A 116,690-nucleotide genomic window follows, 5' to 3' on the forward strand; every position below is an offset into this window, starting at 1 on the left:
GAAAGCTATTGTTCCTTAGTTCTCTGCTTCTGGTATTCAGGGCAGTGTCTGTGCCCTTTACAAAGTCCAGCACCAGCTGCAGCAACCCCTCCTTGGTGGTCCTGTTTTCCCTTTCCCTACACTCACGTGGCATCCCCAAGAGAGCATTTGCTCTTGGGCTCTGATAATACCACCTCCACCCTCTGTTCTACCAGCTCTAGGACTAGTAGCCACTTCCTGCAGTTAGGAATTTCTGATTTAATCTCACCTTCCCCTTAATGCTCTTTTAGCCGTCAACATTTCTCCATAGCAAATGCTGTCTGTTTAGAATTCCTTATTTGATTTCTGTTTTCTTGACTGGGACCTGTACTGATGAAGATGCAAATGTGAACTACCTTTAGTATTTACAAAGTCTTTGGAATGCAGCAGAGGGTTGTCCCGGTTTCCACAAAGAAAGGGATATAACTCTGAAATCTGTCTCCCAACCAATGAATTTTAAAATACCAGACCACACCTGTGGAGTACTGTACATGCCTATCAGTAACATTTGTTCATCACAGCAACATAAGGACCACTACGGAATGTGTGTGGTGGGGAGAAGGGGGAGAAGAAATTTAGAAAGTCCCCACATATAATTCATATTCTTTGAAAAAGCAATTTAACTTCTAGGCGCTTATTTTCAGGAAGTAATGAGAGATCCACGTAACAATGAATGCATCTCCCCTGTTGAGCTGCATCCCATAGGCCTACAAGTCTTGTGCTTGCCCAGCTTCAAGACTAAGACAGAGCCCAGAGTCAGCAACAGAGACATCAATGCATGGGGGAGACTACACGTCTGAAGCAAAGTCCTGGAGCAAAACCCCACCGGGTGCAGTGGAGGGCAGGCAGAACAAGGTGGCCGTCTTTGCTGTGGGGAAGGGAGGGAGATTACCAGTTACAGGGGAAATAGATGTCAGGTGGGCTCATTAGTTACCAGGGAAACCAGTAGAGGCGAATGCCCCTCCCCGCCTTTGATAAGAAGGCTAGCTGGAGCCTGGAGCAAGTACAAAGGAAGGTCAGTCATGTGAGTAGGCTGTAGGTGCAGCAGGCGCTGGTTGAGCAGGGGACACACAGAGAGCAAGAGAACAGCCATCTTGAGTGGCCTGACCATACATTCCCCCTAAGATCCTTGAGAATGACTCTTCCAAATCTATGTATCCAACTGCCTATTGTCCATCTTACCAAAGTGTCCCTCACAATCTCAAAGTTAACATGGATATAACCTGAATTTGTCAGTCACCCCCATCTTCTCAAAAATAATTTTTTAATTCTACTCCTAAGGTATTTCCTATTTCAGTGAATGGGATCAGTATCCACCCATTTTCCTAAATAAAAAGCACTCTACCTCTTCTTCAGCCTCCTTATCTACTCTGTGCCTGTAGTTCCACCCTTAACCTCAACCCTCACACACACACACACACACACACACACACACACACACAATTCTTCATTTCTGCAAACACAACTTCTGATGATGCATATCCTGATTCATATCCTAATTTCGCTACCAGTTTCCAGCCTATCAGATTCTTCCTAGAGATTTGTGGAAAATTATAATTTTATCACTTCCAACTCTGCTCAAAATTTTTACATGTCTCCTCAATGTTTGGGGCAGTGCTGTCCAAGAGAACTTCTGTGTGAATATATCTTCATTTCTTTGGGATAAATGCCTAGAGTGCAATTACTGTGTCATGTGGTAGTTGCATGTTTACTTTTTTTGGTTTTGTTTTTTTAACTGCCAGACTTTTCCAGAGCATATGTATCATTTTATATTCCCACAAGCAATGTGTAAGTGATCCAGTTTCTCCACATCCTTGTGTGCATTTATTATTTCACCTATTCTGATATTTTATATACATACACACACAGTGTGGCTTACATAGCAATTTGATGAAGCATAGAACATTGCAGACACATTCCTTGTTTTGAAATGAAAAAACTTTCTGATGTTACTAAAAGCATCTCGTGGTTTTAATTTGCACTTCCCTAATGAATAATGATGTTGAACATCATTTTATTTCTTTATTTGCCATTACATACCTTTTCTGGTGAAATATCTCTTCATGTCTCTTACCCATTTATTAACTGGATTGTTTGCTTTTTACTGTTGTGTTTTAAGAGTTCTTTGTATGTTCTAGATATTAGTCCTTTGTTGCATACACAGTTTTCAAATTTTTTCTCCCCATCTGTAGCTTGTCTTTTTGTCCTCTTAACAGAGTCTTTCACAAAGTGAAAGTTTTAATTTTGATGAGGTCTAAATTTTATTTTTATGGATCGTACTTGTGGTATAAAGTAATAGGTAACATTTTTTTGCATGGAAATAAGCATCCTCTCCCTCACTTCCCTTGTCCAAATCATTGGCACATCCTGTAAGAAACAATTCTAAAATATAACCTAAATATGTCTACTTTTTCTCCATTTTTACAACTATCTCCCAGGTTCAAATCACCATCACCACTCAATTTATTTTCCTTCTTCCCTTCCTTCCCTATTTTAAAACTGTAAATTAGATCATGTGATTCCTTAACTTAAAATTCTCCGAAAGTTTCCCATTAGGCTTAGAGTGAAATCCAAATTCTGCTACAGCCTATGAGAACTTACCTCATCTGGCCTGCCCATCTCTGACCTCACCCCGGTATACGAACCTCTGATCTTCCTGCACCTCACCCTAGTGCCCTAAACTGCAGCCAAACTCTTTTCTGTTTGTCTTTCAAATACAACAAGCTTCATCCTACTTTTGGCCCCAGCATCTACAGGTCCCTCTTCCAATGTTTGTAGGACTAGCTTTTCCTCATTAGGTCTCTCCACGGTCAACTGCTCCAAGGTGCCTTCACTGATGGCCTCATTGAATGAAGCCTGTGTTTCTTTTATCACTTTGTGTTATTACTCTGTTTCACTATTATTATCTTTTTGCACTTGACCAGGTGAAGTTATTTGTTTACTTCATCTACCCCCACTTAAAGGTGGGCAGTTGGCCCACCTTTATCAGAGCAGTGGCCTTCCCTTTCATATTCACCACATCTCAAACACCAAGCACATAGGGGTCATTCAAATACTATTTATTAAATGTTTAATATTTCCATTTTCTTTTTCAGTATTCAACTATTGGTAGATTCAGTATGTCCTCAGAAGGGACTATTTATAATATAATGTTTCTAATTAATTACAGAAACAAAGAAGGTGAGTTCTGGTTTCTGATAATTTCAACTCATGCTATCTACCACTAAGTCATGTCCTTTATTCATGTTTCATGAAGTAAATTAAAAATGTAGAACAATATATAACTCAAACATATCTTGATTCTAACTGCAAGACAGGATACTGTTATTGTGTTTCACAAGTTTCAGAAACCATGGAAATTTTTATCCTTTGACTTCACCAGTAATTCTATGATTTAAGCTAGGCAAGTCTGAACAGGTCTTTACTGCTTAGTGTCTTGCTGTGTTAAAAGGATATAACACAAGCTTACCTCATCAAGATGCTATGTAAGACAGTTTCTATTTATTCCAAGTACTGTATGACTTTGTGTCTATATTTGTGTGGAACAGGACATTTATTACACAATGGCATCAAAAGAGTTATGCCACAAAGCAGGCGACATTCTTAGAGATACTAGTGGGATTATGTTACGTCTGGTAAATTAATTTTGGGAATTGTGTTGCAACTAAATCTAACGATAAATTTGGAATTTAGCTAGGCTGAAAAATTGTCTCGGATCATTTTAAATTGTGTTTTTAGAATAAGACTCAGATATCTCAGGATAGCCTCAAAACTTTAGTAGAAAATCAGTGAAATATATCTTATAAACTTATAATTTTATAAAGTTTATGTGTGTGTTTATTACATAATTAGAACATTGAAGACACACTCCTTATTTTGAAATGAAAAAACTTTCTGATATTATTAGTATTCATTTACTTGAAACCCTGTGGAACTCAACACAATAATAGAACACAGGGATAGAAAAAAAACTGTCAACTTATCCAAGATGTAAGTCTGATTCTGAAAGGATTTTCAAAGAAGCTGAAACTTGAAATATACTCTACAGTTTCATAAAATGCATTGTGTAGAATTTTTAAAAGAATTTTAAAATGTCAAGAGTCTTTTAGTCACCTTAATATAACCAGCAGTAATATTGTAATAGAATTCAGCAAAATAACAAATGTAATTTAATTTATAAAAGTAGAATTTTTATTTATAAATTATAAAGTAGGCTTTTAAAATTCTGGAGCCATGAAGATGAACTAGCTTTATGACTTGGATCAAGTGATCTAACCATTTTGTATCCCAGGTTCCTCAATTGTAATTCAAAGGGAATGAAATAATTCAGTGGTTCTCAAAGATTTTGGTCAAGGACCGCTTTACTCTCTTAAAACTGAGGACCTTAACGAGCTCAATTTATGTTTGTGAGGATTTATCAATCATTATTTACAATATTAGAAATTAAGACTGAGAAAAACTTAAGAATTTTTAAATAACTATTTCACTATATGTTAGCATAAACAATATATTTTATGAAAAATAACTATATTTTCCAAAACAAAAGATTTTTTTTGAGAAGAGTGGCATTGTTTTACATTATAAAAAAATTGTTTAATGTCTGACTTAAAGAATGGCTGGATTCTTATATTTTTTCCTGCATTAATTTTGCTGTCATATGTTGTTTTGGCTAAAGCATATGAAGAAAATCTGGCCTCATGCAGATATTTGGAAAGGGTTTAAGCCTTTAAAACTTTAATATTCTTTTAAGATAACTATGGATATTTTTCTTCATACTGCATGGAAACTTGACATGTGATCATTTTTAAAGCCTAGTTGCTATGTGAAATCTGAAATCATAGCAATGAATTTTTCATATCAAAGAGTAATAATAACTTTTTGGAGAATGGCTTGAAAAATGAATAGAAATTATGCCACCCTTTAGCATACCACTGAAGAGTGATGTGATGAGAGCTTTTTATTCCTTTATCTTTATTTGACTACTTTTCATTATTGAATAATTCTTTCATTGTTTTAAAACATATTTATTTTTGGTGAATTTTCTTATGGCTAGATAATAGTTAAATAATCTCTCTATATAGATGGGTAGTTAAATAGGTCGCACAGTAAAATGACAAATACTGAATATCATTAATTTAATCAGAAATTCTGTGAGTCTCTCTCAACTGAAAGATAGAAGTAGATTGGTGGGAGAGGAGAGAAGTTAGAACAGTGTTAGTGGCTAAGTACAGTCACAGTAATAGTAATAATAGAATAATTCTCTGATTCAATTCTACCGGCAGAATCACGGGAACCTAACTCCTAAATCTTTTGTTCAGGATCGAGAAGTGCCCAAAATGTCTCTTAGATCTATTTACAGTCTGAGTTTTCTTAGTCCTCTCTTAGCAGCCTCCCTTTCTGCTGCTGATAATGGCCTCTTGGGTCCTATATCACCAGATCTCTGATCATCTGTTCTTCCCTGAATTGAAGAAACACCCTGCTCCTCATCTGTCTGTGCCATTAGGACATAATGTAACTCTCCTCAAAATGACGTTATTCCATTCTTCGTTTTATTTTGAGAGTTTCTTTCCATCTGACACTCTGGCTGAGAGGTTAAAGGTTAGATCCTGTTCTCTAATGATTTAGGGACCTTACACCTGAGCCAGGGAACAGCTACCAAAAGTAGCTAAGCCAGGGGCTTCCCTGGTGGTGCAGTGGTTGAGAGTCAGCCTGCCGGTGCAGGGGACACGGGTTCATGCCCCGGTCCGGGAAGATCCCACATGCCGCGGAGCGGCTGGGCCCGTGAGCCATGGCCGCTGAGCGTGCGCGTCCGGAGCCTGTGCTCCGCAACGGGAGAGGCCACAGCAGTGAGAGGCCCGCGTACCGCAAAAAAAAAAAAAAAAAAAAAGTAGCTAAGCCAGCTATTGCCCTTCTCAAGAATTTTACAGTTCTTCAAGGAAGTAGACCCAGCAAGTCCACCTGCTTTCACCATAAAAGTAGCTAGTGGATACACAAGTGGTACATGCTTTGGACCTCATTCTGGGAAACTTCCTGCCCAGAATTTTGGTCTACCTTGCTCTCTCTCTTGATTTTATTTTCTTTCAGTCTCAGATACTCCTGTGCCTGCATTCTCTCACTCTCTCTAGCCCAATTATTACTTGCTTAATCATAAGCAAGTAAATTTGATCCATGCTCCAAAGGTTTAAATACTTCTCTGTGTCTCAGAATCATCTGAGGATATTTATAAAAGTTTTATTCTAAGGTTGTGTCTACCTCTTTTGAGATACAAAGGCTGTGTGTATGTGCCTGGAAGAGGAAGGAGGTGATGACAGGGAATGGTGACCTACAATGAAGAGAGCTAGGCATTAGGAATGGAAGTTTGGTTGGAGGAAAAGTTGCCCTTTTCTCTCTCTTACATTGTTCTGGCCAATTATTCCCCATCCCATTGCCTCTTCAGGGCCTAAAAACAGTGGCATCAGCTCAGTGCCAGCCCAGGGTAATGACATGGTAGCATATAACAGCTAATGCAGGAAAGCTGGCTATGACCTGAGCATTCATTCTACCCCTTCATCCCCTTCACCCCAACTCTTCGGCCAGATAATTACAGCTGAAGGAAACAGTTGCTGGAAAGAGCAGTGCCCAGGTTGGTAAAGGTGTTAGAAGGTCTCCTAAGGGTTAGGATTGCCTGGTAGATCATGGAAAGTGTGGCAATGGGAGTGGTCAGTCCACATTGCAACATCAAAGACAAAGAAAACATTTTAGAAGATTTCTGAGAGACAATGCATATCACCTATAAAGAAACAAAAATCAGATAGACATCAGCCTTTCATTATCAACTCTAGATGCAGGAAGATAATGTAGTAATATTTTCTTTCAAAGGATTTTAGCAAAACAAACTTTAACCTAGATTTTCACTTCTAGGTAAACTACATTTTGTTTGTTTGTTTTTTCCCGAGATTTTTTTTTAAAATCTTTATTGGGGTATAATTGCTTTACAATGTTATGTTACTTTCTGCTGTACAATGTAGGTAAACTACATTTGTGTGTAAGGGCTTGATAATACAAGGAGGCAAAATTTTATCCCTCAAAATTCTTCTTTGAGAGCACTCTTGGAAGAAATACTCCACCAAGAGAGAAATAAATCCTAGAGAAAACAACTATATATTTATATTTAAAGGTGAACAGTAAGTTAATTAAGCATTGACTCAAGGAAAAGAACACAAAATAAACACTTAAAAGATATTCATACCAATTCGGAACAAAAGTGCTAGATGGCACCAATATGGCCTGGTGAAGGGCTGGGCCAGAACAGAAAGAAATGGGCTGACTGGGGCTTCCCTGGTGGCGCAGTGGTTGAGAGTCCACCTGCCAATGCAGGGGACACGGGTTCGTGCCCCGGTCCAGGACGATCCCACATGCCGTGGAGCGGCTGGGCCCGTGAGCCATGGCCGCTGAGCCTGCGTGTCCGGAGCCTGTGCTCCACAACGTGAGAGGCCACAACAGTGAGAGGCCCGTGTACCGCAAAAAAGAAAAAGAAAAAAAAAAAGAAAAGAAATGGGCTGATGCTAAGGTCCTTATCTTGTTTGAGGCAAGACATATTTGTTGATAAGCTTAACCAATTTATAGGAGAAATTGATTCTAACCCTTTGGGTTTTAGGAAGAGATAATAAAGAACAAAAATAACACAATACATAACTTTTAAATTAGCAAAAGATAATATGCATTATCCTACAGGAAGTAGGAAAGGAAGAAAAGGATATGGCAATTGCAAAACTCTAAGTAAGGGATCAGAAAAGATTCCAAATATTACAATAATTTAAATCAATGTCAGTGGGTTAAATTTACAGATTACAAGGCAGAAATGTTCAGATTGGATTAAAAGTATAACAATTTCTGAAAAAAAATATATATTTCCTAAAAGAGACTTTTTTTTTTCTCAGAGAGATACATGGGTGAGCTTTGTATCCTCATTGGCATCGGCAGCACTGTCCTCCCTCATTACTGGACATCAAGAACCTACAGCCAGATCTTCATCATATCTGTTTTCAAGATCATTGCCAAAGCTTCCTAGAAAGCTTGGTGTTGAGGTTGAGCTTTACATCAGAAAATTTCTCTTCAGAACTCTTCTAATAGCATGTCCATCAGTGTATATAAGGCCCTCAAGCTCTGGGAAACAATGAGGAAAAGTGCCACAAAAGCTGTCAAACACATCAATGAAACTATTGGGACTGCCTAGTAAACAAGGGACTGAGTGTTATGAATAGGAGATTGACAAACTGATGACAAATTGGCACTGAGAAGGAATTTAAATAGAAAAATTGTCAAACTAGGCATTCCCCTTGCTGTCAAGGCTGAAACTGCTGAAAAAGGGGCTCCCTTTCCTATCTCATTACCAACTTATCTGGCCATTCAGATGTCATCTAGTCAGTTCCAGTTTTCAGTGTGCTCAAGAATGGATCTTACACCAGCAACAAGCTCACAATGCAGCATTTCATAATCCTTCCCTATCGGTGCTGCAAACTTCAGATAATCCACATGCACCAGAGCTGAGGTCTAACAAAGCAAAAGAATGTCATCAAGGAGGAATAAGGAAAGATGCTGCCAATTCGGGGCATAGGGGTTTTTCTCTAAATGTCCTAGAGAATGGTGAAGCCCTGGAGCTGCTAAAGAATATCATTGGAAAGGCTGCATACATGGATAAAGTCGTTGACATTGATGAAAGTACCTCTGGTTCTTCCAGGGCTGGAAATAGCACCTGGTTTTCAAGTCCTCTGTTAACTCTAGCTGGCATATCATATCTGACTAGTTATCAAACATGTACAAGTTTTTCATCAAGGATGATTTGGTGGTGTAGTGCTGTTATGTATTTAACATCCTTTTGACAAGGATGACTGGGAAACTTGAAAGAAGTTCCCCAGCATACAGTTTTCCAGGTGGTAGGAGTTGATCTCATAGTGACAAAGCCAAAGCAAATTTCCAAGGTTATGATAAGAAGTCATGCCATTGCATTCTTTTTTTTTTAAATAAATTTATTCATTTATTTTTGGCTGCATTGGGTCTTCATTGCTGCATGTGGGCTTTTCTCTAGCTGCGGTTAGCGGGGCCTACTCTTGGTTGCAGTGCACGGGCTGCTCACTGCGGTGGCTTCTCTTGTGGAGCACGGGCTCTAGGCACATGGGCTTCAGTAGTTGTGGCACATGGTCTCAGTAGTTGTGGCTTGCGGGCTCTAGAGCACAGATTCAGTAGTTGTGGCACATGGGCCCTAGAGCACAGGCTCAGTAGTTGTGGCCCACAGGCCCTAGAGCGGAGGTTCAGTAGTTGTGGCTCACGGGCTCTAGAGCACAGGCTCAGTAGTTGTGGCGCATGGGCTTAGTTGCTCCACGGCATCTTCCCAGACCAGGGCTCAAACCCATGTCCCTGCATTGGCAGGCAGATTCTTAACCACTGCGCCACCAGGGAAGTCCCATGCCATTGCCTTCTGCTCACAGTGAACCAGATCAGCTCTGCAACTGAGTCTTTTCAGGTGTGGTATTTGGTTCAGTCCAAAAGGTAAATTCTCATTGTTTCCCATAATTCTATAGATACTGAGATGTTATTATTGTCAACATGGACAAAACAAGACCATCCCTGTTCCAATCTTAGTGCTTGGCCAAGTACAATCAGGCAACAAAGAAACCAAAAATTCCTTAAATAAGCATTACTAAGCTGAGGAGGACCTCTGCTGCTATTCTAAAAGCAGGCAGCCCAAGATAGTATAAATACCTCTTTTGCCCATTTACCTTTTGATATGCCCACTGCTAAACTGGAAACTAAGCTTGCATCTGGAACATGTTGGAAGTATATAGATTTTGTGTCTGGCTCAGTATTGTTATGTTATCTCATCTTTCTCCATGAAGCTATATACTTACAAGGTAGACCTTAAGGTCTTTGTAAGCAAGACCTCCTGTGGCTTTATGTGGTGAGAAAAAATTCAGTAACATACCTGAAATATTTTACAAAGGTCACATGTTAAGGGATAGAAAAAGAGATAGCAGGTAAATATGAACAAATCTCTTTAAAAGAAGCCATGATAGCAAAATAGAATTTAAGGCTAAAGTTAATCTTTAAATAATCATATGCCAGTAAACTGTAATGATATGAATATATTAGCAACAAACAATACGGCTTTGAATTATATAAGGAAGCAGAAAGCACTACTGAGAGAAATTCATAAGTCAATTTAAACTGGAGATTTTGTCATCCTTCTAAAAAAACTGATTGAAGAAGCTTTCAAAAAAATCAAAATTATACAAAATTATAACATGATTTATAAACTGAAATGAAGATGTAGAATCTTACACTCAACAGAGTATACATATTATTTTCAAATACATATGGAACACCCACAAAAATTAACCAGGATTAAGTCATAAAGATAGCTTTATATATTTCAAAGAATCCATGAAATATAGATTATTTTCTTTCATCATTTAACAATTTAATTAGGAATAAATACTAAAAAGGTGTCTGGAAAAAAATCCTATAAGTCTAGGAACTAAAAATGATTAATAGCCCCTCGATTAAAAAGAAGAGGAAAAAATTTAAGGGAAATTTAAAAATTCTTTTAGGTGAATGAATAACTTTAAATACATTTATCAGAAAACATGAAAGATTGAGAAAAATAAAGAAAGAATTAAGCTCAAAGAACTGGAAAAGGAAACAATAGAAAACATACAGAAATAAGAAGGGAGGAGATAATACAAATGAGGAAAAATCAATAAGAAAAAAAGAAATCAATAGAGTTGATAAACAATCAAAACCTATTTCTCTGAAGAGATAAAGTACAAATATCTGACAAAGCTGATCAACCAAATAAAAGAGAGTATAAATTAAATTTAACCCCCAAAAGAGAATTAACTATAGAAATAATAGAGATTTTAAAAACAACAAAAACTATACAACAATAATATCAAAAATCTAAATAAAAATATAATTTTCAGGGAAAAATGTTGCCTGAGAAGAAATAGAAAACGTGGATAATGTGCTAACCATGAAAGAGATTTCTATCTGGTAATCATTTCGTGATGTATTTAAGTTGAATCATTATGCTGTATACCTTAAACTTACAGTGCTGTATGTCAAATATATCCCAGCAAAACTGGAAGAAAAAGAAGTGAATGCACTGTACCCTGTTTCCACGAGACTCAATCTTGAATCAAAATCTCCCACAAGGGCTTCCCTGGTGGCGCAGTGGTTGAGAGTCCGCCTGCCGAGGCAGGGGACACGGGTTCGTGTCCCGGTCCGCGAAGATCCCACATGCCGCGGAGCAGCTGGGCCCGTGAGCCATGGCCGCTGAGCCTGCGCGTCCAGAGCCTGTGCTCCGCAACGGGAGAGGCCACAACAGTGAGAGGCTGCGTACAGCAAAAAAAAAAAAAAAAATCTCCCACAAGTGAATCTTATTGCCAGACCTTAAATCACATTCAGAATTCTAACTGTCAGGGAATTTGAAACATGTAGATTTTACTTTCAGTTTCTGCATGTTATAAAATGTTTAGAATGAGATTGAAAAATTAATCCATAGGATCATACAATTTTTTGAGTTCTTCAAAACTTTCAAAGTAAAGATAATTCCAACTGATATAAAGTGTTCCAGAAAAAAGAAAATGAGGGAAAGCTGTGCAACTCATTTTAGGTCTCAATTCAAATTAACTTATTAATTATAATCTTCAGACCAATACTAGATTAGATCAGTACAAGAAAATAATCTATTAGCCCATTTCACTTATAAACAAAATGTGAAACCCAAAAAAAAAAAAAAAAATGTGAAACCCTAAATCAATATTAGTTGAGTTCAACAGTGTTTTAATAAATAAAACATGGTGATGTAAATTTTATTCTAGAAATGTAAGGAGGTTCATCACCAGAAAAGATAGCAATACAATTTAGTACATTAATGACCTAAAGGGGAAAAAATTACTTCAGCATACGCAGAAAGAATATTTGGTAAAGTTTAAAACTTATTTATATTTTTAAGTGTTAAAAAATTAGGAATGAAAGATACTTTCCTTAACTTGATAAAAGCTTTTAACAAAAACCTATGAAAAGATTATGACACATTATGAACAGGGAAGAGAGGCTTGTTATCACAGCTCCCATAGTGAGGAGTTCTTAGCAAATACAATAAGACAAGAAAAAAGTAGTAGATGTATAAGGATAGGATAGAATGGATAAGTCTGTCACTGCAGATTATGGGGTGATCTTCTATTAGAAGACCTAACTGAATCAATAGGCAAACTATTAGAACTAATAGAAGAGGGACTTCCCTGGTGGCACAGTGATTGGGAATCCACCTGCCAATGCAGTGGACACGGGTTTGAGTCCTGGTCTGGGAAGATCCCACATGCCACAGAGCAACTAAGCCCATGCGCCACAAATACTGAGCCTACACTCTACAGTGTGGCCCACGGGGGCCACAACTACTGAGCCCGCGGACCACAACTACTGAAGCCTACTCTCCTAGAACCCATGCTCTGCAACAAGAGAAGCCACCTCAATGAGAAGCCCATGCACTGCAACGAAGAGTAGCCCCCGCTTGATGAGAAAGCCCGTGCGCAGCAACGAAGACCCAGTGCAACCAAAAATAAATAAATTAATTAATTAATTAAAATTTATTTTAAAAAAAAGAATTAATAGCGTTCAGAAAGATTGTGCAGTTGCAGGATCAATAATAGGCAACAACAATAATAATAGCAAATACTAAGTAACATGTAAGCACTTACTAAGTACTATATAAGAAACTTTATAAATATTTTACTTATACTAATGTATTAGTATAAGTAATTAGTATAATAGGTTTCATGTAAATATCAAAACAGTCTTCTGTATTAGCAGCACCCAACTAGAAATAAGTATGGAGAATATGGCTTCACTCACATTAGCAACAAAAACTACAATGTACATAAGATATAACCTAGTGAAGAAGTACTAATCTTTTACAAAGTACTTTTCAAATTGTATTAAATGACATAAAATAAGATTTAGGTAAAAAGAGAAAAGTAACATGTTCATGGACGGGAAAAACTACACTGTAAAAATATCATTCTCCATAAATGAACTTATAAATTCGATGCAGTTTTGATGAAAATTTTAGCAGGGTTTTGTGAGGAACTAGAAAAATAGTTTCTGTGCATGGAAGAATAATGGACTAAAGAAAGGGAACTTGTCTTATTGGATATAGTAAGACATCTTATAAAACCATAGCAATAAAAACAGTATGGTACTAGTATAGGAACAGATAAAAAAAAATAGATGCAACAGAATCCAAAAGCAATGAACAGTGCCTGTTATATATGAGGATGTGGAATGTAGCAGAAATTAGCATCACAAATCAGAGGGGAAAAGAGGGATTATTTAGTATATGGCTCAATACATAGGGAAAAGTAAATGTATTTATTTATTTTTTACATCTTTATTGCAGTATAATTGCTTTACAATGGTGTGTCAGCTTCTGCTCCATAACAAAGTGAATCAGCCATACATATACACATGTTCCCACATCTCTTCCCTCTTGCGTCTCGCTCCCTCCCACCCTCCCTATCCCACCCCTCTAGGTGGTCACAAAGCACCGAGCTGATCTCCCTGTGCTATGCAGCTGCTTTCCACCAGCTGAAAAGTAAATTTAGATTCTTACCTCACTCCAAATACAGAAATAAATTCCAAATAGATTAAAAACCTAATTATAAAAGGCAGTATATAAAGTAATAAAATATATGAGGCTATCTTTGTGAACTTAAGATGGGAAAGGATGTTTAAACAAGACTAAAAAAGTATCTACTTTAAGGGTGGGTGGTAGAAATTGATGGATGTGTTCATATTAAAATTAAGTATTTCTGTATTAAGAGGACACAATAGACAAACTTAACAGGCTGGTGGCAGATTAAAAGATGTTTTCAGAATTTAAATCTGAAAACTGATTATTAACAAATAGAGTACAAAAGGAACTACTAAAATCTACAGGGAAACAATAATTGGACGGGAGTAAAAATAGACAATTCATGGAAGAGGAATTCTAAATAGCCAAAATGTGTATGAAGAGATGCTCAACTCCACATGAAGTCAGAGAAATTCAAATTAAGTCAACATAGTATTGGGAAAAAATTTTAAGTCAGCTAATACCAAATGTTGGCTAGAATGAGGAGGCATGAGAAACTTTATGCACTATTGGTGGGAGAGCAAGCTCATAACACTGAGTGAAATTAATTAGCCATATATTCAGTATACATCATTCCTTCATCTGGGTTTATACTGTGTACAAGTTTTTAAGGGGACATTTATGAGGTAAATATCATTGCACTATTTGTGTTATCAAGAAGTTACAAGAAGCCTTGATATCTGTCCCTAGAGAAATGAATAACCAGAATGTGTGGTGTATACATGCAATGGAATACAGTACAGCAATAAGAAGTAGTTAATCATTTTAAGCAATATAGATAGATCTTAGAAATATAGAATGAATTCTATAGGGCAAAACAATTTATGTACATTCAAAACATACATGCATAGGGCTTCCGTGGTGGCGCAGTGGTTGAGAGTCCACCTGCTGATGCAGGGGACGCGGGTTCGTGTCCCGGTCCGGGAAGATCCCACATGCCGCGGAGCGGCTGGGCCGTGCAGGCATGAGCCTGCGTGTCCGGAGCCTGTGCTCCGCAACGGGAGAGGCCACAACAGTGAGAGGCCCGCGTACCGGAAAAAAAAAAAAAATACACGCATAGAAAATAATATATTATTTCTCAGGGTTATATTTTCAGATGCCTAAGGACATATATTGAATATACTACTGTAAACTTCTCTGATGCGAAGGACAATGTAAATGAGAATGGGTAGGACAAAGGGGAAAGAATAATGAAATAAAATGAGAAGCGTGTTGCATGGACTTATAATAGCAGAGAATGAAATCTGTGTATTTGAGAGCCATATGACTCATGGATAATTAGCATATTTGTCCTAATTTGGGAGAGGAATAAGTAATGTTCCAAGCAAAAGGATGCACATGTTTAAAAACAGATTCTTGGAAGATTTGAGTGGTCTTATGTAGAAGACAGATGGATATCTGATTAGTATAAATTCTTGCTTTAAATATATTCCTCCATCAAAAGTGTTAGAAATTAATCTGAAATTTGCCTCCAGCAATCAGTCTGGGAAAGGAGTAGAAATTTGAAAATGTGATTTTTTATTATTCGAAGAGAATTGCTCTGTAAACTGGAAAATGCAAAATACTCTGTAAAAAGTTTACCTTTTGTTGAGTTTCATGTAATCTGTCAGGTAGTAGTTTAAAAAGCATCAGTTTGTTTTCTTCTGATGGTATTATCTCATTCCACATACTCATTGACTAAACCTTTTATTCATCAATAAAATTTTCCCTATCATTTATTCTTGTGTGAACAATATACTACAAATTATAGCTTGTAGATGCTGCTCTGTTGTGCTTAGCATATTGCATTATTCAATTGCTTTGGTATTCTTGGTATTAATCTTAGACTCTTTCATGTCTCCTGGGTATAGTGTCACTTCTGTCCACATTGTACTTAATAAATCATAGCCATGTCCTCTATATAATGAAATGAAGGTTAAATTCTATGGACTGTAATATTCAAAGAGTGCTACTTTTTGATAGTCCAACCTCATTTAGAAGCTTTCATGGATGTTTTTCTTGGTTAAATAGAAAGTGTTCAATATAACCATCTTTTCCTACGACTGTTTCACATTTTAGAAATAATATGATTTTCATTGTTAATATTTTAAACCATATTCTTTAATCAGAGTTAAATATCTCTACTAAAATGTCTTGGAGCTTGTCAAAAATATTCCTAATAATGTTTTATATATATATATATTTCTTATTGTTTCAGAATTTTGTGATTCTTATTCAATATTTCATGTTCTTTTCTAACTCACTGAAAAGTGGGTCAGTATACAAATGTTCTGAGCATGTTAAAGTTCTTCTTTCTAATGTTTTTCATGCCATGGCAACATAAAATATGATAATATTTATAAAACACCCAGAGAAAGACCTGTGAAGCTGCTTATAGCCAGAGGTAACTGCCCTGCCCTGGACGTCTTGCCCCACCACCCTGAAGCTGAAGGGGGAGCTATTTCCTACACACTTAACACCTATTTGTGCTCCAGCAACCCAATTGGAAAGCTCTGAATTAATGCTTTGAAATTTTTCAAAAGAAAGAACTTCTTTTCCAGCCTCCAGAGGTAAGATTAGTTCTAGAACATAGTGAGACCTCCTCTTTTATACAGAAAGAAGAAATAAAAGATAATAAGTTGTATGGCCCTTCAAAGAGTAGGGAAGACTCGGGGAAAATATCTGGAGACTACTTACTAGTAGTAGTAGTAGTAGTAATGATTTATATTTGGAATCATGACATCAATGTCTGTCTAGATTTATTAGTATTTAATGGACGCTAGCAATGGTGACAGGCAAGCAGGAGAGGACACTTGGAGTAGCAATGGGGTGGACAAAAGGAGACTACGTTGCAGGTGAGACAAGGTTACTTGAGAACAATGATCCACAAACTGCTCAATCTTTTTGTTGTTGTTTTTGCGGTACGCGGGCCTCTCACTGTTGTGGCCTCTCCCGTTGCAGAGCACAGGCTCCGGACGCGCAGGCTCAGCGGCCATGGCTCACGCGCCCAGCCGCTCCGCGGCGTGTGGGATCTTCCAGGACCGGGGCACGAACCCGTGTCCCCTGCATCGGCAGGCGGACTCTCAACCACTGCGCCACCAGGGAAGCCCTGGTTTTGTTATTTTTTAAACTTCATATTTTGAAATAATTGGAAATTTACCTAAAAGTTTCAGAAATGTATGCAAACATCCCATATACCTACAGTTTTTGAGCACTTCCTTACTGACACATCAAAGTATTTCAGGCTTGTACTTTGCTAATCCTGACCCTGAAATAGACAATATTCCAAGGATCTTGGTCCCTTTTATAAGGTAATGGAATTTAAAAACAGGATCTGGGCACTACATGTTTTCTTTTTTGTGTTTTTAAAATGAATATAATGACGCGGCATAAGATGGAGATGAGTGCATGAATTTGTAAGTCAAAGCACAAGCTTCCAGTTTTGAGCAGCTGTGTTGCCAGATGTGTAACCTAGGGGCATTATCCTCCCTGATGTTTGGTTTCCTCATCTTTAAAAAAAATAGTAACAACAAAAACAATAATGATAACAAAGAAGAGAAGGATAATGATATATGGTTATTGTAATCTGATGGGTACTGTTCTAAGTTCTTATATAAATACATTTAATTTTCAAACAATATTATTATTATAACCATTTTACAGATGAGATAAATGAGGATCATAATAAAATATTTGTATGTGAGGTTATGAGGATCTTATAAAATGAAGTATGTGAAAGTCCTATGTAAAAAGCACTACAAATGTATATGATAGTTATTTATGTGAATATTTATACAGTTGACCCTTGAACGACATGGATTTGAACTGTTCGGGTTCGCTCATATGCTGATTTTCTTCAACAGTAAATACTACAGTACTACACAATACAAAGCTGGTTTCGTCTGGGGATCTGGAACCTCGGATTCAGAGGAACAGCATAGTTGGAGGGCCAACTATAAATTATACACAGTTTCGGACTAAATCCCCACCTTGTTCAAGAGTCAACTGTATATGTATACATATAATCACTCGATTACTTATTGAGTCAATCGGTGAGCATCTACTAAGTACCATACGCAATGTTTATGCTAAGTGTAAAATAAAACAATATATATGTATTAAGTTTAACATTATATATACATATTTATATGTTTATAACCCCATGGAATATTTGTTTTAAAGTGCTGTTCAGGGCTTCCCTGGTGGCACAGTGGTTGAGAGTCCGCCTGCCGTTGCAGGGGACACGGGTGCGTGCCCCGGTCTGGGAAGATTCCACATGCCGTGGAGCGGCTGGGCCCGTGAGCCATGGCCGCTGAGCCTGTGCGTCCGGAGCCTGTGCTCCGCAGCGGGAGAAGCCACAACAGTGAGAGGCCCGCATACCGCAAAAAGAAAAATAAATAAATAAAATAAAGTGCTGTTCAACAGAAATATAATGTAAGTCAAAGATGTAATTTTGAATTTCCCAGTAGCCATAGTAAAATGGCTTTATTAAAGGACTAATTAATTTTAATTACATATTTTATTTCATCTAATATATCCAAGGTATTGTCATTCTTACATGTAAATGTAAAACAGTTATTAGTGGTATATTTTACACTTTCTATATTGTCTTCAAAATCCATTGTGTATTTTATACTTAGCACATCTCAGTTAGAACAAGCCACAGTAGTGTATACACTACCAAACGTAAGGTAGATAGCTAGTGGGAAGCAGCCGCATAGCACAGGGAGATCAGCTCGGTGCTGTGTGACCGCCTGGAGGGGTGGGATAGGGAGGGTGGGAGGGAGGGTGACGCAAGCGGGAAGAGATATGGGAACATATGTATATATATAACTGATTCATTTTGTTGTGAAGCTGAAACTAACATACCATTGTAAAGCAATTATGCTCCAATAAAGATGTTTAAAAAAAAAAAAAAAAAAATAGTCACATGTAGCTAGGGGCATCCATTGGACATCTAGGGTCTAGAATAATATACAAAAAACTGGGTGGGAGATGGGAGAAGGAAAGAGATTTATCTTTTACTATATATACTTGTTGTAATTTTGATTCTTGTGTTCTGTGTACTTGTTGCCTACACAAAGAAAATTGAAAAAGTGAATTAATAAATTAAAAGCATCATGTTTTTATCTGTGCATGTGTGTGCATTCTTCCATGTCAGTGGTTTTCAACTGGGGGTGATTCCCCCCTCCCCAGGGGACATTTGACAATGTCTGGAGATATTTTGGGTAGGTGGGTGGGGACTACTGGCATCTAGTGAGTAGATGTCAGGAGTGCTATTATATATCCTACTATGCGTGGCAGGGGTCCCCAACCCCCGGATGGCAGACCAGGCCACAGAGCAGGAGGTGAGTGGCAGGCGAGGGAGTGAAGCTTCATCTGCCCTCCCCATCGCTCGCATTACCACCTGAACCATCCTCCCCCGACACCCCCCCACCTCATTCGCGGAAAAATTGTCTTCCACGAAACCGGCCCCTGGTGCCAAAATGGTTGGGGACCACTGATGTATGGTATAGTCCACATCCCCCAATTAAGGATTATATGACCCCAAATGTCAATAGTGTTGAGGCTGAGAAACTCCATTCTATGTATGTGCTTTAAAAAGTAAAAATTTTGTTACTAGGCATTATCAAGGCCCTGGGTATGCAAAGACGGTTCACACACAGCACCTGCACCTCAATGGCTCACAGTCTAGTGAGGGAGAGTAGGCAAATAATTTCAGGAATGTGATCAATTCTAGAATAGAGTGGAAATAAGGCATTAAGCAAGAGTTAAAGTATCTGTAAACATATTCACTAACTAGAATGCCACTTTCTTGAAACATCAATTTGGATTGAATAGTTGAAGTTGAAACATCAATACCAGAAGTTATTTCCCACCAAATCCTCTAGGCTGACAGTGTAGTACTTTATTCAAAGGCTTTAATGTGCCTCTGTACCAATCTACTATCCATAAAAGATGTCTGAGAAGAGCCCTTAATTTGGTTATAACATTTGTTACTATATTTCTGTGCTGAGTACCACATTTTGGAACTTTAAATGGACTCTAATATGTTTTAAAAATAACGTGTAAGTCATGAACTAATTTTGTTGCTGTCTGAAAGAGATGGCTATATTTTATAAGAACAACAGTTCAAGGGATTATCATGTTTTGCATATCTTCTCCCACGAACATCTCCATTTTTGTGAGAGGCTCACAAGTTCAACCATATTTCATCACCAATCAAAGAAACCAAAGCTCAGACTCTGAAATCCATGGGCTTTGTTTAGGTTTTCTTAAACCTCAGGGCTGTCATATTTTTGCTTTGGTTTAGTTTTTCACTAGTGAGCTCACAAAGTACTGTACATATCTGTTTGAAAGTCAGAAGAAATCTTGTGTCCTTCTCACTGCCTGCAAGCTACCAACACAAGAGGCTGCACAGGGCAGTGGTGAAGGGCAAGTGCTTTGGCATCTGGTAAGACCTGGGTCACCTCCTAAGGTGCAGCACATTACTTAACCTCACCAAACCTCGGTATCCTCATGTAAAATGTCTATCATGCAAGGGTTGCCAGATTGATTAAACTGAGATAGCATATTAAATTCATTTATCATTGCTAAGAATTAATCACGTTATGGGAACTGTTACTGTCCAAATGGCACAAAATAAAAAGCAGACAAAAAGCCACAAGTCAGAATAGAGTGCATGTGATTTCTCCACTAGAATTTATTTATGTATTCATAGTCATTATTTGCCTAAAAAATAAGTGATTCCCTATCTTTTTAGTTGACACCTTAATTAAATGGAGAGATTTGAGTACTGATTCGGCAGTCTGGGTTGAATTGGTCCACATTTGTGTTCATTATTCATTTCTTGCTACCTTTCACCACTGTGCTGTTAGAACACAGTACTAACTCCTGTTTTTTGATGTCTGCCTCTTCCCAGCTAAGTTCACATTGTCTATTTAAAACCCAACTTTTTTGGAAAATCTCCCTCGTGCCCTCATTATCACACTAACTAAAGCTCCCTAAATAGTAACCTAAATCTCTTTAGCAACAAGCCCATCCTCAGTAGCTTGAAGAAATACACTGCAGCTCTGCAGAGTTCATTTATAGACAGAGACAAAAGGCTTCTTCCTGATTGTAATTTCAACAGACCTAGTGAATGTAATGTTACTGTGGTAAAAAATGCAGCTGAATTTTTTCATGCTTTCTAGAAAAGTCGAGACAAAATCTTATAGTCACACCACTCATATTTTATAATTTAAATCTCAGAGGGGTTTTGTTTCATTCAAAAAGCTGAAATTGTAAATTTCATTTTGTTTGTGTGAAAAGTTATACTGTAATTAATTAATTTTATAGAACATCTTATATTTCTCTTCTATGATGTTAAAATATCCACTGGATGCTTAATTGAAAGATGCAATAGTTTTCTTAATCTTTTAATATGTTGATATTTTACACTACCCTATTTTAATGATAGCAAAAAATTAATGACTGAATTAGATATTAGAGAAGGTTAAATAACAAAAAATATAGGTAATTTCATTGTTTTTCTTATGATCAATATCAATAATGATAGTATTAATTGAGTAGAGCATAAATAAAAGGCAAAATAATTATTTAGTAGCCTAATGACTTGAGACAGATAATTAAAGTTTCAATCCATCAAGGGAGATGAAGAAACCTCCAAGGTTAGTAGGTTTTTTGTAGAGAGGGAGGGCCTGGTTTCTGTTTTTCCCTTTGCCCCACAGAGGAAGATGAGAAACGGATCCAGGCTTCTTTCATCTTTCTTCCTCTGTTTTTCCCTTTATTCCATTCCTGAGGGGAAAATTTCAGAGCTGGTATGTCCATTATACATGTAACAGATCCCAAAAGAGGGATTTTTTTTTTTTTTAATGATAGAGCTTATATAGGAATGAGGAAAATACAAACTGTGTAGGGATAGAAAAATTTCAGGCTGAGTAAGCTATGGAGAAAAAAAATGTCACAGATATGGACATGGGAAGAGACAAAGAGAACATTCAGGGGGAAAGTGGCTGAGGGGAGAACAATTGGGAATGTAGATGTTTAAAAATTACCATAGAAAATCTAAAGCATCAAGTGGATCATTTTATTTTTTCCCCAAAGAATGTGCTCAAGTTGATTCTTTATCCAGTTCTGGAAGGCTGTGAGAGAAAGTCGTTGGCCACATACCCAGCAGAATTTGAGCTGTTCAACAAGCTACGCATCAGAAGCATCTGTCTCAACCTGTTACTTGCCTTCGCCTCTTACCTGGTCTAGAATTTTAACCTCTTCTCTCATTCCTTTAGGTGACACACCAAAGTGGATGGTTATCTTAAAAAGCTACAATTAAGACTGCTGGAGGTGAAGAGGCCCTGAGGGTTCCTTTAGTCTAGCACAAAGGAATGTATCAAATCAACAGCAGGCAAACACTGAGGGCCTGATGTTGTCCATAAGACAGTGTTTGTGATAAGGGACTTGCAGGGAGAGGAGAGTTTGCAGCTTGTACACCTCTGGGTACGAATGGCTGGAAAGTGCCAGACCTGGGAATGCAGGCCCCGGGATCCCATTCAGGAGGCATACTCCTACAGAGGGCAGAGAGTGCCCAAAGTGAAGAATATGGAAAAACAAGAAGTACAGGGTTTAGTTATTTCTTTTTAACTTATCTATTTTATATAAGGCTTAACTTGGTTTGCTGTCAGTTAACAACCAAGATTGGAATGGGTCTCGGTGGGGTCCTTACTGTCTTGAGCAGGCTGGTACGAAAAAGTAGGGATTACACTGCTCTCCTTCCTAAAATTTACTGTCTGGAATAGGAATAGTGTCTGGGGGCAGTCTTGAGAATCCTGAGCTAAGAATCCTGGGCTAATGCCTTCAGGGGTACAGACTCACCAAACAGTCTCTCAGAACTGATTGGGATGAAAACGGATCGATTCCAACCTAAATCAAGGGCAATCATTCGGGTGAGTTGACTAGCCATTGAAACTTAGGGCAGAGTCATGAGGAATTCTAACAGGTGGTCTAATATTTTTTAAATGAAGGCCATTGTTTTAATCAACATTGTGGACGAGAGTCCTCTGAAAGGATATTTATAGGGGAAAAAAATGGACCCTGATTTTTTTTTTTTTTTTTTTTTGCAGTACGCGGGCCTCTCACTGTTGTGGCCTCTCCCGTTGTGGAGCACAGGCTCCGGACGCGCAGGCTCAGCGGCCATGGCTCATGGGCCCAGCCGCTCCGCGGCATGTGGGATCTTCCTGGACTGGGGCACGAACCCGCGTTCCCTGCATCGGCAGGCAGACTCTCAACCACTGCGCCACCAGGGAAGCCCCTTGATTTTTTTTTTAATAGATTTATTTACTTTATTTATTTATCGTTGGCTGTGCTGGGTCTTCGTTGCTGTGCGTGGGCTTTCTCTAGTTGCCATGAGCGGGGCTACTCTTCATTGCAGTGCACATGTTCTCATTGGGCTGGCTTCTCTTTTTGCAGAGCATGGGCTCTAGGTGCGCGGGCTTCATTCATTGTGGCACACAGGCTCAGTACTTATGGCACACGGGCTTAGTTGCTCCTCAGCATGTGGGATCTTCCCCGACCAGGAATCGAACCCATGTCCCGTGCCTTGGCAGGCGGATTCTTAACCACTGTGCCACCAGGGAAGTCCCTGGACCTTGATTAATTGGCAACATTAAATAGGTGGAGAAGAGGATGAAGACAGTCATAGATTCGTTCATCTATTCCTTCAAGAAATTATTCATGAAGCCTCTATGGGAACTGTGCGAAACACCAGGGATTTTGTGGAGAGCAAAAGCGACAAGGTTCCTGCCTTATATGGAGCTTACCTTCCAGTGTGTGGAGTCAGACGACAAACATAGTAAAAGACAAAGATCACTTCAGATAGTAATAGGTGCTATGGAGGAAGGAGAACAGTTTAATGGGATGAAAAGTGACCTGGGGGGAGGTTGATGTTGAGTGTTTTAGGTACGGAGGGCAGAGACTACCGGGGCAGGTAGATTTGATTGAGATCTAAGAGTTGAAGAGTGGCCCTGTGAAGACCCAGAGGAGGGGCATTCTTCGAAGAGGGAGTAGCAAGTACAAGAGGCCTGAAATAGCAATGAACTTGATACACTGGAGGACAAAATCAACAACACCAACAATAAAAACAAAACAAAAAACAGTGTGGCCAAAGAAAGTAAACAAAGGACAAAAAGTCCAAGACAAAGTTAGTAGGATAGGCCACCAGGAAACAGTTCCTTTTAATCACAAAGAGAATTTAAAAGGAAGATTAAAGTAGAGGACAATTTAGATCCCGAGAAGACTCAGGAAAAATAAAAATCTATTAAAACAGCATTTTTGAGGATATAGAGAAAAGACGGTAACCCTGGGTGTAACGCCCCTATACTAGTAAAGACAAGATCTAAAACCTGGTTGACACTCAGTATCAGAAAGCTTTGGTTTACAAATGTGTGCTCCAGAAGGAAAGGCAAAACCCTCACTGCTGCTGTTGGCAGCAGGTAAGGATCAGTGATCAACCCAAACTACAATGTTGTAGCTGCCACAGTTGGTATTTGAAATCCAGCGGGAAATGGAGATGATTATCACTGATATCTTCATTAAACAACAACAAACTACATAGGTAAAATTTAATGGCCTAAGTGCTTTAGATTTTTAATAAAGTAAAAATGTTAAAACTCCTGTGTGAGAACCCCAAAAATTATCAGTGCATAATTTAGTCCTTAGAGGTAATATTTCATTTGTTTTATGTTTCAAAGGCTTAACAGCACTTTAATTTGGTCTGAATTCCTTTGTCTACCAATTTGAAAGGCAAAGAAAGTTCACTTCTTTCCCAAAGAAGCTGAGATTTTAATTAACTACACATTATTTACTGGACTTTGGGGCCCCAAATACAGACTGGATGAGATTTTTTTAAAGGTTAGCATGTTCTCGAGGATCTGTAGCAACTTTTCCTGACCAGTTCTACTTCAGCCTGGATTGTGAAACTGCATCTTGATTCAGCATGCTTTGGTAGGAAAAAACTCTTAGCCTTTCAATAATATGGGACAAACACTGAGCTTAGACAAAGGGGACAAAAATGAAACAGAAAACATACCATCTGTTGAGTGGCCATGAAGTAGCCAACACAGCACTTTTCATATCCCTGCACAACAGCACTCTGGGGTGGCACTGTCACCCCCAGATGCAACTTGGAGAGAAACTAGCAAACGTCTGAGCTATTAAATGGCTGAGGAGAATTTGCTATAACATCCTTTGGTTGACAGTCTATGTGCTGTCCACCAGACAATACGGTATCCCCTATTTAGATGTAACAGTGACGATAAGAAGAATTTGTTTACTAATGTTAAGAAAAAATCCAGCTTATGAATGGTCACCTTAATTGTAACACACCGCTTTTCTGATGGAAAAGTTACCTATTAGAAATTTGCCCAGCAAGGTGGTAAGAATCCGCCTGCCAATGAAGGGGACACGGGTTCAAGCCCTGGTCCAGGAAGATCCCACACGCCGCGGAGTAACTAAGCCCGTGCGCCACAACTACTAAGGCTGCGCTCTAGAGCCTGTGAGCCACAACTACTGAAGCCCGTGTGCCTAGAGCCCGTGCTCCGCAACAAGAGAAGTCACCTCAGTAAGAGAAGTCACTGCAATGAGAAGCCTGTGCACCGCAACGAAGAGTAGCTCCCGCTCGCTGCAACTAGAGAAAAGCCCGCATGCAGCAACGAAGACTCAACGCAGCCAAAATAAAGAAAATTTAAAAATTAATTATTAATTTAAAAAAAGGAGAGAACTAGATAAGAAACTGGATATAGAGTCAGTGAAAAATATTTATTGAGAAACTTGTAGTAAGTAATGAGGATCCGGAAATGAATAAGATCCTATAGCTCACTCAAGAGCTTTCTTAAGGAGAGCACAAATCCATCCAACCACTTGAGTAAAAGTCCTCATTATGAAAAAGTCAGTATATCTTTTTTTTTTTTTTTTGCGGTACGCGGACCTCTCACTGTTGTGGCCTCTCCCCTTGCGGAGCACAGGCTCCAGACGCAAGCTCAGCGGCCATGGCTCACGGGCGCAGCCGCTCCGCGGCATGTGGGATCTTCCCGGACTGGGGCACGAACCCGTGTCCCCTGCATCGGCAGGCAGACTCAACCACTGCGCCACCAAGGAAACCCAAGTCAGTATATCTTTAAGTGATCATTTGGATGCCACTAAATTGGTGTACATTAAAGATCCTTGTATTACCTTTTGTGCTCTTTCTTTCTAAATATTTATCAAACATTTTGAAAATGAAAGAATATAGAAAATTATAAAGTATAACATCATAGCTTCAAATTATAGTTACACATACTATTATGTATCACAATCAAAAATAAATATCATGGCATTATCTATATTCTTAAAACTGATGTTATTGTTCAGGTTTTTCTGTTGATGTTCAGGGTTTTAAACATTTTAACATCTTCAAGAGATCTATGTCTTAACAGGTTTCTTCCTTCTGCCTTTATTATTATATGCCCTGTTGAGCTAGTTAAGTTCCAAAGGTTAAAATTATTCAAAGTTATTGTTGAGTCTCTGAGATAATTTACCTAAAATATTTCTGAAGACAAGCATTCCACAAGACACATGCCATTACATTAACAGCCGTTCTGTCACAGAAGGAAACCTTACTAATTAACGTCTTATTTCAGGCTCCCAGATGGAACCCAGCATCTTCCATAAAGTTGCTTTTGCTTAGACTCAGCTGTGAGCTGCAACAGAACTGATACTGTGTGCCAAGTATTGCTTTTCTTGTTGACTGTCTGACCATATTTCATTTTTCTGATGACCATTTGATAGCAAGGAACATTTAGTCACATGTAGAGCCTTTGTACACTGGGTAGAGGTTTTCTAAGCCTTCTAAAAATAAAGACTAGTCTAGAGTAGCATTATATTTTTGTTTATTATTATTATTTAATTTATTTATTTTTGGCTGCGTTGGGTCTTCGCTGCTGCACACGGGCTTCCGCTAGTTGTGGAGAGCGGGGGCTACTCTTCGTTGCGGTGCACGTGCTTCTCACTGTGGTGCCTTCTCTTGTTGGGGAGCACAGGCTCTAGGCATGCGGGCTCAGTAGTTGTGGCTTGCAGGCTCTAGAGCACAGGCTCAGTAGTTGTGGCGCACGGGCTTAGTTGCTCCGCCGCATGGGCTCCTCCTGGACCAGGGCTCAAATCCATGTCCCGACACTGGCAGGAGGATTCTTAACCACTGCGCCACCAGGGAAGCCCACAGAGTAGCATCATATTTTTAATGCCCTGGTTTGTTTTACTACACAACTCAGATATAATTACTGCCAATGAGTCTCTGTTTCAAAACTGTATCTATCTTTCAGTCCCCAAATGAGGGCAAAATGTCCTTCACAATGTAACTGTTTCATGGAAGGGTGGGGGCAAAAGAAATTCTTTCTGATTTCAGCTCCACTAGAAAATTTTGTTTCCAGTTGTTATAACAGTGTTATACATAAATAAGCCTTTTGATGCTTTAGGGTTTTTTTTTTTTTTAATGAGGGTGTGTAGGAAAGCAACAGTAATGTACATAGCTTAATTGCTTAGACAAGAAACTGTTGCATTACAAAATGCCGGGAGTTGTTTTACCGATGGTGAATATAATTTAGCTGAAAAGGTTTGTAATCTTCTCATCAAATTAAACCATGGCTATTTTTGTTTTGTCTTATCTTTCTTTTTCTTTAGCAATATTCTAATATGGACAGCCTTACACGTGATACAGTTGCAGGAGGCATCTTCTTTATCGAAATTCCTGCTCTCCTGGGACTCAGTTCAGGGGATGCCTGAAAGCCCATAATTCCTTTGACCATGCATTCTTTTGTCCCTGTTGAAAAGTTAATAATTCCAGACTGGCTGACGCATTAAGTCTTATCAGGCAGCTGGTACACTTGGGAGTCTTTTACTAGGAGTCTAGATACCTGATTCATTGATACAATCTTTATTTTTTCTTGCAAACAGATAAAAAACAAGACTGAGTCTGCTTATAATGTAGCATGGGAGATGCAATTCTGGGGAAATTAAGACAACTTTGCTTACAGCTGACCCTATGTTTCATGTAAAGTGATTGTTTAATTGACAATGCACTCCCCAAATATTTAGCATTTGGAAAATTCATGTAGTCACACTACAAATAAGTATCTGTTTAAATTCCCTGTCAACAGATCAATTTTGCAGAATGTAACTATGGTAGCCAGCCTCAAAGACGGCCCCCAGCAATCTCCACTTCCTGGAACTCACACCCGTCCTGCACTGCACCAGGGTTAGTTTACTTTGTGAGCAATAGAATATGGCAGAAGTGATGGTATGTCAGTTCTGAGATTAGGTTATAAGAGCCTTTGTGATTTCTGTTTTGGTCACTCTTGTTCTCTTGGATCACTGGCCCCAGGGGAAGCCAATACCATGCTGTGAGTGGCCTTATAGAGAATTCCATGTGGTGATGAACTGATGCCTCCAACCAACAACCTATGAGTGAGCTTGGAAGCAGATCCTTTAGCCCACCCAGGTCTTCAGATGACTGCAGCCCCATCACCACTTGGACTGCAACTTCATAAGACACCTTGAGTCAGAACCACCCAGCTTAGCCGCTCGCAGATTCCTGACTCCCAGAAACTCTGTGAGATAATAAATGCTTGTTGTTTTAAGCCACTAAGTTGTGGGACAAAAACTTATGTCGCTATAGATACTAACATAATTACCCATAATTACCCATTCATCATTAGTCTCCAGAATCCATAGGCTTGAAATACCTATGAAATATCATAATTTAGCATAAAACTCCTGCCAGATAAAAAAGTATAAACTAGGTGTAGTAAACCCAAATGCTCAAAAAGTCCAGGCAGGACTTCCCTGGTGGCACAGTGGTTAAGAATCCACGTGCCAATGCAGGGGACATGGGTTCAATCCCCGGTCTGGGAAGATCCCACATGTCGCGGAGCAACTAAGCCCGTGAGCCACAACTACTGAGCCTGCACTCTGGAGCCTGTGAGCCACAACTACTGAAACCCATGCACCTAGAGCCCGTGCTCCACAACAAGAGAAGCCACTACAATGAGAAGCCCGCGCACCGCAACGAAGAGTAGCCCTCACTCACCACAACTAGAGAAAGCCCACGCGCAGCAACGAAAACCCAATGCAGCCAAAAATAAATAAATAAAATAAATGTATTAAAAAAAAAAAAGTCCAGGCAAGTAGTGATCAATGGTGAACTGAGGACTGTTCCTTAAGTCTAAGGATGGAAACAGCAATAGACATTTGTTACCATGTGGGAATTAGGGTTGCAATGTTGCCAGATCTTTTGATTTTTCGAGGTATACATAGGTTGATCTCGTCCCAAGCTCCCAGATAATTAGTTCAAGCTAATCACAGTAAGTCTATCTTCCAGTCAGTGAATGTTTCAGGAACAGGCATGTGACCCAATAATGGTCTATAAGGTGTGAGGGGAAATCTCCTCAGAAGCTTCTGGGAAAGATTACTTCACTCCTGAAAAAGAGACACAGAAAGAACAGGTCTCTTTTCTTCTTCTGAACATGGACTCTGTCTAGATGTAATGTCCTGTTCTTTGCAGGCAGTCTGAAGATGAAGCCAACCCTAAGATGACCAAGTAGAGAGATACAGAGCCTGGCACCTCAAAGACATGGTTAGGCACTGAAGCAATCAACCTGGATTGGTTGGTATTTCCTATTGTATGAGATCATATAATCCTTTAAAATACCTGATTTTAAGCCAGTTTGATTTGAAGTGTCTTTTACTTGCAGCCAAAAGCTTTCTAACAGATACACAAGGGAGGCGGGTAGTCCTTAATTTTATGGATGAGCTACTGATCTTAAATAATGCATAAAGTTCAATTATTAAAATGATTCTCTACCAAACAAAATATTGATATATCTGGATGGCATGTCAATCTTGTTGGCTGCTAGTTTGTGACATCTCTTGGAGACACTACACTACCACATTATAAAAAAATTTTAAAAGCTTGTTTGCATTTTATTTGAGGATCTCACTTGTTCACTGTTTATTGGCTGACATTTTTAAAAAATTAACTTAAATTTTTTACAGCAGTTTTAGGTTTGCAGCAAAATTGAGGGGAAGGTACACCAATTTCCCAAATATCCTCTGCACCACTCATGCATAGCCTACTCCATTATCAACATACCCCACCAGAGTGATTTTTTTGCTACAGTTGATGAACCTACATTGACACATCATCATCACCGACAGTCCATAGTTTGCATTACAGTTTGCTCTTGGTGTCGTACATTCTATGTGTTTGGACAAATGTATAAGGACATGTATCCATCATTATAGTATCATACAAAGTATTTTTACTGTCCTAAAAATTCTCTGAGTTCTACCTGTTCCTTCCTGTCCCCACACCTCAACCACTGGCAACCACTGATCTTTTTACTGTCTCAATAGTTTTGCCTTTTCCAGAATGTCATACAGTTGAAATCATATAGTATACAGTCTTTTCATCTTTTCAGATAGGCTTCTTTCACTTAGTTGATATGCATTTAAGATCCCTCCATGTCTTTTCATGCTGAGTAACTCTTTTCAGTGCTGAATAATTCTTCACTGCCTATTGGCTGCCATTTAAGGGCCAATCACTGTGGAATGCATAATTCTTTCCATTGGGGATTTTTTAATGTAGACAAATCTGGAACAATGTGATTGTGATTGTAGAAATTCTGTGTGTACAGCATGCCAGGCTAACACATATTGCAAGAGCAGAATTTGGTTAGAGAAGATTTCATAGTTTGAACAGGGCTTTAAAGGATATGTGGGATTTTGTCAGACTGACAAGAGTTTAGGTAACTTTGTTGTATATGAGCCAGAAATTATGTGGCTGTGGAAAAGTTAATGCAATCATAGTGTGGTATTTGAAGCAAGGGCGACATTTTTTTTTTCCACTGAAATCTGCAATGGGCAAATAATATCTGAGGTACTGTTTTTTGGGTTTTATTTTTTGCGGTACGCGGGCCTCTCACTGCTGCGGCCTCTCCCGTTGCGGAGCACGGGCTCCGGACGCGCAGGCTCAGCGGACACGGCTCACGGGCCCAGCCGCTGCGCGGCATGTGGGATCTTCCCGGACCGGGGCACGAACCCGTGTCCCCTGCATCGGCAGGCGGACTCTCAACCACTGCGCCACCAGGGAAGCCCTGAGGTACGGTTTTTAATTCTATGAGCTGCAGTTTACTGCCACACTTGTCCTGATAACTGTCTTCACATACTTAAATGATAGTCATTTGCTCATTGTCCAGCACTTAACATACTGCTTCTAATTCTTACAACTTTGTAAAATAGAATTATCTCCATATTACAGACAGGCAAACTATATTTTAAAAGAGGTTAGCAGTGACTGATGGATGACGGGAAGCCAGGATCCCTGAATCCCATCTCCACTCCCCCCCTCCCCCCCCAGGCCCCACCCCCCCATCCTCAGGCAATGAGTTCCCCGGAGGGCATTTATGCATAGTATGCAAGCCCAGGCAAATGTGGACTTTTACAATTAGCGAAGGCTTTGATCCCAAACCCCAAAGCAGTTTCCTAGCAGTAGGCCAATGACCACACAGCTAAACAGCTTCTCTCCCTCCCTTTCTGCCCCAACCTATGCCCAAATCGCAACTTTATGGTCCTTAAGATTCCAGTGATGAAGTAGAAAAAACACTAAGTAAAGGAGGGAAAATAGGGCATTGTTTGTCTATGCTTATACAGACTTATATTTATATCTCCCATGATAATACTAGTAAGGGAGTCTAGCAGTGTGAATCAATTGCTGTTCTTGGATCCGCACACTCCCAATCAGGACGTCTCTTTCTTTTCTTTTCTTTTTTTTAATGTTTATTTATTTGGTTGCACTTGGTCATGTTGCGGTTTACTGGCTCCTTAGTTGTGGCATGCAAACTCTTGGTTGTGGAACGCATGTGGGATCTAGTTCCCTGATCAGGGATCGAACCCAGGCCCCCTGTACTGGGAGTGTGGAGTCTTAATTGCTGTGCCACCAGGGAAGTCTCAGAACAGCTCTTTCTTGAAGGTGAAAAGAAGGGGCAGAGAAAGGAGTCTTTAGTGCCCCCTGAAGCTAATGAACAATTTAACAGGGATTTGAACCCAGATCTGCTGGACTCTAAATTGACACCAAATCAATAGGAGAGTAGAACCAGAATCACAGCTGGATAAAGTAGGTTTCCACCTGGAGGCAACTTCTGGCTTAGTAGATGGGGAGATTTTCCTAACAATTTGGATTTTCTAGAGGTAGAGTGTCCTGGCTTCCAAGTAGAAATTTCCTCCACCCATAGTTTTCAAGAAATACTTGGAAGTACACTTGTCAGGATGTTCTGAAAACGATTCCTACATTTGACAGAAAGTTGGAGCTCTAAGTCCTTTTCAACACGAAGATTCAGTGCTTCCCAGATCACAGGCAAGCAGTTCTAGCCAGGCTTTTCTTTCAATCTGTTTACTTTTTTCATCTGTGGCCACAGCCCACCTGCAACTGAGGGATTTGAAAACCACTCATTATCCTTAGGCAGACTTCTCATGAAAAGTGTTTTAACTCAAAATAGCTAGTAGTTCATTGGCTTTCAGGGATCAAACCTGTTGAGAGGAGGAGAAAACCCATCAGCGAGAACTAGTACTCAAGTGAGCAGAGCTGGGGCAGCCGCATGTTTGTCATCCTTCTTAAATGGGGTGTGGCAAGAGGCAGAAGCATGATAGGGAGGGGATTTCCTGCTTCACTGAGGCAGGCTTTCACAGGGTGACTTAGTTTTCGGGGTTAAGAATTCAAAGGCAGGGCTTCCCTGGTGGCGCAGTGGTTGAGAATCTACCTGCCAATGCTGGCGACATGGGTTCAAGTCCTGGTCCGGAAAGATCCCACATGCCACGGAACAACTAAGCCCGTGTGCCACAACTACTGAGCCTGTGCTCTAGAGCCCGTGAGCCACAACGACTGAGTCTGTGTGCTGCAACTACTGAAGCCCGCGTGCCTAGAGCCCGTGCTCCGCAACAAGGGAAGCTACCTCATTGAGAAGCCTGTGCACCTCAACGAAGAGTAGCCCCTGCTCGCCACAATTAGAGAAAGCCCGTGCGCAGCAACGAAGACCCAACATAGCTAACAATAAATGAATTAATTAAAAAAAAAGAATTCAAAGGCAGTTACTGAGGCTAATCTACCATGTTGCAGTTGGCACTTTCTGAGTACTCTGTTCAACAATTCACATGTATTATCTCAACTACCCCTCCCAGAGATCTATCCTGCAAAGAGGATTGCCGTCCCTTTTTCACAGATGTTGAGCCTTTGGCTTAGAGCACTAAGGGAACTCGCCTAAGATCCCATAGTGAATAGGAGCTAGAGCCAGCGTGACCACCAGTTTGATTTCAAGGCCAAATTAACCTTTTTTCTTTTCTGTTTTTGGGAGCTATCTATATATTTACATCTATATTCTTCATATAGAGTATGTATAATTTGGGTAAGCCTGGAAATGAATCTGTAGAATTAATTTCCATATAGGGATTACACCAAAGTTAGAAGAGTTTTTAAAAGTAAATGGAGGGCTTCCCTGGTGGCGCAGTGGTTAGGAGTCCGCCTGCCAATGTAGGGGAAAACAGGTTCAAACCCTGGTCTGGGAAGATCCCACATGCCATGGAGCAACTAAGCTCATGAGTCACAACTACTGAGCCTGTGTGCCACAACTACTGAAGCCTGTGTGCCTAAAGCCGGTGCTCCACAGCAAGAGAAGCCACTGCAATGAGAAGCCCACGCACTGCAACTAAGAGTAGCCCCTGCTCGCCGCAACTAGAGAAAAGCCCACACACAGCAATGAAGACCCCATGCAGCCAAAAATAAATATTTTAAAAAAGGAAACAAAAAAGTTTTACAAAATTTTTTATTTATAAAACAAAAAAATTTATAAAACAAAAAGTTTTATAAAATTTCATTTTGAAAAATGAGAAAAATAGAGATAAAATGCCTCTTAGAAGCATTATGAATACGATGAGTCAAGCAGAACTTTTCTTTTGCTCTTGGACACTGTATGTAAGGTCAACAGCCCTTACACATGGTTATATATGGTTAAATATAGAACACCTGTTGCAATTGTGGGTCCTCAGACATCTTCATGGTGGAGGGCTGGCAAAGAAGAGTGTGGCTGATACAAGGCAGAGGTGTAAACTTTACCTCTGCTGCCAGAGACGTCCTGCCAACAGAGGCCCTCGGCCCAAATCACTGTACCATTCATTTAGCAATTCATTTCTTATTTTCTGGATCTTTCTTTTATTTTCTTGTACTTTTAACCAAATACTATATGTTCTTTTACTGTATTCCCCGCCACAAAGACCTGATAATGTCTTATCATTTTAAATTTCCCACAGTCCCTAGACAGGGACTTATATTATTGCTATTATTTAATATATTTTTTCTTTTATGTGATACAGCAATGCTCAGTGTTCTTTTAACAACTTTTTTTTGCACTTGGAATTGTCCAAGTAAATACTGCTTCTTTGCCATATGTTTGAACGCTCTTAGCTTTCCCAAATACCGGCAGTACCCAAATTGTACATGGAACTTTTCCAAAAGTTATTTGATGTATTGGTTTTGAAACTCTGTAAAAATAAAATGTACAATATATTGGTTGTATTTCTAAATCGAACTACACTATTCAGCCCATCATGTATGTAAAGTAAAAGGATCCCCCCAAACCACCATAAAATCAAATGTTCTTACTGTAACGTAGTCACCACAGGAAAGTACAGATATGCACATGTATTCATGCCCCACCTCCACTCCTCAAGGCTGCACCTCCTCCCTGCTGTGATATGGGCTGGGAGACTCCCCTCTTCACTCCCATTTTTAGGTTTTAGGCTGACAAGCTGGGGAGAGTTGAACTCTTGGGCCCCATATCACCGAGGTTGCTTGATGGAATTGGAGGTTGCAAAGGTGAAAAGAGAGATTGGGGGCCTCGTGGGGCTTTCTAAGTGTTGTGATGGGAAATGCCGGCAAGATGTCACTTGTTTCTTTCTTTTCCCTCTCCTTGCTCCTTTGTTGTTGCTGAAGGGATTGGAAAGCAGAGAAAGAATTGGCAGTGGGGTTCTTGCAGTTGTAACACAATGGAGTTGAGTTGCCTCCCCTTCACCTTTGGCTTTGATGTGTGTGACAGAGGGTCAGCAGCCTCTGAGGAGGGAGTTGTGGCTAGGTGGCACCTAATCGAGGTCGAAGGAGGGGACTTCTCCCCATTCCCCCAACACACATGATGTGATGGAGGAGGGAGGGAGAAATGCATTTCAGGGATTGGATGGAGAATTGGAAATCCTAGACATCTGCATGTTGGTAGCAGCGAGGAGAAATGAAAGAAGAGATTAGCAGAGGAGGGCAGTAATATGTAAAGAGCAGGTCTGTTTAAGTCATACTCTGCCTGTAAAGTAGAGGACGAAACCCAAATTGAGGCCCCTGACTTCACAGTCCAATTACAGACGTGCCACTTTATATTCTCAGAAAGATATGCTCTAAAATTGAAGCTATTAAATCCAGATGTGGAATTTTCTGTGGGTAACTCCACTTTGTATGTGTCAGCTTTATAATCTGTTAAATGTTAAGTAGACCTTGGAAAATCTTCAGCTCCTCTTAGGTGTATAGGAAGCTGGAGGAGAAGCCAGACCAGGGTCCCTCCTCCTTGGAACTCAGTTCCAACCATCTTCTCTTCTACTTCTTTTTCATTATTTTCTTCTCTCCAAGGTACACAGGTGTATCAGAATTGGGTCTGCCTCCAGACCCCCAGGAAGTGTGAAAGCCACAGGTGTAGGAGCTGTGCAGGGAAGGGAGGGCAGCAGGGTCTAAGCAAGCCAGCCAGAATCCCAAGATGAGCCTTCCCTGGGCCGTGATGTGAGTGGCAGAAGGTGGAGAGCCAGTTTTGAAGGAAAAGGGTGACTCCTTTTAGAATTGTCACCTATTATATCAAGAATCTGTGATTGGTGAACTCTGTCGACCCTACTAAAATCAGTAAATCAACCTCCCCCAGAGAAGGATTTTACCTTCACTCTCTTCCCCAAGTACAGTTTTAACTATGCTTTTGGAGTCAGAAAACTATTAGTTTAAAAAAATATATAATAATAATAATGGGGCTTCCCTGGTGGCGCAGTGGTTGAGAGTCTGCCTGCCGATGCAGGGGACATGGGTTCGTGCCCCAGTCCGGGAAGATCCCACATGCCGCAGAGCGGCTGGGCCCATGAGCCATGGCCGCTGAGCCTGCGCCTCCGAAGCCTGTGCTCCGCAACGGGAGAGGCCACAACAGTGAGAGGCCCGCGTACCACAAAAAAAAAAAAAAAAAAAAGAAAGAAAGAAATAGTGGGTAAAAACATCTTGAATAAAGATTTGATAAATACATTCCTGGATTCCTAATATCATTCACTTGCCCACTTCTCTCTGAAGTTAAATCAAATGTTTCATTAATAGGAGTGAACAAAATTAAAAAAAAACAACAGATGATTCCAAAAGGTTAAACTAAGATTATTATTTGAGCCTGGGGAAGGAAATTAATTCAGTTTCTAACTGAAATCTAGGTTTTAACAATAATCGTTTAAGTCATGCTCAAATTTTCTTCACAGTGCAGTATATACTATGGGACAGTAGTTCTACCGCGCACTGAAGCCAGAAAGTAAACTATTGCCTTCTTTACGGCCTTCCATTTTCTTGTTTAACTTAAGTGTCAGGAACAACTGATAGGGGAAATCCTAAAACATCCAGCTCCAGTGATTTTTTTTTTTTCAGTGATTTTTAAAAAATTCTAAACCAACTTTTTTTTTTTTTTTTTTTTGGCGGCGGGAAGCAGTTGAAAGGGCTTTGCTAAGGTCGAGCTAACAGCTACAAAATTGCCGGCAGGCAGAGTCTACTTTGGAGAGGCGAAAGAGTAGGCTTAACTCAAGTCCCTTGCCGGGCAAAAACGAAGCAGGTGTTAGAGGGATGGCCTTTTTGGATAGGATGGAGACCCGAACGGATGAAGTCTTCTCTGGTTAGAAAGGAAATTTGGTATTAAGAGGGCCTCACGGAACCCCAATAATAACCAAACAACTGGTGTTTTTCAGGGCACCGGGTGGAAAGTGGGTGGCAGGAAGTAGAAAGGCTCAAGTTGCTTTCCCTGCGTCGGTTCAGGAATTTAATTTCAGCAAATGTTTACTGGAGCCTAATAAGTGTTGGCCACGGTGTTAAGCACTGGGATATAAAGCGGAACGGAACGTGGTCTTGTCCTTGAGGAGCTCACAGTTCAGGAAAATGGCTTCAGCATTCCAAGTAGGCTTTGATAACTTTCTCCCCGGGACTTATCAAGGGAGAGTTGCAGGTAAACCCATCCACACTTTTAACGATTTCAGAATAGAGGAAAAGAGGCGCGGCAAGGGGGTGGAGGAGAGATGGCTGCAGGGGCTGGTGGCAGGCTTGGCAGCCGCCAGACGCGGGGCTCTGGTGGTGTCGCCTGCTGGCAAGGAGCGGGCAAGACCGTCCCCCTCGTTGGCACCCTCGGGCTTGGCTCGGGCACACTGAGGCCGCAGCGGTGCCAGCAGCTGGTCCGGCCCGGCCGGGCGGTCTGACAGCCGGGAGCCAGGCAGGAGCCGCGCGGAGGTCCGGCTCCGGGGCGAGACTGCGCGCCCCGTGCCGGCAGCCAGGGGACAGAGTTCCCGGGCCCGTGTCACTACAGGCTACCTGGGGCTCCGGCCCCGCCACTGTCCGCCGGGTCCGCGTCTTCTCTTGGCAGGTCCTCTCCACCAGCCAGGGCTCCGCGGAACACAGGATTTCCCCGCCCGCGATCGCTCCCGAGGCGCAGGAGCAGAGGCACGGCCTGGGATCCGCGGCGGGAGGCGAGGTGGGGAGGGGAAGGCGGACCGCGCGCGGGGGACGGGAGGGGGCTGGAGTAGGGGATTCCAGGGACGCGCAGCCCCGCCCTCGCCCCCTCCTCTCCTACCCTTCAGAACCCGCGGAGCAGGGGGAGTATGGAGCAAACGCCGCTGCTCTGGCACCATGACGCTCGCCCGCTTCGCGGTGGCTCTGATTTTCGGGGCGCTCCCCGGAGTGGTCAGCTTTGATCCGGTCCTCAGTTATCCTCTGGGTCCCCAGTACCCTTACTACCTTCCTACCCAGCAGCGTCCACAGAGGACGCCTCTGCCGCGCGTCCCGCGCCCCCCGGCGGCGCTCCGGACCCCGCGCCTGCAGGCCCTCCACGCCCGGCACACGCCCGGGCCGCGCGCCGGGGACTGCCCCGCCGGCGAGCCCTGGGTCAACGTGACGGACTTCGGCGCCTCTTGTCTGCGCTGGGCAGAGGTGCCACCGTTCCTCGAGCGGTCGCCCCCGGCGGGCTGGGCTCAACTGCGAGGGCAGAGCCACAACTTTTGCCGGAGCCCCGACGGCACGGGCAGACCCTGGTGCTTCTATGGGAACGCCCACGGCAAGGTGGACTGGGGCTACTGCGACTGCAGACACGGTGAGTGGCCTCGGGGCAGCGGCGGCGACTTGGACTGGCGGGGAGCCACCCTAGCTAGGAGAGGGCATTAGGTGTTCCTTGAAGAGAGAGAGTGAGAGGGGGTGCGATTGAGGGTTTGCCTCTCAGTGTGATGGTGGGCTGCCCCTGAGTTACCATCCAAGTACCTTGGTACCTTGACTTTGAATTAGCAAGGCGGGCTTCGTGTGTGAAGGTTATTTGGGGTGATAGTTTCTCTGGAAGGTGCTGCGCTCTGGGTTCCTGGATAAGGTCTTGTCTCTGCCGTGTGTGTGTGTGTGTGTGTGTGTGTGTGTGTGTGTGTGTGTGGCCGCGCGCATATGTTGGGAGGATGTGTGTTTTCTGGATCATCTTGCCTTCAGAATGTTACCATATTTACGTAGAAGAGGCAAAGCAGAGGAGGCGATAGTTTCTAATTACTTGTTTTGGAAAGGGAAATATTAAATCTAATATGACAATCAATAACTTTCCCCCCCACACACCCGATTTGGGAAAACGTGGTAAAATTTCTGCCTTACTCCCACCATTGACATATATTTGAAAAAGTTTGGCAAAATTTCCCGGCCAAAATACAACTTGTCAAAATGATGTTCATGTTCTGGGGCACAGTGTGATAAATATCATCAGTGAGTGAAGAAAAAAGAAAGGGAAAAGAGATCGGAATAGTAACTATCTTAGGGAAGAAGCAACTTGATATAGTCAAGTGCGGTTTTCAAAAGTGCCAGTATTCAGCTGTATATATTGTTTGTGGAAAATCGGGATCAATTGGTAAAGAGATAAAGTTGGTAAGACATTTTGGTTTTGTGGTAATAAAAGCATCACATTAATAGATTTAATGTAAGTGAATAATCGGCCTTTAAACAGTGCTTTGTTTTGAGTTGGTGTTTTGTTTAACATTAGGGCTTTTTTTTTCTCTAATAGTTGTGGGGAAAAAACCTTACATGTCCTTCAGAGTTTGGATTTTCTTTAAAAATTCTTTTTTTTTTGGCAGCTCTCCATCCAAGCTGTGGGGCAGCTGTTTCACTAATTGTGATTCAGAGATATGTTGTACTTTGTACCTTTTGGAGGTAATTTGGAGGTTAACTTTCACAGGGCCATTCTTTCCCTTCAGAAATTTTTATTTATCTGTGCCTTCAATTGCATTAGTGCTTTGCGTTAAAGGAAAGTGATAGGAAGGTTAAGATCAATTATCCTTTATCCTAGAGAATGAAGTCATCGCTATACTTGTGTTTCACAGACAGAATGCCAATGTGGCTGTAAAAATTTTGAGGTGATATCAAGCAGAGAGCCCTAGCATTGTTTCACTATTTATTGTGAGGGATTATTTGTAGTAAAATCTCATGTTTAGCAAAAACTGACAGTTTTTTCATCTTTCTATTATTATATTTCATATTTCCTATTGTATATACATAGACATAAATAAGTGTATTTCAGAGTTAAAACACTAGATCTATTGTGCTTTCTGACACATAATTCTTTTCACTTTATATTCCAAATGAGGAGAATAGCTTGTTCATTGATTCTCCCCACCCTCTTGTGTTGAAAAGAAATTTAAACCTAACAGCAACACACTCTTTGTGATTCCTTTGTGTTCATAGTCAATTCTCACTAGACAGAACTCTGAACACTGCGTAATAGTGTGTGTACTTCCTGGAGTAAAGTGGTTGAACACAAGAGAAACAAAAGAAAACACCCAAGATGGGAGATAAATTCTCTCCCTGCCTCACACCCCCACAAAAAAAAAAGAAAAAGAAGAAGAAAAAAAAAACCAGGACAGCAATCTGCTGGCTATGTAATAATTTAATTACTCTCACAGGCTTAGTCTTGCTAACCCATTCTGTCATTTACTCCTCACATTCTGATTGGATGTAACTCATACCTTCAAAATGACTGGCATATTCTGAACCTATGACTTTTTTCGTTCCACATTTCAGTTAAGAGTGTGAACAAAGCTGTCATGGAGTGGTGAAAAGAATATGGAATTGTGCTTTAGAAAACACTGGTGTCCGCTTTGGCTCTGCCAGTAGCTATGCAGTGTTGAGTAAGACTCAACCCCCAGAGCTTTAGTTTCCTTATCTGGAGGAAGGCAGCTTAGAAACAGATTTATTCAAAGGACTTTCCCAGCACTGAGTATGTACCAAAACACCCCGGCCTGATAATAACAGGTAGGATTTATTGAGTATTCACTCTTTGGTGGATGCTGAGCTAAGCATTTTATATATTAGTTTTCTCATTTAATTCTTTTTTTTAAAAAAAACCTATTTATTTATTTGGCTGCGCCGAGTCTTGGTTGTGGCACACGGGATCTTCGTTGTGGCATGCGGGATCTTTTTTTTTTTTTTTTTTAGTTGTGGTATGTGGGCTTCTTAGTTGTAGCATGCACGTGGTTTCTAGTTCCCCGACCAGGGATCGAACCCGGGCCCCCTGCATTGGGAGCGCAGAGTCTTACCCACTGGACCACCAGGGAAGTCCTTCATTTAAATCTTATAGCAGCATTATAAGATAGTGCACATTTCACTCCACAGCTCATTTTATTCTTTAATTATATAAACATGTAGAAATATCTGTACTGTCTAATGATCCTATTCTTGTAGTTTAAAGACTAGTTTAAAAAGAAAGAGAAAGGAAATTATGTTTGGTCCAATGTACATGATTTCCAGTCTCTTCTGACTTGAGAATATCCAGGGTTTTCTTTTTCTTTTCTTTCTTTTTTTTAACCAAAAAAAAAGAAGGAAAGAAAATTAATAGAAGGAAAGAAAATTAATTGTAACGAAATCCCTCCTTTAAAAAATAAACTGGGGCTTCCCTGGTGGCGCAGTGGTTGGGAGTCCGCCTGCCGATGCAGGGGACACGGGTTCGTGCCCCGGTCCTGGAGGTCCTGCATGCCGCGGAGCGGCTGGGACCGTGAGCCATGGCCGCTGGGCCTGCGCGTCCGGAGCCTGTGCTCCGCAACGGGAGAGGCTGCAGCAGTGAGAGGCCCGCGTACCGCAAAAAAAAACAAAAACAAAAACAAAACCTGGAGGCTAGAGTCATGTACCTGTTTGCATCAAGAGTAATGAGGAAGTTGGTGCCCCTGAGGTGGAGAGTTGGTTGAAACCAAGTTGAAGGGGTGGCAGGGGGATATCAGGTGAGCCAGGGCAGGGCGTGGACACTCCAGTGGCTCAAATATCTGAGAACAAGAAAGATGATGCCTGGGCCCTGGTTGTGTGAAACTTGCAAATTAGTAATAAAGAATCATTTGGGGGATTCACCCTGAATCAGCCCTGGGGGTTAGTTCTTACTATGGGCATTAGAATCACGTGGGGGCTTATTCAAATGCAGATACCTGGGCTCTAGCCTTCAGAGACCCTGATTAAGTCAGCTAAGGAATTCGGCTCAGGAATGTGCATTTCTAATGAGCAGTCAAGGTGATTTGGAGGCTGAAGACCCTTTGTCACAGTCAGGGAAAACCGTGGGAGGGCATCGGAACCCACCTAAGCTGTGTAGCCATGGGTGATCATGTCAGCGGAGTCTACCATTCTGTGACTTAATCCCACTAGATTTAGGATCAAGCATAAGGCAGGCCTACGGTAACTTTTTGTGTGGTTTTAGAAAATGGTTTTGTTTGACCAGTGTGGGATAATAACAACTTAGTTCACCAGAATATGATTATTGACTGAATGTGAGCCAGATTATTTTCACATTTCTATAGGAAGAATCAACAGGCAACTGATTCCCCCCAACAGTACCTTGCAATAATTTGGAGCTTCCTGACTGGAAAGAGGGATCCTTTTTCCAGTCTCCAGTTGGTGTGGCCGGTGGGGCAACTTGCTTGCACTGTGCTAGGAGCTCCTCTTTGTTACAAGCAGCCAAGTGGAACTCAACCATAGGTGACCGATGACTGATGGGTAAAATAGGTATAATAAACGATAATGCTCTAATGATTGAGATTTGGAAACAGGAGGGAAGGGGCAGGGCGCAACCTTTAAAAGAATGACGTAGCCACAGGACATGACAAAAACTGGGTAGACCCACTAGGTCCAAGATGGCGGAAGATTTGACTTCCAGTGGACCTCGAGCCTCATTATATGCTCACTGTAATATATTAGCATGCTAAATGACACACCCACCCATGCCTCGGCAGTTCTGAGGCTGATCCAAGATCAAAAAGTGGGCAATGGCCCAATTCCTGGAAATCCCATCCTCCCACTCATTAGCCTATGAAATTACCCAGCCCATAAAAACTCACCACGCCATATGTCAGGGCTTCTCACCTTCTGAGATGGCCCACACTCTATCTGTGGAATGTGTTTCTCTCTAAATAAATCCACTTCTTATCTATTACTTTGTCTCTCACTGAATTCTTTCTGCACTAGACCTCAAGAACCTGAGCTGTGTGATATCAATTAAAAGACCATGGGTTCAAGTCCCAGTCTGGGTTTCGGCCGGGTTTGAGTCCCAGCACGTGGGTTCAAGTCCCAATCTGAGTTGAATGGTTTCAATTTTACCAGAAAGAGTGATTCATAGATCTGACTTTTTGTCATGTCATGCAGATTATTTCACCCAAATCTCCTGATTCAGATAGAGATAGCGGACTTGTGGGATGTTACAGGCTGTACTCTTTGAAGTCCATCTGGTGTTTGAAGTGAAGGTTAATTAAAAAAGTTGGTTGAAAGCAGTCCCTTTTTAAACTTTTTTAATGCTGCATCTTGATTCTATGTAGCAGGCGCTGAAAAACATTTATTAGCAATAACAGATTTGATACATTTCCTGGCTGGATTGAGCTCACTCTGCTTTTCAGGCTAAGGGAGATATAAAATACTTTGATTTGGGGCATTATCAGACTTTTTACCAGTGTGAATTTTTTTTTTTAAGAAGAAAATTAGATATCCACTTACTACTGCCTTTTATGAGTGATTATCCTGGACTCACAAATACTCTCTCTGCATATATATGCAGTCCTTGGGGGGTGTGTGTGTGTGTGTGAAGTTAACTTTTGCAAAAGTAATTTGGTTTATAACTGTGAAGGCAAACCTAAATATCAAACAATAAGGTATTACTCAGCGATCTCTTTATTCGATGGATACTCTGCAGCTCCTAAAGTGATAATCACAAAGATTGTCTATTAAAAATGGAAAAATGCTCACAATAATGTTAAGTGGAAAATACGGATACAAAATTTATATACATTATGACTAACTGAAAACAAGGATGGCTGTGAAAAGTTTGGAAGAGGAAATAGGTGATAATTACGAACTTGGGTATGAGTGTGGCTTGGATCAGTTAAGGTGGTTTTGGTGGCAAAGAATAGAAAACCCAATTCAAAATGACTGAAGAAATAAGATTTGTTGTTCATATTACAAGAAGTCAGGCTCCAACATGGTACAGCTCTATTTCTCTGCTACTCTTGATTCCTTTATTTTCAAAGTGTGGCTTTTATCCTTAGGCTAATGGTTATTCCAGATTTCATATCGAGATAGAACAACTTGAAGAAGAAAGATAGAGCCCCCTCTTCATGTATGTCCCATTGAAAAGGCAAGGAGACCTTCCCAGAATTCCGCCCCCCCCCCCCAGACTTCCTCCTGTATTTCATTGGCCAGACCTTCCTGGCACTATCTGGGAAGGAAAATGCAATTACCATGCTTGCCTAGATTAGTCAGAATTGACCTCTGAACACATGGGGACAATACTGGCAGGGAGAAGCAGGTAGTTATTGAGGAGAAGCAACAGTCTGCCACGAAGTGTGGTTGAGGTTTGTCCTTGTTGGCCTGCACCCCTCAGGCCTGCAAGCCCTGTACTTGCCCAGCCTCCTGACTGAAGAAAGAGCCCAGAGTCAGCGACAGAGACATCAGTGGTTTAATGGATGGGGAATCTTACATCTCTGAAGTAAGGTCCTGGAGCAACATCCCACCATGTGCAGCAGGGGGTGGGCAGGACATGGCAGCAGTCTTTGCTACAGGTGTGTGTGTGTGTACGTGTGTGTGTTGTGTATGTGTGCGTGTGTATAGGGGGCTGGGGGGTGGGAGGAGTAGGGGTGAGGGTGGGGGATGAGGGGGTAGAGAGGGAGGTTACCAGTTACAGAGGGAATTGACATCAGGTTGACTCATTGGTTACCAGGGAAACCAGCAGGGGAGCACGCCCCTCACCACCCCTTTGATAAGCTAAAACAGTCTCTAGCTGGAGCTGAGGCAAGTGTGTAGGCGTTTACTGTTAGGCTCTATGATTAAGAGGGAAGGTCAGTCACGTGAGTAGGGTGTAGGTGAAGCAGGGACTGGTTGAGCAGGGGATGTACAGAGAGCAGGAGAGCTGCCGTCTTGGGTGGCCTGACCATACAGTCCTTATACAGGTATCCCCCACTTTGTGAAAGTTTGCTTTATGTCACTTCACTTTTACAGAAGACCTACATTAGTACCTGTTTCTGCTAGAAAAGAAATCCAAAGAGAATTTTTGCTCTTATGAAAGAGCAAAAGGTGAAAGGTGAAAATTGAAAAGAGCGTTCAGTGTTTGTTTTGCAGTGAGCCATTATAGAGGCAGCGCACACCCAGAGCAGTGAGAGTGGCGCCCCTAAGCTCCTTCTCCAGGAACTACGCTCAGTATCTCAGCATCAGGCTGCTGTCAGGCTTTGAGCTGTGTCTGTGAGCATCTGTGCTTTTTCTCAATTTATTTTGTTCATCTCTTAGCAAGATATGTCCTAAGGTTAGTTGCTTCTTGGCTTTATGCCATTTTGACTTACAAAAGGTTTCATAGGAAAATTCTACTTTTGGATAGCGGGGGAAAACCTGCATTGGGGAAACTTAATGCAATTAGAAAATAGTTATAAGTAATGTAAAAAATTACACCGTGAAATGCTTCACGCATTTTTTTTGCCGTATGTAGATGAATAACATTTAGACATTGATTTAATTGGTAGAGCATATTTACTTGTTTTAAGATGCTATTTGCAGCTCTAGCAATTTATGTCTGAAATGAATAATTCCATTGTTAAGAATATGGACGTTGGTTCAGTTGTTAGGTAATTTAACATTACCTAATTAATTTAATTCTAATTTTTAAACTTTTTCCCCCTTGAATTAACCTGTAAAGAAGGAAGTCCTCTGAAGCCTGTCCCTTTAGTCTGCATAGCAGACGAGAGTTTAGTTGTGCACTATATGAACAATTGTTGTAGACTGCCTTCTACATGGTTGACACGCTGTTGCTAGAAAATCAGGAAATGTTGATTTTTGCCTCCTTTGCATCTAACTTTTCCAGAGCAGTCACCTCCTCTCCCCTCTTCTTCCTCTTCCTGAAAATTAGCACAACAATATTAATAAAAATTTTATTGTTTGCAAAACACTAAAGTAATGAGATTTGCCTGCGAGAAGCCATGTATGCACATTCAGCTTCATGCTTTTTATAAGGATCACCAGAGAGACACAAAGACTGAGAAATGCTGATTCTTGTAGAAAGGCAAGAGTGGATTTCATTAAACATTTACTGAGTTCACACTAGGGGTGGAATTTACAAAGATGAATAAGAAATCACCTGTGTCCTCTAGTTGAGGACGGCCACTCTCTGGTTGAGATGTCAGGAGAGTACTAAGCATTTTTATTACCTTTCCTGTGATATGTACTTTGGGAGACAGCTACGATTCCTATTAAGTGTAGTTTAATTTCATCATTCAGAGTTGTACAATAAAATGGTAATACCCATACCATGTGTTTATGTGTGGATAGTTCAGAGACAAACAATTTGTGGAATTTCCTGCTCCAGTTATTTAAATGCATGTATTGTTAGTGTACTGTAACTTAACCTTGCATAGAGTCTTCTTTTACATAATATTATATAACATTTTAAACCCACAAGTAATCGATAAGATTTATAAATTTCTAATAAGCCCACTGTAAATGGGTAGAATTGCTTACAGAGGATATGCTCTCATTTTGAACCAGACCAGTTCCTATTTTTTCTCAGTACTAAAGGTATCTACATGAATAATAAATGAACAATTAATATGAATTATAGATGTGAACTAATGGAGGCAAATATAGTTCAGTTGGGTAATAGTTCAGGGGAATGCTTTGTACGTTAAAAGATGATTTGATTTCATTTTGACATGGTATGATTTGAATAAAATCTATTTCGCAATGCTAAACTGGTTTCAGTTATGGGTAAATGTAATCATAGACAAAACAGAATACCTCAGTACCATCAAATAAAGTGTAGGAAAAAAACCCATCAAAATTAACATAACCCCCCCCCCCCCACTGTACTTGAAAAATTCAGCTAACTGCTGCCCAATTCAGTTGTTTTTAGGGAGTGTGATTTTTTTTCTGTATTTTATAATTAAGATAGGAAATGATCATTTAGTATATTTTTCCAGTGTTGCCTTTGATATAAGACAAAAGGTTATGTTTCATTGTCAAATATGTGTACTAAATTGTCCAACATGTAATGGGCTTTTTTCTATTCTTTTAAATAGTTCATAAACTGAAATTTCTGCATCATTTTCAGCTTCAAGTATACTTTTTGTCAAGGATCTAAACAATAGCTTGATGTCACCAGCATGGATTCTTTCTGATTCCACCAGAAAAATAGAAATGACTAAAATTAATTACTTTGTGCCTCTCTGAAGTTCAGTAATAGATGAGAATTTCATAGGATCTGTGTGATAACATTAATTTTCTTTTACTCATTTATCAAACTGTGATTTTAAAAGATTTTAAAAATATTTGTTATTAATTCTATTCAGAAAACACTACTGGGATGGATCTTTTTATTTTTGCTGTTTTTCTTTGTCTTCAAGTGAGTGTTATTCTATAAATATATTTTAAGGAGTTAACTAAATAGGCATGTCTTTTCATTTGGTTTATTTTGGAATGAGCTGGATTTAGAGAGCAAAGATAGCTGACCTATTTGGTTCCTTTCCTAATATTTCTTTTAGGCCTCCTTGAAGTATGGAGTATGAGAAGGGAGGTTTTGCCAGCTGTCCAAGGAGGGGTAATACTATAATGGCTCTATTAGTTTGCTAGGGCTGCCGTAATGAGTACCACAAACTGAGTGGCTTAAACAAAGAAACTTATTATTTCACAGTTCTGGAGACTAGAAGTCCAAGGTCAGTGTCAGCAGAGCCATGCTTCCTCTCAAGGCACTAGAGAAGGATCTGTTCCAGGGCTGTCTCCTAGCTTCTGATAGCTCCTTGGCTTGTGGAAGTTAGCTGCAATCTTCAGGTGGCCTTCTCCCTATATGTGTCTCTGTCCAGATTTCTACTTTTTATGAGAATATAGTCATGTTGGATTAGAGCCCTCCCTAATGATCTCATCTTATCTTGATCATCTGCAAAGACCCTATTTCCAAGTAAATTCACGGGTATTCATAGGCACTGGAAGTCGGTACTTCCACATCTTTTGGGGGAATAGTATTCAGCCCATCACAATAGCCTTAAAAACTATAAAACCAATGAGACTTGTGAAGACAATTTTAATCTAGTTAGCTGTCCTTCTCTAGAAGAGAGAGGCTGATAACATGGTTAAAGAGAGCCCCTCGGGAATGTCTCTTTGTTTTAGGAATTCCTGTTTTTTAGCAAAGTTGTCCACAAAGCAAATTTCTGTACAAAAATCTTTTATGTTCCTTTTCCTTTATAAAACTGGAGATACATTTACATAGAAGAAAAATAATAGTAAACTAAAATGACAGTAAGCTCAACATTTTTGGCAGGGAATTAAGGTAGTAGAATTCTTACCATTGTTGTGCACTGGCACATTTTGCCTTTAGGTAGCTGTAATAGCAGCAGACTGGTACAGCTGACTGGGTTTTGTTGTTGTCGTTGTTGCTTTTTGCAACAATTCATTTCATGAACTCCGGGGCTCCTCTCCATGGCGTGCCATCATGCATAGCTTCACGGTTCCAGACTTTCTTCTGTTACTGGTTTAGCCTATAAATTTGCAATGCTTATTACAGTTGACTTAAAACCTCTGTTTGAGACTTCAACTTTTAAATTATTGTTATTACCACATTTTAAAAATAGGAATATTTAGAATAGAATATTTTCCATCAAATTGGCACATGAGAGACTTTAAGACTGTGCAGCCCTGGATTCACGGGGATGTGGCCCAGAGGCATTAGCAGAGACTATGAGGGACATCGCAAAGTCCTGGGCTGGAGTAGGAGAGTGTGAGCGAAGGAGGACGGGCCGATCAATTTTTGATAATAAGAGACTGTGACAGTGGAGCAATATCGCCAAAGAATTGGTCTAGAATTTATCTGAAGAACTTTATTATTAGTAAGGTAGCAATAGAAATGAGTTTACCAGGCTATGAGCTTTGTGGATTGCTTTATTGTTTCATCCTCTCTCTCTCTCTCTCTCTGTTTTTCTTTTTTTTTCCATTGAGCTAAGGGTATTTCCTCTTGTAATTTGTGCACCTATAAATTTGTGCAAATATATAGTTCTCCTACAGATTTGTACAGCCGATGGGACAAATCAGCCTCCACTGGAGTATCAGCCTCAAGTGTAGATCACCAGAAAGCCACTTCTCTCCTGTTTTGCAGTGTAGAGAAACTCTTCAGGCTGTCTTATGCTTCTGCCTGGCTAGTTTATCCCCATGTAATGTTTGGTAGATTAGTTGTAATACTTCAAATAGAATGGTGAAAACCAACATGTCAGAATGCATAAACTGGTAGCTGAAGTACTGAAAGGTGCTTATTGCATCACAGGGTCTTTTCTCAGATTGAGAGACAAGGGGACCATAGCAAGGGTGGGAATCTAGGAGGTCATGGCTCTGCAACTGCTCAGTTGATTGGGTCCATAGCTTACACATCCATAAATAAAGGGAAATGAATTACAGTTCAACCATCTCAAGCATTCTAAGAGAGTCAATGAAGCAAGAACAGAGTAAAACCAAAACCAAACAAAAACTACTGCCTGTTTTAAATGTGCATAGTGTGAATTGTGTGTTCATGCTTTTATTATTTTAGGCATATTATTAAGCTGATTTTTTTAAAAAAAGCTCTTTCAAAAAATTATTAGAAGAATTGTGAACTTCACAGAATTACATACCAGTAAGAAATATTCACTTTGAGTTCAAGGTAGATGATTACTCAGAATATTTTGGAAATTTTTATGGCCTTAAGGAAAGGATAGACTGTGTGGAGGGGTGCTGCTAGGAAGGTGTGTGCCTTGGGGATGTTGGTGTTGGGAATGGATTCTGATAGAGAATTAATTAGTCATTGACATGCAAATTGCTTTTCCAGAATTGCAAATATTTGTCTTCATTAGTTAAAGGAAAATTGGATGAGCACTCCACCTTTCTTGCCATATAGCAGATGCAGCTAAATGAATCCAGGCTTTCACAGCAAGTTGGGAGCATCTGAGAAATGATGGTGGAACTGATAGTTGACCTGGAAATTATTTCCAGTGTTATCATTTTCACTATAATGATGTTATGGTAACAATTATACTTTATGCAGAGTCTTTGCCTTCTCATTTGTAGATGCCTTAATCATTTAGATGATACGCAAGCATCATTTCTTCTTGATAGTTTTTTAGTGATTTAGGCAATATTTTACATTTTATTATGATTACTTAACATGCATAAGTAGAGTTCCAGTTTGTTTTCATTACTAGAAATTTCTTCCACGGCTTTCACGTGAATAATTTGGTGGTGGTGGTGGAGGAATTAATAAACAGATAATAGATTAAATATCATTTCAAATAAACATTTGTTTCAGGTGAACAAATGAATTCTTTGAAATAAACTGCTGGCATTTGTACTGTGCATAATATTATATGGGTCTCTATAGAAGACATTTTGTGATTAAAAAAAATCATTAAATTTCGTTAAACTCTTCAGACATATTTCTTTAAAAATATTCTGCAGTTCACAGTTTTCACCGAGCTAGACAGGGCTTCCTCTTGCTTGGTCGAATTAAAGAAGTTTAGAATATATGAATGATTTTTAGATTATCTGCCATATGAACAACCCACACCCATGTTCTCTCCTGAATAATCAGGATTTGGCAGTGCTGTGTTTGCCTCCATTTATTATTGCCTTTTGTTTGACGCTTCTCTTTGACAATTTTGATACAAAATTGACACTTTGTCATGAGAAATAGGATATGTTTCTCTTAAATAGTTACATTTTTTAAGGATGATTATGTGGAAAGTAATAATGGTAGATGACTAGGCTCGTGCAAATGAAATGTATGGATGATTTGTGAATGTAATGTTTTTGGAAAATCATTATAAAGCCATCCATAATGACTTTGAAATATGCAAAACATGCCAGAAAATTTTGGTCGAATTTAATTTCTTAATTTCTTTACCTATGAAAAAAGTCCATCCTAAGCGACTTTTCACAGAATTTTATGAAATTTTTAAGTTGTCTGAGTTTGATTCTGTCTCTGCAAGTGTCCCAATTGCTGCCCGTCAGTCAGTACCCACTCTGAAAACCAATGACAATGAGAAGAGAAATGTAGGCCTTTGATCCACACTTCTTTAAGAAACATGAAATATATTTGATGTATGATATTATGTTACTTTCAGATGTACTTACTGCATAGTGATTGGATATTTGCATACGTTATGAAATGATCACCACGATAAGTCTAGTAACCACTTTGATCCACACTTAAGGGATAAGACTTAAAATATTATTTTCCCCAGGGGTGCTTGAATTTAAATTTTGACTCTTTTAAGACTGAAAAGAATGACTCAAATCGTGGACTGTGGAGCAGCTGAGTGGGATGGTATGTAAGGGGAAGTGAAGTTCCAGGGCCATTCAGTTACACCCAACTACTCTACTTAGTGGCAGTTTCCCTAAGACTAACTTTAGGCAATGTTTTCAACACTTAACACCTTTCTGAACTTATAGACATAATCTTTAGACTTGTCACGACTAGTGCTGGAGGCTAAAAGGGGAAAAGCGTTTTATTCTTCTTTAGTGGAAGAACAAATCAGATAGAAGGAAGATATAACAGCCAATAAGAGGTAATTTATAAACAGAACATTGAATTTAGTTTCTCTTTTATTTTTAATCTGTGACCTCATGTGACGATGGAAAGTGATCCATAAATGATAAGAACTTAATATGTGATGTGATCTAATACTTGGGATGCAATTATCAGCCATTAGTCATAGTCTTCCAATTTTTCCCTTTGAAAATCATAATTGGACTTTGTCTAGATAAAAGAAAGTATCATTAGCATTGACATCAGGATGTTAATTACCAAAACCAAAAAAAGAACCTGCTAAATCCTCATTTAAAGAAAGAAACACATGCTGTGAACAGTGAGAGACTGGATCTCTCACCACTTCAGTGGAAAAATCATGTTATCAGTATGTTCAGTATGTTCAAATGATTATTTGCTATTAAAGGATTTTGGGATTCTTTTCCACTTTAGGGTCAGTCCGACTTCATGGTGGCAAAAACGAGTTTGAAGGCACAGTGGAAGTATATGCAAATGGAGTTTGGGGCACAGTCTGTAGCAGCCACTGGGATGACTCTGATGCGTCGGTTGTTTGTCACCAGCTGCAGCTGGGGTGAGTTCGCCCATCCTTGACCAAATCTGTCTGATGATATCTGAGAGGAATGCTGGGCACCCATCGTTACTGTGGAGAGGTTACATCTTCCTTCCTCATTCTCACTTTCCTCACTCTCATTTTTCTCAGAAGAGATGTAAAGAAAGGGCCCCAAATGGAAGGAGTGAGTTCTTTTACACACAAATGCGCTTCACTTGTTACTAGCCCTACTGACTAGGAAATGGGCAAATGCTAAGTGGTCCAAAGTTTAAAGCAGCTTTTGGTCTTTGACTTTAACAAAATAATTGTTCAGTGCTAGGAAGCAAGGAATTTGGTCCTAGGAGTTTTACTTTCTCAGCAGCCTGTGCAGCCTGAGGTTGCTGTCATTTGCTTTTAACTTTCTACCTTGAGCCACCCACAAATTCCATTTGTGTGTATGTGAAGGAGGTGAGGTTCACTCGTGCTTTCATCCCATGCTGGGTAAGGGGTGATATCCTGGGACATAGGTTTCTGTGCCAAGGAGGTCTTGTAATAGATGGCAGCTTCGCTCAGCTCCGGCAGCATCCACTGTCCTCTGAGAAGCTGCGGGCCCTTCCACGACTGTAGGCGCACTTAAAATAGATTGGTGTATGCTGACGCCCACTAGGCCCTGCACCTTTATGCCTCGTTTCAAGGGGTTTCCCAGGGGCAGAAGGTTACATTTTGGAACAAACGTTTTTTGGTTTTGTTGTTATTCTTATTGTTCTGTTTTTGTGTCTCATTTATTTTTTCTAAGATACATGCCCTATATTTTTCTTGGTCTTTATCACCAGAGATCTTTAGAAAGCATGGAAAAGATCTTGTTATGAAGCTTAAAAGAACTGAAAGAAAAGTTTTCAATTTGCAAATATTTTGGATTAATAATCAGTGAGTGGTAATATCTAATGTGATGACACAAATGAAAAGGTTAGTCAACTCCAGTCAAATCAGTAAGAATTAAATTAATTATTTATTTTTGGCTGCGTTGGGTCTTCGTTGCTGCACGCGGGCTTTTCTCTAGTTGCAGCAAATGGGGGCTACTCATAGTTGCGGTGCACAGGCTTCTCATTGTGGTGGCTTCTCTTGTTGTAGAGCATGGGCTCTAGGCATGCGGGATTCGGTAGTTGTGGCACACGGGCTCAGTAGTTGTGACTCGTGGACTCTAGAGCGCAGGCTCAGTAGTTGTGGCGCACGGGCTTGTTTGCTTTGCGGCATGTGGGATCTTCCCGGACCAGGGCTCGAACCCATGTCCCCTGCATTGGCAGGCGGATTCTTAACCACTACGCCATTAGGGAAGTCCCAGTAAGAATTTTAATTTTCCAGCTAAATGTCTTCCCACTAGGAAGGTGGGGAATGAGCATTTAGTAAAGGCAAACCTTGAGGGTTTAAGTTTTGTTCAGACTTGTGATGCTATTAGCGTAACAAATAGGGTTAACGTACTTAATTAGTTAACTAATCTTAAAAAATTATTGTTGGAATAAATCGGGATAAAAGAAGGAAGAAGGGGAGAGACTACAAAGTGTTAATGGTGTTTAGGATGTTAATTACTGATTTTATCAATGAGTATTTTGTCTGGCAAACAGTCACTGGCGGTGGGCAAGTCATGAAGAATGTTGACTTGCTGCTTTTTCTTTTGAGGGCCTGGAGATGTAACAAATTTATAGGCTGGTGTCAGTATCTTCCTTTATGTACATTTCTACCTGTGCTTTTATTACCCCTGAAAATCAGGGAAGAATAAAATTTTCTATGAGATTCTGACATAAAACAACAAAAGGTACAAATGGACTTATTTACAATACAAACAAATAGAGTTACAGATGTAGAAAACAATCTTATGGTTACCAGGGGGTAAAGGGGGGAGGGATAAATTGAGAGATTGGGATGGACATATACACACTACTATATATAAAATAGGTAACTAATAAGGACCTTTTATAGCACAGGGAACTCTACTCAATACTCCGTAATGACCTATATGGGAAAAGAATCTAAAAAAGAGTGGATATATTTATATATATAACTGATTCACTCTGCTGTACGGCAGAAACTAACACAACATTGTAAATCAACTATACTCCATTAAAAATTAAAAAAAAAATAAAGAAAACAAGAACATTGCAATGGAGATGTGAATTACAGTGGTAGGTTACTAGTCTCTTGATTGATGAAAGAATGTAAACTATCCTTCTGCAAACATAAACTTCAGATAAGCTGACCTGATTCCTTCTATCATCTCTTAGAAGTCCATTAATAAAAAAGGATTGCACAATAAGAGCAGGGCGACCCAGCTTTATTGCTGTTAAGACACATTCATATTGTAGATAAACCCCAAATATTTACTGTTTGGTTAATGGAAGCTGTTGCATGAAGACAGTTCTAGAGATTATCATGTTATTCGGATAAGCATTTAATCTTTTAAAAGTGTAATACCAGTTTTGTACATATCAGAGTTAAAAATATGTAGATTATATGAGTTATTATCTTATGAATTGGTTTCAAAGTCTTGCTAGCAAATACTATATATAAAGTTTAAAAAATATGAATGGATTGCCTCTCTTGATATTATCTTGCTTAGACATGGTAATAATAATTGTTTTGAAAATGAGAGCCTGAAATACTGGAGTAGGAAAGACTCTTCAAGCATCCAGACTTCTTTTACATATCAGAAGGCGGAGCTTAGAGAGGCTTTAGAGTGATTTGCAACTGAGTTCAGACTAGAATCCAAGTCCCACTGGGCCACACGACACACTTCTTCCACAAAGCCACCCAGACTCCCTCTTTATTTATATCTGTAGTGTTTGCCCATTTTCTTCTAAAATCAGCCATAGATAGTAAAGGCACATGCCTACCATTAGTTATTCAAGATTAACTTAAAAGATTACCATAGGTAATCAATCCAGGTTCTGATCTGATGTTTTGATTTGCTTGAAATTTACATAATGCATTATGTTTTTCTTTTTCTTCCATATCTGTCTTTATTGATTTCTTCCATTTTTAAAAGTCCTAGTGCTTTGATAAAAATTAGCCTACATTTGATAAACCTAACCTTATCATTGTACTTACAGAGGTAAAGGAGTAGCAAGACAAACCCCATTTTCTGGACTGGGCCTTATTCCCATTTATTGGAGCAATGTCCGTTGCCGAGGAGATGAAGAAAATATACTGCTTTGTGAAAAAGACATCTGGCAGGGTGGGACGTGTCCTCAGAAGAAGGCAGCTGCTGTCACGTGTAGCTTTTCCCATGGTAAAACAAAATATTTATTCTCTTGCTTTACTGTTATTGTGGTTTCAGCCTGATTCCAGATGATAAAAGTGTCTCAGTTAAATCATTTCCTAAAAGAGTTTAAATACAGACCTAAGTGGAACCATCATAGTCTATCTCCAGTCTAATTAGATAGTCTTCAATAGGATTTCATCTAACAATTGGATTTCCATTTGACCTCACTTTTTACGTATTTTCTGTTTTATCTAATTTGCTTATAGAAATATTATATACTGTATATGAAAACACTTATTTTAGTAACGGAAAAATGTGATGGAATCAAGTTAAAAATCATCTTGAAACCAAACATAAAATACAGCAATTACAACAAAATATTCTCACTTTATAGAATGGAATAGAATCATGGTACCAGTGTTCTCTTTTGAGCTGTAGATGGCACATTTCATAAAACAAATTGAGCTTCCTTGGATAAGGGATCCTTCTAAGCACCATATACTAGGCATGAGGTGATTAGAGTATGGTTTCAGTAACAAGTATGCATATGTTCATGAGAAAGGAAGCAGAGGAGGGAATAGCTGCCTTTCACAATGGCGGATGGGTTTTCTGGGGTCCATGGTTGTTTTAATGTGTGACCACAACCTGAGGCTACCACACTGTCACAGTATCCCTTTTACATTTTCCTTGGAGACAGCAGCCTGACCAGATGTCCCAGGTCTTAGAATGCCAGCAGGCAGCGCAGGGCAGTGGTTTCTGTTTGAGTGCAAGTATCAGGGGAGGAATTGAAAAGTTTCCACTGCAAAACATACAGAGACCCAATTTAGGGTCATTCCTGTGAATTGGCTGGAAGAACCAGTGGAAATGGTACAGGATATGGTACAGGTGTGTGCTCAGAGAGCTACAATCCTTTTGTGGGTAGGCAAGGTGCATGTTACATCTTTTTTTTTTTTTTTTGCATGTTACATCTTGACGTCTTATAAGTTTTTCCTTTTCTTCCTTTGCCTCTCCACCTTTGGGTAATACTACTTTTGGCAAATACGTGTTTACACATTGCTACATCAGGGATGCTGTGAATTGGGCTAAACAGTGCACTGCGTTTTGTAGATATTGCTTGCATTCTATGTTCAACCCAATTGATAAAATATGTTTAAAATTTTTCAAGTCGTGAAGTAAGTAAAATCTTGAAAACAATCTCTTTTTTCCAGGATCTCTATCTACTTTAAAAAAACCTAATTCTACTCTCTGTGATCTGTCCACTTGTTTATTCTCTGGTTGCAAAGATAAATTTAAGGTTGGTTGTAAGCATATATAAAACATAGAAGGTTGAGATAAATTAGAAGTGAGAGTGAAAAAAGATGCTTTTATGGTAAATTAAATGAGAATGTGAAAGCAAATAGCTCAGCAAACATGGAGTCCATCTTAAGGCATAGCGGTAGACTTTTAATACAGTCTTTTAGTTTGGAATTTACATTTGGCGTCTTGGCATCTAGTACTCTTCCAACGCTTACAAAGTAGAAGATCGTGTGTGAGTACTGGATGTAGGAAATAGCAATCTAAATGAAACGTCTGGGAGTTTTATTTATCCATAAGTTAAATATGAGTCAATTACTTCACTGAAATCTTTTTCAAATGCTTTTTTTGTGTGTGTGTATTTTTTGGGAAGATGTGAGATGTTGACTAAATTTTGTCTTCGAGCTTCTCTATATTTTCACAATTACTTATACAACCAGTGGAAAAACTGTATGTTTTAAAGTAAAACATGACCTTGAAAAAAATGTAAGGTAATATGCGACAATGTTTCTAGGTTGTAGGTGATTTTAAATTTCCTCTTAAAAAATTTTGTTTTTCTGTTTTCTCCAAGCTTACCATGCAGATGGGGGGAGGGGAGGTAGAGGAGAATATAATAATTTAAGAAATTTATACATTTTTTCCATCATTTTTTCTATATTTTCCAAGCTTCTTAAAGGAAAAATAAATATAATAACACGCAAATTTAAGTTTATTAGCATAATTCAGTGATCAGTCATTATAAGAACCTAATATACAATATTGAGACCAGTTTTTTTTGTTTTTTTTTTTGCGGTACGCGGGCCTCTCACTGTTGTGGCCTCTCCCGTTGCGGAGCACAGGCTCCGGACATGCAGGCTCAGCGGCCATGGCTCACGGGCCCAGCCGTTCCACGGCATGTGAGATCCTCCTGGACCAGGGCACGAACCTGTGTCCCCTGCATCAGCAGGTGGACTCTCAACCACTGCGCCACCAGGGAAGCCCAGTTATGTTTATTAAACCTGTCTTTTATCCTTTTACAAATTACAAGTGTTAGTTGACTTATGTAAGAAAACTATATTACAAGTATTAGTATATGAGTAGATGCAAATGTGCACTATTCTAAATCCCTCCTCAAGTGTGATATTTGAATATAAATATGAATGTCTAAATACCATTTATTGACGCCACTAACACTGTGGAAGAATTAGGAGCACATTTCATGTGGATAAATGATGAACATTTGGCAAAAGAGTCAACTAAATTTCCTAATAGGGACCCAGCCTGTTCTGAAACTTTTACCATCTCACATCCTTTATTCCAGAAAAATTAGACTGCCATACTGTTTCCCCAATACGTACGGCTTTGTGCTTCTATGCTTTGTTCATACTGTTCGTTTTGCCTAAACTGCACTTCCCCCGTGTCTGACTTCTGAAATCCCATCCATCATCTTGGCCCTTTTCAGCTACCAACTTCTTCAGATGAGATTCTCTAATTACCCCCAATGGTGAGCAAGCAGCCCTTCCACCTGAACCCCTGCAGGGTCTTCTCGATGCTGTCTCGTCTGTACTCATGTTGTCCATGTCCTGAGGCAGTATACTTCTTGAGGGTAGTGTCTGTGCAGTGCCTTTCTGCCTAATACCCGTTTAATAAACTGAATTGAATGAACAGATATTGCTAATTATTTTTACTTGTTTGGGATATCCTTTCTAGGCTTTTAGTTATCACTTGCCAATCCACTCAGTCAACAAATATTTATTACATGCCTCTGTATAGCTGGGTATCTGAGGTACACAGGCAAAAGGGAAGGGCATTCCCTGTGTCCTCAATTCTAGACCAGGATAAAGAGGCAGAAATTCAGGCACTTCCCTGGTGGTCCAGTGGTTAAGGCTCCGTGCTCCCAATGCAGGGGCCCCGGGTTCGATCCCTAGTAGGGAACTAGATCCCGTATGCCACAACTAAAAGATCCCACACGCCACAACAGCCAAATAAATAAATAAATATTAAAAAAAAAAAAGAGGGAGAGAGAAATTCAGAAACTGATGAAGCTAGATAAGGGCACTGTAGACTACAATACGGAATTTGCAGTGGGAATCCTCTGGTGGCTCTTCACAGAGTATGTACTGATTCATACCTAAATGAATTTTCAATATTGTTTTTTGAAGGTGTTGGTTGTGATGTCCACCAACTTGTTATCATGTGTTAGATGTTAACTTTGTCTTGATTTCTATGTAAATGTAAATGTAAATGTAAAAATATTTCTATGCTGAAAACAAGTATCTAATAGTTTTCAGTATCTAATAGACATAAGCGCCAATTACATATTGGTAATGCTCAAGTTACTGTAAATAAAAAACCAATGCCACCACCACAATGGTGGCAGCAACCCCGTAAAAATCAAATGGGTTTCCAATAACTGCAGTTTTGAGTGTGTCTTTTCTGGTTTCTGAGGTCCTTGGGGGAAAGTGAATTTAGACTATTTCCTCTTGAGAGCTATTTGTATGAGCGTAATTCAAGTTGAGGTATTTTAATTGGTAGAGAGTACCATAAAATATATTAGACATGCGGGGGTATGTCCATATCACTTAATAAATATAACTTAATTATAGAGAATGGCAAAGAAATAAACTATACCTGATCTTCTCTCCCAGTGTGAATCCGTAGGTTTACTTTGTTGTTAATTTCACGTTGTGCAGGCCCTGCATTCCCCGTCCTACGCCTTGCTGGGGGCAGCAGTGCGCGTGAGGGCCGAGTGGAGCTCTACCATGCGGGTCAGTGGGGGACTGTCTGTGACGACCAGTGGGATGATGCAGATGCAGAAGTGGTCTGCAGGCAGCTGGGCCTGAGGTTGGTCTTTCTTATTCTTGTTTTGTTTTGCTTGAATTTTTGAGTTTATTATTTCCATACCCAAAGGTAGGTGTGTTTATTTATTTATTTATTTTTTGCGGTACGCGGGCCTCTCACTGCTGTGGCCTCTCCCGTTGCGGAGCACAGGCTCCAGACGCGCAGGCTCAGCGGCCATGGCTCACGGGCCCAGCCGCTCCGCGGCATGTGGGATCTTCCCGGACCGGGGCACGCACCCGTGTCCCCTGCAACGGCAGGCGGACTCTCAACCACTGCGCCACCAGGGAAGCCCGGTAGGTGTGTTTATATTGCAGATTTCTTTGAACAAATGGAAAAAGCCACCTTTTGATCTTTGTATTAGGCTGTAGGCTCCCTGAAGAGAACGGTTATGTACTCTTAGGTCTAACCTATTTGTATCTGAATTCAGCTGACTTTATATCCCTAAGAATCTAAGCCTTTTACCACTTTTCATCACGAGCCTTTACATTACTCCCAGGTAATGACTAGCATTGTCAGCTGCAGCGACTTAACCAGAGTCATATGATGAAACTAGTTGTTAGGCTTTAACTGAAGTTCAATTCCTTTCCTCCAGATACTGTCTAAACTTTTGACCTTTGCCTCCTTATTTGTGAGGTATGTGCTTAGAACAAAGGATGTTTATTAATGTAGGAAGGAAATAATTCCTGTGCAGGATATGGCAATGAAGCATGTGCGATAAAAACAGCAATATGAAAACCAACATTAAATGTTGCTTTAGTTGTGATTATTTTGGAATACTATGTTATAATTTTGGATCCTCTAACCCCTGTCTTTAGTGATGTTGAACATTGATATAGCAAGCCTAAAAGTTTCTCTAAAATTATATTAGGGAATCTTTTGAAAGTTGATATTTTACTTTAAATTAGAAAAAAAAATTATTTAGCATGTCGTGGCAGGTAGGGGTGGGTGGATGTGGAGCCTCTAAATCTTCTCTATGTATCATTTTGTCCATTTAAGCATAATCTTTGACACTAGAGCATGAATTTTGTACCTTGAACCATCTACAGTAATTTTTTTGCAATTGTTTTTGCAGCTGACCCCCCTATTTTTCAAAACTGTATGTTAATATTGAAGTCTTTTAAAGCAAAATAAAGACGTTTCAACATTTTACCTCTAAATACTTCAGTATGCATCTCTTAAAAATAAGAACATTGTCCTACATAGCCAAATTATCATTATCACAACTAATGTAAATGCTAATCATTCTTAAATTGTCTAATACCCTGTCATGCTCAAATTCCCATAGTTATTCCCACCATGTCCTTGACAGACGATTTGTCCGCAGCAGAATTTAGTCCAGGACCTTGCAGTGCATCTGGATGTTATGTCCCTGAAATCTCTTTTAATCTAGAACAGCCTCTTGTTTTTCATGACACTGTCTTGTTGAAGAGACCAAAACCCAAGCCAGTTGTTTTGGAGACTATCCCACCTTCTGGATTTGTCTCGTTTCTTCCTCCTGGTATCATTTAGCCTACTCCTCTGGTTCTTGTAACTCCTGAAATGGGAGGCTAGGTCCAACAGCTTGATTAGATCAAATCAATCAAGTATTTTGGCTAGAAACCATCACAGGTGATATGTTCTCATCTTGCACCTCATCAGGAGTCACAGAACAGCTCTGGTTTTCTCCACTGATAAGGATAAGTTTAAGCACTGAATTAAGGTGGCATCAGCCTAATCCTTCACTGTAGATTACATTTTCCCCCTGTAACTGATTCTGCAACCTAAATGCTCTTTCACAGTTTATGCATGGGAAAGGAATAAACATGCAAAGTCCTGTGTCCATAGGGCTTATAATTACTGGTGGTGTATGATCTGACTGGTATGATCATTTTCTTTGGATGGGTCAGGAATAGGGCCAACTAGCTCTTTTTGAGAAAAACTGTTATTAATCATTAAATTTTGAGACTAGATTTTCAAAACGTTCTGACTGGGTATCAATTTCAAGACCAATTTTTCTCAAAAATTTAGATGGTGTCAGAGTCAGCATAGCATAAGATTATGAGCATGTGCCCTGTACTCAGAATGACCTGAATTTGAGTTGTATTTCTGGAGATAAGAAAAATTGCAGGATATCTCTTAGCTGCAGTTTCCTCATCTATAACACATTTCCTGATGTAGAGTTTAGTGGTTTTAAAGCAGTTAGCACACATAGTAGGTATACAGTATACATTGACTATAATTGGGGACTTATAGCTGAAAGATGTTATTAAACATTCAAAGAAAAATGTTATTAAACATTTCAAAGTAAGCTGGACATTTGGTAGGAGATCATCAAACACCATTCCTCTATCTAGAACTTCTATTTAGTTAGCTGTATCTATGCATTTCATATTTTTAAAAGACTCTAATGTGGATATATGTGTATTTACTGTGTTACCAATTATGGTATCAGTGGTATGCTAATTGATTTTCATGTTAGTTACTAAGAAATCAATGTCTTTGCCAAAAATACAAGAATTTTAAGGGTATAGTAATGTAATATTTAACATTACAAGTTGTAGTATAGATTACTCTAAATTTAAGGTATAAGGGATTTATTATTATTTATATATTTCTGTGGGAAAAGGCAAGCTTTTGTTGCTTAGAAAAATGTGTAGAAAATTTAAATGACACTAAATTTTAGTTACATTTATAGTTATTCTAAAAATTCATGTTTTAACATAGAGTTCTTTCTTGAGAGCCAAATTTTCTTTTTTCACTCATATAAACTGTTGTTTAAACAAAGACCATGTTGCAAACAGGAGTCTACTACATGGAAAGAATGTACAGATAGAATCACAAGGAAGACTATATTAATGTTGAACACATGCGTGGGTTGAGTAAAGTGTTTACATCTTTCTCAGGCATTGGCTCACTGTTATCTTTTGTATGAGAAGATTTGTGTTCAGAAAAATGATTAAAAGGAAAAATATCTTCAAATATTCAAGGCAGCAAAGATCCTCCACAAGCCTATGTAATCACCAACAATCCAGCTTGGTGGAGATTTGTTTTTATTATAAGTACTCCAGGTTCTGAGCTGACATTGTTCGTTTGCTTTTCTTTCCCTTGATTTTATACTTCTCTCATACGCTTGCAACAAAGCAATATTCTGCAACTGCTCTTCCCCTAGAATTTGTTTTGCTCACTTAAAGGCACAGTACTTTCAGATGAAGTAATTTTTAACGTTACAAGGTTGATAGCAGACAGCATAATCATAGCTTATCTCCATTTATGATTTGTTCTTAAGCAAATTTCATCTCAGTCATACTTGCCTTGTCGAATTCCCAAAGGGAAACTACACCATGCCTCTCTGGAGTGCTAGTTACAATTTCTTTGTGAGATGCTGTCTTTGTTGACCCGCATCTTTTAATGGTGTCTGTAGATTTTGGTAGCTGGCAAGCTTCCTAAAACTCAAAAGGAATTACTGTACTTATGATACTGAAATTTGATTAGCCTAGAACTCAGAGAAAGATGAGCAGGAAAGGAGGCAGCCTGATGTTAGAAAATTGAACTTGAGAATGCATATGTACACAGCGAAGTTTCAGGTAGAGACATTTTAATTGGAGTTCCTTTTGTGCACTTAACATTGAAGCATTTCCTATGTCTTTTAGAACTCTTAAAAGCGTAGTGTAGAACTGTGACATCATATTTTATGTGTGGATATGCCATAATTTACATAAGAATTTAAAATTTTTGAACACTTTTTCTTCTTAGGTTTTTTTTTTGCTATAAAATTATCATATAGAACCATACTACTGAGTGGTCAGAATAAAAATTCTTCTGGTACAATTAAAAATGTTTCTTTGGGGCTTCCCTGGTGGCTCAGTGGTTGAGAGTCCGCCTGCCGATGCAGGGGACATGGGTTCGTGCCCCGGTCCAGGAAGATCCCACATGCCGCGGAGCGGCTGGGCCCGTGAGCCATGGCCGCTGAGCCTGCATGTCCAGAGCCCGTGCTCCGCGACGGGAGAGGCCACAGCAGTGAGAGCCCCGCGTACCGCCAAAAGAAAAAAAAAAAAAAGTTTCTTTCTTTGTTCTCTTATTTTACTGTTTATTAATTTCTAAAATACTTTATAAACATTACTGGTATGTGGAATTATTGAGCAGGAAAGAGGCCTTATGTAACAAGATAAGAAAGTTAGGCCCTCTGAGATTACTCAAATCCCCTGAATCATACTGTGAGTGAGGGACAGAATCTTGAGATTTATGGCTTCCAGTGTAGGATTTCTTTTCTTTCATTTTACACTGTTTGCAAAATAGACAGGTGTTAATAAGAATACCTATGAATATAGGGCTGAAAGAAATAGGTAAGTCAAGAGAGAAAAGTTAATTGTAGGAAGAAACAATGCTGAACACATTGTAGACAGACTGTATTTGCGATGCCATAGCCGTCTCACTGAAAATGCCCCAGCAGACTGCAAGAGAGCCAAGTGTTTCAGGGTCTGCTCTGTAGCCAGACAAGCCTTACCATCTCACGGTGGTGTAATGCTGGGCTAATTATTAACTTCTGGACCTCAGTTTCCTCATTTGTAAATTAGGGATAATAACATCATGGGGCTGTAGGGAGGATTCAAAGAGTTAATACATATAGAGCTGTTAGACCAGTGTCTGGCATGCTGTAATCATTCAGCGTACTTCAAATATCATAACTGGAGACGGAGGGGGTTGTTTTCCAGGGAGAAATATAGGCTCTTTGATCATTAAAAATGAGCTTTTTTTCATCCATATGTTACAAGTGCCACAAACTGATATCTGCAGTCAGAGGACCAATCTTTTATAACCTAACAAGTAATTATCTGGCACGATAGAATTGCCTGACTCTATTCTGTGTCTATTCAAAGTAGTGGCTAAGCCTGGGGATTGAGTTAGTCAGATGGTACTATTTATTTGCTGCTTTTTTTCTATGGAAAACAAACAAACTTTATATGAATACAGTCAGATTAGCTAAGTAGGTTTAGGAATGTTTTGGGTAATGATCAGACATAGAATCAATTCAGTGTTTATTGGGGATTGCTGCTATGTAGGTCAAACAGCTTTACAGAAAATAACCTAATAACTCTGTGTATTATATCAGAGAACCCCACAAATTTATTCTGCGGTCAGAGGGTAAGAGAGTAGGTAACACTGGGACTATTACTACAAATGAACTGCCGGGGCTGGTATGGACATACTTTCCATAAAGGAAGGACAGAGAATACACAGCTTTATCGAATTCACATAACACTTATTTGCCTTTAACAACCCAGGAGTTTTTTTTGTGTTTTTTTTTTTATTTTATTTATTTATTTTTGGCTGTGTTGGGTCTTTGTTTCCGTGCGAGGGCTTTCTCTAGTTGCAGCGAGCGGGGGCCACTCTTCATCGTGGTGCGCGGGCCTCTCATTGTCACGGCCTCTCTTGTTGTGGAGCACAGGCTCCAGATGCGCAGGCTCAGTAGTTGTGGCTCACGGGCCTAGTTGCCCCGCGGCATGTGGGATCTTCCCGGACTGGGGCACGAACCCGTGTCCCCTGCATTGGCAGGCAGGTTCTCAACCACTGCACCACCAGGGAAGCCCCCAACCCATGAGTTTTATGTTGTTTCCCTAGTATTGCACGGTCTCTTGAAGGGCAGAGTCATCAATTTCTTTGGTATTCCCCTGAGAGCCAGCACTGTCCAGGGCACCAGGATATACTAGTGCCTGGCTGAAGGAATGTGTGTATTTATAAATATTATAATCTTAATTTTAATAGACTCAAAAATTAGCTAGGAAACCTACTTTGTTTTACATCATAGTTTCCTAGTCAGTTTCTTTTTTGGTTCTTGAATTTATTATATTAGTTTTTCTGATTAGTTTATTTTAATTAAACATTTCTGTGATCATTAAAATAATGGAAAATATGGAAATATATAAGGAAGAAAATAAAACACCCAAATGGTGTTTTAAGACTGCATTATAGGACTTCCCTGGTGGCACAGTGGTTAAGAATCCACCTGCCAATGCAGGGGACACGGGTTCGAGCCCTGGTCCGGGAAGAACCCACATGCTGCGGAGCAACTAAGCCCATGCACCACAACTACTGAGCCTGCGCTCTAGAGCCCGCAAGCCAGAACTACGGAGCCTGCGTGCCGCAACTACTGAAGCCTGCACGCCTAGAGCCCATGCTCCGCAACGAGAAGCCACCGCAGTGAGAAGCCCGCACACTGCAACGGAATAGCCCCCTCTCACTGCAAGTAGAGAAAAGCCCACGTGCAGCAAGGAAGACCCAATGCAGCCAAATATTAAAAAAAAAAAAGACTGCATTATAACATAGATGACTTTCCCCAGAGTCACTGTTTGGGGCTTCTGCTCTCCCATCCTGTGTCCTCCCTTAAGGAAGGGACACAGTTCAGAGGCAGTTAATCAGGCCTTTTGTTTTTTCCTAGGACCTCTATCACATAATCTTTAACATATTTGAAATACAATATATTTCAGTTACTCTGTCCAGCCCATCTCAAGTCACTCCCAACTAACAAATATTTTAGGCTTGGTTTGTTATTTTTTTCGTGAGAATAAAAAGGCTTTAGTTTGTAAACTTTTAGCCTAAATATTTAATGAAAATGATATTAAGGATATGTAAGAATGCATTCTTATTGTTTTAATTTGACCACTGTAAGGTTGAGCATCTTACCATATGGTCAGTGGCCATGGGTATTTCTTCTTCTGTAAATAGCCTGTTCCTCTCCTTTGCCCTGTTTTTTTATGTTGGTCATTTTGTCTTTCATTATGATAATAATAAGTTATTATTTATTTCTAGGAGTGTTTTTTTTCTTTGATTGTTGTTACACTTTACAAATATATCCTCCAGCTTGTCTGCCTTTTGACTGATTATGGTGTATTTTGCTATACAGTAGTTCAAATTTATATGTGATTAAATTTAACTTTTTTAGTCTTTGTTTTCTGACTTCTGGGTTTTTTATTTTTTATCTTGCTCAGGAAATTCTCTTATTACCAAGGTTATAATAACTATGTTCTTCTTATTTCATTATATTACTTTTTAGCCATCTTCCTTCCTTCCTCCTTCCCTCCCTTCCCCTTTCTTTCCCTCCCCTTCCCTTCCCTTCCCTTTAGGTCTTTAAACGATCTGGAGTTTATTTTTTGTTTCTGTTATGAGTTTGGGATCAAATTTTATATTCTCTCATATTGGTCCCTGGTTTTCTTATAGCACCTAATCTTGGCTCAGTGAATTATACCCATTGAAATTTTCTTTAACAGATATTTTTCTTTCCTAGCATTTATCCCAGGGCAAAGATCCAAGGAGGTTGTTAATCTGCCTTTCTCCAAAGCTTTCCTATCTGGCTTCCCCATGACCTGCATTAGTCATCCTGTCTCCTCCTCCTCTGTTCTCCAACTTTCAGTGTTCTCTAAATCAGTTTCCATATTTGCTTTCATTAATCTCTTTCCTCTAGAGCAAGGGTCAACAAACTTTTTCTGTAAAGGGCCAGATATTGAGTATTTTAGACTTTCCAACTACTCAACTGAGCTTTTGTGTAGTGCAAAAGCAGCCACAGACAGTAAGTTGGGAATCAGTGTGCCTTTGTTCCGATAAAACCTTATTTCTGGACAGTAAAATTTGAATTACATATATAAAAATTATATTCTTGTTTTGGTTGTAAATTCTTAAGATAGTTATAATGTTATAAGAAAAGGACAACTTAAATAATGGGGAATAGATGCAGAATCATTGAAAAACAAACTGCAAGTATAAATGCTCTAGTCTAAAAATTAAAAGGCTAAAAGCGGCTGAAGATGCAATTTCTGAAGTCATTAACCATTTTGAGAGGCAATCGTGATCTTCATTTAAATCTGGGGTTCTAGAAGATGGTGTCACGTTGAATTGTGGGAGAAGTAAATTTAGTCAAATAAATTTGAGTGAAGAGATATTTGGCCATGAGTAACAGAGAACTGAAGATAACAGTGGCTTAAACAAGACAAGAGTTTACTTCTCTCTCAAGAGACCAGAGATAGCTCAAGGCTGGTATGGTGGTTCCACAGTCATCAGGGCCCCAGTCTCTTTCTTGCTTGCAGTTCTTTCATTCTCAGTGTGGCACCTTATGGACCAAGATAGCTTCTCAAGCTCTAGCCATCACCTCTAACAGTCAGCAGGAAGGAGGAAGTGGGACAAGGATACTTCCTGGAAGTGATACATGACACTTTTACCTAAATGTTATTGGTCAAAACATAGTCATATAAAATGAGTACAGAGCTTCAATTTGGGATGATTAAAAAGTTCTGGAGATGGATGCTAGTGATAGTTGCACAACAAGGTGAAGGTACTTAGTGCCACTGAACTGTACACCTAAAAATGGTTAAAATGGTAAATTTTATGTTATGCATATTTTAAAACAAACAAACAAACAAACAAACTTCACTGTAAGGAAGGGAGGGTGGGAAATGTGGTCTTTATTCTGGATAGCCATTATCCTCCTCAAACTCTGAGGTTCCATTACTAATGAAGAAAAGGGGAGTAAATATTGGAGAATAACTAGCAGTCTTGGAAAGATTTGTGATAGCTGAAAATATAAAGATCAACAAACAAGCAAACAAAAAAGAAATAGAGCACGTCATGTGTGACCTATGGAGTGAATTGATAAGGGAAATTATGAATTAATCATAATTTTACCTTTGCCAGGGGCAAAAGAAAAAAGTCAGACCAACCTTTGGTCTGACTTATGTTCTTATGTTTGTTCAGCGGCATTGCCAAAGCATGGAATCAGGCATATTTTGGGGAAGGATCTGGCCCAGTAATGTTGGATGAAGTACGCTGCACTGGGAACGAGCTTTCTATTGAGCAGTGTCCAAAGAGTTCCTGGGGAGAGCATAATTGTGGCCATAAAGAAGATGCTGGAGTGTCCTGTACCCCTCTAACAGGTAAGAGCTTCACCCCATTAATCTTAACCAACTCTTGCCCCCAGCACCATTTGGGCTTACCTTCCCTTCTCCTCAATTTAGCTGATATTACTAAATGAGCTTACAAATAAAGCCCCCAAATAAAACTTTAAAAAAAGGTAATACAAATGATACATTAAAATGCTATCTCATTCATAGATATTTCTGAATTTTTCAGTTGCAAGTTATACAGTCCTATAAAGCTAGGTGGGAAAATATGATCTTGTTGCAATATATAGTACCCAGTAGTCAAAATCAGTGTGCATTGATAAATTTCATGTGTTAGGTATTATAATTCTATATTTAGTCCATTCATACATTAACCTATCTGGATTCTAGGAATATGTTTGTAGCTGGTAAAACCATATTGATGGGATTGTTGATTAAAGCACACTATTAAAGAACCAAGTTACCTTTGCTGTGCTCAATATTCAGACTATTCCAAATCACAGCATGCTTGTCAAGATATGTCTTGTGTTGCAAGAAGGACATTTCTGAGTGCAAATGAGTGTATGTGTATGTACTTATATGTTTGGGGGGAAGAAGAGGGAAATGGAGAGGCAAGAGAAGTTGGGTCATCACAAATCTGTTGTTTCTATAGTAAAAAGAGCTTGAAGAAAAAAATTGGGGGCTTTAATCTTTCTTTAAAAAAATCAAATGAAACACTTCTTAGGGACTGTGAAATGCTGAAGTTCTACTTTTTTATTTACATAGTTCTATACACACTGTTGTTTTTAATTAGAATAACACATTTATACACAATAGAAATAGAAAATTTACACCAGATTGTAAGCCAGAGCACTTCATTCTCTTGACCCTCCATTTTTTCCTCTTTCAAATGAGGATAGTCTTGTAATGTTTCTGAGATGGTCAGATGAGATAATAGGTGTAACAGTGCCTTGCAGACGGTGAAGTTTTACATTTGTAAGTGATTCTGTTGCTAGGAGACCTTCATTTACTTTAAAAGATCCCAGAAAGTCATGAGAAGTATGACTTTTACCCAAGATTATTTATGTTTCATTTGGTGGGTGTGGTGTTTGGATTATTTTGGATGGAAATAGCTTTTTAATATACTTTTTTGGGAATAAATGTATTGTGTATCTGCTTAGAAGCTTTTTATGGAATTCTCTGGGAATTAATTATTCATTGAATTCACAAGGTTCAAATTCAGATTTGTATTATTGATAAAAGAACAAAGGGAAAACATGAACCCCAGTTTTGTAACTTACGAATGCCTAAGGAATAATAAATGCCTTGATATGATAGATCACTCTTTAACCAGAATAGCTTTTTCTGTCTCCATATTACAATATTTTTTCATTCACAGTTAAATTTTTGAACTATTTCCAAGTTACTATTTTTTTTAACTTTTAAATTTAAATGACTAATACTGCTCATACTTAAGGAGATTGAAGCTGTAGGAAATTTCCCAAATATGATTTAATCTGGAAAAATCTAAATAACTACTTTGGAGTTATATCAGAATACGTTTTTCTACTTAGAAATAGGAGTACAAATAAAAAGGAAAGACTATTTTGTTAGGACAGATATGTGTTATGGCTTTTACTCCAGAAACAATCCAGTGACCTCAGGTCATTGAGCACAGTTCTAATGGAAGTTTAACGAAAGGCCTAGAGAGAGATCTGAGTAGGGTGATATTTCTTGTGCAATTAAAATGTTGTTCTACCTTTTTTGATAATTATTTGATTAGTCTCTATGTCTCCTTCTTGTCACAGATGGGGTCATCAGACTTGCAGGTGGTAAGGGCAACCATGAGGGTCGCCTAGAGGTGTATTACAGGGGACAGTGGGGCACTGTCTGTGATGACGGCTGGACTGAGCTGAATACATATGTGGTTTGCCGACAGCTGGGATTTAAGTAAGATCCATTGACAGGCGGCAGCTAAATGCCAAGTTATATTTTTAAGAGTCTCATTTTGTAATCCTTACTTGTAATTTCTATAATACTAAAAATATATGTTCACAATCATTATCTACCTATCTATTCTACCTACCTTCCTACCTACCTTATCTACCTTCTCTATATGGAAATTCAACAACAAAAAAACCAATAACATTTTCTTTGATGATGAATAACCATATCTTGCTGTTTATCTCATTTGCCTTTCCTGCCACCACCCCTCTTCTTTTTGTTATAAATTTATTTATTTATTTGACTGCATTGGGTCTTCCTTGCTGCATGTGGGCTTTTCTCTAGTTGCAGCGAACGGGGGCTACTCTTTGTTGCGGGGCACGGGCTTCTCACTGCTGTGGCTTCTCTTGTTGCAGAGCATAGGCTCTAGGCACACAGGCTTCAGTAGTTGTGGCTCGCAGGCTTAGTTGCTCCACGGCATGTGGGATCTTCCTGGACCAGGACTCAAACCCGTGTCCCCTGTACTGGCAGGTGGATTCTTAACCACTGCGCCACCAGGGAAGTCCCACCCCTCTTCTTGAATAATGGAGCCATGGATGACTTTTAGGTCTCATTGTGTCTTTTCAAGTAAGACTGTATGCTTTGAATGCTCAGTTTTATTCTGATGCTTCACTACTATTGGACGTTGTTAGTACTGACATCACTGTATCTAAAATTGCAGAAAAGTCCAGTGTCAAATGCTTTGGTATTACATTATTTCCTTTCTCAGAATGTGATGATAATTATCACTTTTATTTGAGAAAAACAGCTTTCTTGTCATGAGATGACCTTTAGAACTCACCCTTGACCTCACTCTCTTAAAAACTGAGTATCACACTTTGGGCGATACATTTCATGTCACACACATAATGCATTCCAGAGTAAAGACTTAAGTTGGTTGAAGTAACTGCAAATGATGCCTTTGAGCTAATATCTGAATGAAACCCATGAATGCCCATTCTTTCTTGTTTTCCATATTTCTGTGTCATGCTTGAAGTAATTGTCTCATGCTTGAAAAAATGAGCAAAATTATTTCATTTCAGCTTGAGATAGAGCTAATTGAAAATATTTATTAAACCTTAAAAATATGTTTTCATTCAAGCTAGGTATGACCATGTTTAAACGTATATTTTTAAGTTTGTAAAAGTAATATAAAATTTTAGAGAAAGTTTGGAAAATAAAGAAAATAAAAATCTACCCCTTAAAAAAAAAAATACCCCTCATTTTTCCATCCTTACACCATCATTATTATAACTTGTGTGTATAACTTTATAACAGCTCTAGTAGTAGATATGTAATTTTTCTATTCATGTTTTTTACTTTTATATTATTACACAATCATAATTTTTAATAACATAATAACTATTGAATGTTCATACTATAATTTACTTAATATTTAGATTAGTTTAATTTTTCCTGTTATAAATAATGACATCTTGAAGATATAGATGCATGTTATTGACTAATATTTTGAATTTTCATGGGCAGTGCAGTTATTATTATATAATTGTCAGGTCAAGGAGTATGGCATGCCAGCCAAATAAATATTATTGTTTAATTAATAAGAATTACTCAAAAATATCATTTCATCTGAGCAAACCTCTGTTAGTCTGAGAACTGTATCCTGTTGTCACAAACTTAGAAAGATTCAAAAATACTATTATTTACTATTTTCATATTTTTCCTTATTAATTAAAACAATTGAGTGACTGATTTTTTTTCATATTTTATTTATTTTGTTTCACAAATACATTCAGTTTTTCTTGCATATACAGAGTATCAGAACTTAATGGTTTTAAAAATGTTCTCAATATTTGTTAAAAGTTCTAAATGTGTTAGAAGGTAGAATAAGCATGTGCTGCATTTACATTTTAGTTTATGGAGGAGTTTCTGAAAGAAAATAGTCTTTTGGAATGAGAAAGGGTGAACTCTGGGTTTCTTCATACAAATGAAATCCTAAAGTAAAGTGACCTCCTGCTGTCTGTTATATAGTTGATATGGACAGATGGTAATCACATTGATGCATTTTGTGGAAACATGGTATAAGTTGAAAGTGATAGCAATATGGGATTAGGGATAATTACTTTTCTATCTAAGACTTGATTAGTCAGCACAATAGAAGTCTTAGAATGACTCATTCAAAGTTGCATTGTTTTAATTTATTGAAATGTTTATCTTGTTAAATAAATTTAATAAATAAGTGCATGGTAAAACAATTAGGAAAATTCATGGGGAAACAATTAGGATAATTCATCTTTCAAACATAAAGATCTCTTCATATTCTTAGTACAGAAATAATAAAAACATTCAGTGGTGGAAGTGACTGACATAAAATTTATGAGTAAAAGTTTAATTATATAGACCGAGAACTGAAAGACACTTCAAATATCTTTTAGCCCAGGAATTTCTGGAGATTTGTTTGTATTCTACAGAACAAAAGAAAACAAAATTGAGGGGAGGATGAATGAAGGTAGAGACTGACTTAGTTACCAATTTTTAATTTTGCAGATCTTTCCTATTTCTATTAATACATTTAGGATTTTTTGTAGTGCAGTGTTACAAATAAAGTCAATTGAAACACAAATATATTTATAAACATCTTAAAAATCAGATTTATGTAACCTTATGAAAAGCTAAGAACATTGTCATTAATCTGATTTTGATGGGCTGAAATCCAAGTTTCATCATGGTTTGGAAATGGTGCTTGAGAAATCACTGAACTAATACACACTTTTTATTTTGGAAGAGAGGACACCAAAGAGGCCTAGAGAAGCTAATGAAATCAAATGAGCTTTGATGGCTCTTCAGAGGCTGATATAAGACACACATTCTTACTTTCTGGTCCACTGTGTTATTTCCATGGTCAGGAATTTGAGGTTTATCTCTGTCTGCATTCTCTGTGGTTGGTGGGTTAAATTGTAGACAAAACACAAGAATGGTTGGGAAAAAAGGATTAATTATCCACTAGTTAAGCAAACATTGTTGGTTAACTAGTGGATTAGTTAACCAACATTGTTAAGATGATCAAAATATGTGATGGAGATTTAGCAGATTTTTTACTGCTCTGAGAACCGAGTTCTCAAGATAGGAGAAAGAACAAATACGTACCCTCTGAAGTCATGCCACTTAATTAGGTTGTTTGTTTTATGTTTTATGGTTCCTTGAAACAAGAGACAAAAGTTCTATGCACACTGTTTATTTTATTGCCACAGATATGGCAAACAAGCCTCTGCAAACCACTTTGAAGAAAGCACAGGGCCCATATGGTTGGATGATGTCAACTGCTCAGGAAAGGAAACCAGTTTCCTTCAGTGTTCTCGGAGACCCTGGGAAAGGCATGACTGCAGCCATCGGGAAGATGTTGCTGTCTCCTGCTACCCTGGCAGGGATGGACACAGACTGTCTCTGGGTGAGGTCCTGCCACAGCTCTTGAGTATCCGTGTTTCAGTAGCCACTACACCTCTATCCACTGGTCTGGAATGTGAAGCATTTCTCATCTTTGTCTATTTTTCTTTTTTTTGTCTGTTTCCCCAAATGCTCTAATTTTTAGTAATTTGCATTCAGAGAAAAATAGTCTTTTGAGTCTTTCCACCAATGTTATAAATTTCTGCTCCTAATTTTTCTTTACCTGTAAGCCTAAATTTCTCATGTATCTGAAAGATGGATTAAAGAAGTCACGATGTCCATTCCACAACTGATTAGTCACCTATTCTGCTTCTCATTTACCTTGAATTCTAATGAACTATTTGAAAAAGGATTAAAAATAAATCAGAACAAAACAATAGGTCTCTTTCCCACCCTCCATGATTCATTTCTTCTTTAGTCCTGAGGCCTTGTCGATCATTGGTTACCAACCAGCCTTTGCTCTGTCCTAACCGAGATCTTTCAAGTTTCTCACTGGGCTCATAGGTGGATTCATTGGAGTAAATAGCCCACCTATCTTCCTAAGATACCCTGTTACTAAAAATCCATTAGTGTCCTTTATTACTCCCTAGTTCCAAATTTCTTCAGACTTACGGTCGGATAAAAGGTACCTAGCTCATCTAACAGTCTTAAATATTTGTAGATGAAGGTCCTTTTGTGAGCAGAGAGCAAATAACTATATATCCTTGACAGACTTAACATCCAACAAGGAGAGCAGAATAAATACGAATGAAAAATATAGAGGGACATATTTAAAAGACATGCCAGGACTCTACCATAGCTCTATTTGTATCTATACATGTATTTTTTGGTGCATAGATGTTAAAATAACCACAGGTGGTTCTTAAGTTTCACCTCAGGCTTGAATCAGCCCTTTTTGTATCCTCCTGTTTTGAGACTGTGAAGCTGGAATCTTCACCTTATAAAATAATGGAACGTGTTGAATCCCACAGTATTAACTGTTTTGTGTACTTAAGTTTGTCAAGGTACGTGGTTGATTCCTCATTGTACTCTATCCTGTGAGATCATAGTGACTCACTGCACTAATCTAGCATTACACCAGGTAGAAATACAGCCTTTTACCCCATCCCTTATGGGTCATATTTTCAATTTTGTTTCTTTTTGTTTGTTCTCTTCCCTTGCTCCTTTCTTCTTATAAAGGATTTATGATCCTCCCAGGATTATGTGATGAATCACTGCATGTGGTTGGGGGAGATAGAGCCTATTTGCTAGAACTGGATCCTCTTAGCCCCAGAGAGCGGGTATTTGGATCATGGAGTGATATGTTCAGGCACATTCCATCAGTGTTCCAGGTGATGAAACACATACAGTTAGGACATCTAATCCTTTCAGTTCCCCTAAAAATCTTTAATTTTCCGAGGGTGATAATTGTTAATAAAATATGGGATCATTATTATGAATTCTTTGGTCCTAATTTTGGTAATATATCTATTAACCATACATTTGTTCAAAGGATATTATATCTGAGCCAAATTATCCTTTTGGAATAGAATCAGATTACCATTTATTCATCCAAAGAGATCATTACTTTCCCACTTATCGAAAAGGACTGCATAACAGAAAGAGGAGATCATGGAATAGTGGTATAAACAACAGCATTTTAAAAACAATTGAGATTTTTTTACTTCCTTGGCACTGTGATAAGAGCTGTTAGACTATTACAGTTTTCAACTATTTGAAGGGTAACTTGTGGACCTTAACTTTAAATGTGAATGAAACTTTTCTCAAAATTAGTAGTAGTTCAATAGACACTTTCTAATTTTGGGTGTGTGGTAGATGGAATGCTCAAAAGCAATATTCTAGGTCAGTAAAAGTAATTTTAGTAAGAATGCAGTTAATGCCTATGTGAATTGGGGGAAATTTGTGGGATGGTCAATATGTAGATTTCTCATTTTAATACTGCTTTAATTCTAAAGTTTAGAGTATTAAATCTTAGCAGAGATTTCTTTCACAGTGAGAGTGTCTCTTACTCAAATAAAGTTTGACTTTTAATTTAATTATGCTAGATTTTATCTTTTTTCTAGGAAAAATATTATTTTCTTAAGATAATATATTAAATCAGTGTTACAGGAAAATTGAAATAAAGAAAATTCTACTGTGATCAGAGTTTGAGGTATATAATTAAAGATGCTGTATACCCACAGGACTGTTTAGTTTTCCCAAGCATTTTATATTTATTTAAGATTTTAGAAATAAAGCATGTATATTATTATTGCCATAACAGATAGAACTTAAGCGGTAGGGTGGTATTGATAGAATGGCTTCTGTCATTCAGTTTCCCTTCAGGCATTGAAAATCCAATGATTTTATAAAATGGATGGCTAAAATTAGGTTAAGAATACTGTACTATTATTTTTACAAAGTATGCAACTTAGGCTTTAAAAACACTTTATCATTTTTATTTTTATGGTATGTGAAAAGCTGCCCATAAAACAACTAGGGTGGAATGTGGAGGTCTAATTCCATGTACATATGATTTCTTAATTTTGTACCAAAGATCTAAAAAATGTAAAAATTGAAAAATTTAAGAATTTCATCTGTTTAAATTTTTTCATTGAGAATCACTTTTTGGCCTTGCTCCTCTTGCAGAGAATCCCCAAATTTCAGATACAATAATAAGAAATGTTAAGTTTCAAATACACTGTGTTTTGTGACACACCTAAAACACCAAGATTTTCAGCTAATGTAAGCAGTGCATAGAGTAGGCACTTCACAAACATTTGTTGATTTTGACTTTGCTATGTTGATTCTGCTGTGATGCCTGTTCCACGAAGTATGATCAGGTACAGAAATTAGAGAGCCAGCAACTCTGGGGGCAACAAAGAAGAATCAGACGAATCAAAGTAGGATGTGTCCATCTTGCAAACAGTATTTTCCTTCAGTTAACAAATGTTGTCTAGTGATTACATATGTTGGTTTAAACACATATAGAATGATACTCTGTTCATTAGCTGCTTACTTCACCTCCTTGGTTCTGCTAATTTCACTGTGTTTGATGGTATTCCCTAAATCCTTATCAGTCAATCTTAAGGGCTCGGAAGCTGGAGACACTTCTAGTAACTAGGTAATCTAAAGTATGTATATTACTGTAATCAAGTATCACATACGGGTGGCTTAAACAACAGATATTTATTGTCTCACACTTCTGGAATCTAGAAGTCCAAAACTGAGGTTGTCCACAGAGGTTGGTTCCTTCTGAGGGCAGGGAGGGAAAGATCTGTTCAAGACCTCTCTCCTTGGCTTACAGGTGGCCATTTTATCCTATGTGTCTTCACTCTGTCTTCCTTCTGTATATTTCTGTGCACAAATTGGATTAGAGCCGCCTCTAATGACTTCACAATTCAACCCCTGGCAGTATGCAAGCCATAGTGAGGGCTTTTGATTAAACAAGACCATATTTATTGGTGTTGATAGAGATGTGTGAAAGACTCTATAAACCACTTTATTTGCATAATTTAGATAAATCCCAATTTGCTAGAGGTCAGTTTCTCAACTTTTACATCTTAATAATTTTTATGATTTAAGCCCTTCCTTTGGAATCCATAGTAAATAGGAGGGCTGAGATAGAAATTGTCCTTGTGCTTGCCTTTTTTTTTCTCTTCCATCATTCAAGTTACTCATGCATGCAAAGGTATATCTGAAAATCCTTCCTAAAAATCCTAGCTTTGGAGTATAAATTTCTAGGTGTGTTCATGGATAAGTGAGTAGGTGTAGAACAAAAACAACTCCAAGTTAATGTCTTTTACTAACTAGAAGTTAGTGGTAATAAAATAATCCACGATTTTACAGTGATATATATTCATTTATTCAAGAAACAGCTATTACATGTACTCTATACACTGTAATGCCAAGCACCGCTCCAAGTGTTGGGAATACAAAGTTAGACAGGATCAGCGCTCTGACTTCAAGGCTACAGAAGATATTGCCAAAGTAGATACAGTTTTTTTAAAAAATTGGTATCTCTCCTCTCTGTCTCTGTCTCTCTCTCTCTCTCTCATTGCCCAGCTGATTTTTAGCTCCTTTTACAAACAAATAGTACTTTATAAAGTCTCTCATGCTTTAGTATCAGTTTGCTTGTTTTGGCTTTTCTAATACTTTTGAATCATGACTTAGGTTTTCCAATCAGACTGATGGATGGAGAAAATAAGAAAGAAGGACGAGTGGAGGTTTTTATAAATGGCCAGTGGGGAACAATTTGTGATGATGGGTGGACTGATAAGGATGCAACTGTGATCTGTCGACAGCTTGGCTACAAGTAAGGAAAACCTAACTCTATTTGGGATGTTCATCTGATGAAAATTTCTGATTTTTTTATCCTTGTTCTTGCCTAAAATTAACTTCTGTGATTCAATTGAAAATACTGGCAGCATGCTTATTTGATTCAGAATTATAAAGAAATACGAAGTAGAGTCTCTTTAAATTTTTCTATTTTCTCACAAGAAATATACATTATGTTACTTAAGAAACGTAGCTTTTATCTAGTAACAAATAGTCTAATAACTCTTGACTATTCATTCTACTGCTTCTGTCAGCCAAAGGTGTTAACCTTTTCTCTGTGATTTATGTCGTAACACAGTAGCCTTATGAGGGATTCTACTGTTACTGAAATTACAGTTGGTTCTTGTTATTTGCAGTAGTTACATTCTTTAAAGTCACTGTGAACATCAAGTTAGAAAATACTGAGCCATTGCTTCTAGAGCTGAGGTTGAACCAAGCCATGTTCTGCCTTCTTGTTTTAGCTCTCGTGCTTGCAAACAATTGCCCTTTTTGCAGTCTCCTAGTGCTTTTTTTTTTTCCATTTCTGTACCTTTTTGTTGATGATTTCCCTGTTTAAAATGGTCCCCAAGAATTTTGCTGAAGTGCTGTCTAACATTCTTGAATGAAGGAATGCTGTGATATGCCTTACAGAGAATATAAGTGTGTTAAATGGGCTTCATTCAGGCATGAGTTATAGCACGAAAAATGTGGCACTAAATGAGGTGAGAAAGGACACTTATTTCCAGTTTGAGAGCTGAACTAGAAAGGCAGTTTATCTCCTTGTGAGACCTCAGCTGGGCAACTCAAATTTTTTGAGACTTTACGCATGTCTGCAAATGACTGTGAAAGGGCTGATTGATTTTGGAGTTGCAAATATATGGAACACGTTACAGTTTAGAGGGTCATGAAATTTAAGCTAATATACATAATTTGCCTCGCTTATATTGGATTACTAATAGTGGTTTGGATTTTAAAATATATCCTTAATTACACATCTATGTGTATCCTAAATATTGATAAATTTAACTGGTTATTCCTATGCAGAATACATTTTTATTTTTAAAATTATTTCTATTTTGATAAAAGTTCAAGTGGTTTTTTTTTTTTCCCTGAAGTTTTAAGTCAGAGTTTGTTTTTGGTTACTCAGATACTACTTTAATTTACGGTTCAGTTTTGGACCTAGTTGCAATTCCAGTTGTCCTATGGTTAGTGGGTCCATTATTTGTAATATAGATTTTCAGTATTCAAAATTGGTGGTATGTGACATATTTTCAGCTTTCAAAATATGGGGTAATAGAGGAAGGGAGGAAGCATCTACATTAGATGCCTAGATGAATTCAGTCAACAATTTAAGTTTCCTTTGCTCACTACATTTCTAACATTTCGTTCTCCATTTGAAAAAAAAATGTATATATATATACACACATATATACATTATTGTTCTTACATTACATGCCCAGTGAATTTCCTTACCTAAAATCAGCCATTAAAGTATATACTGCTTGAGACTGGTTTTTTGGCTTACTTTTATTTTTTTGGTAGAGGTGATCCAAGAAACCTAGTGTTACCTTTGGAAATATGAAGGAAAATATGAAAGAAAAGGTCAAATTTGATCCTTGAATTGTGTGTCTAAGTCATGTTTAAGGAGAAAAAAATTTGTAAGAATATTCATCAATGCATTTTCACTTTGATTTCTTTCTAAATTTTTCATTGCTTTTTACTTATCATTTAGTCCATTTTACATTCAACTCAAATGGTGAATTTAGGTAAGAACAATCTAGATTAAGTGAACAAAGTTTGTAGCAATTTTCAATACTATTTCTGTAACAATTATCAAGAAAAGCATTAAAGGAAGATCATACTTCATAACTATTTTTAAAATAAAACCTCTTAACACATAATTCAGTAATTTAATGTAACTGTGACAAATTGGATAGACATCTAGTGCACAAGCTACAATTTGCCATCAAATAGTATTTAAAAGAAAATCGTTTCGATATTTGATCAATCTAAATACACTTGAACATTTTATAATTTTCCACCAAGGGGAGATGGAATTTCATATAAGAACATATATATAATTGTAAATAGGTATGTGATTAGAACAGGGTTTTTTTTCCCCATGTTACTTCGAATTAATAAAAGTCTTTAATAAAGCAATTTATTTGTAGAAATCAACCCAGAAAACTTTGAAACTGTCAAAAGGCTTGAGTCTTATTAATAAGAATTCCAGAGAACTGTCCCCCAGCCAGCTATATCACACTTGAGGATTAGTCCTTGGAAACACTGAGAATCAAAGTCGCATTAGAAAGCTTTTTCATAATGGGAGAAACAGAAATGAAGTAATAAAAACCAGGAACATGAATGGTAACTAACATAGATATGCTTAGAGTGAACAGAAAGTAAAAGGCACTCTTTAATGATGTATTACATAATGTCTGACAAAGTCTAGCATATGAGCACATTGTTTTTAGAGGGTTGAGAGAGAATGTGTTGCTATCAGTTAGCCTCGTTAAGAAAGACTAAATAGCCATGATGGAAATTCCATTCTATCTGAACTTTGTGTGAATCCATTAGCATGTATTTCAATATGACATTGTTTTTGAACTGTGTATTTATTAGAGTAGTATCCCTTAAAAGAATTTAAAAAATGATGTACCCCTATTGTCTTAGTAGAGACCTAAAGTTAAGTATATCTAATTTTTATCTTACATTTAAATAGCTGCAAAGGATTTAATTTCTGGCATATTTGTATATGACATTTAAAAATAGAACAGTTACTTCACTCTTAATTATATCCAATAAAATATAAATATAGTGCTCTGATACTCTGTCATTCATTTAAAAAATACATGAGCAAGCTCTTTTTTGACCTTCACAAATTTTACATAGTTCCTTTTTCTCCTTGAAATTGTGGTTTAAATTTTCTTTCCCCACAGAATCCTAATGTCCTGTTTTTAAAAATGTGTGTGTATGTGTGTGTGTGTGTACACACATGGAGAGAGCGAGAAAGAGAGAAATTAAATTCTTCTAACAAGTTCCTCTCAGAATTTTATGATTTCTAGTACACAACTAATTAAAAACAACAACAAAAAATAAAATTTGATAAATAAGTATTAAACATAGGAAAGAAAAGTTGACCAAAGCTTCCATTTCCTAGACTGAGGGGTTGGGTTTTTGGTCCTTGGATAAAATTTATTTTGACTTGTTCTTTTGGCCACTTTAGAGTCTTTTAAATCTTGGAGCAACGCACTGTGATTGGATTTGGGATGAGTGAAAGATATACCTTTGTTTTGCGCAGTGGGAAAAGGGAAATTTTGAAAGAGAAGTTGACCGTGACTTTAGCAAGACCAGTTTTAGGAGAGAATACACGTGGGTTTTGATGATCTGCATATCAGTTCCCATAAAGTCCTTATATCCCTTGGAAAGTCATCACCTACTCCCAGGAGCACTTGATACTCAGTTTAAAGACTAATGTATTAGAGCCTATTGTCTCATTGGAATTCTTAGCTATGAATTACTGCATGCTTGTAGTCCAGTGAGAAGTCTCTGTAGGTGACACAGTCCTTAATTATTTTTTAAAAAGTCAAAAAAAATTTATTAGATTTCACTATATCATTGAAAATGTCTTTAATTATGTACTTTCATTAGTTAAAATGTTCTCTAATTCTACTTGTTGATATATCTAAAATGGTGCATTCTCTTTAGTTTGTGCATTGATTGGTAAATTACTAAGGAATCATCCTTTTGTTTTATTTAATGAGTCTAATTTTATTTTCTACATGTTTACTTCCATCTGTCATCTACTTTTATGCTATTTATCATGCTTTATTTTGTGTTCTTTGTGTAATCTTCGGTTTTCTGATTTGCAAACAATCCAATTTTCTTTCTTTCCTTTCTCTAGTTGTCTGGAATTTCAGCATTCTTGTTGTTTTACTAGAAATTTGAAAAAAATTTTAGCAAACATACTGGCATATTTTCTTACCAATTTCAAAAATTATTTGTAACTTCCCCTTCCTGAAATACATCAAGAGATTTAGCATACTGTTATTTACCTTCTATCTCTACTCATCCTCACACCCAAAACTGATGGGAATCATCTGGGATATTAGTTTCAGGATGCTATTAGTTTTTAACTTTCTTCAAAGTATACCTATTTGAATTTTAAGTTGCTCTACATTACGCATGCACATATCAGCAATTATTTCCATTTTTTAAAAAGATTAATAAAATAATTCCTGACAATTCTGATTAAGAAGGAGAGAATACAAGTAAACATTAGAGAAAAGAAAAGGAATATAAGCACAGATACACAGAGGGTTAAAAATTGTAAAATACTATGAACTACTTTTAGCTAATGAATTTGCAAATCTAGATGAAATGAACAATTATCTAGGAAACTGTACATTTTCAACAAAAATATAATTATCAAAATTGATACAAAAGTTTTTTTTTTCACCAACACTCTTTATTGTCCACCTCTTTGACAATGGCTATCCTAGGAGGCGTGAGTGGTGTCTCACTGTGGTTTTGATTTGCATTTCCGTGATAATCAGTGATGCTGAGCATCTTGTCATGTGCTTGTTGGACATGAGTATATCTTCTTTGAAGAAATGTCGATTCAGATTCAAAAAAGAGTAACTTTAGAGTTACCTGTTTGATCTTCCATGACTGTAAGCATTTTTAATGGGTTAAATCTTATTTTTATTTGCAATTTATGTCAGAGTAGCAGTTACCAATACAGAAGAAATGGTGGGGTATATTTTTGAAATGAGCGTACTGCCAACTGCAAGCATGTGAGGCCAGGTATCATTGATGAAAGAGGATTATTCAAGCAAATTCCTCAGATAATTCATATCAGTAAACTACTTTGCCTGAGTTCCTTGCATAACTATAAGGAAAGTATAATAACCTTATCTTAATTAAGTAGAATATTTTAATGTTAGAAATCTGGTTCATATTGTCATTTTTAATAAGATAGTTTCCTTTGATTTAAAACCTGTCTTTTGCCTGTTTTTCTATTAGGTTGTTGGTTTTTTATTCTATAAATGAAATTTGAGAGTTATTTGTATATTGTATGCTATGTCCCTCTATCAGAGAATGCATCCACCAACGTATATATATATGTATCCGTCAACTTTAAAACTTATCTTTTCACTTTCCTGTGGGTGTTTTTTAGTAAAGTGGCATTCTTAATTTAATTTTTGTTGAATTTATCAATCTTTTAACTTAAGGTATACATCTGTATCTTGTTTAATAAGTCTTTCCCTAACTTGAGGTTATAAGGATAATTTTCCTATAATTCAAACTTTAAAACTTTTCCGTTCTTATGTCACTAATTTAGCAGGAGCTGAGTTTTGAATATGGTGTTAGTTTGAAATATTTCACTAAAAAGATTTTGTATTTGGATATTTAAAAAGAAGTAATATATTATTTAAAAAAACAGAAACCAAAGAAAAGTGATATACCAAATTAAGTCTGCCTTCTATTCATGATTCCTGGTGTTCTCTTTCTCAGTTAAAAATTGTGCTTTTGTACTTCTAAAGTAGGCTTTAAAAATTCTTAGCTCCCTAGGTAATTATTTAATTCTCGTAATTTTCTTGGAAATACTGTACCCATTTCTTTTTTATTAATTTTTATTTATTTTTGGCTGCATTGGGTCTTCATTGCTGCGTGCGGGCTTTCTCTAGTTGCAGTGAGCGGGGTCTACTCTTCGTTGCGGTGCGCGGGCTTCTCGTTGCAGTGGCTTCTCTTGTGGAGCATAGGCTGTAGGTGTGCAGGCTTCAGTAGTTGTGGCACGCAGGCTCAGGAGTTGCAGCTTGCAGGCTCTAGAGCACAGGCTCAGTAATTGTGGCACACAGGCTTAGTTGCTCTGCGGCATGTGGGATCTTCCCAGACCAGGGCTCAAACCTGTGTCTCCTGCATTGGCAGGCGGATTCTTAAGCACTGCACCACCAGGGAAGTCTTACTATACCAACTTTAAGAGAGTATTATGCTCTGGAAGGGAGTAGAAAATTTTGAGGTGATTTTTTTTCCTGATTAAACTAGAGTTTAAGACTACCATAAATTTTTGACATGCCATTAAATGTGACTTTCTTAGTAGGAGCTAAGATGTAATCAAGAAGTTCTGAGATATGAAAACAAAGAATGTATAGTTATTACACGCTCAAGCTTTTTTTTTTTTTTTGACAGAGTCATGAAATAAGTGTTTTAATGTATGAGTTAAGAAATATAATTGAATGAGGGTATATGTTGTGATTTATTCAATTGTATGTTTGACTGATTCTCCACATCCTCAAGAATGCTCTGTTTCCAGGGGTCCTGCCAGAGCAAGAACCATGGCTTATTTTGGGGAAGGAAAAGGACCCATCCACGTGGATAATGTGAAGTGCACAGGAAATGAGAGGTCCCTGGCTGACTGTATCAAACAAGATATTGGAAGACACAACTGCCGCCATGGTGAAGATGCAGGAGTTATTTGTGATTATTTTGACAAGAAAGCATCAGGTAACAGTAATAAAGGTACGTAACCTTCTGGGGCCTATACAAGTCAAAGAATACAAAGCCACACTTCATTATTCTGAGCAGTACTTTGATAATGAAACTCCCCTCCATAAGAATATACTCAATCCCTTGTTCCTTCTGCTTGTATTTAGAGGCAGTGGTTCTTGACAAACTTTACTGGATGGGACTCACAAGGGAGAGCAGGGTTCAGGGGCAGGAGTGGATTTACAGGATTTTGTAATCTCTGAGATTGTCCCGTTTTGACATTCTTAGCCATTTCTAACCGTTCCTTCTCTGGATGTAATAAAACTATCAAACCTGCTGGTATTCTTGAAGATTCAGAATTTATATTTGCTTCATAAAAAGAAGAAATGAAAATTTAAAGATGAATCAGAGAAGGGCACTTCTTCCACTCTTATTAATATCTTAAACAGCAAGGATAATTTTTAAAATTAATTGCAAAAAGAAAATTATCTTTTGTAGATTCTACTCTTTGAAATTTAAAAATGTAAGGGGGGACTTCCCTCATGGCGCTGTGGATGGGACTCCGTGCTCCCAATGTGGGGGGCCCGGGTTCGATCCCTGGTCAGTGAACTAGATTCCACATGCATGCTGCAACTAAGAGTTCGCATGCCGCAAATAAGGAGCCCGCGAACTGCAGCTGAGGAGCCTGCCTGCTGCAATTAGGGAGCCCGTGAGCTGCAACTAAGGAGACCGCCTGCCGCAGCTAAGACACAGCACAACCAAATAAATAAATAAAATTTAAATAAAAATAAAAATGTAAGGAAAATAGAAGTAATCTTCTAGTATAATACAGTAATGGATGTGTCATACATATATGAATAGAAGAGTTCTTAAAAGCTCTGAGTTTAATTTTTATGAAACAAATACAACTTTAAATGAATAAGGGGGAAAACTAGCTCTTTTGGAGAAAACTATGGTTATGTTTTATGAAAAGAACAGTCATTTATTTATGTGGATTAAGAATCCATGGTTTGATACTTAAGATTTTCTTAAAATCAAGTGCATCTAGGGCTTCCCTGGTGGCACAGTGGTTGAGAATCTGCCAGCTAATGCAGGGGACACGGGTTCGAGCCCTGGTCTGGGAAGATCCCACATGCTGTGGAGCACCTGGGCCCGTGAGCCACAATTACTGAGCCTGCGTGTCTGGAGCCTGTGCTCCGCAACAAGAGAGGCCGCGATAGTGAGAGGCCCGCGCACCACGATGAAGAGTGGCCCCCGCTTGCCACAACTAGAGAAAGCCCTCGCACAGAAACGAAGACCCAACACAGCCATACATAAATTAATTAATTAATTAAAAAAAAAATCAAGTGCACCTGTATCTGAGCATTCTCTTTTTCTAACATCTTTTAATAACCATTAAAGACAATGCAATAAATAAATTGGATGTTGTTAATATGATTCTTCACTATCTGAGGGTCTTTTGAGTCTGGAGAAGAATATTTATAACACTTTGTGCTTTGTTTTATATATATATAATATATATACACACATATATATTACATGACATAAATATGATTTGGTAAGCCAATTTTTCCTAAGTATTGACTATAATTTAATGTATTAAATTCCCTCCAATAATTTAAACTACAGTTACAAAGTGAACATAATTAATTCTTTGGATTATGGAAAATTTCTTAAGCAGCAGAAAAGCATAAAAATTCAGTAATTGTAAAATGTTCTACCATATTTCTATGTAAACCTATTTTAAAATATGAAATACCATATTTATTTCTTCATTATTAATACATTTGTTTTAATGCCTTCCAAAGGTGCAGCACTGCTTATTTTGATACCTTTCCATGGTCTTAATGCTACCATATCTGAAATTAAAAAATTTCATCTTAGGGCTTCCCTGGTGGCACAGTGGTTGAGAGTCCGCCTGCTGATGCAGGGGACACGGGTTCGTGCCCCGGTCCGGGAAGATCCCACATGCCGCGGAGCGGCTGGGTCTGTGAGCCATGGCCGCTGAGCCTGCGCGTCCAGAGCCTGTGCTCCACAGCGGGAGAGGCCACAACAGTGAGAGGCCCCCGTAACGCAAAAAAAAAAAAAAAAAAAAAAAAAAAAAATTTCATCTTAGACCAGCTGGATTACTGAATCTGGTTTATTATTAACCTGTTGACTTTGTGTGGAGGCTCAAGACCCAATAATTTCTATAAGGTGATTCAAACCCAAGCCAGTGGTTATTGGTCATCTGATGGGATCCTTTTATAAATGAATTTCATTTTACTTTATAATTTTTTTATAATAATGGGTTTTATGGCTTTAAATAGATTTTGCTTTCTTGCAATCTTCTTCTTTACTCCAGAATGATGTAAACTTCCAGTTCTGCTTGCTCAGTGTTACATCATTCCTTGTCATGGCATTATATACATTGACCTGACTTGGAACATTACTGGAAACTTCTGTTTTTCTGGTTCTTATAATTTGCAGTGTCATGTAGAGACTCATAACCTAAGAGATGAGGATTAAGGTTTGACAGCACGTCTCTGAGATCCTTTGACAAATTAATGATCTTGGTACACATTGTTGAACCTCTCTCTCCATGAAGAAATAACTAGTGCTGATTCCATATTGGGCTCCCTTCTACCTGGTTATTATGGGAGAACATTAGTGCTGACTAGACTTTCATGGTCTTGGCACAATTCCTACCCTTCTCTTCTTAAACAGATAGAAAAACGGTATATATCTATACTCTATACACGTGTACTTAACCAAAGAAACAGCGTATCCCCATATAGATTCTCCTACTTTCTAAAATTATTTTTAAAGCTAGTCATAGTTTATTTACTCTTCTTTTATACACCACCTTTTCATATACTTTTAGTTTAACTCTTCTTTTTTTATGCTTTTGACAGAATTCTGTTATCTTGAGAAGTTTGACTATATATATCCTTAAATACAATTTGCCACTTAAATTGGCTTAGTAAATCCTTTCCATATATTAACATGCTATATGAGTAAATGTAAATTTATGTCAGAATTTCATCCTGGGAATGTGCTTTGCTCCTATGAGTTACATTTGTGTATGTGGCTTGGAAGAGCATTGTCTGTGAAAATCAAATAATTCAGAGCATTGTTGCCTTTTGTAGTTTTCTTGTTTAATATTTCTGAACTCCCGAACAATCTCTATAATCAGCAGAGGAAGAGATGTGGGTACCACAAGGATGATGTACTAGACAGGGCCAAATCATTCAGCAGCCTGTGAAACCTCTACAGAGCTGATTGTAGGAAACCTCATAAAGTTCCTTGTCTACTTGTGAAATTATTGTTGCCTTGGTTAAATGAGAAAACAACTTTTAATTTTTATTATAAGATAGGACTTCCCTGGTTGCACAGTGGTTAAGAATCCACCTGCCAATGCAGGGGACACAGGTTCGATCCCTGGTCTGGGAAGATCCCACATGCTGCGGAGCAACTAAGCCCATGTGCCACAACTACTGAGCCCACGAGCCACAACTACTGAAGCCCACGTGCCTAGAGCCCATGCGCCGCAGCAAGAGAAGCCACCGCAATGAGAAGCCTGCACACTGCAACGATAGCCCTTGCTCGCCGCAACTACAGAAAGCCCATGTGCAGCAGTGAAGACCCAATGCAGCCAAAAATAAATAATATATATAAATAAAATAAATTTTTTAAAAAGTTTAATTTTTATTGTAAGAAAAATAGCCTATAATTTGAAGAGAAAAAGCACTTTAAAATAGAGGAAGCATCAGGGGAATGTGTCACTAAGCATCAGGAATGTGTCACTTGTGTCTTTACCCCACTATCAGCAATATGATAGTTTAATTAAAAACCTCTTTCTGCTTCAGAGTCTCTCTTATCTGTTTGTGGTTTGAGATTACTGCACCGTCGGCAGAAGCGGATCATTGGTGGGAAAAATTCTTTAAGGTAAAACGTTCTTCAAATACAGATTACACTGATAATTTCACTGTCCTTTGACTTATATTTACTTTATATAGACCATGTTCTTCAAATCACTATCCCCTGATTTATGAGATAGATGGGTTGCTGAAAAGTTATGTGGCAGAAACAAACTAATTTAACAGGAAATCTGAAAAAAATGTATAACTACAAATTCATTTAATTTAGAATATATTTGTTTTGGACTTGACTCATTTTAATATAATTTTTTTATTTGTTGAATTTACTAGTGAAAAACCAGTGCTTTGCTTATTAAATACTTCTTCCAGGGAACTCCCTGGCGGTCCAGTTGTTAGGACTCGGTGCTTTCTCTGCCGTGGCCTGGGTTCAATCCCTGGTCGGGGAACTAAGATCCCACAAGACAAAACAAAAAAAAAACTTCTTCAGGCTGCTTAGGTGAGGGAGAAAATATGCTTCAAATCATGAAATATAAAGAAGACACAGATTGTTTCCAAAAACGTCAGAATTTGGTGGGATGCATACACATGCTATAGGCAAGTCTTCAGGGTGGTCTGCTCAAAGTTGTAGGAATATTCATTCTCAAAGGAGGAAGGGAGTCTACATCCTAGAGTCCCCTTTTTACTTCTTTCCTCCCACCTGCAAGCCTTCTAAGTCCTTGTTTTGCTGGATGACTGTCCTTGCTTTTCGGCCTTTTATGGGTATTGATGAGTGGCTTACTTTCTTCTTAGGGGTGGTTGGCCTTGGCAAGTGTCCCTCCGGCTCAAGTCATCCCATGGAGATGGCAGACTCCTTTGTGGGGCCACACTCCTGAGTAGCTGCTGGGTCCTTACAGCAGCACACTGCTTCAAGAGGTATGTGTCCACCTTTCCAAACAACTCGGTTTGGCTCTTATTTGCCAGTTCTTCCAATCCCTTCCTGCTCTACAACGTGATAGAAACTTGGGGTGTCAGAGCCAGGCTGTAGGCCTTCCTTGTCTCTACCAGCGGCACTGTGGAAGTGAGGGGGTAACATCAGGAGCGAACAGAGCTCTCAGGAAGCTACTTGCTACCTGGTGTTAAAGCAAACTTTAGAGTTAAGGAGAAGACAAGATCGGTTTTTGAAGGGGAGGCAGCTGTGTTTGTGCTTCCCCCAAGAACATATCTGAGGATGAAATCATATCCCCATATCGCTAGAAGAGACCTCAGATTATTTGATTATGAATGGTAAGGAATAGGGAGTCCAGGTTTAGTGTTTTGATTTGAATTTTAGAACTTTGGGTCTTCTTGGTGTTCTGTGTCTTTTAGATTTCTCTATTTGTACCTGTCAGGTTGCATCCTGATTATTTCCGTTTGTCCCAGGCATTTTATCAGCCCAATCTGAAGTTTTCCCAGTTCAGAGGGGAAGATATGCAGAGAGATACAGTGTGCCAGAGTCACACTGCTTATGGTGACAGCACCTGCACTAGAACCTAGTGGTCCTTTCTCCTTGTCCTGTGCTCTTTTGTGGGCCCTGGCTAATGGCCATTTCCTCAGCATAAATTTTAGTATTTAAAAATGTATACCATTGCTTAGCAAATATTGATAGTTATTGAATCAAGGTGATGAGTACAAGGGGTTTCACTATTCTGTGTACTTAAAAATACTCGTAAAATGTTTTAAGTAAAACATGTACCATAGTGTTGAAAAATTGTTACAACCAAAAATTTGTTTTGCATTTTATCATATGTGAAAATATATGGCTTCATTGTGTATTTACAATCCATCCATGTAGATTTTAACTGCCATATGAGTGTTAACTCCTATTGTAAGACGAAACCAACCTCAGTTTATTTATTCTCCTACTGGTGGAAGGTTAGGTGGTTTCCATTCTTTCATTATTAAAAAACAATGTTGCATTAGATATCCATTACGTGTCTCATTGGTACAGACATGTGGGAGCATTGTGCTGGGTCCTGGAGTATGGGTGCCATTCAATTTTACTAGACACTACCAACTTATGTTCTAAAGTAACTGTATCAGTTTATATCAGAGCAATGTGTAAGTTCCTGTTTCCTCACATCCCTACCCCAACTTGATACCATCAACATTTTCAATTTTTGCCAGTCTTAGAGTTTTCGGATTTCTTCTTAATTCTATTTTCCTGATTAGTGTCTTCCTCTTTCATGAATTATTTGTTCACATCCTTTGCTTATTTTTCTATTCGATTGTCTTTTGTAATTTAAACATATTTTGGGATATATTCTTTGTACAGAATCTTTGTTATTATGTGTTACAAATAACTTTTCTCAATCTGGGGCATGTCCTTTCACTAGTTTAAGGTTTCTTTCTTATGAAGATGTTTTAATATATTTAAATGTGTCAATTTTTAAAGTCTTATAAAAGCTTTGTATATCTTATTTTAAAAATTCTTCTTTAGCCCCATATGAAGATGGTAGTTTTTTACAAAAAAAAATTTACAATTTTGCTTTTCCTATTTAGATTTTTAATCTGTTTACAGTTTTTTTTTGTGTGTGTGTGTGGTATACGGTATAAGGAAGGGACGTAATTTTATATTTTTCTTTATGGATAGTTAGTTTTCCCAGTACCTTTTAAAACTAAACATTCCATTCTTTACCAGCTGGTTTATGTCAACTGTGTTGTTTGCCAAGTTCTCATGTATCTTTGTTTCTAGAATCTCTATTCACTTCCTCTAATCTATTTTGATAAATATTATGGAGTAATATTCCATGTTCAAGGTGCTGCAGAAGACACAAATCTGTATTTTACATAGCCTTCATCATTTCTGCGGTAATAATTGAGTTTGAGAGTTCACCTATATACCAGTGGGTTTAATATAGTCCTGTGTTACATGAATGGCACAGACCATAAAGATTCATTTATTAACTTAACAAAAAGTTATTGAGCCTGTAATGTTCCCAGGAATGTGCCATGCACTAGAAATATCTTGGAGAATAAGACGGATAGGACCCTTGCTACCATTTTTTAATGCAGCTATAGGAATCCAGAGGAGGGAGACATATGGGATCAAAAAAAGTTTAGAGCACCATTTTTAAAGTGTGGTCTTTTCACTGCAATATTAGGTATTGGGTTGGCCAAAAAGTTCGTTCGGGTGTTTCTGTAAGATGTTACGGGAAACCCCGAATGAACCTTTTGGCCAACCCAATACATTCAGCTTATTAAAAATCCAGATTTCTGGGCCCCTATCCCAGATCTACTGAATCTTTGGAGCTAAGACCCGGGAGTTTACATTTTTATCAAGCATCTTTGATGATTCTCATGAACGTTAAAGGTTAAGACCCTCTTGCTCCTGGATAGAATAGAATGTGGTCTGGACTTTTGAAGAATGATGATGAGGAAGGATATAATGGAGTTAACAGGATACTTATCCTTGCCCTATTCAACATATTAATCACTAAACTGAAACGGGACACTGATGATAAATTAATCATATTTTTGATGCCAGGAGATTGGGAGGGACACGTAATATCTTAGAAGATTAGATCCATGGTGGCAAAGAATATTGGTAGGCTGATTCTAATAAAAAAGTAATGTGGAGGGCTTCCCTGGTGGCGCAGTGGTTGAGAGTCCGCCTGCCGATGCAGGGGACACGGGTTCGTGCCCCAGTCCGGGAAGATCCCACATGCCGCGGAGCGGCTGGGCCCGTGAGCCATGGCCGCTGAGCCTGCGCGTCCGGAGCGTGTGCTCCGCAACGGGAGAGGCCACAGCAGTGAGAGGCCTGCGTACAGCAGAAAAAAAAAAAAAAAAAAAAAAAGTAATGTGGAATAAAGAGGAAGTAAAATGCTGCCTTTAGTTCAGGAAACCTGGCTTGAATGCAGCACACGTGAAAAAGACCTTATGGGTTTTAGCATCCTGCAACCTTAATAGAGTCAGTGATGCCATGTGGTTGCCCACAAAGTTAATCAGCCTTGGGCAGCCCTGACAGAACAGCGCCAACACAACAAGACACTTGCTCTTCTGTCCTGTGCTTAAGCTGTTGTAGGGGACAAAAGCACTGTCCGTATCAAACAGAGAACTGTGCTCAGTTCCGAGTGCCATCCTCTGACAAAGTGACATGGTGCACTAAGGAAGGCAAGCAGAAAGGCGAGACTGTGTGGAATCAGATTAAATTCATTACCTGTTACTTCAAATACCACAAATGCTAATGAAAGGTAATTTTCATTTTAACATAGGAAAGAGGTGTGTTGTTTCCTTTTTATTTCTTTAACACAAGACAAAGCTGGGATGGCTGTATGTGGGAGGAGGAGTGAGTTCTGTTATGAAGTCTGTTCAAGCAAAGAGGCTGGATTCGTGTATTGGTAGAGGCTGGAGGTAGATAACATTTCGTGTTGAGAGCACAGTGGTGAGAAAGAAAGCATAAAGCATATTTGAAGGATGCCAGTTATTAGTTAGGATCGTGGATCTGGAATTTGTATAGCGGACTTACAGTAAAGAAGCAGGAAAGGTCTGGAATGCCAGTGTGCTGAATCTGTTTCATTCACTAGGCAGTGGGAAACCACGAAAGGTTTTTGAGCCTTGAAATATGATCAAAGAGGAGTTTTAGGAGATGTATGGGATAGATCTGGGGGCAGGGGGGAAAGCAAAGTTATTAATCTAGGGGTCTGTGAACAGGTTTCAAATTATATGAGAAATATTTGCATACATGCTTCTGTGCCTTTTCCTGGAGTGACTCAAATTGGTCCATGTTACCAAGTGATTAAACCCACTGTGGTAGGAACTGGAGGGAGACTGGTTATAAGGCTATTGTAATAAAGATAGAAGGTAGAAAAGAAAAGGAGGGAGAGAAGGTAGAGACCCTGATAGAAATCAATAGAACTTGGTACTGTGTAACCAGCGACTGGGACCTGGCCATCAAGACCAAGGTTACAGTTCCAGCTCCTCCAACTGTTAATTGTTTCACTTTGTGGGGATTATTTTAACCTCTGGGAGCCTCAATTTTCTCATCTGTAAAATGAAGGCAGTAACGTTCTACAGTGAGGAACAAATGATCTGCAAAGTATGTGAAAGTATTCTATAAACTGTAAAATTCAAAACGAATGTTGGCTCTTATTATGTTGGGGTTCACAAAAAGGAATCAAAGATTATTATGAGCAAAAGTAGAGAATTCAGGATGATTTTATCCCACTGACTAGTGGAGAAAAACTAGGTAGGAAACTGCAGAGAAACTGGAGAAGCCCGTCTTGCGCTTAGAATTTAAGCAAAATAATTCAGTACGTTCAGTTTAGATTTTTCTTCTCTTGTTCAAGACTCCTTCTCTTTCAAGTAAATCTTTCTCTGCTAAAAGTTATAGACTTAGGGGTCCAAGGCTTAAAGTATTAAAGTCGGGAAATTGCCCAAAAATTCCACTTGAGGTTGAAAACTTTGATCTGACCTTTAAGTTCCCTCAAAGGTCTTTTTTTTTTTTTTTTTAGGTACATGTTTGGGTTTGTTTGTTTACATGTCATTATTCCTCCCTTGACCTGCGCCTTCTAGATTATTGCTTCAAGTCAGTAATGGTCTCATTTGTGTTTATAAACCAAATGTCTCGTGTATTACTTGGCACATACTAGACCCTCCTAAATGATGGATGCAGGATGAAAGTGGGGCTCGGTTGCCAGGTAGTGGGTATATTTAAGGATGTTGGACTCTTTAGAGGATGGTGGTATTTTAAACCTAGATCAACAGATAACTCCTTCCATACGTCATTCTGAGTTTCTTCCCATTATCTGTGCGGTATAAAAGACAGCTGATTAAAAAACAGAGGAGCAGATTATGATATGCAACTTTTTGATGTGCTTTGGATAGACCGCAAGACTCTTTTAATGTGAGTAGGGAGAAAATTGTTTTGCAAAGGTGTTACAAGTTCATCTGACTTGGTTTGTAACCTTTACCGGATTTCATAGACTTGTTCTGAAGTGCCCAAGGAGGCTACAACTCACATCTTTATTCCAGGAAGTTTATTGACAGCCATAAGGAGAGTTACCAGTGATTAGAACAAACTCCAAATTTTGTCTTCTGGGTTCAGGGACTCTGGATTAAAACAACCCTCCTTTAATCATCAGAAACTCTGAAGTTTGCAAAAAATAGTTTTCCTCTGGAATTGTAGACACTGTAGTACAGAAGCAATGTGGTCAGGTTCTGAGAGGTTACCTGTTTTTAGATTTCTTGGGAGTCTAACTTAAGACCCACTGCTAGGGGACCTAGATTTCATATTTTGAAATTATCTCTCTCACCCCCATTTCCTTTCTGTTTGTATCTCTGCTGCTTTAACTACTGGACTTCAATATATAAAATAGTTTCCTGTTCATGGGGCCTCCTTTGGTGCCTAAATCTTGCAGTGATGATGTAGGCCAGTGCTCTTGAATAGCCATTCTGAACAATAGGCATAGATTGCTATCACCTTCTGTGTTACTTTATTCTGCGGGATGACAGTTTTTTATGTTTATTTGTTTTGCCCCCACAGAGTAGTCACTCTTTTATGTAATCCTTATATCAGAATAATCTAGGAATGATGGCCTGCGGATGATGAGATCAGAACATAGTTACTCACATCCACCATCCTGTTACACTCATTTCCTATAGAGTTGTCTCTGTAAGATGAGGGTACCTTACTGGAAGGCTGACAGTTCTAGTAATCCAGCTCTACATTCATGGCTTTCACGTATTGTGAGGTGTCCAAAACATTCTTTTATGCCAACGTTAACAAGGGTAACTGAGGTAGTTGGTGAATCACCATTTAAAGGCCTTCTATCCCATTTTTCACATTTTTCCTAGTGTTAATACAGACTTTGGAATGCAGTATCCCATTGGCAGTTTGAAGCAGAAACTTGGATAAATTAAGTTTTTCTGCAGTTGCCCTATGAATTTTACACAATATAAATTGCTTGCTTTTGCTATTTTCTACTTTTTTTTTTTTTGCCATGCTATGTGGCTTGCAGGATCTTAGTTCCCTGACCAGGGATCGAACCCCTGACCCCTGCAGTGGACGCATGGAGTCCTAACCACTGGACCGCCAGTGAACTCCCACTATTTCTACTTTAAATCATTACTACAAGTACTGTAAAATGACCCTCTCTCTATGGTGGTATGGCAATATAATTGAGAGAAAAATTCCTGAATGTTAAACTAATTTATTTTAATTGCTTGTTCTGATAACAAATGCCACTTTGGAGGAAAGAATGTGCCCAAAACAAGGATTCTTTCATTTCTGTAATTCTTCTGCAAATTTGATTTGATCAAGAATATAGCTTTACCTGATTTTATCTATTTGACTTTTTTGCCTAGAATCACCAAAGAAGCTGGAAATTGTCAGAGAATGCTGCTCTGAAAATCAGAAATATCTAAATTATTATACATTATAATTAGAAAGATGAGCCACAGAGTAATGGGACTTTTTTTTTTTTTTTTCCGGTACGCGGGCCTCTCACTGCTGTGGCCTCTCCCGCTGCGGAGCACAGGCTCCGGACGCGCAGGCTCAGCGGCCATGGCTCACGGGCCCAGCCGCTCCGCGGCATGTGGATCTTCCCGGACCGGGGCATGAACCCGTGTCCCCTGCATCGGCGGGCGGACTCTCAACCACTGCGCCACCAGGGAAGCCCTCTTTTTTTTAAAGTTTTACCTTTTTGAAAAAAATAATTAATTAATTAATTAATTTATAGCTGTGTTGGGTCTTCGTTTCTGTGCGAGGGCTTTCTCTAGTGTGGCAAGCGGGGGCCACTCTTCATCGTGGTGCAGGGGCCTCTCACTATTGCGGCCTCTCTTGTTGCGGAGCACAGGCTCCAGACGCGCAGGCTCAGTAGTTGTGGCTCACGGGCCTAGTTGCTCCGCGACATGTGGGATCTTCCCAGACCAGGGCCCGAACCCATGTCCCCTGCACTGGCAGGCAGATTCTCAACACTGCGCCACCAGGGAAGCCCGGGACTCCTTTTTAAGAACAAAATGTGTGCGGTACTTAACATATGTTCCACCATGACCTAGTATATGGTAGAGTTCTTAAGAACATGGTCTTTGGTGATATACACAATACCATCAACTATGCTAAAACCATTTCCTGAACACACACTACATGTATGTAAGGGACAGTGCGAGGTTCTACAGGGAAGGTCTCTTCTCCATAAGCAACTGGAACCATTTACACAAGCAATTTCAGTCAACTACTTTTTGAGTTTCATCCAGACAACAGAGAAAAAAAAAGATTCTAGAAGTAGCAGATGTGTACAGGCTGATGTAAAATACTGTCTTTTTAAAGAGATGAATCTATAAAGAAAGAAAATGACCGTCATAAAGAAAATGACCGTCACCTGAATTAACTCTTCTAATTCTAGAAAATTTTAATTGTAGTTTATTTTAATTCCAGAATCTCAGAGAAATTGGAATAGTGGATTTTACTAACTGCCCTGTCTCAGATCCTCTCTTGCTCAAACTTGTCCAGGAATTTCATCCAATTTTTATTTGAGGGGGAGTTGAAAGCATTTCAGCAAAGCAAACAACTGAATGGCGTGTCAGCCAAAACCTGAAATGTTTGTTTTAGAAGCGTTTTTGAATAAAGTGTATCAAAATAACAAAAGCTCAACTAGAATGACCTTAAAATGCATTGAAAAAGAATTCCTTGATATATTTTTCTTGAGAAGCCTAGAACCATAGAAAATGATTTCAAAGTGCAAAATCATACTGGTAACCTCAGCCAAAGTGTTATCCCTGAAGTATATATATATATAATCGCATTCACTAGGAGAGGTGACACTGGAAGACAAATATTTGGTTAGAAAACTCATCCAGTCTTGTGTCAGATGCTCTTCAAATTCCAAGCATAAATCTATTCTAAGAATAACTGGAGTGAAAGGAGTGTGGGAATCACTGCTAGGGTTTAGCTGGTCCATTTCTTAAATCAGGACGACTTTAAAAGTATAGATTCTAATAAGGAACTTCATTCTAACAAGAATGATGCATTTTTCCTTCTTGTCAGGTAAATATTTTATTTTTATTCTCAGGTTAATACCAACTCCTGCTTGGTGAGCATATTAATTTGGGAGTATACTCAAAAATACCCGCTGAAATCTACCTGACCTGAGAACACAGTATAAGTATGGAATGTGTACGTGTTTGTGTTATGGCAGTCTGTTAGTCATCCTACTTCACCCAGTGAAATTCCAGGCATGAAGAGGCGGGTGTTATGCCCGTGCCTTTAAGTCTTTGGTCCAGTAATTCTCCAGACTGACTGTGAATTTGCATCACCCATGGTCCTACATCAGCCCTATTAATTTAATGTTCTCAGGGTTTGTGTGGCCTGGACATTTGTATTCTTTTTTTTTTGAGGTACGCGGGCCTCTCACTGTTCCGGTCCCTTCCGCCGCGGAGCACAGGCTCCGGACGCGCAGGCTAAGCGGCCATGGCTCACGGGCCCAGCTGCTCCACGGCATGTGGGATCCTCCCGGACCGGGGCACGAACCCGTGTCCCCTGCATCCGCAGGCGGACTCTCAACCACTGCGCCACCAGGGAAGCCCCTAGACATTTGTATTCTTAAAAGTGGTACAGGTGATTCTGATGAACAGCCAGTATTAATGAGAACATTAGATCTTTGTGGAGACTTTTTTTAAAAAGTAACTTTTGTGATGGTGTTGTTATAACGTAGGAATTGGTGAGAGGAGGTCTCATTTCAGTAAGTTCAGGATCAGAGTGTATGTATGTGAACAGAACGTGTCTTCCAAAAGAAGTCATTTAACATATATTTATTAAGAGATTTCTCTGTGCAAACCACTTTGCTTGGTGCTGAGGATACAAAAGTGAGCATGACATAGTCTTTACACTTAAGGAGCTTTAACTGGGGAGACCTGACATCTTAACAAGTTGTAAAAGCTGTTATAAACGCTCTGACGGTGCTACTGGGAGTGTTCAAAAGAAGGATTGGCTAGCTTTCGGGGAGGGCAGGAAGAGCTTCCTAGGAGATCTTGAGACTTGAAAGATAAAATCAGTTTTTGCCATATTAGGATGAGGGGTGGAGGGAATGATATTGCAAATAGTCTGAATAAAGACAGGTTTGTCAGATGCCTCTTCAAGCGGCCAGAATGACAGGGACACAGACACGAGGACGAGGGTGGTATCAGAGAGGTGGACAAGGGCCATTCTTGGATGGGTTTGTCTATCATTTAAGGAATTTGAACTTTACTATGTAGACAGTGAAGGGTATCTATCTGGAAGGGTGTCCAGAAGAGTAGTTATATTATTAGATAGAAACATTGCTCTGGCTGCAATGTGAAGGATGGCTTGAAAAAGTTGAAACTTGAAGCAGCAAGGCCATTTAGCAGACTGCTGTAGTAATCCAGGCATGAAGTGACGTGTTCAGGCAAGATTTCCCAAGACTTTAAAACTGGGATATTTAAAAGATAAATTTCCTTGCTGTAGTAATGTCCTGTTTCTTTGTTCACTGGCTGAAGACTCAATTTTTAGATAATGCAGGATGTATTTATATAGCCAGTTTAGATGCAAGGATTATTTTAGCTGTGTCACAGCTCTTTTTCAAAGAATGGAAAATATTGTTGCAATAACTTTTTTTTTTGGTTGAACAGTAGTGTAGTTATCTTAAATATAAAAAGTTGACATATGAAGGGAATGTCTCATAACTCGAGCTTAAAAGTTATAAGCAACACAAGAAACTGCATTAAAGAAAAATTTAAAAATAGGATGCCTACTTTATGCCACAGTATTTCTCTAGACCAGTGTTATCTACTAGATATATAACGTGAGCCACAAATACAAATCATGTATATAAGTTTAAAGTTTCTAGTAGCCACATTAAAAGATTAAAAAACCAAATGGGTGAAATTAACTTCACCCATATGATATATTATATATCATTATATATGATATATTTCATTTAACTCAGTATATCCAAAATATCATTGCAAAATAGGATATAAAATTGAGATATCTGATAGTCTTATTATCTAGAGAAACAATATATTTTATATTCTTTTTTCATAGTAAATATTTGAAATCTTGTGCATATTTTTGTACTTTTAGCACATCTCATTTTGGACCAACTGCATTTCAAGCGCTTCATTAGCCACATGTGGCTACTGTACTGGACAGTGAAGCTTGAGATAATTTCTTAAATTCCATTCCAAAGATTTATGAAACATTTCAGCAGCACTTTCGAGGATGCATTGACAGTTATTCTTGTTAGAAACATAAATCACTTGGGATTTTGCTTTAAAACCTGAATATATTAATGTCATATTGAATTTTTATAATACATTAGTATCAATACACAGAAAGTAGAAGTGAGAGTTATTTAAATATCTGATTATTCTTCATGACTATTACTTTTTAGAGTTTCAGGATATGAAATAATCCTCAACTTAAAGTTTGAAGTGGAACCCATAAGAAGATAGTCTCTAGGTACAATATATGAAAAGCCTTCTGAACTTTAAAGATATGTGATAATTTAAGGTTGAAAATGGAGAATTTCAAGGAACCACAGGAAATTATTAGTTTCATAGATCACTGGTAGGTGGTTGTATAAGCTAAATCATCTTTGTTGCATTGTTCAGTTTTTTGAGCTGACACAGTTAAGAAAATCACTTTATATATTGCAATGTTGTCAGAGCCCTACTTAGGGCTATAAGAATCTTTGAGCAACTTATAACTTCCAGAAATGTTATAGGAATAAATGAAAGGTTATTTCAAATAGGCAGTCACTAGAAACTTCCAGTGTTTGAATACCACTTCTCTAAATTCACATTCAAGAACAGGCCCCATTTCCAGTGGAACATATTGAAGTTTTGATTAAAAAAAAAAAAATTAAGGTGAGAGCTGTTAAATGTTTGTTTTTCCCTTTGAATAGTCAGATGCTAGCGGTAAGTAGGTGGTGAGTTGATGAAACCAGAGTTGGAGTTTTGGCAGATCAGGGAAAGAAGGATTGAGAGTTTTTGCAAAAGAGTGATGATGGAATCCAAGCCTTGTAAGAAGTCATAAGCAGAGTGAGAATGACATGAAAAAACTAGTGGGGCCGATGGATTGAAGTCCAGTGGGGGTGAAGAGCTGTGGATGGAGCTGTAAAACTGTAAAGATAGGAGGTACTTAAGTATGAGTAGAGCTGTAAAACTGTCAAGATGAGATGCTTGAAATCAAGACTTCAAAAATGTGTAATATTTGGTGAGTATGAGCTGTAGGTGGGGGGCTGAGATCAAGTAGAGAAAACACTCTCTGCAGCTGAGGAGGTTAGGGAACTAAAAGGGAAAGGTGTTGGGAATTAAGTCATTGAGAATGTTTTAAGTAGCTATAGAGGGGAAGCGAGCAAGGTGCTATACTCTTCAGTGAGAAAGAGGAAGTGATCAGGATGTGGGTTGGATGATGTATTTTAGGTTGGCAGTTCTCAAGTGGGGACAATTTGCACCCTAGGGAATATCTGGAAATATCTGGAGACATTTTTGGCTGTCAAACTGGGGTGTGTGTATGTGAGTGTGCATGCTACTGGCATCTAGTGAATTGAGGCCAGGGATGCTTCTAAACATCCTACAATGCCCAGCACAGCCCCTTGCAACAAATGATAATCTGGTCCCAAATGTCAGTAGTGCTGAGGTTGAGAAACTGCTTTAGGCAGATGTATCAGAATCAAGGTATGCTGGCTGAAAAACAGGCTGAGAACTGTCAATCAAGTAAATATTGTATTTCTATTTTAATTGAATAGTTCCTATGGAAAAAAGACACATTCATTAAAAATAAACATTCATTCATTCATTCACTAAATCAACAAACATATGCTGCATTCCTACTTAACTGGCATCACTATTCTCAATGTGTAAGATTCATCAGTGAACACAAAGATCCCTGCCCTTGAGTACCTTTTGTTCAAGGTTGGGGCGGGGGGGGGGGAGGCAGAGAACAATAAATACAATAAACAGTAAGTTAGATAATTTGTTAGAAAGTAGTGTTTAATAAAAAAGGAAAAGTAAAGCAGATTAAGGATAGTGGGAGTGCTGGGGGATGGGAGCACAAGCAAGGGTGGGTTGCAATTTTAGATATCAAGGTAGGTCTTACTGAGGTGATGTCTGAACAAAGATTTGAGAGATGAGAGCATATAACGAATGTATGTTGCCCTGAAGATAGTTTTGGTTTGCATTCAGTTCACAGAAAAGGGGAGTAAAGTGGATTGTGCTAAGTGCTTTGGGGGATACAGAGTTAAATCAGACATAGTTTCTGCCCTCATGGAATTTCATGATGAACTAACAATCTTGGAAATGATAGAAAAATGATGACAGCAAACACAGGATGGTAATTTTGCCCTGTACTCTTTGTTCCTGTTTTGATCCTTTTTCATGGTGGGGAAATGACAGGTTAGTGATTAGTCCTTACTTTCCACATTTGCTCCTTCTCAGAAAACAGATGGTAACCTGGGTTAAATAGTGAAATGAATGAAGAAAAAAAGTGATGACAGTGGGTTTAGAGTGTGAGCCCGAGAGCAGTGGGATCAGAGAAAAGGAAAGGAAGGTTAAACTTATAAAAGGGATTAATGATTTGGAAGAAAGACTTACAAGCATCTCTATTAACCTTCCTGGCTGACAGTTACCAATTTACAACATTTGAAACAAGCCTCCCATTAGCTCTCTCTGCCCCCCAGGTATGGTAACAGCACTAGGAACTATGCTGTTCGGGTTGGGGATTATCATACTCTGGTGCCGGAGGAGTTTGAGGAAGAAATTGGAGTTCAGCAGATTGTGATTCACCGGGAGTATCGACCAGACAGCAGTGACTACGACATCGCCCTGGTTAGATTACAAGGACCAGAAGAACAATGTGCCAGATTCAGCAGCCACGTTTTGCCAGCCTGTTTGCCACTCCGGAGAGAGAGGCCACGGAAAACAGCCTCCAATTGTTACATAACAGGATGGGGAGACACAGGTAACAAATAACCCAAAGAAACAATTAAAATCTGGGCACCTGCTTGTGTCTGGGATTATCCATACATTTGAGTGTACAGTGGGTAGCAAAATCTTAAAGGGGGTTCAGGCTTAGTTGTTTGGAAATTCTGCCAAGTGTGAGATGCATGCGTGTAATCTGGATTCATACCCTGAGGGTACTGTGGTTCCCATGAGAACTTAGACCCGACTCAGGACTTGGGCCTAGCTGTCTCTATTTTAAAAAGTTTTCCTAATGACTTTGATGTAGCTACCCCAGCAAAGGGCTTTGGTGTTTGATGGTTTCTTTGTAATGGAGCCCTTTATCAAAGTAAATCTTATGCAGAATTCCTAAATGAAGAACAGACAAAAATCAGAGCTGCTGAGGTTCAAGTGGAAGGATCCAGCTCACTTACTTGGGTTTCTCCTTCCACAACCCCCTTCTCATTCTTCCCACCTCCCCATCCCCAAGCAGGATAGTGTTCAGCTTGTGCTCTTCCCAGGCAAACAGCTTTCTGTATTGTCTCTAGTTAACATCAGCTAGTGCTTGCTCAGGATGGTCTTTGAAACATCTAGGTCTCACCTGGATTAGGTGCTCCACTCACAAATGACTGAGTAAGGAGAAATGATTGGGTTGACTGCTCTCCATTAAAAGTAATTAAAACTGAAAAGAACATCACATAAGTATTTCTACAGGTGATAATTTCAATAAGGTTATATTTAGTAAATGTAAGTATTTGTTTTCATTTTATCCCATGCTACATTAAATCTGGGCTTTGAACTTACATTATTTCATAGCAGCAAAATGTAGAACATCTGTAGCAGATACACAATACTGAAAAAGCTCTGCGACCAATCCTGAAATAAACCTTAAAAAGCGGAAACATTTCCTGAATGATATAATAGAATCAGGTCAGAGTAAATGCCTTCTCACGACGCTATGCTGACCTGAGGCAAACTGAAGGCAGGAGTATAGCTGTTGAAATTATTACTTCATCAGGAAAGGGAATCAATCACCTCCCTTTAGACACTACATCTGAATAGAGATGACAAAGAAAGTAAATTTTACAGAATATTTTATTATGGATGAATCACTCCAGTTGAGTAAATAGGATTGGAGAATAATGTGGAGTTTAGATCCAAGAAAAGGCTATCATGGAGAACCTATCAATTATACATTTTAGCCACTAAATAGAGAATGAGTGGCTTACTAGTAAGTAGAGTATGTTAACAAGTGGCTAAACTTCAGCCTGTTTCTATGTAAGAATGTTGTTTCTGAATCATCTTTATGAAATACCATGTTTCTATTGAGGACAGTAATTGCCACCTTATGTGCTTATATAGAATTATTTATAAGTAATCCTCAAGTCAGTGAAGTAGATGAGTCCTAGAGCAGTGGATTTGCTAATACAGAGCCAGCATGAATGCACCCTCAGTGTTTCAATATACAGAATTCAAATTCTAAAGCCTGCACAAATGTGCTTTCTGTAGGTTACCTTTTTCTACTGGGCAAGTCCGTAAGCGTTACTAAAGTATTCTTCAAAAAATGCAGTACTGAGAAACAGAATAGTGAAGGGTTAGAGTACGGGTAAGTGCAAACAATAAAAAAATACCATTTATAGTTATCACTACACTAATGCCACAATAGGGCTTATTTTAATAGGGCTATTAAATGTTCATTAAACTGTTAAATGTAGCTCTTTTCACTACCATCTTTACCTGGCACCTAATTCAATTATTTGGCCTGCATAGGACGAGCCTACTCAAGAACTCTGCAACAAGCAGCCATCCCCTTACTTCCCAAGAGGTTTTGTGAAGACCGTTATAAGGGTCGATTTACAGGAAGGATGCTCTGTGCTGGAAACCTCCATGAACACAAACGTGTGGACAGCTGCCAGGGAGACAGCGGAGGACCACTCATGTGTGAACGGCCAGGAGAGAGCTGGGTTGTATATGGGGTGACCTCCTGGGGATATGGCTGTGGGGTCAAGGATTCCCCTGGTGTTTATACCAAAGTCTCAGCCTTTGTACCTTGGATAAAAAGTGTCACCAAACTGTAATCCTTCATGGAAACCTCAAGAAAATAATATTTAGAGAATCTGTTGGAAACTTTCCAACATTGGCATTTAGCTGAGATGCCAACTAATGGGAACGGAGATCCGTGTTTCTGTGTTTCATGGTAAGAACTGTGCACCCCTTTGCTGCTTGAGAATTTGTGATGTGAACATTTTGGCTACAGATACCTCAGTGTAGTAATGATTATCCTTATTTAGCATTGTTGCCTACCCAAATTAGTTTAATGGACACTAAATTCATTATTCTCATGAGTCTTGTCTCTGCCTGTTTCTCAGCATTCTCCAGAGATTATTGTATATTGATTGTGCAGTCAGGCTGTTTTTACATTTATTTGGATTGAGAACTCCTTTATAACTGAATCAATATGGTATATATTCATATAAAGAGCCTACATTTGACATAAAAAAATAGTCTTTACTATACTCAAAATAAGAGTGGCGAGCTTCCCTGGTGGCGCAGTGGTTGAGAGTCAGCCTGCTGATGCAGGGGACACGGGTTCGTGCTCCGGTCCGGGAAGATCCCACATGCCGCGGAGCGGCTGGGCCCGTGAGCCATGGCCGCTGAGCCTGCGCTCCGCAGCGGGAGAGGCCACAACAGTGAGAGGCCCGCGTACCGCATCCCCCCCCCCCCCAAAATAAGAGTGGCATTGTTTTCTGTTCATGTAATTTTTTAAGCTCAGACTTTTTTCCTTAGGCTGATAAAAATATCAGACCACATCTTTCTGGCCTTTCATGAGAAAATCGAAGGCCAAAAAAGATAAAGGAATTCTATTATAAACTGACTGGAAAGGAATATCATTGTCACAGTACATTCCTGAATGAAGCCTTTGTACCAAGCACTATGGCAACTAAAGAGAAAAACATTCTAGCTACCTTGTATGTTGTTAGCACACTTCAGCATTCCTGAAAACAAAATAAAGAATGCCTTCAAACTGTTTAATGCACAACCTAATTCAATCTGCTTGATTACTTTTAATCACTTCAAATTTACAGCTTGGTAAAAAAATGTTTTTTCTTCAGCAGCATGCTGTTTTCCAGACCATGATTTAAGAGTGCCACCTACTGCAACCTTCTGGTAACTAACTTAAACCTGCAGACTATCCTGATACAGTCCCATCTAATAAAAATAGACTATTAAAAATGTTTTCCCTGTCTATAGTTTGGGAAAGTCTAAAATAACTGTTATGTTTAATCCATATGCCACTTATGTGCTAGGTGGCTATGCACCTCATTGACAATTTATAAAAGGTAAGATTTTATAATATTTCTAGTTTTCAAATGGGTTAACAGGCAGAGGCCAAGATGAGACAGCTGTTGAAAGGTTTTGAATCCAAACTCCAGAACAGGAAGAGTCCCAATGCAGACAAGAGCATCTCCTCCCACCCCTCTAACCCATGGTTCTCCTGTCTAAAGGCAAGTTTTCCCTCCGGCTGTTTCCCAAAGGAGTAAGGGATAGCTGCTTATTATGTATCCTACAGGGCATTCTTGGTAGCAGCATAAAATCTTTGCCCAAATATAAAAGCTAAGCTCTCAGGATACTTGAGTAGACTGCTATCATGAGTCCTCAAAATCCCAGGTAGTAAAAAAAGGTGAAGCGGTGAGTACAAACTATAGGATTAAGAATGCTTAAGTAATCCTCTTAAATGGCTAACTCGCCATGGAGGGACTTCACCCCCATCCCTTTCCCTTCTGTATCATATTGCATCCCTTTTGTAAATTCTGAGCTATGTAAAACAACTGGTGCTAACCTGAAAGTGCTTTATAGTTTACTATTTTGCAGAACTGCAATGCAGTTCAAGTAGAATAGCATTAAAACGTTTTCTAAACACTCATGACTTTGATAAAGGAAAAACCTGCAATGCAGGTGAGAAAATTTATCTTCTTGAAAGTTTCACACGGGCCATCCTTGTAACTGAACTACAGCGCTGATGCAAACATTTATATTGGCTTTTTAACTAGACCAGAGGCTGGCAAACTTAAAGAACAGATAGTTAACAGATGGCCTGCAGTTTGCTCAACCTTGAGGTAGAATGCTTGGTTCATAAAATATGCATTTATTATAGCTTAATTTTTTTTCTTGTTAAATGTTAAGTGTGAGTTTTAAAGATGCACGTGTTCAGTGCACATCTGTGTAAATAAAGTGCATAGCTTTTCACCGTGCAGTTTCCTTAATCTTCTGTGTGGTATTAAATGACCCTGCTCTCTTCCTCAGGGGTAAACTGGTTTTTATGTATAACAGTTTTCCCCAAAAAACACCTTACACAACAATACTAATTCATGTTACTTCCACTCGAGCTCCCAACAGTGGAACAGGAGGTAGCCTGTTCACTACTTGTAGTTACCTTTGCACATATTAGTCATTCAGTCAGGGAACGCTGACATCTGTACAAATCGAGCATTTTATTGATATAGCAAGGAAGCACTTATTTATTCTCCATTTAAATACCATACTTGAGAGTTAAAATCACATTTGGCAGTGTACTTCAGGATGCTAACAAGACTTCACCCATATCGCTTTGGATTTCTTGACTTCTGCAAGAGAAGAAAACCAGCTTTATAAAACTCTAATTTGTGTACTTACCTCATGGTGCTGAGTCTTAGCAGCTACTTCAGTTACTTTCTATTCAGTTGGCCATTTACTCTTTTAAATTACAAAATGCCAGCAAAATATGCAATTTTGGCCTTCCAAATCCTTAGCACTAAGGGTTTCAGATTCAGAAATAAATAAATAAATATATATATATATAAAATAGGAACGTACCTTGTTGTTTTCCATCATCCACTGGAACAATTAGCTCAGCTTCCTAAAAACATTTGAACAGTAGTTAGATGTCTGCCCAATAACCCAGTACCCTCCAGATTTTTAAAGTGAAGAATGTTACTTGTGCAAGTCAGAATCTGATACCAATTAGATGGTGACAGCTTTGCCAATAAACAAGAATATGCTCTTCCATGGCTAGGAAGGGAGACTGCCACAGCTGACAGGTCCCAAAGATACATGGAGATTCATAATCCCAGAAAAGACCAGCAAGGACAACTACAGATACTACTCACCACCTGGATCAAACTGGCGGGTTATCAGGATGCGGTGTTATTATTTCATAGTGTCGGAGTAGATTCAAGATGGCCACATGACACCAACAGCAGAACTAATGACCTTAACCGGAGTCATCAGCTGCATTTAACCTTTGCCGGAAGGCCCACGGCCCACGGGCGCTAGTTTTCCAACTCAGCGCCCCCGGCTGAACGTGGCTGCCCCGCAAATCAATGAACATTTAAGCCCACTCAGGAGTTTGAACCTAAAGGTTTTCCAAGCTGACGTCGATCTACTTCTACAAGACTGTTGCATCTCCTGCATTTTAAACTTGGCCAAAAGTTCTGTCTTAAGTATTTTAGCGCACGAAACACAACGCAGTACTTCCACCTAAACTCGACGCTTCCCGGATGTAAAAGGCCGAATCCTTCGCCACACGCTCTCTTATAGAGCGGGTGACGCTATTCCGGGGAAAAGCCTCGAGGGGCGGGGCCTACGCGCTTTCTCCCCGCCCCGCCCTCCCAGCTCCGCTGAGGTTCCACCCCATACGTTGACCACCGCCTTTCTGTTTTTTTTGCGGTACGCGGGCCTCTCACTGTTGTGGCCTCTCCCGTTGCGGAGCACAGGCTCCGGACGCGCAGGCTCAGCGGCCATGGCTCACAGGCCCAGCCGCTCCGCGGCATGTGGGATCTTCTCGGGCCGGGGCACGAACCCGCGTCTCCTGCATCCGCAGGCGGACTCCCAACCACTGCGCCACCAGAGAGGCCCTGGCCACCGCTTTCTTGATGGCCCTCCCCTTCCTCAGCTTCTCCACCCCGCCTCGCCCCCGCGCTAAATCTGGGCTGCTCACGTGGCCTCCGAGTCTGACGCGTGCGCATTCAGAGCTGCCAAAAGTTCTCGCGAAATCAGGAAATCTTGCTGGACTCGCGCGTCCGCTGAGTGAAGAAGGCGGAAGGGCTGTTTTGTTAGGAGAGTTACTTTACAAGTCACCCTTGTTACCAAAGCACCAGGTTCGATAGTTCTCTGCTTAACCTTTCTGTTGGTTGATTTTCATGGAATTAGCTGATTTTTTTTTTTTTGGTCTCTCTGCTAAAAAACTCCGTATTTTCCCGTGTTCCGCCGACATTGCTGTTACTGAAGCGCATGTGTCAGTGGTCTGCAATCAGTTTTTGTTTTGTTTTGGGGGAGCCTAATCTCTTAGGAGTATTTGCACTCTACTGAAAGCCTTTCCAAACGATTTTGTAAACACAAGATTAGGAAAAGGAAAGGGTATTAGACCGGACGAGCGTGCGGGAGACCCTTTTACATGCGTGTGTGAACGTTTCCCGTGTTGCCTTCGGAGCCAGGGTTTGTGGTCCACAATCTAGCCGCTCCAGAAAGTCTGTTGACTCTTGCAAGTGGACACCTGGGTCTTAACTTCCCTGCTGTACGTTTCTTTGGGGATGCAGCTAAAAATATGGTAGGTCTATTTATTGAAAAGGGGAATTACAGACGTTTAGGAATACTTTTAGTCCTAGATATGTGCTTGTTAAATGCCATTTAAATTTATTTTCTATTTTCCCTTTTAATTTTCCTCCGGTATGAGACAAAAAGGTGGATCGAGGTGAAGCTTTTACTTAGTAGTGGACCATTTGGGGCACTGTGTTGCAGCAGTTGCTGTCAGGGATAATGTTATCTAGCGATCTGGTGAATAAAGTGCTACAAGAGAGATCTGTGAAGCTTCATGAAATCACTACATACTCTTCTAAGGGAAAGAATTTAGGGCAAAAATTTGTTATGGTTAGGGTTGGAATGGACAAGTTTATAGGGCATAAAATTTGAAAGAACTAAAGTTGTTTTGTTTTGTTTTTTGTGGTACGCGGGCTTCCCTGTTGTGGCTTTTCCTGTTGCGGAACACAGGCTCCGGACGCGCAGGCTCAGCAGCCATGGCTTACGAGCCCAGCCGTTCCGCGGCATGTGGGATCTTCCCGGACCGGGGCACGAACCTGCGTCCCCTGCATCGGCAGGCGAACTCACAACCACTGCGCCACCAGGGAAGCCCTAAAGTTGCTTTTAAGGCTCACTTTTTCCTTTCTTCACCTTAACTTTACTCTCTTCATGATACTAGTGAATGGAAAGAACTACACAATAATAAGGTTTAAGTAACATCACAGTGGGAAATTTTGCCAAATTAGATTTGATTTAGAAACTCTAACAGCATGTGTTGTTTTGCTAGGCCTGGTCTAGCAAAATACCACAGACAGGATGTCTTAAACAACAGTAATTTATTTTCTCATAATTTTGGAGACTAGAAGTCTGAGATCAAGGTGTCCACAGGTGTGTTTCTTCAGAGACCTCTGCTTGACCTGTAGATGGGCCTGTTTCTTCACATCCTCTTCTCTCTGTGCCTATCTATAACTTAATATCTTCTTATAAGGACACCGGTTATATTGGATTAGGGCCTGTTCTAATGACCTCTTTTAACCTGAATTATTTTTTTAAAGACCTTATCTCCAAATATAGTCATATTCTGAGGTACTGGGGGGCGGTTAGGACTTAAGCATAGTGAATTTCGGGAGGACTCAATATAGCCCCTAACACCATTCACTTACGCTAACCTAGTAAGATTTAGTGAAGATCTTAAAATGAATGTTTGTGTTGGGTTAAAGTGCTAAAACACTGGATGAATGAGAGAGAGGGAGAGAGAGAGAACCCTCATATTTTGTTTATGCTCTTTTCTCCATCTTGAATGTCTTTCCATCTATTTCCCATCTATTTTCTTTTTTCTTCCTGTAATTGACATAACGTTAGATTAGTTTCAGGTGTACAACATAATGATCTGATATTTGTATATATTGTGAAATGATCACCACAGTAAGTCTAGTTAACCTCCATCCTCATACATAGTTACAACATTTTTTTTTCCTGCGGTGAGAACTTTTAAGATTTACTCTCTTAGTAACTTTCAAATGTGCAATACACTATTATTAACTATAGTCACTATGTTGTAGTGACTCCAGGAGTTACTTATTTTATAACTTGGAGTTTATATTATGAGTCTATGGGTGGTGGCGGTGGTGGTTGTTTTTTTGATTCCACATATACGTGAGATCATACAGTGTTTGTCTTTCTCTGTCCAATGTATTGCATTTAGCATAATACCCTCAAGATCCATCCATGTTGTCACAAATGACAAGATTTCATTCTTTTTTACGGCATAATAGTATTCCTTTGTGTGTGTGTGTGTACCACATCTTCTTTTTTTATTCATCCATCAGTGGACACTTAGGTTGTTTCCATATCTTGGCTGTTAAAAATAACCCTTCAGTGAACATGGGGGTGCATATATCTTTTTGAGTTAGTGTTTTGTTTTCTTTGAGTAAATACCAAGGAGTGGAATTGCTGGATCACCCTCTAGTTCTACTTTTAATTTTTTTGAAGAACCCTTATACTGTTCTCCATAGTGGCTACACACCAATTACATTCCCACCAACAGTGCATGAGGGTTCCCTTTTCTCCACATTCTTACCAACACTTGTTATTCCTTGTCTTTTTGATAATAGCCATACTAACATGTGTGAGGTGATATCTCATTATATTTTTGATATACATTTCCTGATGACTAGTGACATTGAGCATCCTTTCAAGTGCCTCTTGGCTGTTTGCATGTCTTTGGAAAAATGTCTATTTAGATCTTCTGCCCTTTTTTTTTTTTTTTTTTTTGCGGTATGCAGGCCTCTCACTGTTGTGGCCTCTCCCGTTGTGGAGCACAGGCTCAGGACGCGCAGGCTCAGCGGCCATGGCTCACGGGCCTAGCCACTCTGCGGCATGTGGGATCTTCCCGGACTGGGACACGAACCCGTGTCCCCTGCATCGGCAGGCAGACTCTCAACCACTGCACCACCAGGGAAGCCCCTGCCCATTTTTTTTTTTTAATGGATTGTTTGTTTTTGCTATTGAGTTGTATGAGTTTTTATATATTTTGGATATTAGCTCCTTAGCAGGATATATGATTTGCAAATACTTTCTCCCATTCAGTAGGCTGCCTTTTCATTTTGTTGATGGTTTCCTTTGCTGTGCCAAAACTTGTTAGTTTGTTGTAGCCCCACTTGTTTATTTTTGCTTTTATTGCCTGTAGTTTTGGGGTCAGTTTCAAAAAATCATCTCCAAGGGACTTCCTTGGTGGTCTAGTGGTTAAAACTATGTGTTTCCAATGCAGGGGGCATGTGTTCAACCCCTGGTCAGGGAACTAAGTTCTCACATGCTGTATGGCACTGAAAAAAAAAAAATCATCACCAATGTCAATGATGTCAAGGAGCTTACCACCTATGTTTTCTCCTAGGAGTTTTATGGTTTCAGGTCTTACATTCAAGTCTTTAATCCATTGTGAGTTCATTTTTGTATATGGTGTAAGATAGTGGCCTATTTTTAATCTTTTGCATGTGGTTTTCCAGTTTTCCCACCACCATTTATTGAAGAGACTGTCCTTTCCCTATTGTATATTCTTGGCTCCTGTGTCATAAATTAACTCATTGTATATGTGTGGGTTTATTTCTGGGATCTCTATTCTGTTCTATTGATCTATGTGTCTCTTTCTGTGCCAACACTATGCTCTTTTGATCACTAGAGCTTTGTAGTATAGTTTGAAATCAGGGAGCATGATGCCTTCAGCTTTGTTCATCTTTCTCAAGATTGCTCTGGCTATTTGGGGTCTTTTGTGATTTCATACAAATTTTAGGTTTGTTGTTCTATTTCTGTGAAAAATGCCATTGGAATTTTGGTAAGAATTTCATTGAATCTGTAGATTGCTTTGCATAGTATGGATGTTATAACAGTATTCTTCCAATCCATGAGCATGGATAATCTTTCCATTTGTTTGTGTCTTCAGTTTCTTTCATCAGTGTATTACAGTTTTCAGTGTACAGGTCTTTCACCTCCTTGTTGAATTTATTCCTAGGTATTTTATTCTTTTTAATGCAATTGTAAATGGGATTGTTTTCTTAATTTCTTTTTCCAATAGTTTGTTATTAACGTATAGAAATGTAACAGATTTTTGTATATTGATTTTGTATTCTGCAACTTTACTGAATTCGTTTATTAGTTCTAACAATTTTTTGGAGGAATCTTTGGGTTTTCTATATATTAAATCATGTCATCTAAAATAGTGACAGTTTTGCTTCTCTCCAATTTGGATACCTTTTATTTCTTTTTCTTGCCTAATTGCTCTGACTAGGACTTCAAATACTATGTTGAACAAAAGTGGTGAGAGTGGGCATGCTTGTCTTGTTCCTGATATTAGATGAAAAGTTTTTAGCTTTTCACTGTATGATATTAGGTATGGGATTGATATATATGGCTTTTATTATATTGAGGTACATTCCCTCTATACCCACTTTTTTGGGATTTTTAAAATCATAAATGGTTGTTGAATTTCCATCTGTCAAAATTATACTCAGCTTTAAATACCTTGCTTAAATATCTCTTGTTCTATGAAACTTTTCATAACTCCAACTGAATTTGATTTTTCCCTTTTTGTGACTTAACTAGCATTATAGTACTTAACTAGCATTTTTCTTGTTGTATATTTTCTCCACTATATTATAAACTCCTCATGATGCAGGTCAGTTTCTAACCATTATTTGAAGTGCCTAGCAGAGTGATTCACATTAAATGGGCACTAAATTGCATTAGCAAATGCTTTGAGGTACTCAGTATGTATTTCAGGAACTGAGTAAATTTTATATTTATTTTAAAAAGTCACTTCTCTCCAGGAGATAAAGTTTAATCCCCCTTTCCTACCCCAACACCATCTTGAGTATGGGCTGTGCTTAGTGACTTGCTTTCAAAGGGTAGGGTAAGGCAAGAGGGAGAAAGCATAACTTTACAGTAGAGAAATCTAGCAAATACTACCTAAGCCAGGTAATCAATACCAACATCAGTGGTAAGTCATATTGATAGTGTGTACCCTGATAAGATGTGATGAGAAGAACACTTCACCCCCTTCTGTGTTATTCTTATGCAAAGCCCTAACCCCAGTCTACTCAGGAGAAAAACATCAGACAAAATCAAATTGGTGGACCTTCTACTAATTCCCTAAACTGTACTCAAACTGTTGTGGTCATGAAAAACAAAGTTTGTGAAACTGTCACACCAGAGGAGATGAGACATAATGACTAAGTGTAATGTTGTATCCTGGCTGGGATCCTCAAGCAGAAAAAGGACATTAATGGAAAACTGATGAAATTTGAATGAAGTGTGGAATTTAGTTAATAGTAATGTGCCAGTGTTGGTTTCTTAGTTGTGACAGATGTACACGGTATTATAAGATGTTAACAATAGGGGAGGTTGGATGACAGGTGTCTGGGAACTCCCTGTACCATTTTTGTAACTTTTCTGTAAATCTGACACTATTTAAAAATAAAAGTTTAATAAAAGTCATAACTTTCTAGTGTGTTTTCATTTTAACAAGTGGTGCTTTAGTGATGGTTTTTGTCTACTGTTAGTGTGAAATTTGTGGCTAAGGTGGCCATATTTCTAAATTTGGTGGGATTCCGAGATCATACCTAATGGATTTAGCCACTGTTCAAGCCAAATCTTTGAGGCTTAGAGTGAGTTCTCAGGAGAGATAATGTGGTAATAGATAGAAGGATTAAAAATTGATTGTAAATAAAGGTTAGTTTAAGGATTTTAAAGGTAGACTGTGAGGTGAAGCTGTTAGACTGATAAAACGATGGCTGGAAAATATTTCAATTCTGCATTTGATACATGAACTGAAACCGTTCATTATAGAATACTCATTCTTCAACTATACTACTTCTCCCTTTTTCCTTTTAGGGTTTTAGGTTAGAAACTATGGTAATCATCAGGGAAACAAAAGTAGCATAACTGCACATCTCTCATATGACTGTTGAGATAAGTGGGAGGAAATATAGTTAGGAAATTGCCTGTGGGCTTACTTTCATCTTAAAATACTTTGGGAACTTAAACTTGCAGTTGGTGTGTACTAGCAATGTGGTACTACTGGGAACAAAATTGTAATAGAAGTATAGTGTCTAGACAAGAGGAGATGAGAGTACTCCCCTATCTGTAGTGGATTTTTTTTTTCAGTTCTGAACACTTTTTTCATTTGTTAAATATTTACACGACTCCAGCAAATGTTTGTTGAGCAGACATGGCTCTTGCCTCAAAAATACAATGGAATTAAATAACTTACAGTCAGTGATATCACAATTTTTCCAAATTTTTCAAAGCTCAAAGCCTAGGAACTATCTTTGATTTCATTCTATCCTCAGTGTTCAATTTTAGTGTGTTTCTATATCATTCAATGTATTTGCTATCTATTGCTGTGTATCAAATTAGCCTAAAGCATGGTGGATTAAGACAGTAAGCATTTATCATCTTGTACAATTTCTGCAGATCAGGAATCCAAGAGCAGCTAAGCTGTGTTAGTGTATCTCTTGAGGTTGCATTCAGGATGTTGCCTGGGACTGTAGGATCCTCTTCCAAGGTGGCTCACTCCTGAGCTTGGCAAGCTAATGCTAATAGTTGGCAGGAGGCCTCAACTCCTCAGCATGTGGATCTCCATAGGTCTGCTTGAGTGTCCTCAAGTTATAGCAGTTTGGTTTTCCCCAAAGTGAGTGATCCAAGAGACAGTCCTAATGTTTTTCTCAGACCTAGTCTGAGAAGTTACATGCCATCACTTGTTAGAAATGAGTTATTAACTTCAGCTCACACAAAAAGGGAGGGAAATTAAGCTCCATCTCTTAAAGAGGGGAATGTAAATATTTGTCGACACCAGTTAAAACTGCCACAATCAGAATGGGTGAGGTTGTGTTGCAGTTACGAACAATCCAAAGTCTTTGTGGCTTAAAACCACAAAGGTTTGTTTCTTGTAATGCTCTTGGCCATTTAGAGACTCAGACTAATGAAACCCTCACCATTTGTAATATTTCTAGGCAACATGAAGGGAGAAGGGAAGGTAGAGAATCACACTTGTTATTAAAGTCTTCCATTTTGAAGTGGCTCTTGTCATGTTGCTTCATATTTCTGGGACTAAAGCAAGTTTCATGGCCATGCATAACTTCAGAAAGGTGGGGAAATGGAACCCTACTATGTGTTTAGGAGGAGAATCAGAAATCAATAAATAGCACTAATGATTTCTACAGTTGCCATGTTATAACCTTTTAACAATTATTTTTATATTTACCTTTTCCTTTTCTCTATTGTCATACTAGTAACCTAAGACAACATGTGTGATTTGTATCCCTACTTTTCTGATTCTCCCTTTCCAATCAACTGAGTATATTCCTGGAAGATAAATTTCCTGAAATAGCATTTTCTCCAGGTTAGTCACTTGCTACAGAAATGATAATGGCTTCCCCAGGTCAGATTCCTAATCCCTGGACAACATACAGTGTATGTTACACTTAGCATGCTCATCTCGATTTTTTTCATGCTATTTCATAGTGTAGACTGTATTTCCTTCCTATCCATCCATTAAGACACATTCCAGTTTTTAATTTTTACAGGAACCTTTCTTCTAGAACATCGATTAGTCTTTTCCTTTTCTTGCCACCCTTAATATTTATTCTTAGTGCCTTATGTCTTAAAAAGTTGTACTGTGTACCAGGCCCTGTTCTAGGTGCTGGGGCAAGAGCAGTAAACAAAACAGACACTATTTTTTACTCACAGAGCTTCTGTTTTAATGGAAGAAAACACACATAAATGGATATCAGAGTTCTATCAGAGGAGCAGAACTACTAGCAAAAGGTCAAATCACAATTGTCAAGTGGAGGAAGCAAGGAAAACTGGCAAGGATGAACTGGAACCCGTGAGAATGGATTGGAATCTGCTCTGACTTCTCCCTGGTTCCCAGGGTTCAACTTTGATGATGGAGGTGATCTGCAGGAGGGGCTAGTCCTTTGTCACAGACTCAAGAGTTGCTGAGATTGGAAGAGAAGATCTGGCAGGCGTTGAAGGTTTGGACCTGACTGCTACCCAACACCTACCAGATGTGTTGGCAGAAGAGGTGACAACGTGCACGATCTGCAACACTGCCTCGTGCCCTGCACTGGCCTTCCTCGTGTAAAAGTGTAGGACTTCTGTTCACTTCCACCTACCAGATCTCAGGCAGAATGTCTCTGTGGTCTATGCTTCTTGGAACTCTTCAGAGAAGGAAGTGGAAATGCAGTACTAGCTTAGCTAAGTTGACAAAATAGAAATCAACCACAATAACTAAATTATATGGTACGTTAAAGTCAGTTAAGTGCTGTGGAGAAAAATAAAGAAGGGGATGAGGAGTGTTTGGGGGGTAGGAATTGTAATATTAAAAAGATGTCACTGAGAAGGTGACATGAGGTCAAAGACTTGAAGGTGAGGGAGTGAAACATGCTGATACGTGGGAGAATGTTCTATGCAACCAGTGCTTCCTGAGTGGCACCAGACCTGTGTGGTAGCCAGCATTTTACAAGGCTCTTAATGATCCCCACCTCGTGTCACTCCCTCCGTTATGCAATCTCCTTCCCTGGAGTGGCAAAGGGATGAGATGTCACTTCTGGGGTTAGGTTATAAAAGACTCTGATCTGTGTCTTGCTCCCATTCTTTCTCTTGCCTTTTTGGATTGCTTGCTTTGATGAAGCAAGCTCCTATGCTGGAGAGGCCTGTGTTGGCAAAGAACAGAGAGTGGCCTCTGGCCAACGTCCATTAAGGAACTGGGGCTGTCAGACCAAAAGGCCACTGAATCCTGTCAACGGCCAGGTGAGTGAGCTTGGAAGTGAATCTTTAACAAGCCGAGCCTTGAGATGATTACAGCCCCA

The 116,690-nt window shown here is 38.9% G+C and overlaps 1 protein-coding gene, 1 long non-coding RNA gene and 1 other non-coding gene across 3 annotated transcripts; 1 reads left to right on the top strand and 2 right to left on the bottom strand.

Moving 5' to 3' along the window:
* Positions 1-37,066: 37,066 nt before the first annotated feature.
* Positions 37,067-106,141, top strand: PRSS12 (serine protease 12). Its single transcript, XM_067735203.1, has 13 exons — positions 37,067-38,142; positions 51,511-51,649; positions 54,712-54,890; positions 58,829-58,979; positions 67,698-67,876; positions 69,631-69,772; positions 73,018-73,214; positions 77,363-77,504; positions 83,823-84,028; positions 87,844-87,922; positions 88,645-88,767; positions 101,511-101,791; positions 103,540-106,141. Exons 1-13 carry the CDS (start codon positions 37,683-37,685, stop codon positions 103,845-103,847), a joined length of 2,586 nt encoding a protein of 861 aa, XP_067591304.1. The 5' UTR covers positions 37,067-37,682; the 3' UTR covers positions 103,848-106,141.
* A 101-nt stretch (positions 106,142-106,242) lies between these two features.
* Positions 106,243-107,334, bottom strand: LOC137223462 (uncharacterized). Its single transcript, XR_010942885.1, has 3 exons — positions 106,917-107,334; positions 106,624-106,666; positions 106,243-106,394 (listed from the first exon to the last, which is right to left on the bottom strand). It is a non-coding gene; the product is annotated as an uncharacterized lncRNA (long non-coding RNA).
* On the bottom strand, positions 106,736-106,866 carry LOC137224155 (small nucleolar RNA SNORA24). Its single transcript, XR_010943256.1, has one exon. It is a non-coding gene; the product is annotated as a small nucleolar RNA SNORA24 (small nucleolar RNA).
* Positions 107,335-116,690: the final 9,356 nt, after the last annotated feature.

This window comes from Pseudorca crassidens, chromosome 4 (assembly GCF_039906515.1).
Source record: "Pseudorca crassidens isolate mPseCra1 chromosome 4, mPseCra1.hap1, whole genome shotgun sequence".
NCBI classification, from domain to species: Eukaryota; Metazoa; Chordata; class Mammalia; order Artiodactyla; family Delphinidae; genus Pseudorca; species Pseudorca crassidens.

What these genes read in the sequence shown, in the direction of transcription:
- PRSS12 (XM_067735203.1), top strand. Translation starts at nt 37,683, where the DNA reads ATGACGCTCGCCCGCTTCGCGGTGGCTCTGATTTTCGGGGCGCTCCCC. An exon ending in CTACTGCGACTGCAGACACG is followed by an intron (nt 38,143 to 51,510) that starts GTGAGTGGCCTC and finishes TTTCCACTTTAG; the next exon opens with GGTCAGTCCGACTTCATGGT. An exon ending in GTCCTGTACCCCTCTAACAG is followed by an intron (nt 67,877 to 69,630) that starts GTAAGAGCTTCA and finishes TTCTTGTCACAG; the next exon opens with ATGGGGTCATCAGACTTGCA.